Below are 135,800 nucleotides of genomic sequence, written 5' to 3'. Positions count from 1 at the left end.
AAAACACACGCAATCCTCGTTAATTTCTTATATCATCCACAGGAGTTCAAAACAATAAATGAAAGTCGATGAGATAATTCCAAAATTAATGAAAAAGAAATAATTCCAGAACCAATTAAAGTGATGATTCCAGCATTAATGAAAGATGATTCCAGCATTAATGAAAGATGATTCCAGCATTAATGAAAGATGATTCCAGCATTAATGAAAGATAATTCCAGATTGATGAAAGTGATAATTCGAAAATTAATTAAAAAAGCATTAATTCCAAAATTGATGAGATAATTTCAAAATCTATAATTAATGGAAGAGAATTCCAAAATCAATCAAAGGGGTAATTTCAGCATTAATGAAGAGATAATTCCAAAATAAATGAAAGTAACTCCTCAATTAATGAAGTGATAATTCCAGAATTAATGAGATATAATTTCGGAATCAATGAAAGAAATAATTTCGGAATCAATGAAAGAAATAATTTCAGCATTAATGAAAGTGATAATTCCAATATTAATGCAAGAGATAATTTCAGCATTAATGAAAGAAAAAAAATCTCGAATTGATGAAAGAAATTATTCCAGAAGTAATGGAAGGAATATAGAACGAAATAATTCCAGAATAAATGAACGAAAATTCCAGATGAAGGAAATTTTTCAGCATTAATGAAAGAAATTATTCCAGTATTAATGAAATAAATAATTTAATCTCTGGATGTGTGTGAGAGTTCTCCATCCTTTTTCTTTTAATCTTTAAAACCCAATATTTAGAGACTGAACTGTACATTTCAATAGGGAAATTGCCAGGCACGAGCTGTGTTTTCACCGAGTCACGTGATTTCCTTGCATTCGATGTCGCGGCGGCTACATGCTCCCTCCAGTAATATAAGCTCGATGTGTAGCCTCCTTGCTGGCCAAAAAGAAAATTAATCATGTTTAAGTGCACAAAAATTACTATTGCTTCTCGGGAGACCTCATCATCTTCCATAGTATCATATTCTTTCACTTTGGTTGAATGAGCGATGGGTATTGCGGAGGCTAAATAAAGATATCTCCACTTGCTACGGTTATTTCTATTCACCCATACATCAGGGATGATTGACACACACAACTTCGACTGGACGTCATTCTTTCTTTTCATCAGCCTTCAAAACAAAGAACCACTTCTGGTACAACTCAATCAGAATCAGTAGTAAAGTGCCCATGACTACTACTAAAACAGATATGCACTTCGTCCGTATTACGATAACTCGTCCGTAAATTCCGGCGGAACTTCTAACGAATTGGTACATGTTGGAATGTGTGTGCACGTATAGTGAATCTTCCGTGAAGTTTGTTTCTGTGTAATGCTTGTTATGTTTGGTGCTGCAATCAATTTTTGTAAACTATGAGTTTTCCTCAACTCATAGATTGAAGTGTAACGAATGAATGAAGTGCCCATGACTATAGACCGGGGTTATGTCAGCACCTCCTAGAGATAGGCCACCGCACGGGTTGCCAAGTTCATCTGTAACGTCATTAACAATATCTAGCAAGTTTACCACATTTTGAACCACAGCATTCTATTTAGTTCCTTCTTATTTTGGCGTAAAATCTTCCTAGTTGGCTCACAAATACCGCATAGTGATTGGACGTGGGGAATAGAAAGCGCCAATTTTGAGAACGATCATTTCTTTTCCTCGCAACGATGATACTTGGCAAGAGCAGGGAATTCCCCCCCCCCCCCGAATATTCTGGAAAAATTGACTACTGACGTCACGAGCACACAGTGTGTGGAGGCAGCACATCCTAGAGATAGAAGGCCTCCATAGTCTGCTCGTGACGTCTGTAAGTAGTCCATGTTCCCTCAGAATATTCAGGGGAAAAAATTCCCTGCTCGTGCCAGTATTATCGTTGTTAGCGTCCGAGTGGCGTGGTGGTAAGATGTTCGTCTACCACCGTGAAGGTTGCTGTCACGGTTCTGGGTTCGAACCCGAGGGAGGCTATAGATAGGATATTTTCCCTCAAAATTGGCGATTTATATTCCCCACATCCAACCACTATGTGGTATTTGTGAGCCAACTAGGAAAATTCTACGCCAAAATGAGAAGAAACGAAATAGGATGCTGTGTTTCAAAATGTGGCAAACTTGCTAGGTAGTCTGAATGACGTTTATGGTAAACAGTGCAGAGGCCTATCCATCACTTCCTAGATAGAAGGCCTCCGCACACTGCTTGTGACGTCAGTAAGTAGTCCATTTTCCCTCAGAATATTCAGGGGAAAAAGTTCCCTGCTCGTGCCAGTAACATCGATACCCCACAAACTTACTCGTGGTAATCCCGTTTTGTTTGGTGTCAGACCCCAGTGGAATCAAGCGAACAAATCGTATGGAGAGAAGAGATGTGTGGTGTTTCGAGATAACTCGAAAACTGCTCGTCGCAACCCCGTCGTGTTTGGTATCAGACCACGAGAAATCGAGGGACCAAGTGGTATGGAGAAGGTCTGGTTGTTGCCGGGTCGCTCGTTTTCAAGACGCGTGTGGTTTTTAATAACTCATAACTACTCGTCGTAACCCCGTCGTGTTCGGTGTCAAACCCTGCGGAATCCAATGCCATTACCATCCCCCATACTCATAAAAGGATATCCGAGAGAAACTGACGTCTAGTGCTCGTGATTACTATATAGGTGTTGAGATAAATACATGTTCGAGAATTGATATATTTAATTATGAACGGCCAGCAGCAGTTGTTGAGCTGTTGGTACGACGACGGCGCAGAATGAAATGATCATGGTTCGAGTCCCACCCGTGTGGTAACGCTGTTTTTTCCCGTTTTACCTTACATCTTTAGTTTTTTAAATGATTAAATTTTTTTTTACTTGCACTCAAAGCTGTTATTAAACGTCGACAACATGCGTTGGGTCACGATGGCGCTTGCTGCGGGAATGGCGTATCAGCCAGCCGCCACACACGTTTTATTACTTCTCGCGTAGTAAAATGAAAGTACACTGCCGGCCACCGTAAATGCAACACCCTGAAGGAAGCATGCAAATAATATGAAATTTACAACATGCATTAGCGGAGGTGAGATATGCAAATGATTAGAATTTCAGCGCAGACGCACATCACGCGTGCCTGTGGCGCCACTTCAAAGCGCTATTTAAGGCTTGGAGATTTCGACGATTTGAAGTACGGCAATTGTGTTTTTCTTGTGGTTTTTTCAAAAAAACGATCAATTATGCCTCGTAGAAAACAGCGATCATCTTTTGATCAAGTATCCGAGTTCGACAGAGGAAGGATAGTGGCCTACCGAGATTGTGGATTATCTTTCCGGGAAATCGGTAGTCGTGTTGGACGAAACCAAACAACTGTAATGCGGATATGTGATCGTTGGATGCAGGAGGGTACGACGGACCGACGTGTTCGATCGCATCCACCTCAGTGCACCACTACACGTGATGACAGGCGTATTGTGCGTATGGCAGTGACGGATCGCTCAGCCGCATCACGAACCATAGCACAGCACATTCAGTCTGTACCGCATCATCCAGTGTCTGCGCGTACCATTCGACGCCGTTTACAGCAGAGTGGTCTGTCCGCAAGACGTCCATTGCTTCGTCTACCCTTGACGCAGAACCACAGACGTCTCCGCCGCCAATGGTGCGATGAAAGAAGGATGTGGACGGCACAATGGAATGAAATTGTCTTTACTGACGAGTCACGCTTCTGTCTGCAACACCACGATGGTCGGATTCGAGTCTGGAGACACCGTGGAGAGAGGATGCTGAACAGCTGTGGTGGTCGAGTGGTTATAGTGCCGGACTCGTGATGCGAGGATCCGGGTTCGAACCCCACAGTGGTGGTCGGCTGACGTTGGTTTTCTGTGGTTCCCAACTTCAAGGCGCAAATGCGAGCCGATCTCCCCGTTATAAAGTCTCGCCACAGAGAGCAACAGTCCTACAACGGTAAATCATTCAACCATAACACTTCACTCATAGTTAGTAAAACTGGGGGCAGATGACAGCACTACACATAACAAGCATTACACAGAAACAAACTATACGTCAGGTTGCACTACACGTACACGCACATTCCCGCATTTACCGATTCGTTGGGGGGTTCCGCGGGGGGGGGGTGCATGTGTGGTGTAGGAGTAGTAGGTAGGGGCTCGGGGATCCATGATGTTCTTAAGTCAGCCACCTCGTTGGGCAATTTGCCTGTTGTGGCGTTGTATTTGTATTGTATTGTATTGTATTGTATTAGCTGCGTTATGCACCGCCACACTGGTCCTGCACCGGGTATTATGGTATGGGGCGGTATTGGATATCACTCTCGCACTCCTCTAGTACGCATTGCCGGTATTTTAAAAAGCCAGCGCTACATCTCCGAGGTGTTGTAGCCAGTTGTCCTTCCTTACCTTCAGGGCTTGCCCACAGCCATATTTCAACAGGATAATGCGCGACCACACGTGGCACGCATTGTCCAAAGGTTCTTCGTTAATCGCCAGATTGAATTGCTTCCCTGGCCAGCTCGCTCTCCGGATCTTTCGCCGATAGAAAACATGTGGTCCATGGTTGCTCAACGATTGACCCAGATTACATCCCCAGCTGCCACACCAGATCAACTTTGGCAACGCGTGGAAGCTGCTTGGTCTGCTGTACCCCAAGAACACATCCAAAGTCTCTTTGAATCAATGCCGAGGCGTGTGGCAGCGGTGATCTCCAACAATGGCGGCTACTCTGGCTACTGATTTTGTCAGGGACCACACTTCACAGAAGTCTATAAATTTAATCATTTGATGCTTGGTCAACATGTTATCTACAAAATAAATATTGTTGCGATATCTCTTGTCTTTCTTGGTGTTGCAATTTGGGTGGCCAGCAGTGTATTTAAAGGTTTTGTGATTGTGTTTTGTAATTATTTATCTCAAACATAAATAAAAACATGAATTTTTCACAAACGCAACGCCATCGCGAGGGTAAAATACCGTAATCCGAATATCAGTATGAGGTTCCCTCCAATTCTTGAACAAGCACCGTTTTCCCTTCGTGTATTCGGAAGAAAACCCAAAAAACATCCGAAGAAGTGAAGGGGAGAAAAAGTTTCGGGCGGGATTCGAACCTTCCGGTTGCTATCGATTCTACGTCGCCATCGTACCAACTGCTCAACCGTTGTTGCGAGCCGTTCGTAATTAATTATATCAATTCTCGAACATCTATTTGTCTCTAATGTGCATGCGCTAATCAGAGTTGCCAGATTGGCGGTTTTCCCGCCAAATTGGGCTGGTTTGAAAACGGTTAGGCGGGAAATTTTTGGCTTTGGCGGGTGGCGGTTTTTTGGGCGGTTTTTTCCAAAATTGTGTTCATGGCGAATTTCTCCCTATTTTTCTTCATTTTTCTTTTCTGGCGAGCAAAGAAGTTTTTCTTTTTCACTTCAGTCCCCACCTCATGTTGTGTTTTCTTCCTGGCAAAGCAGAAGGGATGGGGGGAGGGGAGGGGATCTCACCCAACTATGGAAAGCCAGAACTTTCAACCATAATGCCTTTGCCACCCAATAATTGAAGGGACCGTAAAACAAAAACTTGGGGAACTGTCCTAGGCTCTAGATCAGTGGTTTTCAACCTTTATGATACCGCGGCCAACCGGTTATAATACACTGCTGGCCACCGTAAATGCAACACCCTGAAGGAAGCAAGCAAATAATATGAAATTTACAACATGCATTAGTGGAGGTGAGATATGCAAATGATTAGAATTTCAGCGCAGACGCACATCACGCGCGCCTGTGGCGCCACTTCAAAGCGCTATTTAAGGCTTGGAGATTTGGACGATTTGAAGTACGGCAATTGTGTTTTTCTTGTATTTTTTTCAAAAAAACGATCAATTATGCCTCGTAGAAAACAGCGATCATCTTTTGATCAAGTATCCGAGTTCGACAGAGGAAGGATAGTGGCCTACCGAGATTGTGGATTATCTTTCAGGGAAATCGGTAGTCGTGTTGGACGAAACCAAACAACTGTAATGCGGATATGTGATCGTTGGATGCCGGAGGGTACGACGGACCGACGTGTTCGATCGCATCCACCTCAGTGCACCACTTCACGTGATGACAGGCGTATTGTGCGTATGGCAGTGACGGATCGCTCAGCCACATCACGAACCATAGCACAGCACATTCAGTCTGTACCGCATCATCCAGTGTCTGCGCGTACCATTCGACGCCGTTTACAGCAGAGTGGTCTGTCCGCAAGACGTCCATTGCTTCGTCTACCCTTGACGCAGAACCACAGACGTCTCCGCCGCCAATGGTGCGATGAAAGAAGGATGTGGACGGCACAATGGAATGAAATTGTCTTTACTGACGAGTCACGCTTCTGTCTGCAACACCACGATGGTCGGATTCGAGTCTGGAGACACCGTGGAGAGAGGATGCTGAACAGCTGCGTTATGCACCGCCACACTGGTCCTGCACCGGGTATTATGGTATGGGGCGGTATTGGATATCACTCTCGCACTCCTCTAGTACGCATTGCCGGTACTTTAAAAAGCCAGCGCTACATCTCCGAGGTGTTGGAGCCAGTTGTCCTTCCTTACCTTCAGGGCTTGCCCACAGCCATATTTCAACAGGATAATGCGCGACCACACATGGCACGCATTGTCCAAAGGTTCTTCGTCAATCGCCAGATTGAATTGCTTCCCTGGCCAGCTCGCTTTCCGGATCTTTCGCCGATAGAAAACATGTGGTCCATGGTTGCTCAACGATTGAACCAGATTACATCCCCAGCTGCCACACCAGATCAACTTTGGCAACGCGTGGAAGCTGCTTGGTCTGCTGTACCCCAAGAACATATCCAAAGTCTCTTTGAATCAATGCCGAGGCGTGTGGCAGCGGTGATCTCCAACAATGGCGGCTACTGATTTTGGCAGGAACCACACTTCACAGAAGTCTATAAATTTAATCATTTGATGCTTGGTCAACATGTTATCTACAAAATAAATATTGTTGCGATATCTCTTGTCTTTCTTGGTGTTGCAATTTGGGTGGCCAGCAGTGTATATCCAATGTAGTATAAGGGAAGTAGCATGTTGTATATGCAATGACTATAAGGGAAATGGGAGACTTCAGTGACGTCACGAGCTTCGCGCGGAGGCCTTCTTCTATAGAAGGTGTTGCTCCGGCTCGACGGTTGGGAAACACAGTATCTAGACCACAGAAGCCTGTGAAAAAAACCGTAGCCTCCACAAACGTGAAGCTGGCAGGGCTCAATCAAGCCCGGGAACCAGTTCTGTCCTAATGCATGGTCCGGGGGGCCTCAAGAGAAGAGGGGCCTCAGAAAAACGAGAGGTAGTTGTATTTTTCGAGTATTTTCCATGTAGGGAATCAGAAAAATCACTTGGCTCTCGGGGCCCATGATGCTCTTAAAACGGCCCTGCCAGGAACCCAGAAGAGTTCTTAAATTTTTTGTTTACTACACCGTGAAAAATCTGGTCTGGAACCCATACCTAATTTTTAAAATCATTGTGCCAAATTTCGTAGGCACCTATGCACAATTTGAGACAGTGCCGTCTTGACGCATGGGCCAACCCGGGCACGTCACGGAGGCCTTCAATGAAGAGCGGCGGGGAGGGATAAAAAATAAGATATGGTTAAGATTTGCGAGATTAAGCATGTGAATTGGTAAGTAGGCATTTGTAGTCTGGATTGAGGGCTGAGCAGAATCAAGTTGCCCCGGGGCCCATGATGCTTTTAAGACGGCCTCGACTCCAGGCCATCTCTGGGCCGTTTTTCCAGGAGAGAGAATTTGTAGCCCTGGACTTTCTCAAATTTTCAAAATCAATTCATTCGGTAAAAAAAAAAGTATATTTTTTACGAAAAGGGGGGGGGGGGGGGTTAGTGACTATAACAAGAAAAGAGCTATAAGCCACACCTTTGCAGGCTAGAATATCGTCAAACTGTAGCTCGCTTGTTGCTTCATAGTTGGCAGCACAAGTTCAAATATTTTGGGCTACTTTTTGGCTACTTTCGAAGACGATTTTGGCTGGAAATTTTTTAAGGACCTGGCAACTCTGGCGCTAATGGACACCTATAGTAATCACGATCGCCAGACGTCAGTTTCTCTCGGATATCCTTTTGTAAGCATGGGGGGGATGGTAGGGCCCCAGTTGACAAATCGTATGGAGTAGGTCTGGGTTTCGCCTGGTCACTCGTTTTCTAAATTCGTGGTTTTTTAATAACTCGAAAACAACTCGTCGTAACCCTGTCGTATTTGGTATCAAATCCCGCAGAATGGAGTGGAAGAATCGAATGCAGAAGGTCCGGGCGTCGCTCGTATTCGAAAGACGTGGTTTGTTTAATTCGAAAACTACTCGTCTTATTACATATATTTATACATGCCTCTGATTTTAAAAGCTTATTTCGTTTGAAAGAAAATAATTTGGATTCATTTTTGACCATTTAATGCAGATAAAGTAGCAATTTTCACAATTTTATAACCTGATAGAGCAATAACCGTAAAATTGTTTATAACGAGAATTCCTTCAGAACGAAAATTTTACTTGCGATTGTAAACTACTACTGCTAAACCAAACGTGAACCTCGTCCATATTTCTTTGCGGAACGAATTGGTACATGTTGGAATGTACGTGCAGTGAAACCTGACGTGAAATTTGTTTCTATGTAATTCTTGTTATGTGTAGTGCTGCAATCTGCCACCAGCCTTTCTAACTATGAGTGAAGTGTAATGATTAAATAATTTATCGTTGTAGGCCTGTTGCTCTCTGCGGCGAGACTTTTTAACGGGAAGATTAGCTCGCATCCGCCCCTCGATGTTGAGAATCGCAGAAAACCAACTTCAGCCGACCACCACTGCCGCGACGGCGGGGTTTGAACCCGGATCCTCGCGATTCGAGTCCGTCACTATGACCACTCGACCACCACAGCGACTGTGATTGTAAACTATCATTTTAATGGACTTTAACTGTATATTGTTATTTTACCTTAGGGGAGTCCAGCCCCGAATTCAACAATAACACACTTTTTCACAATGCACAATTTCAATAACAACTACCCTTGAAATCAGGGCTAAACTCTGTGAGGTTTAGAAAAATATACTTGAAGCGATGAAGAAAGCACCCTGAAAGGGATAAGAGTAAATGCACGAGATACAAGGAAGATACTTATATATTCAAAAATTTTGTAAGAAAAGCTTTATTCAGAGCCTCAAAATCGATTGCGATGTTTTTTTTTTCTTTTTTTGCAAAAACACATTCCATTTAGGGGTCATTCAAGTATTACGTCAGCATCGACTGGGGGAGGGGTTTGGATTTATGCTTACGTCATCAACCGTACTTTATGAAGATATGAAATATTCTTAATGACACCTTATTCGGTGCGCCAAAAACGAAAAAAAAAACCTTTCGATAGTTATTGGGCACATGAACTAACATTCTGCCTATTGATGTCCCCCTACAGAGCCGCATTAATGATCTCTAAATGTTTCACGGATCCTTCAAGTGCTCTGGAACTGTGTCACGCATCGCTCAAGTGATCCGTAATTATGCCACGGATCACTTAAGTAACCTGGGAAAGTTCCGCGGGAAACTTGAGTGATGTAGAACCGCACTGGGGACCGCTTAAGTGCTCTAAAACTGTGCCACATGCCACTCAATGGATCTCTAAATGTGCCACGGATCGTTTAAGTGTTCTGTAACTGCGTCGCGGGTTACTTAGGTGATCTTTGAATATGAAAGTGATCTTTGAGGCCTACTTCAGTGATCTGAAAATGTGCCACAGGTCATTTAAGCGATCTGTAAAAATGTGCCGCTTAGTCCATTTTTACAAAATTGGGTTTGAGGGGGCAAGCCACATCAGATAACCTTCAGGACCACATTTGGTCTGCGGGTCTACCACATATGGCTTAAAGGGTAGGTCACAATGAATTTTTTTTAAAGAGAAATTTCGAGTTCTTGCCCTTTGATAGGAAGAGAGACGGGAACTGAGAATATTCTCCCAAAGGACTACTATTATAAATTACTAGAGAATATTCTTATCGAAAATAATTATTATTCTCAAGTTATTTATCGAGATTATTTATTATAACACATGTTATTACATATATTCTTGATAATACTCTCTGGAAAGATTTTGGTAACTGAAGAATATTCTCATCGAGGAGAATATTCAAGAATATTCTCTGGAAGGACAAGGATTTTCCGAAAGATTATTCTCGAGAATTTTACATCTCTAGTTGGAATGTTTTACAGGAATAAAAAAAAAAAATTATTATATAGTGCATCAATATGTTTGAGTCGTCTTGTAAGGAACAAATAGCATTGAAATTAACAGAAATCAATTATAATAACATATAAAGATATTTTCTTTCGAAATTTCAATTATTTTTAAATATTTTTTGCATTAAAAAATAATTTTTCTTCGTCTGCCTATGCCCCCATCCCGCGCACGTTTCTGATCCCATGCGTTAGGAGATAAGGGGCAGTGATGACGAAATTTTGCTGACGGGGGGGGGGGGGAAATATGGCTAAAAATTTGCTTACGTAATGCTTGAACAGCCCCTTAGAGCAAAAAAGATTTCACACAAGTATTCACTGCTTCATCAAGTACAAACTATTGGATGTCATGAAAACGATAAAAAGGTGATGTCATTGTGAAATTGTTTAATTAAATAGAAAAACATTCAAAGGAGAAACTATTTTACTCTAGCCACACACAAAAAAATGCTTAATTATATCTTTACACACACTATGATTTTCAGCAGCGTTAATTCTTGCTGTGACTTTTACGAAAAAAATAACCATGAAAAAAAAAAAATTCTACCACAATACACATTCACACTCATGCAACTTTTCACCAGTATGAATTTTTTCCGAATTTTCAAGACGACAGCAAAAGAACCTTTTTGCCGCCAATATCACAATCGTGCTATGTTTCTCCAGCGTGAGATAGTACATGTTTCTTCAAACCGCACAATAATAAAAAACTCTCGCCACAGATTTGACACTCGAATGGCTTTTCTCCAGAATGCGCATTTCTATGATTACACAAACGATTTGAAGAACAAAATCTTTTACTGCATGTTTCACATTCAAAAGGCATCTCTCCGGTGTGGACCCTTAAATGATCCATTAAACCAGAGCTTTTTGAATATCTCTTACCACATATCTCACACCCATACGGCTTTTCTCCAGTATGGGTATATACATGTGTCTTTAAATGAGATGGTTGCAAAAACCTTTTACCGCAAAATGTGCACTCACATGGTTTTTCTCCAGTGTGAATTCGTATGTGATATTTCAAGTGCGATGGCTGCAAAAACCTCTTTTCGCAAAACTCACACTCATACGGTTTTTCGCCAGTGTGAATTCGTTTGTGATATTTCAAGTCAGTTGATTGTGTGAACCTTTTACCGCAATTTTTGCATTCATATGGCTTTTCGCCAGTATGAATCCGTTTGTGTCTTCCTAATTGCGAAACCTTTTTACCGCAAATCTCGCACGTATATGGCTTTGCCCCACTATGAACTAATCCGTGTTTCGTTAATCCATTGCTTGTGGAATAGCCCTTGTCATGAAGATCAAAGTGATGTTTCTTTTCTCCAGTGTGAAGTATCACTTGGTTGACCAGTTCAGAGTCACTCGGGAATTTTTCACCAGAAGAATCACAGTCTTGAGGTTCTTCATTGATTCGAATGTTGTTTTGAGCATCTACGTGGGCAATCTCCTCATTAAGCATCTCCTGGGAGTTGAATGTTTCGTGTCAATCGAATATACTGGTTTGAATAAATTGAATACGAAAATTTCGCTCAAGCTTTCGCAGCGAGTGTCGACATTCATCGGGCAGCATTGGCAAAAATCTGCAAAAAAAATGAAAGTTAAATAAAAAGGTTTTTGGTTTACAAAATTTTTCCTTTTTTTTTTCTAACCTAAATTTTCAATTAAATTACCTCAATAATTAATTAAATTATCCCAATTAATTCTCAGAGTTAATTGTAAGGTAAGTTAGTTATTTAATAGAGTAGTTATTTTCATCACAAAATTGTTCCGAGTGACTTTTTGCAGCAATTCTCTTAGTTTATACAGCAGCATCCCATTCCCAATGAGCACTGAGGAAACGAAAGAACTTATTAATAACCTAATGCAGCGGTTCTCAACCTTTTTAGACTCGCGGAGCCTTTTCCACTATATTATTTCTATGGCGGAGCCCTGTTTGACCCGAGGAGCCCCCTTTTGTATACAATTTTTATGGCGAACCCCTTGCAGACCTCTTATTTTTATTTATCTATCAAATTTACTGATTTATTTTCCATGAGTCGCCGCGGAGCCCCAAGGGCTCCATGGAGCACCGGTTGAGAACCTCTGATCTAATGCATTCAACGAAGTTTAACTTGGGTAAAATCTCATTCTAGCGAAACTATTTCCATTCAAATCGTTACGACAACCAAAAATCCATATGGACCGAGTTAACCGAAATTTGATTATTCTTGCTGGAACCAGTTTCAATCATTTCCTCCACTCACAAAGCAGCTGTCGCAAACTGAAACATTTCCAAGAAGTGTCCACATAGCACAGCATATTTATGAAGCCGTAGTTATTGATGCACGTGACATCACTAAACGCATCTATCTGCCTTGCTTGTGCTTCAGTACATAACAATGCATAAGGTCCCTCAGTCTTGACATGTACTCAACTCTCTCATTTTGGTAGTGGAGTTCTGGGTTTCCCTGTATAGCAGCAGTTCTAAACCTTTTTTGACTCACGAAGCCTTTTCTGGTATGTAATTTCTATGGCAGAGCCCTGTAGGCCTATTTTTCATTTATTCATCAAAGTTACTGATTTATTTCTATTACTACCGTGAAACTTCCATGGGCGGCCAATCTGTCCGCAGCCACTTCCTTATAGATGAGAGTTTAAAAAACGAAGTATTCGTGCTTTTTCTCTTCCCAATGCATTCAGAGCTAATAGTTCTGTCTTGGTATAACCTTCTTATCTTTATACTTTACATCAGCATAAACACCTTTTCGGATCAATCGGACTTTCTGTTCATGTGCAACTATCAGGTTAAAAACATTTGTAAATATGACAAAGGCTAATGCTATACCGTTGCTTCTATCTGATAAGACAGGTTAAAAATTTGTTCCCGGGATGACAGGGTAAAAACAGACATCAATACAATACTTTGTCTGATATTTCACTGTATTGCAAACAATCAAATTACAACAGCAAATAGTAATTCGTGGAGTTGAATGTCATGTGGAAGCAGATTTGAACACTCAGAAGAATGCATATTTGTTGGAATTAGAGATGTGAGGCGAGAAAATTCTCCTGGATGTAAGAATTGGAGAATCGAGAATATTCATTTTTCTTTTAAATAGTTTAAATTTTTTTACTAATTTTGTTTATATTGTTAAATATAAATCAGTTTTCATTGCATGAAACATTTACAACAAAACAATTTTTGGTATAGTCACCCCCAATGACAACTAGAGAATATTCTCGGGTCATGATGAGAGGTTTTAAAAGTTTGGTTACAAAAAGATTTTAGGAACCTTCAGATTAAAACCTTTAAAAATATTTTAAAATTGGATCAATTTTGAAAAATAAGTTCACATCAAAAAAAATTCAATCAAAGTTCATTGACAAAGGAAGCTAATTTTTATACAATCACCTTTATTCTAAGAAGATACAGAACTGTTGTTTTCTTCAATGCACATACACTTAAATTCTGTATCACTCACATTTTTTTTAAAAGTTGTGCAATTCAACCATGTTGGTTTAATTTTCTTGCTTTCAAACTTTAATATTGTGGTCTACGAACTTCAATAGTCCCATCTTCTTGATAGGAAGAGAGACGGGAACTGAGAATATTCTCCCAAAGGACTACTATTATAAATTACTAGAGAATATTCTTATCGAAAATAATTATTATTCTCAAGTTATTTATCGAGATTATTTATTATAACACGTTATTACATATATTCTTGATAATACTCTCTGGAAAGATTTTGGTAACTGAAGAATATTCTCATCGAGGATAATATTCAAGAATATTCTCTGGAAAGATTTTGGTAACTGAAGAATATTCTCATCGAGGAGAATATTCAAGAATATTCTCTGGAAGGACAAGGATTTTCCGAAAGATTATTCTCGAGAATTTTACATCTCTAGTTGGAATGTTTTACAGGAATAAAAAAAAATTATTATATAGTGCATCAATATGTTCGAGTCGTCTTGTAAGGAACAGATGAGAAAAATGAAGAAAAAGTGATGGGTCTAATGTATGCATGAATTAATTTGGAAAATAAGTTCCTACTTAATAGCTCATGTTTCCTTCATTCCATTTGATGCAGGACATTTCCTAAGAAATTCAAACTGGTGGTCCATTTTGAAGAACGGACATCAAACAGTTTGGCAGAAATCATGATTGACAAAAATATCATAGGTCATAGCACACAAGTGAACATTTTTTGCCTCTTTACTGGTGGCCCATACACTCCCCACCAGGGTTGGGTTTTTAAGAAACTCGTTTGAACTGTCAAAAACATAAATGAATGCTTTTTGATAATATTTTGAACACAATAAGTTGATAACATGATGAGGAACTTACTTTTTTGTATATTACATTTTATTTTGAAACACTGGTTTATTAGAATTAAAATAAAATATTAATTAAAATTTTGAATTTTTCGACAGACAAGAGTCTAGAACAGATAATATATCATTTTATGGTCCATTTTATCTAAACTACTCATTACCTGTATTCAATTTACCAAGCAAAATAGAGCTGTTTATTCAAAATATATGTGATAAGAGATCACAGGATTAAGTTTCTGATCTCAGACACTTACTCAGTATTAAAATAGACAAAAACTATTGTCATTCTTACTTTTGCACTTAGAATAGGCTAAATTATAGGAGCTTAAGCATCATATGCAAGCAGCACTGCTATATGTAGAGATGTAAAATTCTCGAGAATAATCTTTTGGAGAATATTCTCATCGAGGAGAATATTCAAGAATATTCTCTGCTAGGACTACTATTATAAATAACTTGAGAATATTCTTATAAGTTCTTGATGAGAATATTCTTCCGTTATTTATAATATAGTTACACATAATATCCTTGAGAATATTCTCTGGAAGGACTACTTTCATAAATTACTGGGGAACAAATATTCTTATACAAAATAATAAGAATTATTCTGAAGTTATTAATAATAGTCCTTCCAGAGAATGTTCTCAAATATTCTCCTTGATGAGAATATTCTTCAGTTACAGAAATCTTTCCAGAGAGTAGTATCCAGAATATATGAAATAACATGTATTATAATAAATAATCTTGATAAATAACTTGAGAATAATAATTATTTTTTATAAGAGTATTCTCTAGTAATTTATAATAGCAGTCCTTTGAGAGAATATTCTTGAGAATATTCTCTCAAAGGACTATATTACTCTATTACTCAAAGGACTCTCTCAAAGAGACTGTCCCCGTCTCTCTTCCCATCAAGAAGATGGGAACATTGAGGTTTGTAGACCACAATATTAAAGTTTGAAAGCAAAAAAATAAAACCAACAGAGCTGAATTGCACAACTTTTGAAAAAATGTGAGTGATACAGAATTTAAGTGTATGCACATTGAAGAAAACAACAGTTCTGTATCTTCTTAGAATGAAGGTGATTATATAATAGCTTCCTTTATCAATCAACTTTGATTTAATTTCTTTTGCTGTGAACTTATTTCTGAAAATTTATCTAATTTTAAAATAATTTTTTAAGGGTTTAATCTAATGGTTTCTAAAATATTTATAACCAAACTTTTAAAACTTCTCATTATGACCTGGAGAATATTCTGGAGGAGGATCATACCAAAAATTGTTTTGTTGTTAAATGTTTCAGGCAATGAAAACTGATTTATATTTCACAATATAAGCAAAATTAGTAAAAAAATTTAAATTATTTAAAAGAAAAATGAATATTTTCGATTATTCTCTAATTTTTACATGCAGGAGAATATTCTCGTTCTCAGGGAATATTCTCACCTCACATCTCTAACTATATTAAAAGACATTTTAGTCCTACAATTTAGTATTTTGATTGCTAGCTACATTCTAACGTTATGCATAATAAGGGTATTGTTTTAAGTGTCAGTGATTATCTAGATAATTTAATAACAGAAACTAACATCGCATAATTATATGGCGTAAAAGAACTTTTTAAACACCTATCTGTATTGAAAAGAGTACAGCAAATGGTTTATATCAATACACACATATAAGCAGTTGAAGAAATTTGGAAGGTCGAGAATCAAGTTGAATTGAAGAATATCAAATAGTTCCATAGTTTCTCCTTCAGCTTTCATGTTATGCTCTATTCAAATTGCCTATTTTACATGAAAAAATACACATATATTGTCCAAAATAAATTCTGTAGAAAGCAGGCAATTATTTTATAATCATATTAAGGCACGTACACAGTAGCTCGCTGATCTTGCAGCGTATGACCCCCTGCAGTGATTCTAATCCACTTGTGGGTACACAAACTTCCTTTGTGTTCAATGAAAAAACTGATTCCAGGAGGGTCCAGTTAAAACAGCTCAAGAATCATTCACAACACAGTAGAAATTACTGAAAAACAGATTGTGAATGCTTTCATTGCATGATTCATGCACGCTAATATATATGTCTTTATATGTACTTATTCTTCGTATAACATAGTGACTTTAAACATGACATGCAATCAATGTGTGTATTTCCAATAAGAGGTTTTATATTGAAAAACAATATTTATAGTTTTTAATGGGTTTTTTTAAAATGACCATTTAAACTGTCAAAAACTGCAGCACGTCAAAAACCTGCCAACCCTACCCACCAGTTAACATGTTAAAAAAAAGGCTTGATTTGAAGGACATAACTTACTGGCAGTTTTACAGAAACCAACAAAAACATTAGCTATAACTCACAGCACCTTGAAATTTGTATCAAATGTCTACTAGTACTTTACTGCAGGGCATGGCAAATCGAAACAATATTTAGACACCAGTCCAATTTCTTAGGAGCAAACCACGGTATTTTCCTCAAGAAAAATGGTCCTAAATAATGATGACTGCCCCCAGAGTCGAAGGTGGAATAGACTGATCCAATGTATATATGAATTGACATCTTGCCCCCCAGCAATAATGACCATGCCTTCCCAGACTTCCGAGTCTATCTCTGCCTATGGTAAAAAAAAGCAATGATAAGAAAAACCTTGGATCCTTGGCATGTGTTCGTGCATAACAAATTAGCTAACCTGATACTCCAAAGTACCATCAGTAGCTAAAGGGTTACAAAAGATGAGGGTTGATTAGAATTTATTCACTATTTGGATACTGCAGAAGGTATGATACGAGAGGAAATTGTTTTAAAACTACCCAAAAAAATATCAATAAAAATAGGACTTTCTGGAAAGAAGAATGTTATAGGAACTCTGCAAAAAAACGATACTGTCATGTGGCAGGAAGGAAAGTGCATTGAAATGAGCCTGACAGAAGTTGCATTCTAAAATTGCTGCGAGCTTTCAGAACCACATACGTAAGTTTGCAGCCCACATTATTAGGCTTTTAAAGCAAGAAAATGAAAACAACATGGATGAGTTGAACAACTTGCAAAGAAATACAAGTGATAAAAACATTTGAGTGTATGTTCATTGAATTTATTGAACAAAAGGACACACACACGGTTCTCTATTTCCTTTAGAATGAAGGTGATCATAAGAACGACTCTCTTTGTCGATCATTAGGTTTTATTTTTTGCTTTGAATTTATTTCTGAAAATGTATCACTTTTAAAAAAGAAATTTTTCAAATCTTTAAAGGTCTCAAAAATCTTCATAACAAAAACTTTTGAAACCTCTCACCATGACAGAATATTCTCGAACTAAAACTTGTCATTATGAGGTGATTATGCAAAAAAAATTGTTCTGAACGTTTCAGGCAATTGCATTAGATAAATACTAATTGTATTTCATAATATAAACAAAATTTTAGTAAAATTTTCTCATTATGAAAAGAAAAAAGAATATTCTTGATTATTCTCCAATTTTTACATCCAGGAGAATATCCTCACATCACATCTCTAGCCCTTAGACTTTAATTTAGCAACCACAATTAGAAAATTTTAGGCGCCAATATCAATTTTTTAGTTGCTATGGCGGCCTAGCACCTGGAATTTGTATAGCCCCGGTTTCCTGCTTTACCGTACACACACCTTGTACACATTCCTCTGTGGAATTTCTAACAAATTGATATAGGCTGTGTGCATGTAGACCCTAATATATTTGTGGGGAGAGGCACGATGGGATTAGAAAGCATGGGTGAGAGGAGGAAGGTCCTTGAGGGAAAAGAGGAAAGAAGCTTGGCGTTTCTGGTAGTTAGAGAATGGCTCCTGTGGACTCAGGAGGTAATTTGAAAGGATCGCTATAAGCGAGTAGGACATGCTAATATTTTAATGTGCATTGTTAAAATTATGATTAAATCAATTATCATCAAAAAGTGGCAGTGCTTGAAGCCAATCAATAGTCGAAAACGAACCCAACAGTTTTCATGTTGTGAAAGTTGCGCTAATGTGAATGTGGTGTGTGCATGTCTACAGAACACCTTAAGGCAACTGACTATGTACGGGGCACTTTTTTTGAAAACACTCATTTTCACAAAACAAGTAGGGTTCGAATCAAAATACTGTATGAGATAAGGAAAGCCAGTGAAATTTATGAAATAGCTCTACAACTTTTTGAGATATTCTACATCATGTCCTCAAAATTGGCTCATTTTCAGTACTTACGGCAAATATTGTACACTGATAACACTATTTGAATAGTTTGGATACTGTATGTTTCTGTGACTGTTATCTGTGCAATGAACTAAAAGTTTTTAGATACATAAAATATTCTTTGAGATATGGCAGTTTTCATGACAAAATACGAGAATTTTCACAAAATAAAAATTTTCAGCCGAAAAAACATTAAATTCTAAACATATGACTAAGATCCTGGTTCATTACGCAGCTAATGTTATCTGGAATACTATTGCAAAAAAGAATTTCACGAGAATATCTTTCATAGTATTTGAAAAATCTGGTTTCACATGAAATAAAGTAACGAAAAATGAATCTTCAAAAAACACGTGTGACAATTGTTTGTTGCCTTCGCAACCATTGTTCCAGATGATTTAAATCAGCCATAACATTGTCGTTACTTCTTGCATGTACAAGAATAAAACAGTTTTGGATTCTGTGTAAACAATACAATGGATTTATAAAAATATTTTTCGAGTTTTTGCAAAAAATTTCATTTCAACAGTCAGTTGCCCTAATTCATCGTCTTCAAAATATGTTTCTTTTTTTGTATTAGCGTTTATGTTTTAACTGTACTGCTTTAAAAAGGCATTTATTTCTGGTAGAACATTTTTTAAAGTTTTTTCAGGATTTTTGTATTTAACATACTTCGCATTCAATGTTTGGAAGGCTATTCATCATTTGTGAAGTATGCAAAAAAAATTCCTGTGAAGAGGAAAGGTATCTATTTGACCTCACTTTCTTATTGGCATCATTTAAAAAAAAAAAAAGAGAGAAAAAAAAACAATTGGGGCCACAGTTTTTCTCTTGAAAGGAATTTTCTACAATTTTTCTGTTAAAATTGGCATTTATCCCAAATTGGACTAAAAATCATTTGCCAATTATTTTATGGACAAAATAATTAAAAATGGTTCCCATCTCTATTAGTTCACCCACAGCATTGCCTTTAATATTTCAAGTAATTTTAGGAAAAATAATTTCAGATCACAAAAAATAAATAATTGACCAGAATAGCGAAAAAAAAAAAAATTGGAACTATTAAAAACTAATTCCTGGACAGACACCAAATAGACTGGGGAAATATTTTGGGACAGCAAACATGATTAAAAGAAATAATTTAGGACTGAAACAAATAAATAAATAGAAGTATTTTGCGGACCTGCAAAATATTAATAAACTTTCCAAAAGAAGAAAAACTGACTCACAAATATAAACAAATAGGAAAAATAATTTCAGGCCGCAAAAAATAAAATAGAAATAATTTGTGGAACTGCAAAAAAAAAAAAAAAAATGAATAACAAAATTCATTCCTGGATCAGCAAAGGATAATTTACAGACAAGCAAAAAATAAAATTTCTGACCGCAAAAAATATATAAATCAGAAATAATTTGCGGGCAGACAAAAAATAAGCGGGGGGGGGGGGAACGCCAAATATGAATATACAGAAGAAATAATTTGGGACCACAAAAACTAAATGGAAGTAATAATTTGTAGACCCCCTCAAAAATATAAATATGAAAAATCATCTGTGGACAAGCAAAGCGTGAAGAAATCGGGAAGATAACTTGCAGACCGGCATAAAATAAATTAAGAAACAATTTTAAGGTAATAAGTATTTAAATTAATTAAACGCGATTTTTCACGTTATTTAACATGCAAGAAAGAGCGCCTCATGCCGACGGTGACGTCATCAAAACAAAATGACTTCCAAATCACTTATTTGTGTGGATATGTCTGGAAAAATACGGGATTAAACGAAACACGGGTTGCTGACCTTACATTTCATCTGAACTCGTCTTCTTTAAACTCGCATATACACACACACACACGTTAATTGTAACTCCATCAACAGTTCATTAGTTTACAAACAAAGCAGATTGTACATAGACAAACGTCAGAGGCTGATAGCGAAGAGAATCAAGATCAGCCTAGATGGCGCTGCAGTTAAAGGGAACAAACGATCATTCTTTACTTTCCTCCATGGACTTAACGTCATCTTTATTTATTTATTTTTTTACTCCCTTCCTCCATGTTTTACTCCGTACTTGACTATTCAGAACTTGAAACTACCCTGTTTCTTCCCTGAATAATAAGACCAAGACCCTGTTTCTTTCCCAGTTGCATTGTTTTATTATTTAAGTATTATTGTATTATTTAAAGTGACCATACGTCCCGGAATTTTCTGATTTCTAGTCTTGATTTTTTTTACGAAACACGTCTCATTCATATGAAAAAGTTTATTGATAATTTACTCAATGAGGAGGGTAGAGCAAATCAAAAGAAACTCTATGTCACTGATTGAAAATATATATTTCATGGGTTTTTTGAAAGATAAATTATTAATGTCGGGTGGTAAAGACCTCCAAAATTTCCGGATAGGTAAATAAAATACTTCAGAAGTGTTTTGTGATTCAGCGGTGTCAGTATATATTGTTAAATCCATTTGAAGGAAAAGAACTGTTCAAAGGGAAAGTAAATTGGCGTTTAATAATACACTGACCCATTCACGATCAAGGACGTAATATTACGTCCGAATGCCAGTGGAATATAAATCCAAACAAGTTTGTTTTCTTTCCTCTCTCTTCATCACCATAAAACTTTGTTGCAACCCTATAAAATAAAGTATTATTTTTAATCTCTGGATGAGGAAAAAACTTCTATTCTAAGGTTGCATAGGATGTACATGTGCATAAGGGGCCGTTAAAGTATTACGTCATCATCGATGGAGGGGGGGGGGGGTTTCCGATTTGCTGAGTTTTTATGACAAGGGGGGAGGGGGGGTTTGGATAATGCTTACGTCATCAACCACCCCTTGTGAAAATATGAGTTAGGATTCAGAGGGGCAGAGCTGATGCCAAAATTTTTCTGACAAGGGTGGGGGGTCAAAAATTTGTTTACGTAATACTTGAACGACCCCTAAAGGGAAAGAAAACAGGTGAAAAGAGAAATATACTTTATACCTACTATCTCTACCACATCTGCGACCACATGCCCGACGCGAGCATGTAAAAACTCCAAAAAATACGGGAAAAATTTTTAAACAAATGAGAATCGCAAGAATGTCTCTCATTTTTTTTTAATGTGTGGAGAAAGTAATACAGGGAAATTTTGTTGAGTGTCACGCTATGAAAGTTCCTTTACAAAGCTTGGCAAATGCAGCCAATGAGCTTATCGATTGTATTTGTTCGAGCGTATGCGATATGCTCATTGGTTGCATTTGTCAAGGTTAATAGACCACTCTTGGATAAGGTAACCAAAAATTTTCTTTGTGTAGTAGTTACTAAATTGCAGGCTGAGAGCAGCACATCTGGCAACATGAAAGAGGAGCCGCTGTGGTGGTCGAGTGGTCATAGTGACGGACTCGCATCGCGGGGACCCGGGTTCGAGCCTCACCACAGTGGTGGTCGGCTGAAGTTGGTTTTCTGTGGTTCCCAACTTCGAGGAGCAAATGCGAGCCGATCTCCCCGTTAAAAAGTCTCACCACAGAGAGCAACAGTCCTACAAACAGTACAAATATTCAGTCACTACACATCACTCACTTCTGATATATAGATGGCAGCACTGAAAAATCATACACAACACTAGATACGCACTTACACTTCCGGCACAACTCACTAGGTAGTAAATTACCTATGGCAATAGACCTGAGTTGTACTCGGTTTGAAAAAAGAAGGGAAAAAAAACATGAAAGAGGGCCACTGTGTTCTGGAAAAAAAACTATTTTGGACTTAATGGTAAAAATGTTTTTGGCGCTAAAAAATTGTTCCGATGCCTAGATTTTTTTTTTTTTTTTGCGATTTGTCCAGTCCTGGTAGCCATGACTGATCAAAATTTGGAGGGGGGGGGGGGGATTGTCCAAAATCGGTCCGTGCGGAAAATTTTGAGATTCTATCAAAGAAATAATTGGGATTTTTTTTTTTTAAATTTATTAATATATATATATATATATATATAAAACGAAACAATGTTTTTCGGGCATGTATTTTTTCTAAGCTACATGCCCGACCAGGTATGTAAATTTTTTTTAGATTCGTCCAGGCCTGGCCACCAACAAAACTGCTTAACCAATTAATAGTAAAGTTTCTCGAAGACAAAATGGAAATAGCTAAGCAAAACTATTACACAGTTAATCAAATTGCTACACGCCAACTAAATACTGGAATATAAAAATGTCCTCTTCACTTGTTAATACAAAATTCATTGACAGACTGATTATTTATGGAGATGAAGATTTACAAGGGAGAAAAAAAATAGTCATATACCAGTCTTTCAATGAATCTTGTATTAACAAGTGGAGAGGATATTTCTATATGTATGCATGTGGCCATCTGGCGGCCTATGTCATTCTCGAACTACTAGTTGATTGCTGCCGCCGTCCATGTACGGAGCTTTTCAACAGCTCCTAACTATATATATATATACGCTCCAAGGTTCAAATATTCTATCTGCTTCCATACCTTAGATCCTTAGATAGTAGACGATGTGGGGCAGTGATGAATTTTCTTCCTTGTAATTTTCATCACAAATAACCAGTCTTTTAATGAATCTTGTATAAATGCTGAAAACTAACAAATAAAGTACTAGGTGGGGCGGAGGGAACCTGACATTATAAATCGCACACTACCCACTGAAACTGGGGGTGCATGTGTGGTGTAGCAGTAGTAGGTAGGGCCTGCAAAAAAAAAAAAAAAATGGCTCGGGGATCCATGATGTTCTTAAGTCAGCCACCTCGTTGGGCAATTTGCCTGTTGTGGCGTTGTATTTGTATCCTAAGACTCTTAAATGAGCAGTTGTGATCCTTATTTACAAAAATAGAGACTAGAATTGTTTGCATAACTATATATATATATAGGCCTATTTCTATATTATTCCAAACTTCTAATTAAAATTTTTGAAATGGTTATTAAATCCACAATTTACTCTTTTTTTTATCTACTCATAATTTTTTTTTTCGGATAATCAACATGGTTTCTTACCAGTCAGAAATACACAGAATCTGCTCTCTTGACTTTCACTGAATTTGTTGATAAGAATATAAAACAATAGCAATACTTCTGGACATCAAAAAAGACATGACAGTTTTAATCATAGTATTCTATTTTCAAAAAAATCATCAAATCTTATCTTAACATAGAACCTACATAGATAGTAAAATGAAAGTTTTCTGAGTAATATCATGCAGATGAAAATGGGAGTCCCTCAGAGATCGGTAATGGGACCGCTGCTATTCATAATTCTTGGAGTGAAACGCGGAGTTCATGCCCTATTTCAACAATAACACAGCCACAATCCTTGAAATCAGAGATAAACTATCAATAGTTAAAGGCATAGGAAAGAATATAGTACTTGAAACGAGAGTACGCACGTCGTGCGTACGGGGTCTAAAAGAGAAGGATGAGTAAATGCATGAGATACAGGAAAGAGATATGCAATAATTTTGTAAGCAAACCTTTATTTGAAAATGGCACAATCAATTGCAATCTTTTTTATATATATAAAAACACATTCCCTTCAGAACAAAAAATTTCACAGAACTAATCACCGTTGATTCAATTTCGAAGCACTGGATCCCACGAAAATTACAAAAAATGGTGACGTGGTTGTGAAATTTTTTTAAGTGGAAAAACCATTTATTTCCTTTAAACAATGCTTTGCAGCAGCGTTAATGTTTGTTGTGATTTTTGAGATAACCATGGGTGAAAAAACTTCTACCACAACATTCACACTCGTACTGCTTTTCACCAGTATCAATTTTTTCCTGAATTTTCAAGATAACGCGGCAAGAACATTTTTGCAGCAGATATCACACTCGTGTTGTTTCTCCAGTGTGGGATAGCACGTGTTTTTTCAAACCGCACAACAATAAAAAACTCTCACCACAGATTTGACACTCGGGTGACTTATCTCCAGAATGAGCATTTATATGATTTCGCAAGCGATTCGAAGAACAAAATCTTTTCCCACATGTTTCGCACTCAAAAGGCATCTCTCCGGTGTGGACTCTTAAATGATCCATTAATCCAGAACTCTTCAAATATCTCTTACCACATAACTCACACCCATAAGGCTTTTCTCCAGCATGGGCATTCATGTGCGTCTTTAAATGAGATGGTTGCATAAACTTTTTACCGCAAATCGTGCACTCACATGGTTTTTCTCCAGTGTGAATTCGTGTGTGATATATCAAATGCGATACCTGCAAAAACCTCTTTTCGCAAAATTCACACTCGTACGGCTTCTCACCAGTGTGAATTCGCTTGTGATTTTTCAAGTAACTTGATACTTTAAACCTTTTACCGCAATTTTCACATTCATATGGCTTTTCGCTAGAGTGAATCCGCTTGTGATTTTTCAAGTCAGTTGATTGCGTAAACCTTTTACCACAATTTTCGCATTCGTATGGCTTATCGCCTGAGTGAATCCGTTTGTGTCTTCCCAATTCCAAAACCTTTCTACCGCAAATCTCGCACGTATATGGCTTTGCCCCACTATGAACTAATCCGTGTTTCGTTAATCCATTGCTTGTGTAATAGCTCTTGTTATGAAGATCAAAGTGATGTTTCTTCTCTCCAGTGTGATATATGACTTGGTCTACCAGTTCAGAGTCACTCAGGAATGTTTCACCAGAAAAATCACAGTCTTGTGGTTCCTCATTGATTCGAACGTTGCTTTGAGCATCTGAATGGGCAATCTCCTCATTAAGCATCGCCTGGGAGTTAATTGCTTTGTGTTAATCGAATATACTGGTTTGAATAAATCGAATACGAAAATTTTGCTCAAGCTTTCGCAGCTAGTGTCGACATTCATTGGACAGCATTGACAAAAATCTGCAAAAAAAGAAAAAAGTTAAATAAAAAGAGGTTTTTGGTTTGCGAAATTTCCCTTCTTGTTTTTCTAACGTAAATTTTCACTTAAATTATATCAATACATTAAAATTCTCCTTGTATCACGAAATTGTTCCGAGTGGCTTTTTGCAACAATCCTCTTAGTTTATACAAAAGAATCCCATTCCCAATGAACACTGAGGAAACGAAAGAAATTAATAACGAAAGAATTCTTATTAATAATCTGATGCGTTCTCGTTGAGATTTAACTTCGTTAAAATCTCGTTTTAATGAAGCAATTTCCGTTCAAAATATTACAACAACGAAAAATCTGTATGGACGGAGCTGATCGAAATTTAATTATTCTTACTAAAACCAGTTTCAATCATTTCCTCCACTCACAAAGCAGCTGGCACAAACTGAAACATTCCCGGGAATTATCCACATAACACATCATATTTATGTAGACGTGGTTATCGATGCACATGACATCATTAAACGCATCTGCCTTCAAGAGGCATACATGGCTTGTGGCTTCAGTGCATAACAATGTATACGGTACCTTAGTCTGGACATGTACTCATCTCTATCATTTTGGTAGTGAAATACTGGAGCGCCTTGTATAGTAACGGATTCGTTAAACATCTATTGCTGTAACGACTGTTCCCTAAAAGCGATTCTCTAACGAGTATATAGCGAGTGTAATGTTGTGTGTTTTATGGATCGGAACTGACCAAAAACCTTTTCCTACAAACATCGCACCCATAAGGCATTTCTTAGTCGTGAATTATTTTTTTTTTTTGTTTCGGCGAAAACTGGAGCTTCCCGAGAAGCTTTGACTGTCTTATCAGACTGTTCGTATTTGATTGTTCTTATCATATGACATATGCGGATAATGTCGTAAAACACGGGATCCTATGGGTTGGACGTACGGTCAGTAAGGTGGATTTGGGGAAAAACAAGAAAAGACTAGGCAGTGTTGTACACTGCTGCAGTTATTTTCATGAAAACGACAATCGTATATAGCAAACTGAAATTAACATAATTTTCTGTACAACAAAATGCTGCGATGGGAGGAATCTTAGCTCATGTTCAAATACATCAGCAATGGAAAAACAATTTCTAATCCACATCCATACTTCACTCGGGCTCGTCAGACGCCGCTCGAGTTATCCGAGGCGTTGCGTACAAGTTGATGCCATAAGTCTTTTTGCTGCAAATTACTGGCTCAACCGTTGATCCTAGAGGCATACTTCCAATTACAAAAATATCAACGTGTAGGACTCAGATAAGTCACTCATATATTTGGTAGGGATTGTATACTTTACAAAATAAAACAAAAATTAACGTTTAATTTGGTCGCCCTGTCCTAAAAAACCCAATAACAAAGTTGTTGTCCTGTCTCTCCTGAGCCCAAAAAAAAAACGTTTCAAGTGCAATATTCACTGAGACATTCGAATTCGAAAAGTTCTGAAAATGAGTTAAAGAACAGCACAAACAGAAAAGCTGGAAGATGGGGGGCATGCATTGTATATTCGCGACAGTACAGCGCTTTACGCCCGAGTGGCGTGGTGGTAAGATGCTCGTCTACCACAGTGAAGGTTGCTGTCACGGTCCCGAGTTCGAACCCAAAAGAGGATATATATATACATAGATAAGATATTTTTTCCCAACGAACTTGAGGCGGCCACCGATAGACAGCGCCTTCATTTCCTAACCATCTCATTAATGGCTGTAAAGTGCAATATGGCCAGAGCTGGCGTTTGGTGAATACAGCGTTTTGGGTTCGGCCCGGAAGAAGTTACAAGTCTGAGATACAGACTTGTAACCCAGAATAAATTGTAACACACACACTCCTCTTCAAAACAGCACTTGGCTCACTCGGATCGGATAAGTCGTTTCTGAGATATGATTCTGTTTATAAACACGTGCTGAATCCGGAAAACACTGCGCGCAGGTCGTGACGTCCGAAGTGGTACTAACTGAAACTTTCATTCTTTCTCTTTAAAACGAGACCAAGAAAGTGGCACTATTTTCATTTTTTGTCGAGTTATTGAAGTTTGAAATTACTTCGACAGAAACTATCGCTCATTTGGGCGCGATTGCCTCCCAACACTTGGCATCACCTTTAAAAATGTTTTCAAGTCTAAATTTCTGAAGAAGGGGCGGTAGAATAATGACTTTGGGAACCCTCTGACCTAGGGTATGAAAAGTGATCGGATGGGGAGGAAGAGTGGGTGGAAATCCACCTCCATGCTTCCGAAATAGCAATAGTAAACTTTCTGGTAAACGAGGAAGGAAGGCGATCACCCCACATGTTTCCACCGACGTCATACGGTGCTTCTGTGGTATGGACCGTTTTTTCGTGAAAATTTAACAACGCAGCGCTCTTCTCCAATATGAGCTAATCTGTGTTTTCTTGATTTATTGCTTGTAGAATAGTTTTTCTCACCACCATTAGGTTGATATGGCTTCTCTCTACTGCCGACGTGCCAACTTTTGGAATCCGGAGATTCTCACGAGATGGGGATCCTCCTCCCGTAGATCCCCCTCCAGGGGTCTCATAGACCCCGATCAAAAAAAAAATGTTTTTAATCAATTAAGAAAAAGTTCCAACCTACCCATCCCTTCCCCAGGCAGATCCTGCATTGTCCCTGAGCAGAATATATATAATTCAATGTCAGTCTTTCCATGCAGAATAGAGAAATCACATATCTACATACTGTTCATAAATATGTGTTTCCTTTCGTGGATGCTATCAGTGATTGATAATCTTGGGTATACGACGACGGTAGTCATTGACGTCACGACAACATGAAAGCTCGCGGAAAATCTAATTTTCTGCCAAAATCCAGAGAGCACAAGGAAGGGTGAAAAATCTGGAGTCTCCAGCCCAAATCCGGAGAGTTGGCAGGTCTGCTCCACTGTGAAATACTTCTTGGTTTACCAATCTAGAGCCGCTCGAGATCTTTTCACCAGAAAAATCACCGTCGTATAATTCTTTCTTGATGCTAAATCTATCTCGAGCATTTCAGTGGGAACTCTTTTCATTGGACATTCCTTCGGAGTCAATTATTTTCTACTCGCTCAACGAAGAACATGATCTGTTTCTAAAAATATCATGTTCTTGTGGTTGTCTACGGTAGGCCTCTCAAGATCCTCTAGGTCAGATAATTTCATGGAACTTTTACACGGCTTTTTACCCTGTTTCGAAACCGTTGTTCGTCAAAAAAACAAAAAAAAATCTTTGTTCCATTTCCATTGCGTTCTTGAACAGATACCTTGCTCTAACGTCAACCAAGATCCAGTGTCAAAGCAATCGCGTTTACTCCATCACTTTTGCTAATTGTCGTAGTAGATGATTTCTCGACACCAACATAGGCACTTATAAGTGTAGCGAAAGTTGTATTCGAATCAGTAGTAAAATGTACAATCTTCATAATCTTTCAATATTTCTAATTTGAACTAAATAATTTCATAGTATTTATTACTGTGAATGTTGACATTCATTCGGTAGCATTGAAAAAATCCGCATAAAAATTTTTTTTTAAAAGTGAGTTTCTTTTAAAAACAAAAACCCATTATTATTATTTTTTTTTCAATTTTAACTTGAACTATTTCAATACTTCACAATAAATTCTTTACAAAGTTTCTCCGAGAGACTTTCTGCAGCACTTCTGGTTTATATAGTAGACGATCACTGTCTACTTCTCAATTGGCCCTTTTTATCCATGACCTCTAGGGAGCCGTCGCTAAAAGCTCACAAACTGATGTTATTTTCTTAGATTTCTCAAAATACAAATACAACACCGCAACAGGCAAAACGCCCAACGAGGTGGCCGCAGCCTCATCTGACCTCTACCCGCCTCTGCATATAAGTGTTTTCTAAATTCTTTCAAAAATTGAGGACATTCAAATTTCATGAAACACATTTCTGAGAAGGAAAGGGAAAAAAATGAGGTGCCAAAATGATAGGTATGAATGATTCGTATTTTTCAAATATTTTGCATCATTTCAATTTTCAGGAACATAATCAACCATCGTGTTACATTTTTATTCTACATCTCGCACCCCCAAAAATGCTTTCCTGGGGACACCCCGGATTAAGAACCACTAGTCTAGTACATACTTCTTCTAATACCATCTACTATAGATGAGATAAGACAAGGTTCAGTGAATCTTATATAACCCATCTGATAAGAAGGGAGTTCAGTCAACACCACCAATAGAACACGCCTCCGCACGAAGCTTGTGACGTCAATGAAGAAGGCCATTTCTCCTATTGCCATTGAATATACTGCAAAAAAGGTAAAGATATATGCATACGTCGGCCTGCTACATTCAATGCAATAGGCGAAATGGCCTTCTTTCAGTAACGTGACGAGCTTCGTGCGGAGGCCTTGTTCTATAGGTGGTGTTAGTCCAGTGCGATTGACCCTCGGATTTGATTGACATGTTTTATGAGCAGTGCAACTGATCCTCGTCCAAATCACGGGTCCGATCAGTAACTGGCAAATGCCTCTCAAGATTACTAAACCGGTTCTCTCTCTCTCGTGAGAGTTTCACGTAAACTTTCACCTCCCGAATTTTCTTTTACTCACTATTAATAACTCCTATATCCTCCTATGTAACCAAACCTATATTTTTTCCTATTACCTCCTATGCTTCTGAAATTTGAGACCCCTACACTGCAAACATCGAGAAGCTGGAGAATCAATACAAAATAAAAATCCTCCCGTTTTATCCCAACACCACCTATATAAGGTGGTCTCGGCACGAAGCTTGTGATGTGTCACTGAAGGCTATCTCACCTATAGCCATTGGATATATTAAAAAAGGGGTAAAGATGGCGCATGCGTCGGCTTGCTATATCCAATGGCTATAGGTGAAATGGCTTTCTTCTACAGTTGGTGCTCCTTTGTGTCTGTTTCCGAACTAAAATTCGAACGTAAGCTCAAACTAAAAATTTGCGTGCATCAACCCCCTTAAATTTAGTTTCTTTCCACATACCACAGTTAACTGAAACGTACTCCCCTCCACTGTCGTTGAATCACCTATGCCATTTATATTATCGAAAAATCTAAAACATTTTTCTGTTACCATCAATCGCATTCTCATGTATAGGCCTCGGCTAACATTATTGTTCAAATAAATAATACAGCGACAGCCTATTCCAATTAATACGGATGCAATGAAAGGAATTTAGATGCGCTCTACGGTTATCAGCTGTGGCAACTCGTCATCGACTTGTTGGACCATGGGCGTTGATACGGGGGGCGGCTCAGTGGCAAAGGTAAAGCCGACTGACCTAATATATTTGCGTATATGTTATGGTAGTAAAACCTAGGGTTTACCAAGTCGAATTGGTAGAAGCCCGAGAAAAACTTGTAAACATATACATTTTGGACATTTACTAATTTTCACGAATGTGAATGACTAATTAATTATGATTTTAATTAGCGTCGGGATCGTTGTGATTAATAAATGACAAGTTTTCAAATTTATGAAAATTAGAGAAATCGCATTTTTACTAATTTTCATGAAAGTTGGTAAATGTCAGCATTTACCGAAGTGCTTGGTGAAAGTCCGAAATGCATACGTTTACAAGCGTTTTTCGAGCTTTTACTTTTTTTTTTATCGTCGGGTGGCCCCACTATGCCCCCCCCCCTCCGGTGACGTCTCTGATTCCACCAATATTCGTTAGGATTCAGGAGGGCAGAGCTGATAACATATTGCTGACGGGGGGGGGGGGGTCAAAAATGGCTAAAAGTTTGCTGACGTAATACCTCAATGCCCCCCCCCCCCCCCCAATACTATAGAAGTATGTACAGATGTAGGGTGCGTTAAAACCTTAAAAACTTATTAAAAGATACAAATGAAGATTCCCGAATGTGGAATCAGAAATCATATTTTTTTTAATAATAAAAAATAGCTCCAGAAGTCAGATGGTGCTGAGATTGAAAATCCGAAGCAAATCAGGCTGTCGATAAATTGGATGAATTCGTGTGAAAGAACTTCGATGCCGGCAGCCTTTTATTCGCTTTTTAGCACCATTCATCTTCGACTTTTAGAACTTTTTTTTTTCAAAAAGAAAAAAAAAATCCGATCACACCTGTGATTCCACGCGTGAAAACCACAATTTCTTTGTTTTGACGAACTCGATATTTCGATCTCTAGCAGGATCCTAGCATTATGCATGAACCAGACGCAGAAAGAAACACTAAATGATGAACTTAATAGAAACAACTTCATTCAAATTTTTGGATGATTCAATCTTTTCTGGTCCCTTTTAACATCGAATCAACAAAGTTCGGCGGAGTACTTGTGGAGCCAATCACACGGAAAATGCCATGAACCTAGGCCTACGATACACACAGTATATTTAATAATTAACCAAAATTTTGTTCAAAGAAAAACATTTTATTATAAAAACAAACTTCGGCAAACTTGAAATAGGTTCTATAACATAAGCTGATAAGTATCTCAATTTCCGCATTACCGCAATATGTGGCCCTCATTCAAGCATTTCATTTCCTCTAGCTTTTGTCTTGAATATCTTAAACGAAGTAGTAGTAGTCGGAGTGATTATGGCATCATTTGCATTTCATAAGATATATATATTTTGACTATAAATCTTTGAGAGAATTCCACTAATCCTCTAAATTAAGCAATGAAGTGTGGCGTAAAGAGGATGCATAGTCCATTGTTTAGTTCCAGGATGGTAAAATCTCTTCGATGTGGATTGTTTCGTGCGTTTATGTTGAAAACATCCGATAAGCGCTTTTCATATGTTCTTGTAAGTATACATATTTATTCTGTGTGCTGAAATATTCATTTATTCCTAGGAGGAATGTATACATGTGAGTTTTAGAGGAAACCTCAGGCATGAGCATTACCAACGACGGCCAGTGAAGTAAAAGTCCTCAAGTAGTGGGCGAAAGCGTGTCGGCTTGAACGCGAACGGGCGTGCACTCGACTAAATACGGTACTAGATATATTGTATTTTCCACACTTCGGACTTTACTCGGGTGGATTTTTTTGTGTTTCTCTAAAGTATGCATTTGCGAGAACTTTCTACCGCAATGTTCACACTCATACCGATCGTCACCAGTGTGGACTTTTCTGTGTACGTTCAGCGCCCACCTCGACAAAAAACTTTCACTACAGAAATCACAATTGTATATTTTTCTTTCAGTATGAGTTTTTTTGTGTACGTCCAAGTGGTATGATAGACAAAACCTTTTGTTGCAAAACTCACACTCGTGCAATTTTTCTCCAGTGTGCGCGTACAGGTGGTTTTTCAAATGGAACGATTCTGTGAAACCTTTACCACAGATTCCGCATTGATATGGCTTCGTATTGTTGTGAATTCTTTTGTGCACTTTCAGGTTCCATTTTTTCGAAAAGCTTTTGACACACTGATCACATTTATATCGCTTTTCCTCAATGTTAATTTTTTTGGGCTTTTCCGAGCTAGACAACAGCGAAGCGCTTTCGTCACTAATCTCACCCTCGTGTAATTTTTCCCCAGCGTGGGCTAGTTTGTGTGTGTTCAAACCGGGTAAGACCTTAAAATTTTGACCACTGATATCACATTTATTCAGCTTTTTCTTAGAATGCACATTTTTATGATTACGCAAACCATTCGAACAAGAAAAATTTTTACCACAAAACTCACACTCATATGGCTTCTCTCCAGTATGGACTCTTCTATGAATTCTTAACACAGTATTATTTGAATAACGTTTACCACATATTTCGCACACATAAGGCTTCTCGCCGCTGTGCACAAGTTTGTGTGACTTCAAAGTTGACGAAGTAAGAAACTTTTTACCACAAATTGTGCACTCAAACGACTTTTTTCCAAAGTGAGTTTTCAGATGCGAGGACAAACTAGTTTTAGCGGTAAAATTCTTGTTACAAAGCTCGCATTTATATGGTTTTTCCCCGCTGTGAATTCTCTTGTGAGTTTTCATGTAAAATGAATGCAAAAACCTTTTGCCACAGATATCACACTCGTTGAACTTTCTTCTAGAGTGGACTGGTAAGTGCTTGCTCAAGCTTCTCTGTGTTGCAAATGTTCTATTACAGGTTCCACACTTATATGGCTCCTCTTCAGAGCACAGAACTTCATGATTACACAAACTCGTCGAACAGGAAAAGAGTTCACCACTAAACTCGCACTCACATGGCATTTCTCCAGTATGGAGTCTTCTATGATCCTTTAGTGAAGATTTTTTTGCATAACTTCTTCCGCATGTCTCACACACACAAGGTTTGCCTCGGCTGTGCACATTTTTGTGTACCTTTAAATTAGAGGAATGTCGAAACTTTTTACCACAAATTGTGCACTCAAATGGTTTTTCTCCAGTGTGGATTAATTTGTGTCTCCCTAAGTCGTATTTATTCGAAAATCCCTTACCACAAAACTCACAAACGTGTGGTTTATCTTGACCGTGGACTTTGGCATGATTCTTTAGATTCGAAGGATAACGGAAAGTTTTTCCGCAGAACTCACACGCATATGGCTTCTCTCCACTGTGGATTAATCTGTGTTGTCTCAATTCATTGTTTGTGGAATAGTTTTTGTCACAAACACCACACTGGTGTAGTCTTTTCCTAGTATGCGACTTTATGATGGACTCGACTGGAAAGCTTTTCTCGAAAACATCATTCTCATACGCCTTCTCTCCACAACGAGGTCTTTCGTCGCTGACCAATCCAGAGCCACCAAGAAGCTCTTCATCAGCAAAACCACAACAGCGCGTTTCTTTCTTGATATGAATGGTATTTTGAGCATCCGAGTGGGAACTCTTCTCACTGGGCATTTCCTCCGAGTGAATTATTTTGTGTTCACTCAATGGGCAGCTTGACAAGGATCTGTCACTGTAAATATCACGTTCTCGTGCTTCTTCGGGATGCTTCGTCTGTGAGGTTTCTAAAGCAGACGATTGCGAAGACATTGCATGCGGCCTTTGATCGGTCTCTACTTCATGATTCGTTAAAGAAGCGTTTATTTCTTTTGCTTCGAATTCTTGAGCAGATGGTACTCGTTTTGAATATGACAATGTTGTCAGTGACGAAGCATCCAGGCAATTGTATCCAACTTCATCCGATTCGTTCATTTTCATAGAAGATAATTTCTCCATACATGTAGTTACTGATTAGAACATGGAAAGGTGAATTTAAATGAAAAGTTCGCAACAGGATCTTCGTAAAGTTATATTTCTAATTGAAATCAATAATTTTTCCCACAATGTCACAGTGAGTGATTGTGTCGAAATTCATTTGACAGCAATGGAAAAATCTGCAAAAAAAGCAAAATAAATGGGTTTTGGTTTTGAAGGAAGAAATACAATATCTTTTTCTCAATTTCCACTAACATTTCAACTAGCAATACGTCACGATACATTCTCTCATAACGAAATTTTGAGACATTCCAACTGCTGTATGAATAGCATAGAGTATCTCTTTGATATCAACGAAATTTTCATAATAAAGAAATATTATATTTCCATAATAAAGAAACATATATATAGATCCCGCTTCCCCCCCCCCCCCACTCTTCGATTATCTCTAATGTAAGGCACATTGATAATAGCATTTTCACTGAGCTACGTTCATTCAAAATGCATAGCTGCCAACTTTTGAAAATGAAAATTCGGGAGATTTTCGCGCAAACCCGTATTTTATGCTTAAACCACTCCCTAATAAATACAATAGGGATTTTTCCAAATAAAATAGGGATTTTCCCAAACATAAAGTTAAAGCGTAGGGAATAAAATCCCTACTCAAAAACAAGTCAAATTAAAATAGGGATTTTCCCAAACATAAAGTTAAAGCGTAGGGAATAAAATCCCTACTCAAAAACAAGTCAAATTAAAATAGGGATTTTACACACATGGAAGTTAAACCCTTGGGAATAAAATTCCTACGCAAAAAACAAGTGAAATTGGAGGCCAAAACTTCAAAGATGTAAAAATAAATATTGTGTTCAATCAGAAACGCTGTGAACAAACATTCTGCGGGAATGACCCCAAAATCATCGGAAGATGAAGGAAACCACCGTCAATTTTTTAAGAACACTGACTTTTTGTGACACTTGCTTGATGTTTTTTTTTCATTTTACGAGTGATGATGGTAGTCTTTCCATGCCCGATGTTTATGTCCGTAACACAACTTGTACAAAAAGGAAAAGTCGGCCCTCTTCTGGAACGTTTGATGAAAGGAAATTCATCGGAATAAGTATCTTTAAAATTGATTAAATATGTTTTTGCTTATCAGTATTCATGCTTTGTTATATCGCACGTACGTAACTTCAACAAAAGAAATTTTGACCATATGCGACCAGGACTATTGGCTGCTATTTATCCAGAACTATTGACTGCTAAGCCATTTCCCTGCACGATAAGACAAACAACTTTCTTGTGCAGTTGAAAGTTGTAAGGAGGGTTTGTAAAACTTCCTTAAAAAGGGAATTTCCCCATTTACGACGTGTGACGTCATTTCGAAAGGGAAAAAAAGGGCTTCATGACCCACAAGAAATTCCTTAGGGACTGTTTTCATAAGCGGGGATTTTTTTTTAATGAAGTAGGTAATTTTTAGGGACAATTAGGGATTTTTGTGATTTTCGTAAAAATTCGGGAGATTTAAGAACTTTTCGGGAGGTCGAGCGATGAAGCTAAAATTTGGGAGACTTGGCAGCTATGAAAATGTCACCGCAACGAAAAGTTTAAAATTTTCTGACCAACATTAAATTATCGAAACTTGAATAGTACGGCGCGGCGAGTAGAAAAACAAAACCAAAAATTGCAATGACAACCATCTAATACTGGAGAAAAAGAAATTTGTCACGTCAATAATTGTGGAAAACAAACTGTGTCCCTGATTGAGGTGGATTTTTCTTTTCTTTTTTAGTGTTACAGGGATGTAACACTCACCTCCCCCCCCCCCCCCCGACTACTTTAGCGCACACCAACTCCAGTCATGTTAATTTCCAACTAGTGGAGTTGGGTGGGAAATGAAGATGCTATCTATCGATGGTCGCCCCAGGCTTGATAGGTAAAGAACTTTTTCCGACGTTCTTTTGGCTGGATTCGAATCCCCTGACTGGTCACTCAAGAAGCGTTAAACTTCGTGAAATATAAAAATTACCCTTGACGTCTACTTGCTGTTTCTAGTCTAGGACATATTTAGTCTCTGAAATATTTAGTTTTTTTATCGAGATGCACACTACAACACCAGTGAAGCAGCTGCTGAAGAACCATTCAGATAATAACACGACACCTGGCAGTAGCGTCCATCTGACTTTAGCCCTTGCAAATTTTAGCTTTGGACGTACCTGAAAATGTTGTGTACAGTGGTCAGATTGCAAACTTGGGCGAATTGAAAGCACATCCACATCATTACTATGGCATACTCTGTCGGATCTGTTGTTGAACAAGTATTTTTGCACTTCCACCACATGGCCAGAACACAGTGGACAACATATTCAACATTTCTTGTGCAAGTTTTTGTTGTTTGTTTAATGTCTTTCCAGGGTTCATTGATATATATTGTGATTATATATCCAAGATATTTATTTTCACAATATCATTATATACATATATATATATATATATATATTAATATAATATTTTTGATATTTTCAGTCAAAAATACACATTAAATGTATCAATATGTATAATTATATGATATTTGTATGATGCCAATGAATTTACATGTGAATTCTTGGAATTTTTCAATCGGAAATTGGTTAATCAGTAAATAAATAGATTTGTTCAAAAATAGATGTATTCAATCTAGAATGATTTGATATTTTCAGTCTCATATTTCTATTTGAGAATGATTTAATATTTTCAGCTGAGAAGGGTTTGATATTTTTCATTTGAGAAAAGTTTGATATTTTTAGTCGAGAAAGGTTTGATATTTTTAGTCGAGAAAGGTTTGATATTTTTAGTCGAGAAAGGTTTGATATTTTAATTTGAGAATGGCTTCATATTTTCATTGGCAAATGAATGAAGCATGACGTTTACCGTTGACTAGTGCAAGGTCGCTAATTTTGGTTCGAACAACCCACATTTCTCTTACGAGTTGAATGGTGTCACTATCTCGAATGCAACTATGATCACTGATTTGGGAATTCCCATTGAAAAACGGCTTCGGTTTTCTGAAAATTGTTCAGCGAGCGGCAGTCAAAAAAGCAAACAGAATGCTTGGTTTCATTTTCAAAAAGGTCTCTTCGCATTCTCTTAAAGTCATTCTCCTGCTTTCCCAGGCTTAGTCGTCCTTGATGGAGTATACTGTAAGATTTTGGAGACCATACCTACAGAGGGACATAGACTTGGTTGAAAGGGTTCAGAGAAGAGCTACGCGTGTCAGGATTGCCAAAAACCCGGGACTTTTCTGGGTTTTTGTGAATATGCTGTTTGCAATGTTACATATCAATGCGCATACTAAGTGTAATAAATACAAAAATAGTTTGTATTCATCCATTTAGACGTATATACTTAGTAATTAATGTTCTAATATCATGCTAATTAAATTTTAATATCAAATTAGTATTAGTGAGATTGAGCTATTTTTAAAATGTTAAATCTTAATTTCTTTAAAACGTTTCTGAGCTTCTCTGTACTTTGCATATGTTATGATAACATTCTCCTCTCCTGTGAAAAAAATATTCTTGTTATTCAGCCGGTAATTTATTTACTAATTTCTTTAAAAAAAATTGTTTTACTAAAGACTATATGGGGAGGGAGGTTGCAGGCTAGCAAATGATTTTTTAGAGAAAAACCTAGTGCATTTTTTTAGGTGGGCCTGTACTTTATACAGTGAATACCACTGATAATGTTTTTCAAAAAACCATTGTGAAAAACTTTGTAAGTGGGAAAATGCTATAAACTGGAAATGTTAATGAGAATTTGTTGGAGTCATGGGACCATGAAAATAAGTTGTATTAAGCGGAAAAATGTTTTACATGGGAAAGTTATAAGCAGGATCGACTGTATATGTTAGAATAACATTCTCTGCTCTCATGCAAATAAATTGTATTCAGGTGATATGAAATGCAGTGGAACTCCTGTATAATGATAGTAAAGGGACCGGTGAAACTTACTATTAGACAGAATATATTAACACTATGGAAAGTGTACCAGAACCAGAGAGTAATATTGTTGTATAGGTGGTTTATCGTTGTACAGGGTATTGTTATATTACATAAAAAACCTATGTGATATAACATGTTCCTTCCTAAGCAAAAGGCTTGAGGGAAATACAAACCGTATTGAAAGTAACAGATGTGGCAACTTCCTCAGATGCTCATTTCATTAATTTGAGGAAAAAAAATCTGATGTATGGAATTAACATGTTTTTTTTCTTCAAAATGGATATTATGAAAGCTTTTTTATAAGGTTGAGATCGATAGTTATCAATGTTATTGCACGACCATCTAACTCATAAGTAGGTCCAGCATATAATTTTATAAATAATTTTCTGAGCTTATCTCCAAGTGCATTCAGGAATTTGAAAACAAAGAATTAAGTTTTTAAAATTACTGATGTGGCTAAAAACTCCAAATTTCTATATTTCCACGGTGAAATATGCACTTTTAACATTGATTTTTGAGGCACTCATCCTGTGCTTATCCTTCATAGTGATGCTGATGTTTATTATGTGAACAGGCTCATATAGGATGTTTACTAAATTAATTTCTGCATAGGTTATAAAAAAATAAAGGCTAAAAAGGTTTTGTCATTTTGCTAAAGACTATAAATAAGTGGGATTTGTGAGCTACACACATGGTTTTTACCAAAAACTCAGTGGGTTTTTGGTTGTAGGCGGGCCTGTACCTTTCCTATACATAACATTCTATTCTTCCATACAAAGAAATTGTATTCAGCTGGCAATTTATAGTTGAAAAAATAAACCCAAGGATAGAAAGGTATATATAGGTAAGTTGATTTGCTAGAGACTATGTAAGTGAGATTTAGGGGCTGTAAAATGATTATTAGCAAAAACTCAGTGGGTTTTTGTAGGTGGGCCTGTACTTCGTATACGTTTTAGGGTAACAATTTATTCTCCCATGCAAAGAAATTACATTCAGCTCTATAATATTAATGTCTATTTTAAAAAAATAACTAATACTTAAAAAGGTACAGTTGTTTTGCTAATGATAAATGTAAGTGGGATTTTGCTAACAAATGATTTTTATCAAACTTTTGAGCAAAAACTCAGCGGGCTTTTGTAGGTGGGCCCAGTTTGCCAACCCTGACGCATGTCCTTATTGGCACATGGGGCTTGAGTTATGAAGAAAGACTTCATTTTTTTGAATATGTTTACATTGGATGAACGCAGGTGTCAGGGTGATATGATCAATGTTCAAAATTTTCAACGGGATTGATAGGATAGACCATGAATTATTAACACAACATCAATCAACTGCTTTTACAAGGGGACACCAGTATCAATTGGTAAGAGGAAATTCTCGGTTGTGGTGTCACAGGGAATTTTTCTCTAATATGGTTGTTAATAAATGGAATAGCTTACCCCCCGAGGGTACTAAATTCTAACACAATTGACACATTTAAAAACAAATAAGATACATGTTGGTGTAAATCGAAAAGATATCCATACTTAGAATAAGACAACCATAAATATATTTTATGGGCATTGCATAATATTGTGTTTTTGTAATTGCATTCTTTATTTGGTTGCCATATTTCTGAAATGTATGACATCCATACTTGTTATGGGCATCTTTTTCTCAGCCACCTCATTGGGCATTTTGCCTGTTGTGGCCTTGTATTTGAATAAAAAAAAACCTGCAATATTTGATGGCTGAAGGATTTGAAAGATGGAGAAATATGGAAAGGTTGCTTTAGAATCATTGCATTTCAGGTGGTAGCAGTTTCAGCTAATTCAATTGGTAATATAATATATATATGTGTGCATATATACACACACGCATACACACATATATATATATATTAGAAATAAGATTTGGATGAGCTGTAACTGCCTTCAGATACAAATTCTTGAGTCATTAAAGAGTGTTGCAATCATCCACCAATTTTCTTTTACACAACTTGTATGTGGATATTTGTGTTTGCCAAACATGGAATTTCATAGATACTCTTCTTTATGAATGTTAAATGCAGTTAACACAAGCATATGAATATCAAACAACTAAATCAAGCATGTGAAGGTTTATACAAATGTGTTGACAAAAATCAATAATTACTTGAAAAATATTAAATTTTCACAGGTGCCACACTTATATACCCCCATCATATATTTTTATACGGGTAAGTGTGGCACTCCAAAATTTTAATTCATTACTGTCCCCAAAGCATTATGTTTAGTACTGTTCTGCGACGAAATATCAGCTGACGAAATGTTCTGCGGTAAAAATCCCCATACATGTAATAGTGCATTTTTGCACTTTTTCTTAAAATTCTTCCAAATTGTTCTGAAGTAGCACTAATTGTAGGGTTGGTAAGTTTTTGGCGCATGTAAATTTGACAGTTTAAACTGTCACATCAAAACCACTGTCAAAAACCTCAAATATTGTTTTTAAAAAAAAAAGGAAATCAGTAGAAGATACACACATTTATTGCGTGTAATGTATAAAGTCACACAAAGAAATGTTACACAAAGAATAAGTATTTAATATGATTGTAAAATCATTTTCTACTCTCTACAGAATTATATTTTGAACAATATATATCAGGGTTGCGGTTCTGGACAGAACACACATGGATTTTACTGTACAAAACTGTATTTGTCTAAAACTTCAGAAAGCTAAAGTATAACATGGAGAACCAATAGATTTTTTAAAAATGACAGTAACACAGTGAAAACGAATTAATTGGAAATTTAAAAACTATCAAAATCCAAATGTTAAAAAAGAAAAATTGACATGAAACCGAATAAAAAAAAACATACAAAACTGTCCTTAACTGCCACAAACTTGCCCAAAACCTGTAATTTACTAAAATATGTGACATGAAAACAAATACACTTTCCTTTGATTTTATGGGCCTACAAATGCACTATAGAAACTACCTAAACTGTTTCAAGCAGTCCAAAATCTGAAAGTCAGGGTTTGCAAGTTTTCGGAAAGCACTCTATAACTGAATACAGTTGACGATCATTATAATGATCCCCACATCATAGCGACCATTCCCTCAACTAGTAGGACAAGTATAGAACAATCAACTCTAAAATCTGTCAGAAAATCTAAAAATATCTGGAGGAGTGGCTTGTTTTTCGTAATAAGTGTTTCATTATTTTCTTCGTCCCTTTTGTGAAGTTGCTGGTTTGAAGATAAAATCTGTTTCACAAATTAACATCAGTCATATAACTGTTTATATAAACTGTTTTCACTTACACACTTTTTTTAGTGTGTTATAGATATTATCTACCCCGATTGGTTTTTGAGGCAGAGGTTTTGGACAGTAAGGCAAAATCATGGTATTCACCATACTGCCCAAAACTCTGTCAACCTTAATATATATGCATTTACTTGTAAAATATACAATTTGAATAGAGCATAGCATAAAAGGTTTTGGTATTGATACACGTAAGTTCGCTATAAGTTAGGCATACAATGTCTTTCCCTTTGCAAAATTGGAAATTATAATATTTTTAATTATTGGAATAAATTGATGTTAAAAATAAAACATTGCAACATGTAAAAAGTACGTTTCTCATCATACTGTATACCTATTCAAAACATCATTCAAAAGAATTTACTTTTGGGTTTTTGACAGTTTAAGCCAATTTTTGATGCTTTTCACATCAAAACTCATGACTCATCATTATCTGATTTGAACACTCAAAACAATGCATATTTGCTGTCATGTTTAACCAGAGGTAGATCTATTGGCGGGGGGGGGGGGGCAATCAAAATGTGATAATTCATGAAATTTTTGGAACTTCTATATGACAATAATTGCAACAACAAATTCAAGAAAACTTTGACTGAAAAAGAGGAAATTTTGGGACTTTGTCAAAAAAGTCAGGATGGACAAAAATAACCGAAAACGAAACCGTCACAGAAAATGCAGGACAAAATGCAGGAATTGTAAGGAACAGATGATGAAAATCAAGTAAAAGTGCTGGGTCAAATGAGCATGAACTATTTCAATCAACGAGTTCCTCTACTTGATGTGGCTCGGACGTTTCCTATATTCCATTTGAGAACATAGCCCATTTTACAGACACCAACAAAAGCATCAGCTAGAATTCATAGCACCATGAAATTTGTATCTAATGTGCATATCTACCACTATTTTATCGCAGGCTTGACAAGTCAAAAAACATTTAGGCACCAGCCAATTTCTTGGGAGCCAAACATGGTATTTTGCTCAAGAAAAATGGTTCTAAATAATGCTTCCTTTTACTTACCCCCCCCCCCTTCCGTTAAAAAAACATAGTGTAATGAAATCAGAAAATTTTGTGTTACCCTTAGACCTAATTAAGAAATTTACTCCAATTTAGCAACCACATTTAGGAAATTTTTGGTACCAATACCAACTTTCTAGACGCCATCGCCATGGCAACTGGGATTTGTATAGCCCAGCTTCACGTACATGCACCTTGTACATATTCAGAATTTCTAATGAATTAGTGCCGCAAAGTGTCTTCCGAGTGTATGTGTGGTCTCTAACATTTATGTTGCGAGAATTGCGCTAACTCGCATGTCTACAAAACACCTTCAAAACGTGTTTTATTTTTTGTATTAGTGTTTATTTTTCAACTATACTGTTTTCAAAAGGTGCTTGTTTCTTGTTACAGTACATTTTTAAAAGTTTTCAGGTTTTTTTGTATTTTACATACTTTTTATTAAGTGTGTGGAAGACTCATTAGAGGTATGCAAAAAATTTCTTGTGGAGAAGAAAAGTACCTACTTAACCTCACGCTTATAGCATCTTTAGTATTTATAAAAGTGGAGAAAAAAATTGTGCCAAATGAGAGAAACTATTTCTGACCATTGCTGTCTTAACGCGTGGGCACAGCCCGGAAGAGAAAAGGGCCTCAGAAAAATGAGTAGTTGAATTTTTCGAGAATTTGCTACGTAGGGCATCAGAAATATCACTTGGTTGGGGGGAGCGCCCATGATGCTCTTAAGACAGTCCTGTTTCTGACCGCAAAAAAAAAAGTATAAATCACAGAAATAATTTGCGGAATGAAAAAAAAAACTAATGAAAAAAACACTTTGAGGATGCAAAATATAAATAAATAGAAGAAATATAATTTGGGATCACAAAAAATAAATGTAAGCATAGGCGGAGATAGGCTTGAAAGTCTGGAGGGGGCATGATGATGTCTATTCATATATACGGAAATACATTACGCTGGGGTGGGCACATTGCACCCCCCCCCCCCATCTCCATCAATGAATGATGGAAGTAATTATAGAAGAGAGGGAAAGAAGACAGTATTCTATTTTTTGGATCTAAAATTATGTACCTAAATATATTGTCAGGGGCGTAGCCAGAAATTTCGTTCGGGGGGGCCCAAAGTGACAGAACAATGGATTTGGCCATCTTTTCCCCTTTTTTCGGTCATTTCCTCACATTTCGGGGGGGACCAGACCCCCTCGCTACGCCCTTGTATATTGTTGGGGCGAAATGTTTTGCGCTCCGCTGACCAGCGATTCACGAACACTGACTTATATTATGGAGGTATATAGGTCTTCATTACCCCTCCAAGATAATTGAAAGTATTAAAAGTAATTTCCAAAACTTGCAATTTTTCCCGTTATTTAACATGGAAGGAAGAGCACAAAACAGATTTCGAATCGATCGCGTATTTGCGCCAATGTCTCCAGAAGTGTGGGATCATACGAAACAGAGTTAGTTGCTTACCTCAAATTCCCTCTTCTTTGAACGAATTTGCATAATCAGCATTCACACAAGTTAAACCATCAACTTTTTAATCAACATGCAAACAACAATGGTCATAGCTTGAAGGGAGAGGAACAACATCAACACAGCAAAGCTGTATTAAAATTTTCAAGCGGCTTTGATCAACAGCGATGGTTAACTCGTCAAGCAAAATTTCCCTTTTGACTAAGCTGACCATATTTGTTCGAGAAAAAATACGGAGAATTCAGCTTCGAAATATGGGACAGTGAGGCTTTTTGGATCACGTGATATTATGAGGGACATACATAAGGTGACCATACGTCCCGTATTTCCCGGGACAGTCCCGGTTTTTTTCCTTTTTCTGGCCGTCCCGACTTTTTTGCAAAAGTGTCCCGGTTTTTCCCGTTTTTTGCATGACGCCTACTTGGATTTTTATTCTTCATTGAAGTCAACGATTGAAATTATTTTTCATCTCATAAATTATATTATGATAATTACAACTATAAATAAGAACATTAATCTCCCGCATTTGTCTTATTCAACGTTTTATTTCGTGGAATTCATTTTTATACACTGCAATTCGCAGTAACACTTCGTTTCCCGCCATTTCGATTTTTCTGTAATTTCAGCTATAGTTGGCAACTTTGTGCACTTTTGGCGTCATTCTTGGCGATAATTGGGGATGTCCCGTATTTGGAATTCCAATGTACCGTATTTCTCTGGAGGAAATATGGTCAGCCTAGACATACAAGATAACCAATACGTAGGCTGACCATATTTCCTCGAGATAAATACGGGCCATTGGGATTCCAAATACGGGAAATCGCTAATTATCGCCAAAACCAAACAAAGTTGCCAAATATTGTTGAAATTACGGAAAAATCACAATGGCGGGAAATGATGCATCGCTGCAAATTGCAGTGGATTAAAATGTATTCTACGAAAAACAAACGTTCAAGACAAATGTGGGAGTTCAATATTTTCATATATAGTTGTAATTATCGTAAAATAATTTATGAGTTGAAAAATAATGTCAATCTTTGACTTCAATAAAGAATAAAAATTCAAGTAGGCTTCGTGTAAAATACGGAAAAAACCGGGACACTTTTGCCAAAAAGTCGGGATGGCCAAAAAAACAGAAAATACCGGGACTGTCCCGGGAAATACGGGACGTATGGTCACCCTACCAATACGGCGACTTCCTGTGCGATTCATGAAAGAAACAAATCTAAATTAAAGAAACATCGTTTGAAATGAATCTTTTTTTCTTCTTTTTTAATGGGAGCTAGAAATTTTGAATTTTTTTAAACTTCAAGTTATTGATTGCCTACTGCCTGTTTTTTCTTCAAAAAATGCTTGATTAAAGCTGAGGAATTTCTTCGATGTAATTTATATGGGCCCATTTATAATTAATTTAAAAACATCCTAAACTATATGCATTGATGCAAGTGGATAATATAAGACAACACGGAGACATTAATTCTCATTTTCCCGCTTGAGAAGATATAAATAAAAATTTGAAATCAATGTTATTGCATGAATATCCACCTCAAAAGTGGGCCTGGCTCATTATTTTATATTTTTCTAGGCTTCGTATCTCTAAGTGAGCTCAATATTTCGAAAACCAAAGATTCAATCCTTATAATTATTGATGTGGCGGAAAACCCCACTAAATTTCCGCATGTCTACGCTAAAATCGGCAATTTCAACATTGATCTCTAGGGGATCATCCAGTGTATGGTCCCTCAGGAGTGATGTTGATTATGACATCTATTCGAAAAGCATGTGGTCGAGTATTTTCACTAGAAAATCGTTTTGCATTTAGTTTTTCAACAAAAATTGTTTTGTTTCATTAACTCTCAAAATTTCCCACAAAGGCCAAGAAAATAACCATCTAGATTAATTTTGGCCAATTTTTCCAACGAGTTACCATCACTGATCAGAACTAAGCTGACCATATTTAATCGAGAGAAATACGGGAAACCGCCAAGTATCATTGAAAGGAAACAAAGTTACAAAATATTGCTGAAATTAAAAAAATCGCAATAGTGGGAAATGAAGCATTACTGAAAATTGCAGTGAATTAATTCCACGAAATAAAATGTTCACAAAGACAAATGTGGGAAATAAATACTTTCATTTAGTTATAATTACCATATAATTAACGAGTTGAAAAATAATTTCAATATTTCTCTTCAATAGGGAATAAAAATTCAAGTAGGCTCCGTATAAAAACGGGACTCTCTCGCCAAAAAGTCCCCCGTCATCAAATCTGATCTCTCCCTTCCTCTATCGATGCTAGCGTAATAGTTTAGACTAGCGGCTAAAAATCCGACATTCCCTGGTGAACTTGGCCAATCACAGAGGAGCGGGAGTGAGTTACTCTCGAACCGGTCGTTACTTCGTGTAAAATACTTCGGAAACTGTCGTGACTTCGGAAACTGTTCGGAACTTACAATGCGCAAGCGCGTTCTCCGTAATTTTGTAATATTCTGCGCTCTTTTCTCTTTTTCTGGCTCTCATCTTTATTTTTTTCCATCAATATTATCTACATAGTTCTCTTTTTTTCATCAATTTCCTGCATTAAATACATTTTCCTGTTACTATTTTTTCTACATTACGTATATTTTTTTTATTTTTTCTACATTACGTATATTTTTTTTATTTTTCCTGCATTACGTATATTTTTTTTATTTTTCCTGCATTACGTATATTTTAATTATTTTTCCTACATTAAAAGTATATTTTCAGGGTTCTCAGGGAAGGTGCTAATGAATTGTTGGGGCCAGTCGCACAGATATACAGGAGTAGTGTTGCTGAGGGTATCGTCCCGAGAGATTGGAAACTGGCTAACGTTGTTCCGATATTTAAGAAGGGTAGTAGAGAAGTGGTGTCTAATTATCGTCCAGTGAGTTTGACGAGCTCCCTCTCGAAAATTTTGGAAATTATCATCAAAAGGCAGTTTGTGAAGTGGATAGACGAGAATAATGTATTGTCGGATAATCAGCATGGGTTCAGGAAGGGGAAGTCATGTGTAACTAACCTCCTTTGCTTCTATGATTACGTGACTAAGGCTTTGGGTAAGAGCAAAAATGTCGACGTTGTTTACCTTGATTTCCAGAAGGCATTCGATCGGGTCCAACATGGCAAACTCTTGAAGCGTTTACACGAGATTGGAATAGGGGGCAACTTGCTGAATTGGATAGAATCGTGGTTAAGAGATAGGTCGCAACGAGTTATGGTGAACGGGGAATTCTCTGGTTGGACAGACGTCACAAGTGGAGTTCCTCAGGGAAGTGTCCTTGGCCCCATACTTTTTTCACTTTTTATCGATAAACTCGATCAGGGTATCGATGGAATTACTAGCAAATTCGCAGATGATGTGAAGCTAATGGGGGTAATCGGGAATGAAAGCGATAGGGAGTTGCTCCAGACCAACTTAAACAAGATTGCAACATGGGCAAATGAATGGAGCATGACGTTTAGCGTAGATAAGTGCATGGTCGCTCATTTTGGTTCGAACAACCCACGGTTCTCTTACGAGTTGAATGGTGTCACTATCCCGGATGCAACTAGAGTCACCGATTTGGGAATTCTCATTGACGAGCGACTTAAGTTTTCTGAACATTGTTCAGCGGTTGTCAAAAAATCGAATAGAATGCTTGGTCTCATTTTCAAAAAGGTCTCTTCGCGTTCTCCTAAAGTCATTCTTCCGCTTTTTCGAGGCTTAGTTCGTCCTGGACTGGAGTATGCTGTAAGGTTTTGGAGACCATACCTACAGAGGGACATAGACTTGGTTGAAGGGGTGCAGAGAAGAGCTACGCGTGTCCTTATTGGCACACAGGGCTTGAGTTATGAAGAAAGACTTCATTTTTTGAATATGTTTACATTGGATGAACGCAGGTGTCGAGGAGATATGATCGAAGTGTTCAAAATTTTCAATGGGATGGATAGGATGGACCATGAACTTTTAGTACACCGCCAATCGACTGCTTTTACAAGGGGACACCAGTATCGATTGGTGAGGGACAATGCAAGGTTATGGTGTCGCAGGGAATTTTTCTCCAATAGGGTTGTTAATAAATGGAATAGCTTACCCCCGGAGGTAGTAAATTGTAACACAATTGACACGTTTAAAAAGAAATACGATAAACATGTTGGGGTAAATCGAGAAGCTATCCATTCTTAGAATAAGACAACCATAAGTATTCTTTATGGGCATTGTATGATATTTTATCATGTGTATATATTGTTTGTAATTTGTGTTAATTGCATTTTTAATTGGGTTGCTGTATTTTTGAAACATATGACAACCATATTTTTATGGGCATCTTTTTATCAGCCACCTCGTTGGGCATTTTGCCTGTTGTGGCGTTGTATTTGTATTTTCTGTAATTTTTCCTACATTGTGCATTTTCCTGTAATTACTTTTCTTACATTACATGTACCTTTCTGTTCTTATTTTTCTTGCATATTAAGTACATTTTCTTGTAATTATATTTTCTAAAGTAAGTATATGTACTTTCCTGCAAAGAAGGATAAAAAATCTGAAAATCCTCTCCTTGAGAAAATTCTACGTACACCTATGCTTTCCTGTAATTAACTATATGTTTAATTTCTGTCAACCCCTTTTAAATATGAATCAATAGAATTAAAGAAATCTTTGGGATGAAATAAAATAGAATTTACAATGTCTAAGTCTCTTCGCGCATGTCATTTCCATGATTTATTCAATCTGGAAAAAAAAAGGAACCAAAAAAAATAAATAAATAAAGCTGTCTAAATTCATTAACATTCGAGCACTTTCAAAGTGGTTTACTACAATTTCTGCTTGTATCGCTGAACTTTTGTGACAAGCTTATGACTTTTGAATTTAGAAAACTAATATCATTTCCACAACCCTTAAACTTTTTCTTGACTCGGTACTATGGATACAACACATCCTCAGACCGATATTTTGGGATTAGCTCATGATTAGTGGTAAGTTATTAAAAGTTGTTTTAGCCCCACTGTTTGGGATGGTCAGCTCAAGTTGGTTTTTCAATTTTAAGGTGCAAATCTAAGCCAAACTCCCATTTAACCCTTTAAGTGGTTTTTGAAATTTTCCTGATCAGCATTTGAAATTGCAAAACCTTGCCATTATGTGTGTGGCTTTCTATGAAGAGAACCCTTTTTGTATTATTTATATATTGAGCATATATTTCTCTTTTTTTTCTCGCTTCTTCTTCTTATCTAACCTAGAACAATAGCTAACTCTGCCCACTAACAGTTGATTGGTTGGAGGGGAATAGGAAACATTTTATTATAAAAACAGTTTCACTGCATTTTAATAGAAGACAAAATATTTCGGGGTGACAGAAATAAAGCAGATCAGGTTTGACAAGATATCTCAGGATTGCCACTGAAAGGGTGAAAAAGGTCTCTTTGGGCAGAGCAACACGGTCTATAATATTAAAAATTTAATTCATGATCATGTTTATTTTTAATATTGTAGAATCCTGTCTGCAATGTCTTATTGATGGCCTTATCCGCTCGGCTGTTAGAATAATTGTTTATTCTACAGTTTATATCTGTTTATCTATTGTATATATATATGTTTATCTTCAATGTTATAGAATGTCTGATCTCATATTGATTTTGATGGTCTGATCCTCTCTGCTATATCAAGAAATTGCTTATTCTATAATGTATAAAAATTCAAAACACCACGTACATCTGCACAGTATTACAGAATACTATGAAAAATAGCATTTTCAATCTATGAAAATACAAGCAGCAATTAAAAAAAATGTTCAAAAATTTTTTCCCTCTCACTGTGTATAATTTGTACATTTCTATTATTCTCACAACCGTTCAAATATTACGTAAGCACCAATAGGGAAAAATAGGGTTTTATATTTGCTTTTAATAGCAAGGAAGGAAGGGATTGGAATGAAGATTATCTAAGCATTTGGATGAGAACATATTGGCATGGCTTTCTTCAAATCGGGTTTGAAGAAAATTGAATATATCAGTTTATCGAGGATATATAACTACAGTACCTTGGCTAACAATTTTTTTTTTCATAGTTTTTCTGCCTTGGCTAACGGATGTGATTAATGAACATTTTCTTTGATACAAATGCAAGCAATGACATAAATCAGCTGCATCATGAGATGAATTTAAGCTAATCATTGTCAGAATGTCACTTGAGCATTGATTTACTCACATCCCCTTTTGTGTAATCTGTTCTCCAGATGTACCAAAACACAAATGGATGGGGGACACCTACACACTCGACTGTGTTAACACTGGCTTAAGCAGAATAAAGCTGGTGTTTGTGTGCATAGTTTAAAATAAAAAGATATGTATCTTATACTCCTATAAATTCTCATTTATAGCTCTCAAAGCTATTCATTTTAGCGTTTGGTCAGTTTTTATCGTCTTTATAACATTCCTTGGTATTTTAAAAAACAAACTTGGTATTTTAAATTTTGAGCCATACCTGGAATAAATCAAACAATATTCCATAGAAACTTATGGGAAATTGTGTTTCAACAAACAAAAGTGATTCTGGAGCGAATTTCTTCATACTTTAGTACTGTATCCTCATTCAGAGCTGCAACTAGATACTTTGTCACCCAGGGCAAGCTGGAATTTTGGTGCCCCTTGCATGTAGAGGAAGCAGTTAAAGAGTGAATTTGGCGCCCCTTCTGGTTCAGCACCCAGGACACCAGACCCGCCTGTCTTCCCCCCAGTTCCAGCCCTGTCCTCATTTCCAACCAAATCTAATACAGTATCTCATACTACTAAAGACATAATTATCAAAAATTTCCTGTCAATTGAGCATTCATCGCACTGATATAGATTTTTAATAGAATCATTTTTCATCCTTTTAATCAAAGCATTGATATGTGATTTGGAAAATGATGCATCAGTACTTGGACCAGATTTTGACCACATTTGACATTTTAATGAAATGAAACTCACAGGGCACTTAGATATGCTACACATATTAGTAAACAGCTCAGCAAACCATGCATTGAAGATTATTGTTTAGATCAGTGGTTCTCAACCTGGGGCCTCATGGCCCCCTTGCAGTCCTGGGATATTCTAGGGGGGCCACGGGAGAAAATCAAAAGAAAGGTGATACATGACAGGTGGTGAAGGAAGTCATAGAGAGCTGTGAAGAGAAAAGCTTTAAAAGTGAAACATAGTTGAAAAATATTACTACTTTCAGAATCCATCAGATTCGTCCATAGAAGTGGGCGTCTTAACCCTTGGGTCTATGTGGGCATGACCCGGATCTTCATGTCTATAATGGAGGGAGGGGGACTGCACTATATGGGATCTGCTACTATGATTTTCATCTGTAAGATAATACTTAAAGCTAAGTATGGAGGGCCGCCAGAACAACGGTTGATGTGTTGGTAGGGTCGATTTATCGTGCATGTTCGTTGAATCGTCCTGTATTTCACACAGACAGTTTTTCACAATATAATTTGACTCCTGGGAGAGATGATAATCCACCATTTGAATCTGTGCCTAGCCAGGTTTCCAGAGATTGATCTGATTTATTAAAATTTCATTCATAATAAAAAATAGAGTATCTCACTCTTGGATGAGAGTATGGGGGCCCTGGATAGGACAGGAGGCCACGAGAAAAAAGTGTGATCCATGAGCTGAAAAAGGTTAAGAAACACTGGGTTAGATGAAAGGGGTTTTGAAACCAACTTGATCGATGCTCTTCTGGGCATTCAAAATGTACATGCACTATTAAGGAATCAAAAAGTTATTTTTTTAGTTTTGCTGGCAAAAGATGTTAGTAAAATATTATAAAGCACAATGGCAATTGATGGTTGTTTTGTTGACTGGTAGAGGTGCTCACCTCAGCAGTGCAATGTCCTGAAATCCTGATCTATTCCACTAGGTTGCTTCAGATCAACAAGAGAAGTAAAGAGGGGGGGGGGGAAGGCTTACACAGGACCTACCTTTAAAGGGGGGGGTACAGGGTAAAATATTTCCTCTCATCACAAGCTTTCAAAAAACATTTTAAATTTACAGAAATTAATGAAAACAGTACAGATATTTTTATACGATATTTCATTAAAATTATTTGAATTTAAATTTTTAAATTCAATTTTTATCTCTTGGACGTCACCCATTATACAATATATCATTATATCCCCCACCCGCGTATCTCTCGAGAATGGGGAGGGCAGCCGAAGCCCCCTTGGTTAATAACGGTACTAATCTAGAAGGTTTTGGTCCAGTTTACTTGATTTTGCTGACAAGTGGGGTTGGGGAGGGGTAAAAACCCATAAAATTTTGCTTAAGTAATACTTGAACGGTCTATAGTTACGGCCCAACCACTTCCTTCTGGAACTATTTTAACTTTTCTCCGGCTCGGAAGGTTTCAATCTGTTGTTTACACTTCTCTTACAGTGTTTACGCCGCTAAATTTACGGTTCGAGAGTAACTCATTCCCGCTCCTCTGTGATTGGTCGAGTTCACTAGGGAATGTCGGATTTTTAGCCGCTAGTTAGTTTAGAACCGAGCACGCCCAGGCTGTCGCTTTTGCGATATAAGCTCATTGATCGTGCCGGAGAAAACTCAACCGGCAAGCCGGCCGGGAAAGCACACCTGGTTTGGACCAACCCCCCAAGCAGCACAACCACACCCCCAAAGCCCGGGCACATCACCGCTCGACAAATTCAGGACAGCGCCACGAGTGCGATTCCCTCTCCGTCAGAGTTGCCAGATTGGCGGTTTTCCCGCCAAATTGGGCTGGTTTGAAAACGGTTCGGCGGGAAATTTTTCGCTTTGGCGGGTGGCGGTTTTTCCCGAATTGTGTTCATGGCGAATTTCTCCCTATTTTTCTTTGCTTGCGAGCAAAGCAGTTTTTCTGTTTCACTTCAGTCCCCACCTCATATTGTGTTTTCTTCCTGACAAGGCAGAATGGATGGGGGGGGGGAGGCATCTCACCCAACTATGGAAAGCCAGAACTTTCAACCACAATGCCTTTGCCACCCAATAATTGAAGGGACCGTAAAACAAAAACGTGGGAACTGTCCTAGGCTCTAGATAGTGGTTTTCAACCTTTATGACACCGCGGTCGGTCAGTTATCATATATCCAATGTAGTATAAGGGAGGTAGTATGTTGTATATCCAATGACTATAAGAGAAATTATAGCCACTACAATAGGGCAGTTGCCTTAAGGGAAATGGGAGACTTCAGTGACGTCACGAGCTTCGCACGGAGGCCTTCTGCTATAGAAGGTTGCTCTGACCCGACGGTTGGGAAACACGGTATCTAGACCACAGAAGCCTGTGAAAGAAACCGTAGCCTCAACAAGCGTGGAGCTGACAGGGCTCAAGCCCAGAAACCAGTTCTGTCTTAATGCATGGGCCCACCAGGGCATGGCCCGGGGGCCTCAAGAGAAGAGGGGCCTCAGAAAAACGAGAGGTGATTGTATTTTTCGGAGATTTTCCACGTAGGGAATCAGAAAAATCACTTGGCTCTCGGGGCCAGGATGCTCTTAAAACGAACCCAGAAAAGTAGACAAGAAGAGAACCCTCTTCTTAAATTTTTTGTCACTTGGCTCTCGGGGCCAGGATGCTCTTAAAACGAACCCAGAAAAGTAGACAAGAAGAGAACCCTCTTCTTAAATTTTTTGTCACTTGGCTCTCGGGGCCAGGATGCTCTTAAAACGAACCCAGAAAAGTAGACAAGAAGAGAACCCTCTTCTTAAATTTTTTGTTTACTAGACCGTGAAAAATCTGGTCTGGGATTTAAAGCCCATACCTAATTTTTAAAATCATTGTACCAAATTTCGTAGGCACCTATGCACAATTTGAGGCAGTGTCGTCTTGACGCATTGGCCAACCCGGGCACGTCACGGAGGCCTTGAATGAAAAGCGGTGGGAGGGGGAAATGAAATATGGTTAAGATTTGCGAGATTAAGCATGGGAATTGGTAAGTAGGCATTTGCAGTCTGGATAGACGGCCATGGCTCTGACTTTCGCAACTTTTCAAAGAAATCAATTTATTCGGTGAAAAAAATCCCATATTTTTACGGAAAATGGGGGGGGGGGAGTTACTGGATATAACAAGAAAAGCTATTTTTTAAGGACCTGGCAACTCTGCTCTCCGTCCCGACACCCGCGATAAGGCCCCGCCAGCGCGGTCCACAGCGCCCCGCGAAGGGGGGCCTCCTGACCACCCCCCCCCCCCCAAGAACTTCTATTGTGGATATGAGAGAACAATTTGTTACAAGACGGGAACATCGCTTCTTGCTAGCGTAATACTTGAATGATCCCTTATCATTAAAAAAAAAAATTGGGGTTGGCTGTGTCGTATAGACAAATTCACAAGTTTAGCAACATCCCTCCGCCCCAGAAACAAAATTCATCAGAAAAAAATTACCAAATGATCTAAGCTGGAATAAATTTCGAAGTCGTGTGAAAATGTTTCTCATAAAAAGTAAAGTATATTTATTAACATTTCAGCGGGGTAAATATCAATTGGAGTCAGAAGGAAATCAAAAATCTTCGTTGCAACCTGTATAAATCGGTATGAAAATATGACTAGATATCGAAATATATACGAAAAAAAATCCGAAACAATTAATTATATTGAATGTCATTTAGTAAAATAATTAGTTTGATTAAAAATTTCTGACTGAATCGCTGTTATTATTTCTGTTTCCACCAGTCACCCCTTCGTCAAAAAGCTACCACCTTCATCGAAGCTTTCTACGCGCAACAGTTTCGGTGAAAGTTTAAAATTGCTCAAAACATATTGTCGTTTTTGACCAACGTGTGATTTAATTCGAAAGACGGTAAAAAAAATGATCGTGCAGTAAACTCCTTCTTTACACACCCTCCCTCAAAATATTGTAACGAAAACTATTTAGCGCAATTTGTTGAAAACCCCTTTAGTTAACAGCCATGAGGAAAGAGTAGAGATCTTGCGATTGGTCTACAACAGTATTTTCCCAGTGAGCAATATCGCCTCGGGGACGATTCAAGAGTCCAAGGGGCAGTAGACGCTTTGGGTTTAGCGTAGGATCCTATGGGATGGCATGAGTTTGGGGGATGAGAAGAAAAATTGTCTGAAGGAGGAAGCGATGGAACAAAAAAATTGGGAAACTATGGTCTAAAACGTTCTGGAGGGCTTCTACGGCCGGACTGAAAGCCACCAAAGGACAACTATGAAATAGAAATCTCGAACCTTCTTTTTTCTCGAAAATTTGCTGTGCCCATAAAAAGATGCCATGGAGAGAGGTCATCAGTTGTTGGACTTTATTCCTAGTTCTTTCTTAGCGTGTTTTATCAATACCACTACTTGTGAATAACTGTTTCCTGTGAATAAATCTGTGACGTCTTACAAATTGTTTATCCTCTGCTCATTTCAGGGACTTGAGACATTATCCGGAACATTTGGTTCAGAAGTGGGGTAATTCAAGGACTTGGATGGTAAAGATCAGCGGGATGAACATGGATGAGATACGAGAACAGCTGATGTCTGTGATGGGCCAAATGAAATCAGGCATCGAGGACAAGTTTCAATCAACAAGTTCAGCCATCAAAAATGTTACCAACTCTATGGCCGCTCTCAACTCCTCCACCGCTGAAGTCAAAGATGATGTCGCCACAGTTAAGCAAGCTCGGCCCTTGACGATGTGATGGAAGGCATCGCCGCCGTTGAAATTAGGATGAATGGAATGCAAAGATGTCACTCTCTGCTATCCATACAAAGGTTTTAACAGGCTGATGCGAAGATATATTTCTTGGAAAGAGAAAATTCAACTGCCCCTATGGGGAATCGAAACCACGCCCTAGACCACCAGACTACAGAGGCAACCAATATCTCAATCTTTATGCATGTATGTTACCGCCACACAGTCTTCGTAGCTGGCATTCAAGACCCATGCATCATTGGATTGAACTTTATGAGAAAATACGGGATCTCTCTGGGTTTGAAAAATTACCAGCTATCACGCCAAGAGAGCACGTCACGCTATTCGGATGTTACAATGAAGAGATCCTTCCCCAAAAGATATTGGCTGGTCGGGATTTCAGAACTCCGCCAAGAACGGAGAGCATCATCCACGGCACAGCTGGGGCAGCCAAGGACTTTCAGCTCGGACTGGTGGATTTTCCTAGTGAAAACAGATGTCGTTCGTGATTCGTCAACAAATCAACCAGAGGATTCCAGAAGTTTGTTCTAGGGCTTGACAGCAGATGCTCAGCTGGATCCTGACCAAAGACGTGCTCAGTCAACCGTCGAAAAAATCTGAGATGTTTTCACTACGTCATCAGCTGAGATTGGCAGTCAGCTTGACGCACCATCACATTGACACTGGGGACTGTTCACCAATTAAACAACACCCTAGACGTTGTCATATCTCCCATACACAGCCAGTGACTAATAGAACCTGCATCCTTTTCAGTTCGTAATTATTTTTCATGTTCTCTTATTGATAAAAACCTTTCGGCAGTGAACGAGGCATCGCTAGAATCACCACCATGGGCTTCATCTAGGTTTTGAGTTATTTTTAGCACTGAAAAGAAGTTTTTCATAGTATAACATTGCGACATGCAATTGAGATCTGAGGGATTGTATTAAAATCTATTGCTTTTTCTCAATGCTGAATACTGTTCAAGAAATTATCAGGGTACACTATATTTGTTTTCATGACATTGATGGCCTTTTCAGGGAAGAAACTAGAGGGCAGACTTTATTTAGATGGAAGGGGCCAGATTTTATAAGGTAACAAAAACTAAGTTTTAAAAAAATTTCACAGTGGTGGGGACGAAAAATCATGTTTGCCCTTACCCCCCTTATGTTTGTTTTATTCTCAGTATGGATAGCTTCTTGATGTACCTCAACATGTTTATCATATTTCTTTTTAAACACGTAAATTGTGTTAGAATTTACTACCCAAGGGAGTAAGCTATTCCATTTGTTAACAACTCTATTAGAGAAAAATTTCTTGCGACACCATAACCTAGAATTGTCCCTTACCAATCAATACTGGTGTCCCCTTGTGAAAGTGGTTAATTGACAGTGTATTAATAATTCATGGTCCATCCCATAGTTTCCCAAACTTTTTGTTCCACATATCCCCCTTTAAAAAAATTCTCTCCTCATCGCCCCCCAAATCAATCGAACCCATAGGATTCTATACTAAATCCAAAGTTTCTACCAGCCCATTGGAAACACCCATCGCCCCAGTGGGGCGATATTGCTCACTTTAAGAAACACTTGGATCATATCTCACTGACCATAGCTAAAGTCCTGTGTGCCAATAAAGACACACGTAGCTCTTCTCTGCACCCCTTCAACCAAGTCTATGTCCCTCTGTAGGTATGGTCTCCAAAACCTTACAGCATACTCCAGTCCAGGACGAACTAATCCTTGGAAAAGTAGAATTATGACTTTAGTACTGTATGGCTGAGAACGCAGAGACATTTTTGAATGAAACTGAGCATTCTATTTGCTTTTTTTACCACCATTGATTGACCAGCACACAATGCTCAGAAAACCTAAGCCGCTCATCAATGAGAATTCCCAAATCGGTGACCCTAGTTGCATTCGAGATAGCGACACCATTTAACTCGTAAGAGAAACAAGGATTGTTTGAACCAAAATGAGCGACCATGCACTTGTCAATGCTAAACATCATGCTTCAATCTTGATTATTGCGGTTCATCTATTTACAATTGTGTGAACACAATTTCAGACATTATTATGAAACGAAAGGCAAAAATGAAAAATTATGTATTATCTGTAATTTGGGGTGCAAAGTAATTTTATGGTTCCCAAATTCTAGCTGAACATGCAGCGTGATGTTACATGACTAACAGACAAGTCCAGTACACACCAAGTATGAAAACTGTGGAATATACTGTGGAAAACAGTATTCAAGAAAAACAGAGAAGCAAGCACCATTGTCTGTAAGAATTGCATCAATGCTGTACCAGACCAACAGATCAGAATCTGAGATTTGGAAACATAATTTGATTTAAACCTCCCGACATCATATGAGTATGTCCAAAGAATTACAACCACAGTGGTTAGAGCAATATTTACAGAGACACAACAAAAAACTGAAGGGTTATTAATACTGTCTCTTGTGAAGCAATGAGTTTGGCCAATATTTGCAGCAGACAATATTGACTATGATGGTGATACAGGCTCATTTCACTGCGCAGATTTGTTAATTGCTCAAAAACACAGTAAAGAAGCACAAATTCTGGGATGTGAATTCAATTTTGTTGTAATGATGGTAGTAGAAAGACAGAATTGATAATTGTGAAGTAAAAAGAATGTAGCAAACCAGTGAATCCGAACATTGTAATGGAGTGATTAATTTTCATGTCATACTGAACAACTTAAAGATTATCTGAGTGATGTTAGAGAGAGAGAGAGAGAGAGTGAATTGAACATAATTTGGATGTAACTTGCTTGTTCTAACATTAAATGTACAACAGATAGCACAGCAGCAGCATGAGATAATGAAATAATTTTCCAAGATGATTCTGTACTGGATGATTTCCTGAATGAAAATCCTTGTGAAGTTAATGTTACACAAGAAATGTCCAGTCCTGTTAATACTGCTATAACAACAACATTCAACTTGGAGCAGAAAGTCACCTACTTGAGCAGCATTTCATTCAAATATGTAAGAATCAGTTAAGCTATGTGAAAAGTTGGCTTAGTTACACCATTATATAAAGTAAGTTCAACTGAGTGGCCAGTTCTTAAAACACATTCACAAAAGATTAGCACTCTAGTTTTTGGTGAGGTATGTAGACCAATCCTTACGCTAGCTGGGGACCTCTATGGTCGAGCTGTCAAACTACAAAGATTCATGGATCATTCGATAAGGAAGTCTACATGTTGTTATGGTAGCCTTGAATTGCTTAAGCAAGTACACAGAAGGCAGTGGTATTGAGTTGGCATGGGGGCAAGTTGGAATGTATGGACCAGCAACTGTTAGATAAGTTTTAGAAGGGCATCATGCATACAGAGCAATGGAATCTCATGTTATGATATTGCTTGCACTTGAAAGTTAGTTCCATGAACTTATGTTTCCAGTTGAAGCCAACTCGGAAATGTGCAGTGCAATCAATGACTCATGAAGCATTTTTGAACGTACAAACGTTTCTAGAAATGGAAGTTTCAGAGTGGGTTTTTTGGCGGCATTAAGAGGAACCGGTTCTTCCAAAAAAAAGAAGTTAATGATGAATTAATTACCCAAGGGAACTGGTGTTCATAAGTTTTTTCAAAACTATATGAAACAAGTATTAAACTTACTGACATTTGTATCTGCTACACAAAATGGCACCTGGCATCCATAGAAGAAATGTGGAGCTGAATATTTCCATGCCCACCACCAGCTAAACCATGGCTGCTGGGCCACATTATATGTTGCAGACATGAAAGAAATAGGTACTACAGATTCAGATTTGTGATATTCTTAAATGATGTAATGTTCCATTCACATCATATTCGGCCCTGATCACATCAAACAAGAGCAAAAGAAAATGAAATAAGAGGGGAGGGTTTTTGGGTTTACAGGAAATCAGCAGTGAGATAAGTATTTCACTATTGCCCCCCAGTGTCGACCAAAACTGTTCAGGAATTTAAGTACGCAGATATTTCTGATAGAGAAGGAACATTACTATACAATGAGAGCTTTGGGGGGGGGGGGGAAGGGTCCCTGCACACTAAATTGTAGATAAATACATAATTTTTCACTTTTGTCTTTCATAATAATGTCTGAAATTGTGTTTACACAATTGGAAATAGATGAACCAATTGTGATATCATAATATCTTTGGATCCAGTTCCCATCATCTGAAATAAATGGGGAAAATATATATATGGGGTAATTATAAAAAAACTATCCCGACATATGGGCCCCTAACTATCATACCATTCACAGAAACTGAATGAAATTTTGGCATAAAGTATTTTGAGGTATGCGCTCAAGAATGATATGGAAAACAACAGTGTCACTCTAACAGTTACGGTTACAGTGAGAAAATTTCGAAAATATCAAATGGCAACACCAAGTTTTTTGTATTGGAATGCAATCTCCATACTGAAAAACACTAAATAGCGTTGGAATGGCACCTGTAGCACGAAAATCCCCGGAGCTAGGCAAGGAAAAAGGACTTTGCCGTGCACCAGAGCATTAATGTTCGTTTCATTCGTCACACCGTTTCTTCGATCCCAGCCTGATTAGTCCTCCACAAGGTCATGTGGAAAATTTGTGAAACGCAATAAAATGCTTTATTTTATGCTGCTTCTCTGTCCTTATTGGTTGTCCTCACTTTTAGCTTATCTACCGCCGGAGATTTTCATGCTACAGTTGCCGTTCGAACGCTATTTAGGGTTTTTCACAATGGAGATCACATTCCAATACAAAAAACTTGGTGTTGCCATTTGATATTTTCGAAATTTTCTCACTGTAACCGTAACTGTACCTTATTTTAGCAAAATACCTTATGCCAAAATTTCATTCAGTTTCTGTGAATGGTATGATGGTTAGGGGCCCATATGTCGGGATAGTTTTTTTATAATCACCCTGTATATATATATATATATATATTAATGATAATGTATGTACAATGTTTATAAAAATATCATAATATTTAATTCCATTAGATATGTAACATGGCGTTATGGACATATTTAATTACGCACTGGAAATGATATTTACAAGTAAAACGAAGGTTTCTGACATCATAGCTTCTTGAAAGTAACATGTTTAACACATAACATGCACATTCATAATCTGCTTCAAAAAAGTTTTAATTTGATATGCTACAAGCCCGTATAACAATGGTTTTGAGAAAATTTCTCTGTTGCATTGCTGCAGTCCAACCTCGTTGCAAAACAGCACTATCCAAAACAAAGAATTTTGGCCCTACAACAAGTTATATCGAATCATAGTTGGAATAGGGTTTCTGAGAGGCTGTACTACATAAATTCATTCATTTATAGCGAACTACTGTAGCTGTCTAGATTGCGTCTGATTTGGGAGATGGCAGCATTACACATAACAAACATTCCAGTAACAAACTTCACATTAGGTCATGGGCGGAGTTACGGGGGCATGAGGGGGCATTGCCCCCCCCCCCCCCCCCCCAGCATCAAAGGTGGAGTCAACTGACATAAGGTATATATGAATTGACATCATCATCATCGTGCCCCCCACAAATAATGACCTTGCCCCCCCCCCCCAGACTTCCAATCCAAGTCAATCTCCGCCTATGCATTAGGTTCACAACATGTACCAATTCCACAGAGGAATGTGAGCGAGGTGGATGTATGGTTAAGTAGTGCTTTATTTGTGTTACCCCACAAATAAAATAACCTATTTTCAATTTTAAGTTGAGAAAATTTCTTAAAATGTTAAACACTGTACAATCAATCAAAATATTTCTCACTATAAATTTTTCAGAAACATACTTACCTCTGAAATTATTTCAATTCTGAATAAATTCAGTGACACATTCTATAAAGTACAAAAACAAAATAAACAAGGGGGAAAGGCAGCATTGTTTTTAGTCTGTATTGGTTCTTCTCGAGAAATATCTTGTACTATAAGTAATTTTCTTTATAATCACAGATTTATCATTTTTCAGATATCTATTGAAAGAACTCTTTTCGACATGAGTGAATTGAGGGAGATGATTTCTTATAATGACTACCTCTATTGCTCAAAATATGATTAATGCGAGTAAAAACCTGCATTGTTGAAAAACTTGTCCTGGCAAACCTTGAACAAACTAGTGCAGTATGCTCATAGCACACTTTCCCCTTATCAACAAATCCATTTCTTTGAATAAGTTGATTCTTTAGAAATGTGCTTCTAAAACCTTTTGACCACACCAGTCTTTATTCTTTAAAGCATTTGCTCAAACTGTTGACCGATAACAATTAATGAAAAAAAAATATTCTCAACTCCTTTCAGAAGAAAAAAAAATGGGAAAGAAAATGGAGGGAATTCTCAGCTCAGAAAATGACACATGGACTTTGTATACACCCAAACAATAGTTGGCGCTAAAGCAGGTTTTTTAGCAGAGATGGAACAAATATTTGAATGCTGTTCAGCCTTTTTGCCAAATATTCAGCCGAATATCTGTGTTAATCTAAGTACAAACTAATTTGAAAAAATATATTAATTGAAATTTTTCCCATAATTAAAAATTTTATTTTGTGGGGTGTATATCTCCCACCAGAAAAAAAAAAGTCATTTCAGGGTGAATTTCTAGGATAGGGAAAACATGAAATTGAAAATAGAATAACATAATAAATAATCCTGCTGCAGTAAGGTGGAAGTGAGCACAAATTATACATATACTAACTTCCACCTCATTGCCACAAGATTTTATTGAATTATACACATACCATACTTGAATTATAATACACAGGTTCACTAACTGGAGGATGTACCTAGCCAAGATGAATATTGAGCTACTGAAAGAGGCTAAAGAGAGGCAAAAAACATCTATAGAAGAAAAGCATTGCTAGCGGAGAGTAAATAACATTGCCCTGAAAGAAAAAAAATCATGTTCTAAAAGACATTTTTAGTGATTTTAGAGAATATTGGGGCTGTTAATTCCAAATCTGGTATTGGTTTTTGTCAGATTAGCTCTAGTTTTGAGATAAAGTGAAAATTAAATTTCAACAGCAGTACATAAGTGGTAGTATGCAAATCGCATTGTTGAGAGTGCATTATCTCATAAATTATAACTAATTTGGCAAAACCAATGCTAGATTTGGAATCAGCGCCCCAAAATGACTAAAATCACAGAAATATCTTTGCTAATGCCTAATATCGAATATCTAAGCATTCAGCGGAACCAAATATTCAGCAAAAGGGTCAAATATCGAATAGCAACCGAATATTCATTCCATCTCTAATTTTTTTCCATGAATAAAAAATTCTGCTGTATCAAAAATTTTTTTAGCAAAGGTAAAACTTTGCTAAAAAAATTCCAGCATAAAATTGAAAATTCTTTTATATAATGAAATTTCATTATAACAAAGTGATTTCTTCAGCTCCTTGAACTTTGTTATAATGGAATTCGACTGTATGGATATAGTTCAATCACAAAATGATACACTATCTCAACTATATAAAGGCAAACTCAATATCCCGGTAATGAATAGTCAAATTACATTGAGCATGCTAAGTAACAACTATTTAATCAATGACATTTCTCATTTTGATGATTCCACATTGCACCAATTAAATTCTTACCTTACTGATTAGATCGTTATACAATTTAATGGTTATATATTTTTAAAAATATTTTTCTCTATTGTAGGACTTAAAAAATCCAATGCACCAGGCGGCTATGGGGACTATAAAACTGGTACTGGTGCCTAAAATGTCCTATGCATAATTACTTTCTAGAGGGGGAAAAAATACATCTGGCTCCTAAAATATTCTGCCACCACCTAAATTTTTTTCTGAATTTGTTGAGAATTCTGTGCTTCAATAAATTAATAGAACGGAGAAAAATATTTTTTCACAATCCACCAAACTCATGGATTTTTTCTAGCATGGATGCTTTTGTGCTTGTTCACAGCAGATTTGTCCGCACTTTTAACCACAAACACCACACTGACATGTTTCTTTGACAGTGGCATCAGAGCCGGGGGTGCTCAAGCACCCATAGAATTTTGTACAACAGGTGTGAGCATTCCCCCTCCCCCCTCCCAGAACTGAATCACAAATCAATTTCCCTGCATAAAGCTCAATCTAAGCACCCAAGGGGTCTGAAACAGTTTGACACATATGTTGTCTGGAGTGTATTTAATTGAACAAAAATGAAAAACTTTTTGCTACAAATATCACACTAATGTGGTTTTATTCTTGTGTGCGTTCAATGTAGCATTCACGGAAAGTTTTTTTACCAAAAACACCACACGCATGTGATTTTTCTTCAGTGTAGACGTCCTGTGACGGCTCAATGCATACATATGGCGAAACCTTTTACCACAAACTTCACATTCAAATGGCTTCTCTCCAATATGGATCCTTTTGTGTTGAATTAAATCAGAGCTTTCCAGAAACTTTTCATCACAAACATCACACTTATATGGTTTCTCTCCAGTGTGGCCCCTTTTGTGCTTATCAAAAACAGAAATGTCTGAATACTTTTCACCACAAATATCACACTCGTATAGTTTTTCAGCAATGTGGCCCTTTTTGTGTTTATTGAAGGTAGTGTTTCCAGAATATTTTTTACCACAAATATCACTTTCATATAATTTCCCTCCAGTGTGGATTCTTTTGTGTCTACTCAAAGAAGAGTTCATTGAAAACTTTTTGCCACATACATCGCACTCATATGGTTTCTCTTTCGTGTGGCCCCTTTTGTGTTTATCAAAGACAGAAACGTGTGAATATTTTTTACCACAAATATCACACTCGTAAGGTTTTCCAAGGGGGTGGACCTTTCTATGTTCATTGAGGGCAGAAATGTCTGAATACTTTCTACCACAAATATCACATTTATTTGCATTTATTGCGTGAACTGTTTTGTGATTTTTGTAGTGAGTGATTTGCGAAAAACGTTTACCACAAATTTCACACTCGTATGGTTTTTCTTCAGTGTGGATCCATTTATGTGTCTTCAAAGAAGAGTTTAGCGAAAACCTTTTAAAGCAAACATCGCACTGATATGGTTTTTCTCCAGTGTGGACCCTTCTGTGTACTCCCAATTGAGAGTTGGTCAAAAAGTTTTTTTTGCAAACATTGCACTGATATGGTTTTTCTCCAGTGTGGACCCTCATATGTGTGCTCAAGACAGAGCCGAAATGAAAATTTCTACCACAAACTTCACATTCGAATGGTTTCTCACCAGTGTGTACTCTTTTGTGTTTATTCAAATGAGCATTTTTCAGAAACTTTTTACCACACACATCACATTCACATGGTTTCTCCCCAGCGTGGCCCCTTTTATGTTTATCAAAGGCAGAAATGTCAGAATACTTTTTACCACAAATATTGCATTTGTGTGGATTTTCTGCGTGAAGCATTTTGTGGTTTTTGTAGCGAAAGATTTGTGAAAAACATTTGCTACAAAATTCACACTTGTATGGTTTCTCTTCAGTGTGGATCCATTTGTGTGCCTTCAAAGAAGAGTTTACAGAAAACCTTTTGAAGCAAACATCGCATTCATATGGTTTTTCTCCAGTGTGGACCCTCCTATGGGTGGTCAAGCCAGAGATGCCAGCAAATGTTCGACCACAAACTTCACATTTGAATGGTTTCTCATTAGTGTGAAGTCTTTTGTGTTTATTAAAATCACAGTTTCTCAAAAACTTTTCACCACAAACATCACACTCGCATGGTTTCTCTCCTTTATGGAAACTTTTGTGTTTATCATGAGCAGAAATGTTTGAATACCTTTTACCACAAATATCACATTTGTATGGGTTTTCTGTGTGGGTTGTTTTATGATTATTGAAGTGAATGACGTGCGGAAAACGTTTGCCACAAAATTCACACTCATACGGTTTCTCTTCAGCGTGGGCCCACTTGTGTCTCCTCAAAGAAGTGTCTTGAGTAAATCTTTTAAAACAAATATCACACTCATATGGTTTTTCTCCAGTGTGGACCCTCCGATGTGTGCTCAAGGCATAGCTACTGCAAAAATTTTTACCACAAACTTCACATTCAAATAGTTTCTTTCTAGTCTGGTCTGTTTCGTGAATATTCAATTTATGTCTCTTCATAGAAGAATTTAGTGTAAATCTTTCAAAACAAACATTACACTCATATGGTTTTTCTCCAGTGTGGATCCTCTTATGTGTGCTCAAGGCATAGCTGCCAGAAAGTTTTTTACCACAAACTTCACACTTAAATACTTTCTTTCTAGTACTGGCCATTTTGTGCGTATTCAATTTAGATCTATTTTTGACACAAAAATCACATTCATATGTTGTTCCTCCAATGTGCACTCTTTTCTTTCTTTCTGTTTCGTTTCCATTTCCAGGGAATTGAGGAATTTCTATTTCATTGTGGTTAATTTAAGGAATCAATTTGATTTATTAAGGATCGAAGCATACAATCTTGCTGATTCAAATGTGGGTGATACGTTTCTGATGATTTCTGGAGATAGCAAACCTCAATCTTGTATATATTTCTACCATTGTGCATCAGATTAATCAATCTGTGAAATTATGCAGCAATTTAACATTCGTTGTTATTCATCTGAATTTTGTATCACCATAGTAAATATTGTGACATGACGACGGTAATCTGGAAGAAGATATTAGAATCTACTGTTTTCTTTTCAATTAGAAAAATAGTTGAATTCTGTTCTGGAAATTATCATGGTGTTATTACTGTATTCACTTTTACATGATTGGAGGACTTTTCCATTCTTTGTGTTTTCTTGAAGAAATTGATCCGTCGGATGAGGCTTTTCAAGTACCTGGTAATGGGAAATAATGACGTTAACATACTAACAAATTTTTTATGGAAGAACAAATGAATCGTTTAGTGATTGACTGACCCACAAACACAAAAAATTACTATTCCTGAGATACCATCTGACAAAACCAAGTTATTATTCAGAAAACTAAAATTATAACATATTCATAGGTGCCAACTTACAGACTTGAAAAATCTATAGTTTATCACATGATGACATATTTTGCATCAAAGAAAACGTCACAGAAATAAAAGGGAAAGCCTAGAGATTTTATTTTTTTTGGATTGCAACGGGTGACCATATATATGTTCCATTTTCACTGGATGCATTTTTTGTGGTCCCGATTTTTCAGCAACAATTGGCAACTTTGCTTGCTTTGGACATCATATTTGGCGACAATTACCGATTTCTCGTACTTGAAACCCTGATTTCTGATATTTTTCCTAAGAAAATGTGGTAAGCCTGGAATTGCAAGGACTGAAAAAATATTTTTTTAAGGATTTTCCATTCAAACGCAGCACAATTTGAGGACTTTTAGGGATTTTTCCTTGAAGATACAAAAAATTGGAATAATCTGATTTCCAACGAGAAGATTTTAATAAGGCTGAGAAATCAGAAAACTTCCAGGTAAATTGGAAGAATTGGCACCTATGCACATTATTTCTATAACAGCAATGCTGATCATTTATGCACAGTAAATACAGTACCCACATGTTTGTGTTGTTTCTTCTTCTACATTCTCGCAGATGAAGTAGGTGATAATCACTAACTTCAGGAAATGGAATATAGAGCATGATCAAGGGTGTTCATGACGAAATCGAATACAACACATTTATAAAGGTTTTTTCTTTCCTTCCTTTGAGCCTGCGTTAAAACTGTTAGCCAATCCTTATGAGACTGGTAGAACCCTTGACACCTCACTAACTGAATGAATGAATGCCAGGGTCTCTGCCACCGGACTTATCCCGTTGCCGAGATCTCTTCCAGCCCAGCTTCGTAGCAGAGTCTGGAACAAAGTGAGTCTGTACACCTAACAGTCTGAGTGGGTAGCTAGTGTTGTGTATGATATTTCAGTGCTGCCATCTATACTTCTAATTGTGAGTGAAGTGTAATGACTGAATATTTGTAACGTTGTAGGCCTGTTGCTCTCTGTGGCGAGACTTTTTAACGTGGAGATCGGCTCGTATTCACGCCTTGAAGTTGGGAACCACAGAAAACGAACTTCAGCCGACCACCACTGTGGGGTTCGAACCCGGATCCTCGCATCAGGAGTCCGTCACTATAACCACTCGACCACCACAGCGCCACACCTCACTAACAGGGAAGAGGGATCTATTTTTCTTCTGCAACTCAAGAATAAATATATCATGGGTAATATAATGCCCATGATGTTCAGTGGGTAGATGAAATAGGTCTATTGGCCACTGAACACCAGAGATGCCATTGACGCGTTATTGTGCGTCAAATACCCGGGATTAGAATCGAAATGCAAAAATTAGAATGGTGACAAAATATGTTTGCAGGTACTAATTTTTACAACAAGTCACATTAATTGAGCCTGAAGATTTAAAATTCTCTGTAATAAGCTTTTAAAGAATATTCTCTGGAAGGGTTGAAATAACTTCATTGTAAGAATTACTTTGAATTAGTATGGAGCCGTTCAAGAATTACGTCAGTAGATTTTTGGACATTTCTGACCCCCCTCCTAATGCATATTAGGATGACAGAATTAAGCGTGTGTGGGGGGGGGGGAGTAAACAAGCCTTTTTATGCGCTCCCCTCTCCCCGGACAATCAAAACAAAAAAAAATTTTAACTAAAATTTGAGAAGAAAATACTTCAATATGTTACTCCCTTTAAGCCACATATGTTAAAACCTTGGCTATGGACCAAATGTGCCCCTTAGGGTGATCTTATCCCCCCCACCAAACATAATTTTGTAAAAATGAACTAAGTGGCACATTTAGGCTACAGATCGCTCAAGTGACCCCCTGGCACAATTCTAGAACATTTAAGCAGCCCGTGGCACATTTTCAGATCAGTTGAGTAACCGGCAACACATTTACAGATCACTTGAGTGACCCACAGCACAGATCCACAATGCTTAAGTGGTCCATGGCACATTTAGAGATCCCTTATGTGACATGTGGCACAGTTTTATAGCACTTAAGTGGCTGCAGTGCCGTTATTCCAAGTAGTTACAAAGTTCAAGTTACAAGTTACTCAAAGTACTTGAGAATCACTCAAGTTACCCGTGGCACACTCCCAGATTACTTAAGTATAATCCACAGCATAATTACAGATCACTTGAGTGATAAGTGGCACAGTTCCAAAGCACTTAAGAGGCACACAACACATTTCTAGAACACTTGAGGGTCACAGACACATTTCCAGATTACTTGAAGGATCTACGGAACATTTTGAGATCACTAAAAAGGCTCTAAAGAAGACTTATCAATAGGGAAAATGTTGGTTCATGCGCCCGCAAACTAGGGAAAAGTTTTTGTTTTTTTTAGCACGCCGAGTAAGATGCCATTCAGAATATTTCATATTTTTATTAAGGGAAGTTGATGACATAAGCATCATTCAAACCCCACCCCCACCAATTGTCATCAAAAGTCAGCAAACCCAAAACCCTCTCCCCCATCGATGCTGACGTAATACTTGAATGACCCCTATCTAAAAAATATTTTTGGGAATAAATTTAAAAAAACTAGCAACTTGATTACACACTTGTACGAAAACTATATCTTGTTTGATTTTTTCACAAGCAAAAGTTACCATATTACGTTTAAATTGAACATTATTGCTCTGAAAGGAGACAGAACTGTTTAACAACCGAAGGTAAACACCATGGTTTTTACTGTACTGTCAAAACTGTCCGAAAATTCTGCTTCAAAAAACCATGTATGGGAAAAGTTAAAATTGAAGTAGATAATATCTGTAACAAAATTTAAAACTATAAAAACAGTTACATATGGCTAATATTACATTATCAAACAGATTTTATCGGCTTCAAACCAGCAACTTTACAAAAAGGGTTAACAAAACACCTACCAAAAAAACCAAATCACTCTTCCAGATGGTTTTGGATTTTCTGACCGATTTTAAAGTCAGACAATCGTTTTATCTACAGGAACAACAACTACGAATATGTATGACATAAGACTTTTGCCGGCAATGGAGGCTTTAGATTTAATGGCATGGAGGTTATTGTTGATGTTTTGCACGAAGTGACGTGAACGATACTCAATGTTTTGTATCTTTTTGTTATGCAGTAAAACCTGTCTTTAACGGAACCTATATTAAGTGGAAACCTGCATCTTCAACAGAATAAAATATTGGTCCCATGATTCCAATGTTAAAATACACATTAAAAAAACCTGGATTGAACAGAACCTGCCTAACGTAGAAACAGAAAGAAAAATTGTATGCTCTTAATGGAAAATTCCATACAAATACTATGAATGTTTCCGAAACCAATAGACCTAGGGAATGATACAAAATGCTGAAGTGCTCTAAAAAAATTTCTTTATGCAATCTCTCCTTGCCAATGTGAGTTCCGTATCATCCACTCCTACATTAGCAAAAACTTTCTGTACTTGATGCTGTGATTTTAATAAGCCATATGTAGTAAGGCAGTTGCTTACTGAAATTCCGTCCATACAAAATCTTTCGGAAAAGCAAGCTTTTCTACGGGAGAAATCAGTGCAAAGGTTGAATTTCCAAATGATATATGCAAGACTTACAAAATTATATGAAAGCTTGCTTGATGAATTGCTTTTCGTGATCGCAGTGCTGGGGATTACATAAACATAGAAGACAATGTACAAACTGAACCTGAAATGACAAATATAAACGCTTTCATTGGAAATCGTTGAGAAAGTCAAAATAAGAGTATGAAGATGAGATGAATGTCATTTTCAGAAGAAAAAAAACAGTGTAGGGTGAAGTGTTATACAGATGCTGTTAAAACCTTCAAAGAATTGAGGAAATTTTGCTTTTTATAGCATAGGCCTAATGGCTTGGGCATTTTTAGTATGATTTCTGAAACAAAACTGTTTATTGATAGTCAGGCAGCAAAAGGTATGAACTGCATACAGGAAATACTCGTTATTCAACACTGAAAAAAAATTTATTTACAGTAGTGTTAATTTTTTACTTCCTATTTGGTGATATGAATAGTAAATGTAAGTAATGTAGAAGTAAATACAATACATAGGCGTATGCAGAGTTTCTCGAGGGGGGGGGTTAAGTTTTTCCCTGCAAAATAACACTACTATCTCGGCTTGAGGGGGGCTAGAACCCCAACCCTCCCCCTTTTGCATACGCCAATGATACAGTGTATATGTATTTTTAATAAATAATGTATCACACACACACATCAAGTGATAAATATTTATCACAAAAAATTACAGCTTTGCCTGGTTTTAATTTATACAAAAAATTTACATGGTTTTAAGACAAATAAAATTTTAATTTGTCGACTGGTCATTGCGTTTTGGCTCTCCAATTGAAAGCCATCATCAGGGCCTTGTTGTCAGAAATCACATAAGTTAGTCGTTGAAGGGGTGATGTTTATGTTTGGTCGTCCAGAGAGTTAGCCTTTGTATTTGTTGAGGCCGAGTGGTCTTTGGATGCGAATTGGGGTGCCATCTGTTGCAAAGTGTTAAAAATTGTCTCGACTGAGGTTAATAAAGCCTGTCCAAGCTGACAAAATAGGTGGAGTGTTCTTTCCATCATTAAGTTCCTCCATCCAGAATGAACTCAATATCTTTTGTGGCATCGCTACCAATCATGGTTTTTCACCTTTTCTCATCAAGATCCTCAAAAAATGACCTTGACATGACTCAAAAAAGTTTTCCAAACCGTCGTTCTTCCAGTTTCATGATCTCATCTATTTTAAAGAAATTCAACTTCCATACAATATTCCAGCCAACAAATAAACTCACCTTTTCTCAACACAAAGATCCTATCTCACCCTCCAAAGAATCTAGTAGGCCTATCTACTTCATCCCATGCAAGAATTGCAAAAAAGGGTATATTGGCCAAACTAGGAGAAATCTTAATATTCGAGTTCTCGAACACGGAAAGCATGTTGAGATGGGACAGACAAATAGTTCGGCTATTGCCCAACACTGTTGGAAACTTGCACATAATTTTGATTTTGAGAAAACGTGTTTTCAAAAAAAGCAACACATAATTCTGAACTGAATTTTCTCAAGGGATACTTCATCAGAATTTGCCAGGATTTCCTAGTTAATAATGGAAGGAACATGCAATCTATTTCATCAGTTTGGACAGGCTTTATTAACCTCAGTCGAGACAGAATTTTTAACACTTTGCAACAGATAGCGGCCCAATTAGCCTCCAAAGTCCGCTCGGCCTCAGCAAATACAAAGGCGAACTCCCCGGATGACCAAACATAAACATCACCCCTTCAACGACTCAATTATGTAATTTCTGACCACGAGGTCCTGACGACGGCTCTCCATTGTAGAGCCGAAACGCATCGACCAATTAAAATGTTGTTTGTCTTAAAAGTGTGTCAATTTTTTGTATAGATAAGTATTTAATATAATTGATTATTACTGACTAATTAATAATTACTTCATGTATTTTTAAATTATTTACTTTATTTTCGTTTTATTTCAATTTTTTTGAGATTGTTACATAATTTTACACATTATGCCAATTGAAGCTCTATTAAGCAGAATTCAACAAAAAAAATCTTGGTCCCTTGTGATTCCGTTGAAGACAGGTGGACTATGCCACGAAGCTGGGCTGGAAGAGATCTCTCGTCAACGGGATAAGTCCAGTGGCAAAGTTCTGGCATTCATTCATTGAAGACAGGTTTTTGTGTTTCTCTGTTTTTTTCGTTAATTTTATGGAGATAACAGATTCCTAAATTGTCTCTGTTTTGGTATGACATGCACTCTCTGAAAGGAAAGTCTTTAGATGAAACGTTACTACAGCTTGATGTTGCAACCAAGAAAGTAGGATTTTGTTTACTTCTCCCCCCCCAACTTACAATCAAACATTTTTCTTGGTTACCCAATGCCAGAAGAAAGGCAATTTTTCTTGTTTTGCAACATTGATAAAAATAATAATCACATTGAAAACACGTGCTTTCGGGAAATAATAGATGTCTCTGCACTGACATTTAATAACGACTTTTCCTGCATAAATCTCATTTGTTCTGCGGGGGGGGGGGGGAACATGCACACACACACACTGACCAATATATGCTTCACGATGCTGTTTCTTTCTTTCTGAAGTTATAAAAATAATTCCGGAAACATGAATGTTAGGAGAAAACGTATGAGGACATATGCCTAGGGTGGCCAGATGTCCTGGGAAAATCCTGGTTTTTTTGGCTAATGAATGCACTGCCCCGAAAAGTACTTTCAGGATGAAAGTTTGTTGTGGTTTTTGATATTTTTTTTGAACGGGATGTGGCCATCCTCATAATAATAAAATAATCTCAATACATTCTTCTCCTCAGAATAGGCTGAAAATTCTCACAATTTTGGAGCAGCTACCTTGCTTTGTTGCACGATACTGAGTGCAGCTGTTGCACATCCCTGCAGTTTGCTCTACCCAAACTCTATCATGTATTGACAATATGGTGTGTTTGGATTTTTTTGCCTCAATTGGCATACAGTATAGCTCCAACAGAGGCATATGCAAGGGCATAGGCGGAAACAGACGTGAAAGTCTGGGGCGGACATGATGATTGCTGGGGGGGGGGGGGTGGCATGATGATGTCAATTCATATATACATTAGATCGGCAGGCTTCACCTTTAAAGTGGCTATTATTCGGAAATCATTGTTCATAGGTTTGTTGTAATTGGTTTTGGAGACCATACCTACAGAGGGACATAGACTTGGTTGAAGGGGTGCAGAGAAGAGCTACGCGTGTCCTTATTGGCACACAGGGCTTGAGTTATGAAGAAAGACTTCATTTTTTGAATATGTTTACATTGGATGAACGCAGGTGTCGAGGAGATATGATCGAAGTGTTCAAAATTTTCAATGGGATGGATAGGATGGACCATGAACTTTTAGTACACCGCCAATCGACTGCTTTTACAAGGGGACACCAGTATCGATTGGTGAGGGACAATGCAAGGTTATGGTGTCGCAGGGAATTTTTCTCCAATAGGGTTGTTAATAAATGGAATAGCTTACCCCCGGAGGTAGTAAATTGTAACACAATTGACACGTTTAAAAAGAAATACGATAAACATGTTGGGGTAAATCGAGAAGCTATCTATACTTAGAATAAGACAACCATAAGTATTCTTTATGGGCATTGTATGATATTTTATCATGTGTATATATTGTTTGTAATTTGTGTTAATTGCATTTTTAATTGGGTTGCTGTATTTTTGAAACATATGACAACCATATTTTTATGGGCATCTTTTTATCAGCCACCTCGTTGGGCATTTTGCCTGTTGTGGCGTTGTATTTGTATTTGTATTTGTAATGGGACGTCTCTATGAAATGCGTTTGGTTCCATAAAATGTGGCCGTTGTTCTGAGGGGGCCATTAGAGGAGGTTTTACTGCATTTATATTCAAGGGTGATGGGGGGTCATGAGCCATCATGACTAGGATGACCGTATTTCTTCAAAACAAATACAAGAGATTAGGATTTCAAATATGGGAAAATAAAGGACATCGCCAAAAATTGTACCAAAAGTAAGCAAAGTTGCCAAATACTGCTAAAATCACGGAAATGTCATCAGTGGTGGGAAATGAAGCATTACTGCAAATAAAGTAAATTCCACGAAATAAAACGTTCACCATATTTAATATGTGCAATCAATATTCTTATTCATATTTATAATGATAGAATATAATTTATAAATTCAACCTCTAATTTTAATAAAGAATAAAAATTCAAGTAGGATTTGTTTAAAAATGGAAAAAAACTGGACATTTTCTCAAAAAAGACGGGATGGCCACAAAAATGGTAAATACAAGGTGCATGGTCGCCGTAGTCATGACAAAATAAAAGCGAAATCACATCTATGGCGATAGCTATAGCAATTTTACTAGGTTCTCTATTTTATGCCTTATTTGCATGTTCATGTGCAGGTATGTTAGCAATTAGATGAAATGTTTTCTGCACTGCTGTATTGCCGAACTTTTTGTCACTTGACTTCCATCGCTTAGTGCTGCTGCTACTACTAAACCATACATGTACCTCATCCATATTCCTCTGCAGAACCTATAACGAATTGGTACATGTAGGAATGTGTGTACACATGTAGTGAAACCTTTGTTTCTGTGTAATGCTTGTTAAGTGTAGTGCTGCCATCTGCCACCAGTTTTTTCTAACTATGAGTGAAGTGTAATGTATGAATAATTGTATCATTGTAGGCCTGTTGCTCTCTGTGGCGAGACATTTCAACAGGGAGATCGGCTCACATTTGCAAGTCAAAGTTGGGAACTACAGGAAACCAACTTCAGCTGACCACCACTGTGGTGACGGTGACAGTGCTGCTGCATATTCTGCTCACAGTCGTGCCTAAGCACACATTTCCCCAACTGCTGCAGCTGTGGTGATCGAGTGGTCATAGTGACGGACTCACATCGCGGGACAGGTTCGAGCCCCACCGTCACCACAGCGGTTGTCGGCTAAAGTTGGTTTTCTGTGGTTTCCAACTTCAAGGCGCAAATGCGAGCCGATCTCCCCGTTAAAAAGTCTCGCCACAGAGAGCAACAGTCCTACAAACCTTGTTGCTGGCTTGGGCATTTTGCCTGTTGTGGCCTTGTATTTGTATAAACAGTACAAATATTCAGTCATTACACTTCACTTCTGAAATATAGATGGCAGCACCGAAAAACCATACACAACACTAGATACACACTGCTAGGTACACATACTTACACTTCTGGCATAACTTTCTGGGTAGTAAATTGCCCATGGTGATAGACCTGAGTTGTGCTCTGCTTGAAAAAAAAAGTGTTGAACTGCTTCTGCTGGGATGAAGCTTCACAATAATTTCAAACCCTGCAGAATTTATTTGTCTGGTGAATTTCATTTTATACACACACACACACATTTTCCTGAAAATCGGATAGTACCAGCGTACCATCTGTTCAGTTCCATGTGTTTTTTAATGGTTAACTAAACTCTGTTTCCACCCATCCAGTTTGGTCAAATCGGACATACAGTAAGGTTTTTTATAAAACTTGACAACTGTTTCCTCCCCCCTACATAATTGCTTGCAAAATGTACAATCATTCTGTTTCTTCTTCCCCTCCCCTCAATCTAAAATCCTGCACGATATTTGTTCAGCCACTGCATAGCTGCCAATTTTGGAGAACGAGAATGAGGGAGATTTTCACCCGGATACAAAATCTGTTCAAAATTAAATGTAAAAGGGATTTTTGAAAAACAATGTATGGATTTTTCACTGATGAAAGTAAAATTGTAGGGATTTTTCCAGAGCCACAACTGGGATGGGGCCAGTCTGGTGCCCCGGGCGCTGGATCAGAGCTAGGGTGGGGTGGGGGCACACAAGTTCACTTCACAAGTGGGGAGCCAAAATGTGTGCTTGCCCCAGCTGAACAAGTAGATGCTGCCCTGGTTTTTCCATTAATGAAAGTAAAGCTCTAGGGATTTCCATTAATAAAAGTAAAATTGTATAGGGATTTTTCCACTTCGCAAAAATGTGACATTGTGCAAGCCATTTCTGATTAGTGCCAAGTCACCAATCATCGCCAGCCAGTAGGTAAAATTACCTGTCCTATTCTCAAATGAAATTGTGCCAACAAGAATAATGCCCATAATGGGACGTGTGATCAAAGTAGTTACAACTCATCTCACCAATATCAGATGTCAAAAACGCTGAATTTATGCTGGTTGATAGGCAAATTTTGCCTCTCCACCCCCCCCCCCCCATCCCTGCGAATAAAATATTATTGCGATTTGACGCATCTGCAGCAATTCATGTTAAGCTTGTGGTGACATTTTCGTCATTAAAAACACAAAAGAAACTATATCTTTTTTCAGGGTTGACTGTTTTGGAATTGTTACACAATCATGGTCAAAATTTGGGAGATACGAGAATTTTTTGGAGTCTGGGAGATGGAGTAGAAATTTAAGAGCCTCCCGGATTTTGCGGTAGAGTTCTGAGCTATGCCATTGTGAGGCTTCAGAATAGAACTGCTAAATATATATTTCCAACTACCTGTTTTTTTAATGTACAGTGCATTCCATATACCCCTTGAGAAAGTCCCTTAGAAATAGAAATTTATATCTAGTCAACTGAAGGAAACTGCTTTCTTCTGCCATACATTTGCCGCAGCACCTCCACACACACACATGGATCACGGTGAACACTACGGACTGAATATGACATCAAGTCCAAGGATGATGTAACTCTCCGCTATCCATACAAAGGTTTTTAACAACTGGCTGATGCAAAGATATATTTTGGAAAGAGAGAAAATTCAACTACCCCTGAAAGTGATCTAACCCATGTCCTTTTACATTCTAGGTGAACGCCCTAGACCAGAGGCGGGACATAAATTCCTCACAGGAGCAGTTAAATTTTCTTTCTTTCTAAAATATATCTTTGCATCAGCCAGCTGTTAAAAACCTTTGTATGACATTAAGTACAGAAATTTTTGTCAACAAGGGAAGGGGGAAAAAGAACATCTAGCCTCCAACATAGTCTTGCAGCTTGATGATAACTTATAGGGAAAAAAAATAATCTGGGTTAAACCTGAGCTTCAGAATGCGCAAAAAAACTCTTGATGTGAGAGGGGGAAATGCTGGGGATACGTACACAGAGCAGAACATTTATTTGATGTGCAGCAGAAGAAGTGATGTCACTTCTATGTGTCTAATGTGAAAGTGCACGAACATAGTGACAAGTGGATATTTAAGAATTGATAAATTAAATTAGGATTCCACAAGGTCTGAGGCCTGGAACGATTTGTGTCTTTTTTTTCTAATGATATAAATCACTACAGAGGGCCTTGCCATGGGTTGTGGGGGGGGGGACCATGGTGCAAGCTATCATGTGTGACACAATTGGTTTATTTTCAATTACTTTCATTGGAGAGTGAAAATGTAACAGTACGAGCCTGCAGCGGGTGGAGAGGGACCACCCCAGTCAAATAAGTGCTAACTAATTGATATTTATACTTTTAATAACAAATAATTCCACCTGAGAAATCAAATCTGTGTGTCTTGGATCGACTGGAAGACATCAGATGTGGTGTTGCACCGTCACAGGCATACTTATGCCTGCTGCTTCTGACATCTGGCAGCTCTGGAATAATAGATTATATGCAAATGAAGAAAGATCGGTGCTGATTGGCCGCCCGACAGCAGCCAACCTTACATAAGGGAACAGCGAGATCACCTCCTCGCATTACATTTCAGCTTTATTTGATCATCATTTCATCCCCATATCTTGCTTCATTGGTAATACTTTACCTGGGGGTTCTGGTCCTGCCTCATCGATGTTTCTGAATTCAACTCTGGCCATTTGATCATCTTCTAAGGTTGTCACATCAAAGGAGCAAGACTGATGGTGAAATTCAAACTTCATCGAAATTTCTAAGATTTCAACAAGTTTAAATAATGTTAAATTCAGTAATAAAAGTTAATTGTAGTGAGTTCTAATTCTTGACTATTGTTGGGTGTGCTTGCGATGCAAATTTTTTTTATCCCGGTTGTGAGTCGTCACTAAGAGTCATGATGCGCTTACTGGTGGATCAGTAAGTGAAGCACACACACAGTGAACCGTCACGACAAAATAAAAGTGAAATCGCATTATGCTAATTATAATATATAGATGTGAAAATTATTCGTTTTATTTGTTTTCAAGAGGTACAGGAAGCCAGTGTGCATAAACTGAGCCCGGGACCTAATCAAATCTGCCGTATGAGAAAAGTATTGGCCAGAAGATTCACCAACCCATTACATTTGGGCTTTCAATTCTTATTCTGGCAATCCTAAAGCAACCAAATTTCTTGGTGCCATTGCAGTTTGAAACCATGCTAGTGGTCATACTGACGGACTCACATTGCCAGGACCTAAGTTCAACCCCACAACCGTCCGTCGCCATAGCAGTGGTCAGCTGAAGTTAATTTTCTGTGGTTTCCAACTTTGAGGCACTAATGCAGGCTGATCTCCCCCTTAAAAAGTCTCACCACACAGAGCAACAGGCCTACGACAATAAAATCATCAATCATTATACTACACTCATGGTTAGGAAAGGTGATGGCAGATGGTTGCGCTACACATAACAAGCATTACATAGAAGCAAACTTGACGTTAGGTTCACAACATGGACGTGCACATTCAAACATGTACCAATTTGTTAGAAGTTCCGCAGAGGAATATTGACGAGATGCATATCTGGTTTAGGAGTTTGAAACCATGCTAGTATAGAGGCACATTTTGAGCAAGAAACTATAATTTCTCCAATGATGACGAACACGATAACAAGAAATGAAAATGACACTAAAACAGATAAGGATAGCACATTAGCTTCAAAAACATTATTGGTGAGAATGAAAAGTTTTGAAGAAGCCACAGCACTATGACAATCAGTTGCAGACAAAAAAATAATAATCATAGCCAAAATTGGAGCAGCCCCACTTACAGAATGGCCAGATTCACAACATTTACGGTATGCCGGTGCTTGGCGAACATTTCTTTTCATTATAATAAAAAAATTGGATTCGGCGCCATTTGCTAGGGTTACCAGCAGAACGATAGGAACACCCAATAACGTTTACGAATTTGCCAGAGAGGATGTGGTGATGCTAGTGCTGGTGGATGTGTCTGGTTGTTATTTCGGAAACATACAGTCATGACTCCTTTCTTTCTTTAGTTATTTAATAGAAGAGAGAGAGACTTTTAGGACATGTTCGGTCGACAGTTGGAGCCAGACTGAACTCCAATACAAGAACACACTAGATAATGCCTAGCTAGTAAGTGGCATAAAAAATATAATAAAAATATAAAAATTGTACAAGACAAGTAGCGCCACAGTACTCCCCCACGAGTCTGAAGGACGGCATATGGCACAATGTACAAAATATGATAATATAGTTACGACGATAATGACAGTATAGTTACGACGATATGACAGTATAGTTGCGACGATTTGACAATATAGTTACGGCAACTAATATGGCATTGACATGTGCAAAAAAAAATTTTGTTCGAAAAATTCAAAAAATACGCAATACGAAAATACCTTATGCACAAATTAATAGTCGAGGAAAAAAAAAAAAATTACAAATGATCAAAAATTAGTAAATGTATGTATATGCAAAAACGATTACTAGAATAGATAATAGACATATATAATATACATATAAGAACATTGAAAAATGAAAATTTTTTGCAAAACATAATACCAATTTTCAAAAAATGTTGCAAAAAACAAAAATAATGTTATTCATTTGAAAAAATATGCAAATAAGAATAATATCAAGGAATTCTTATACGAACCGTACGCCCTGATCGGGTTACATAAGGCTGTTTCGGTTCAGTGAACGGTGATTGCTCATTAAAAGTGCAATCAAGCAAAAATGCTGGTTTCAATCTGTCTATTGAGATTTTCGTTAGTTTGCCTTTCATGTTCACTGTATATACTTTTGGAGATCGTTCAATCACTTCACATGGCCCCAAATATGGTTGTTGAAGGGGCTTTCGTACGGTGTCCAGCCGCACGAACACATGGGAAGAAACAGCAAGTTCTTTATGAACGAAAACGTTGTGAGTCCCATGCCTTGACGTTTGAATCGGACGTAAAGTGTTTATGTGATCTCGTAGAGCACGTAGAAATTCCGGCTGTGTTGGCTGAGGGTCGGAACTGCGGAAGAATTCACCAGGTAGGCGCAATGGTGATCCGTAAACCATCTCAGCAGCAGAAGTGTTGATGTCCGGTTTGATGCTGGCTCGGATGGACAGAAGTATAGTAGGTAACACTTCAGTCCAACGTTCCGTGGCATGGCAGCGTATGGCGCCTTTGAGCTGCCCGTGGAATCTTTCAACGATGCCATTGGAGGACGGATGATACGCTGTCGTGCGTGTTTTCTGAGTTCCAAGAAAACGAACGAATGCGCGAAACAAATCACTTTCGAATTGTCTCCCTTGATCGGTGGTAACCGATTCCGGAACTCCGAATCTGCTGATCCAGCCAGAGTAGAATGTCTCTGCGACAGTTTCTGCTTTTTGGTTTTCCATCGGGAAAGCCTCTACCCACCTGGTGTATCGATCCACACAGGTAAGGCAGTAGGTAAAACCCCGAGAAGGAGGAAGAGGACCAACAATGTCGATGTTAATGTGTGAGAATCTGCATTGGGGCAAAGGGTATGCACCGATGGAAGATCGAGTGTGGCGATGCACTTTTGAGCGTTGGCACTCGATGCACGCCCTGGTCCATCGTGTGACATCCTTGCGTATTGAACTCCACACAAATCGTTGACGAATAAGGTCCACAGTTGATTTAACGCCTGGATGGGCGAGGTTATGAAGGACCGTAAACACGTGATATCGGTGTTTTTCTGGTACGTAGGGACGGATAATTCCAGTGGATAAATCACAAAAAAGTTCTGTACCCTGAGGACCGAATTTGATAGGTTTTATATCGAGCACCCCACCTGGTTGTCGGAGGGCTGTTAACTCAGCGTCTGTACTCTGTGAAGTAGCAATAGCTGCGTAATCAATCGAGTCAGGTAAATTAATTTCGGATAATCTGGAAAAAGCATCCGCTACAACATTTCGCTCACCCTGAATGTAACGAATGTCCGTAGAAAATTGTGATATATACTCTAAATGACGTCGTTGTCTGGGAGAGCTGTTATCATTAACTTTGTGAAAAACATAAGTTAGAGGCCTATGATCACTGTAGATCGTAAATGGTCTGCCTTCTAACATGTGTCTGAAATGTTTAATAGAACTATAAACCGCAAGCAACTCGCGATCATAAGTACTATAGTTCTTTTCAGTTGTCGTTAACTTTCGAGAAAAAAATGAGAGTGGTTCGACGACACCATCGGAAGTTTGTTGTAAAACAGCTCCGAGAGCGAAATCTGATGCGTCGACTGTCAACGAAAGATGAGCATCATGTTTAGGATGAGCCAAAAGCGTGGCATTGGTAATAGCATGTTTACACGTTTCGAAAGCAGCAATAGTTTCCCCCGACCAGGCGATGAGAGATTTATCTTTTTTCTTCTTTCCTTTGCACAAATCGTGTAAGGGAGCCTGGTCAGATGCTGCGTTTTTTAAGAAACGGTGGTAAAAGTTGAGAATTGCTAGAAATCTTCGAAGTTCATCAACCGTTTTTGGTTGTGGATAATTACGAAGAATGTCGACTTTTTCTGGCAAAGGAGAAATGCCGTTGCTGTTAACCAAAAATCCTAAGAACTCTATCTCAGATTTCCCAAATATGCATTTATCAGGATTAAGAATTATACCAAAACTGTTTAAACGTTCAGAAACCAATTCTAGATCTTTAAGATGTTCTTCTTCTGTTGCTGATGCAACTAGTACGTCATCTAAATATGCATAACAGTTCAAGTCTCTTAAGACAATATCTATGAACCGTTGAAATGATTGTGCCGCATTAGACAATCCAAAACACATATATAAGTACTCAAAGTCCGAATGGGGTAATAATGGCAGTTTTTTCAACAGACTCGGGATCTAAAGGTATCTGATGATAAGCCTTAACCAAGTCTAATTTAGAAAAAATGTTTTTTCCCTGCAGACCGTAACTGAAATCATGAACATGTGGTATATGATATCTGTCTGGACACGTTATAGAATTAAGTTTTCTGTAATCCCCACATAAACGGTATTCTCCATTACGTTTAGGAACAATGTGTATCGGGCTTGCCCATGGACTTTTTGAAGGTCTCAGTATGCCCTGATCCATTAGCGTTTGAACTTCACGCTTTGCAATAGCAAGTTTCTCTGGAGAAAGTCTGCGGGCTTTGGTAAAGACAGGAGAACCTTTAGTGGTAATGCAATGTGTAACGCAGTGTTTTTTAGAAGTAGCCCCAAGCATAGAAGGATTCGTTAGATTAGGAAATTTAGATAAAATTTTCAAGTAGGGCGAATCTCCACTAATGGTCTTTAAGCCTAATGTAGGGCAACTGGCATTGCTACATTTGATTGAAAGTGAAGTCAAACTGTCAATCAAACGAGACTTTTTTACGTCAACTAATAGACCATAATGTTCTAAGAAATCAGCACCTAATATCGGGCGATTAACATCAGCTATAACGAAGGACCATCTAAATAGTCTGCGTAACCCTAAATCCACTGATAAAGATTTGCAACCATACGTAGAAATTTTAGTATCATTAGCTGCGTATAGCGAAAAGTTTGTATCTGCTGTTTTATGTACCTGTGTATCTCGTGGGAAAACCGAAATGCTAGCGCCTGTGTCCACTAAAAAACCAGTACCGGATTTTCGATCATGAACAAAAAGGCGAACTAAACGCCGGCCATCACCTGCTGTCGCCAAAACAGATGGGCCAGTTAGTTTTCCGACCAATCACAGGGTTTAATGCATTTTGATGCTTTTCGACCGAATTTGAAATGGTACCAACAATAAGGTTTACGTTTGGGTGTACCATCACCACTAGACCTCTCTCTAGACCGAGAATTTGAACGAACTCTTCCCTTTTTGCTAAAATTTTTCTCTCTATAGCGGGATAAGCGGTCAACAGCAACGGTCAAAGTCGAAATTTGACTTTGAAGTGATTGCAAGCTGATGGTTTCATTACGGCTGACCTCAGAAATAGTCGGTGTGTGCCCAGTGACTTCGGTAATTTTATCTGCCATTTCTGCTAAATCCGGCAATGTATCCTTACTAACAGAAAGTATCTGCTGTGTATGGATAGGCAAACGTTGTAACCAAAGGGTTTTAAGCACTTCATCTGAAATTTTCTTGCCAGCTAATGTATGCATCTCATGCAACAACTGAGAAGGTCGCTTATCCCCAAGAGTGAGCTCTTGGAGTAGAACTCGTAAGCGGGAAGTTTCCGACAGTGAAAACTGTTGACAAATGCGTGTTTTTAACTGGTTGTAAGAATCGTCTGTAACAGGAGCTCTGATCAAATCGCTAACATATGATAATACTTCAACATCGAGAGCTGTCACAACACAGTGAAATTGCGTTTTAGGATCAGTAATTCCGGCAATTTTAAAGTTCGATTCAATCTGAAGAAACCAAAGATCGACATCGGATTTCCAAATCGAAGGCGCGCGAAAAGAAACACGCGAAAGTTCTAATTCAGAAGACATACCTGTTTCTTCGGTAGCGTTCGGCATATCCAAAAAAAGTTCAGCACAATCCAGGAAGAGAACTGAGGAGATGCCCCCTCAATCAGTCAGCAAACGCACCACACACAGGGAAAAAAAATGCAGCAAGTAACATATTACGAAGCGAGAAAGAGTACTTGTTTTCGTCTGCTTTCGAGTTCGTGGCTGTCAAACATCTGCTTTACGCGGGTCACCAGTACTATGGTGATGCTAGTGCTGGTGGATGTGTCTGGTTGTTATTTCGGAAACATACAGTCATGACTCCTTTCTTTTTTTAGTTATTTAATAGAAGAGAGAGAGACTTTTAGGACATGTTCGGTCGACAGTTGGAGCCAGACTGAACTCCAATACAAGAACACACTAGATAATGCCTAGCTAGTAAGTGGCATAAAAAATATAATAAAAATATAAAAATTGTACAAGACAAGTAGCGCCACAAGGATGAGGTTGGCGACAAAATCACAGTCTTGGAGAAGTCGAAAACTAGGTGACAAAAAAGTATATCGGGAATTAAAGCCAGGTTTTCCTAGGAGTAGAATTTTTGAGCCGTGTGCAGCGTGAAAATGCTGATTGGTTAAAAGCGTGAAATTCAGGTTTTTCTGACCAATCAGAGTCATCACACTGCACAAGCTGTAGTAACCTGCTCCTAGGAAAACCCTGGCTTAAAGCCGGGTTTTCCTAGGAATAGGTTTGTTGCACAGCGTGAACCGAATTAGACTATTTCGCGCCGACAGAAACGTGTTACATAATCACGCTACGCGTTTGTGTTTTCCTAGCGAGGCGAATCAGATCAGGGCGTCTATATGAAGTATATGCTTTGGCATCAGCTACTCTGTCGTCTGCATGCTTCGGTTTGAAGGGAAGGAAAAGAAAACACACAAGAGTGAAGAGAATATCGGCAAAACCGCGACGCACGACGCATTTGACTCCTACGGAAGCAGTCGGCCAATCACGGCCGACGTAAAGCGCTGTCGTGAGGTGTATTGCGCTCTGTAGGAAGACAGTCATGCTGCTTTTCTTACTGGTGAGTGGACGGCGTATCGCACTGGGCGAATCACGTTGCGCGCGGCACAGGAAACCTGCTCCTAGGAAAACCCGGCTTAACTGGTCTGGTACGCTTGGTAACCATATTTTGGAAGGGAAATTCACAAATCGCTCCTAATTGATTTAAAAATTACAATAAAAGGCTTACATTAAAATTAATGAAATTGGCAACTTTTCAACCGGCGAACAATTCGATGGATAATAAATTAAAATTAAATACACCGATATGAGAAAAAAGCTGAAGTTAAAATAAACAAACAAACTGTACAAACAAACATCAGCATCTTCAATTATACAGGGCTTTATGCCTGAGGGCCATGCCCTGTTTGAGATCAGCGTCTTGGTCTTATTATTCAGGGCTCTATGGCTAATCCCAATCAGCGTCAAACAAAGCTTTTTTTTTTTTTCAAACCGAGCACAACTCAGGTCTATCACCATAGGCAATTTACTACCTAGTGAGTTGTACCGGAATTGTAAGTGTGTGTGTACCTAACAGTCTGAGTGTTGTGTATGATTTTTCAGTACCGCCATGTATATCTCAGAAGTGAAGTGAGTGATGTGTAGTGACTGAATATTTGTAGGCCTGTTGCTCTCTGTGTCGAGACTTTTTAACGGGGAGATCGGCTCGCATTTGAACGTCGAGGTTGGGAACAACAGAAAACCAACTTCAGCCGACCACCACCACGTCAAACAAAGCTGCATTGAGTTTAGTTTACGTTTTTTGTTTTTTTTCTCAATCTCTTCAGAGTCAGAGCCCCTACAAAGTGGGAGCTGGCAGGACTCTGGCCCTGAAGGCCGTGACAGTTATCATTTTTTGCTTTTTCACGCTATAAATTAACTACAGAAAGGACCCCTCTCCAGGATGTGGGGCCATGATCAGAGTAACCATACAACCAGTCAAGCCTTTACATATTAACTGGCAAGAGTTTTGCCCCACTAGCCTTTCTATTTGCCCCACCAGTGAAGATAAAAAATGTCCACTGGTGGGGCAACGCCCTTTTCTTTTGTTTTCCTGAAGCAGCTTCAACTTCAAACCCTACCAATACGAAGGGAGTCAAAGAAAAACTAACACGAAAAAATTTCGCCATTTGCCAGTCCGATTTTTTATGACTGATCATTTTTTTCGAGAAGGAGAAGGAAAGTTCAACTGAAAAGATGTTTCCAGGGACCGACTTCTATGGAACAGGTCTTTTGCTCTCATAGAAAGTCAGACAAAGAACAGATGGAGGATAGCGGAGGAGAAGGATATGACCATTTATTTATTTATTATTCTTATTTTTTGATGTTCATTAAAGTGAAAACGATTTAGTTATATAACAACGAGTGAGAATGATCTAAAGTTGCAGGGTTGTCATTAGATGCCGGGTTGAACCATTCTATTTTAGAGAAATATATGTAGATAAACATCAGTGTAGAGTAGCACAAAACTTTCAAATTCGAACATTGATGGGTGGTCTCCAGATCCGAAGAGAGGGGGAATGAAGAAAAAAAAAAAAGAAATACAGCGGAGAGAGAGAGAACCGCAAACAAATCCGATCTTCTACCTAAAGCCGGGTTTTCCTAGGAATAGGTTTTTTGCTCAGCGTGAACCGAATTCGACGATTTCGTTCTGGCAGAAACATGTTACATAATCACGCTACCGGCATCGTCTACTCTGTCGTCTGCATGCTCTGGTTTGAAGGGAAGGGAAAGAAAACACACTACAGTGGATAGAGCATTGGTAAAACACGCGGCACATGACGCATTTGACTCCTACAGAAGCAGTCGGCCAATCACGCCCGACCTAAAGCGCTGTCGTGAGGTGTATTGCGCTCTGTAGGAAGACAGTCTTGCTGCTTTTCTTATTGGTGAGTGGATGGCGTGTCGCACTGGGCGAATCACGTTGCGCGCGGCACAGGAGACCTGCTCCTAGGAAAACCCGGCTTTAGCCTAAAACGTAGTAAAAGCCCAATACATTTCTCTCAGCTCATGTAAATATCCTAATCCAGGTTTTCCTAAGAGCAGGTTGTCAGTGCCACGCGCAACGTGAATCGCCCAGCGCTACATGCCGTCCACTCACCAATAAGAAAATTAATTTGACTGTTTTCCTACAGAGCGCAATACGTCTCATGACACCTTTTTACGCCGGGCGTGATTGGCCGATTGCTTCTGGAGGAGTCAAATGTGTCGTGCACCGCGCGTTTTGCCTATGTTTTTTTCACTCTTGTGCTTTTCCTTTCCCTTTCCTTAAAACCGGACTCTGCAGACGACATAGTAGTTGATGCAAGGCAATAGCCACCCTGCTCTGACACGCCACGCTAGGGAAAAAACTCAAACACGTAGCGTGATTATGTAACACGTTTTTGCTGGCACGAAATAATCTAATTCGGTTCACGCAGCGCAAAAAACCATTCAAGCCGGGTTTTCCTATATGGATAAGGAGGATAGAGGGTTCGATGTACCGGAGCGGAAAACCTTCGAATGTATCTCGAGCAGGTTTCCTGTGCCGCGCGCAACGTGATTCGCCCAGCGCGACACACCGTTCGCTCACCAATCAGAAAAGCAGCATGACTGTTTTCCTACAGAGTGCAATACGCTTCACGACAGCGCTTTACGTTGGGCGTGATTGACCGTCTGCTTCTGGGGGAGTCAAATGTGCCGTGCGCCGCTCGTTTTGCAGATGTTTGCTTCACTCTTTTGTGTGTTTCCTTTCCCTTCTCTTCAAACCGGAGCATGCCGACGACAGAGTAGCTAATGCCAGGGCCATATACTATGATATAGCCGTCCTGATCTGATGCGCTAAGCTGGGAAAAGACAAACGCGTAGCGCGATTATGTAACTCGTTTCTGCCATTTCTCGCAAAATGGTCTATATTCGGTTCACGCGGCGAATAAAACCCTATTCCTAGGAAAACCTGGCTAAGTTATAGGGAAAAAACCTAGCTTTAGCATATAAAGACGCATTAGATGTCAGTGCGAACTGATATAAGTAAACAAATCGACCTTCTACCAAAAGCAAGATGATCATACGACCCGTATTTCCCGGGACAGTCTCGGTTTCTTTCTTATTCAAGCCGTCCCGACTTTTGTCTTGTAGCGCACATTTGTCTTGTTGAACGTTTTATTTCGTGGAATTCATTTTAATCCACTGCAATTTGCAGTAACGCTTCGTTTCCCGCCATTGCGATTTTTTCGCAATTTCAGAAATATTTGGCAACTTTGTACAGTTTTGGCGTTGTTATTGGCGATGTCCCGTATTTTCCTGTATTTGGAATTTCAATTCCCCGTATTTCTCTCGAGGAAATATGGTCAGTATAACCAAAAGCCTAAACCGTAGTAAAAGCCCAATACATTTCTCTCAGCTCATGTTGATGACTTAGAGTATAAAGACTCGTTAGATGTCACTGCAAACAGTTACTTGTCTACAACAAATATAAGTAAACAAATCAACTTTGTACCAAGGCCTACAACATACTAAAAGCCCGATGCACTTCTCTCAGCTCATGATGTCTTACTATATAAAGACTCGTTAGATGTCACTGCAAACAGTTACTTGTCTGTAACAAATATAAGTAAACAAATCAACTTTTTACCACAGCCTACAACATAGCAGAAGTCCAATACACTTCTCTCAGTTCATGATGTCTTAGCATATAAAGACTCGTTAGATGTCACTGCAAACAGTTACTCGTCTGTAACAAATATAAGTAAATAAATGGACTTTGTACCAAAGCCTAAAACGTAATAAAAGCACCATATAAAGACTCAAACTGTTTGCAGTGGCAAACTGATGCCACTGCAAACAGTTTGTTGTGGGTCACAAATATAAGTAAACGAGCTCAAACTTGTGCCACTGCCTAAAAAGTGGTAAAAGACCAATTTTATTCTATCGCGATCAGCATCATTTATTATCATGTCATAGCATACGAAGACTCACTAGATGTTGCTGCGAAATGTGTGTTTATTACTAATACCTAGGCTGACCATATTTCTTCGAAAGAAATACGGGACATTAGGATTCCAAATACGGGGAAATACGAGACATGCCAATTATCGCCAAAACCAAATATTGTTGCAATTGCGGAAAAATCACAATGGTGGGAAATGATGCATTACTGCAAATTGCAGTGGATTAAAATGTATTCCACGAAAAAAAGCGTTCACCGAGGCAAATGTGGGAGATTAATATTCTCATATATAGTTGTAATTATCATAAAATAATTTATGAGTTGAAGAATAATGTCACTCTTTGACTTCAATAAAGAATAAAAATTCAAGTAGGCTTCGTGTAACATACGGGAAAAACCGGGACACTTTTGCCAAAAAGTCGGGACGGCCAAAAAAACAGAAAATACCGGGACTGTCCCGGGAAATACGGGACGTATGGTCACCCTACTAATACCCAGTGGACAAACTTATTTCTGACCTGCCATTATTGCTTAAAAAGTAGGCTGACTATATTCACTCGAGTAAAATATGTAAAATTTTCCTTCCAAATACGGAAAAATGTGGGACGTTGCCAATAATCGCCAAAAAATGATCCCAACAGTGAGCAAAGTCACCAACTTGTGCTAAAATCCCAGAAACGTCACTAATCGCGGAAAATGAAGAGCAAATTGAAGTGATACATATCCTACTCTGTAATATAAAATCACAAACTCGAAAAAGTCCCGTTTCTATGCAACGGAAATTAGTGACAATTTTATGTCACGGAAGTCGGTGACGTGTTTTTGAGTGACAGAAATCAGTTACGATTTTGTGTTAAACAAAATCTGTTATGTTTTTCGTTAAGAGTTTTCATTTCACGCCTTAACATATCGCGAAATGCTTGAGCTGTAGGGACCAAGTTTTTAGCATGTGTACAGAGGTATACATCACCAGTGCTCCCAGTGTGTTCATAGGGTCCGCGTACCCAGAGTGCGGCATTGGACAGATATCAATTGACAGGTTTGATTTCGAGTTGAGGACGAATCTGATTGTTTTCCTGCTTTTCATTGCGCATTGCTTATTGTGGTGCATTGCTTGCAGCGTTATTGCGTATTGTGGTGCTTTGCTTATTGCGCGATGCATGGCATAATCTGCCGTATTGCGAATTGTGGTGCATTGGGTAGTATGCTGCATTGCTTATTGTGGTGCACTATATTACTGATTGTGATGCTTTACATACTGTATTGTTTATGGTATATTATGGGTTATTCTTATTGCTTATTCTACAGTGCTTACGGTGTATTGTGGTGCAGTGCATATTGATTATGGTAGCGGGGTATTTCTTATTGTTGTGTATTACCGGACGTGGTGATACGCATTGTGTTGCTTTGCTTATTAAGCTGTATTGCAGATGGTGGTGTATTGCTTAACGGGTAGCGTCATAAGAGGATTTGGCTCTTCGAATGGAAGTGAATAGGGCGAGTCACTAAAAGTGTGTATAGTGAACGGGAGAGTTTTCACCTTCACTCTTCGTCAATAATTGCTTATTGTGGTGCACTGAATATAGTGGTGCATTGCTTATTGCGGTGCTTTGAATATGGTGGTGTACTAATTATTGTGCTGTATTGCTTAATGTGGTGCTCTGAATACAGTGGTGCACTACTTATTTTGCTGTATTGCCTATGGTGGTTCATTGTGTATTATGCTGATTGTGAAGCATTGCGCATTGCAACGCATCACGTGATGTATTGCTTATTGTAATGCAATAATGCAGTGCATTTTGCGTATATTATGGTGCTTCGCTTATTGCGGTGCACTGTAAATAGTGGTGCATTGCTATTTTTGGTGCATCGCGTGCTGTATTGCTTATTATGGTGCTCTATATCGCTTATTGTGGTGCGTTGAGTATATTGTTATGCATTATACATTATAGTGCATCGCGTGCTGTATTTCTCATTGCAATGCGGTGCTTATTGTGGCGCACTGCAAATAGTTGTGCATCGCTTTCTTATCGTATTTCAGTTATGGCGTATTGTAGTGCTATATTGCGATGTATAGTGCTATATACGTTATTGAGCAGTATTGCTATACATTACGTGTTGTAGTGCGTCGCGTGCTTTATTGCTAACTATAATGCACCACATGTATTGTGGTGCATCGCGTATTGTTGCGCACTATATATTGTAGTACGTCGTGTGTCGTATCGCTTATTACAATGTGCCTACTGATTATTGTGCTGTATTGATTTTTTTGTATTGCACCGCAATATGGTGCATTGCGTAGTTATGCATCAAGGCAGTATGTATTGCGTTTCATCTTTGTCATTTCCATTTAAGCGCGCGACTGATGCGCCCGCCGTTAAATCTGCCTCTGATCGCCGGTAAAGGTGATAAATAAAGTGAAATGTACTACATATTTGTACACATTATCATACATATATATTTCTGTAGTTTTATCGTAATGAAGAAAAAAATAATTTATTTTAATTCGAAAAAAATTATTCGAGAATTGGTATTTGAATACTTTTATCCTATTATGCGTCGACCTTTGTTATAAATTGCCTATTCTAGGCCAGAGGTTCCCAACGTTTTACAACACGCTGAACCAACCAAACAAGCATGGATGTTTCTCATAATAACATAAATGGAAAATTGCACGTTTTTAATGCAGCGTAACCCCACCCTAAAAAAAACCTTTGACGAAACGATGGAGTTCCACGGAACACTGAATGGAGAGCTACGGTCATTTCCAGAGCTTTTTAAACTTTTTACCGCTGTAGCTGCCAGAGCATCGAAAATTTGCTTCTCTGTGATTCCTAAATTTTCTTCGCCTTTCCAAGCGTACCTTCATGTACATTATTTTTGCAAATATTTATACACTCCTGTTCTACATATGCTATACAATTTCACCTTGCTTCATTTTGTACATGCAATAATTTTCTACCTCGCATATGTTTTTTATATTGTCTTGAATCGATGCTAGTACAATGCGTTATGCTAATGTGTTACCCCCATTGTGCATAATTTTTGATTGCAGCACGCTCTGTAAACTTCTGACAGATTTCTTGCTATGCTTTTTAAGTTTGTACATTTCCGTGTTTTGCATATATTATGCACACACACAAAGTTTGTTCCCTTTCCTCTAGTATAATATGTCAATATCTAAGTCAGTGGAACTTATTACTCAACTGACCACACCAGGGCCATCTTAAGAACATCATGGGTCCCCGGGCCAACTGATTTTTCTGAAGCTCTACCCAGAAATTTCTCGAAAATTTTAACCAGTTATCATTTTTGTGAAACGCCTCTTCTCTTTAGGCCCCCATGCTTAAGATGGCACTGGACCACACCCCTTGTGGAATGGAGCTTATATAGCCGTGGTGACAACCTAGGTTGTTCTGTTCTACTTGCTACCGATGGTGAATCATGAAAACAGTTTTTTTGTTTCTTTGGATATCAGTATGAAATAAATGTAGTAATTTCGATTAGATTACTTAATAATTTTAATAATTAATAACATTAATAAAGTATTAATTTAAAAAATTGAATCAATTAGCAATATTAATAGAGATTCATAATTAATTAATGAGTTTAATGATTAATAATTTTGTTAGTTAATATTTTTATTAATACATAATTTATTACTATTTTTATTTATTAATTAATTTTATTAAAATTTGAAATTTTCGCCTGCTACGTAATTTGTACGATAACACTAGAGGTTATTCCCCGCTTCGAGTGACCTTTTTTTCTAGCGTCCCACCAGTTTAAATTTCTTATAAAATGTCCTTGTGCAACCAGTAATTCTTGGTTTCGTTTTTTTTTTTTGGTTATCCCGACGTTTTTTAAAAAATGTCACGATTTCTCCTGCTTTCAAGTTGTTTTCTAGAACTTATTTTCATCGACAACGTTGACACATTTGACGACCATTTATCGTCAAGGAAAAATATGGGCGATTCGGTTCACAACAAGGGCTTGGCGTGGGGTCTGGTCTCCCCCCGAAATGTGAGAAAATGGCCGAAAAAAGGGAAAAAGATGGCAAAATCTATTGTTCTATCACTTTGGTCCCCCCCCCCCGAACGAAATTTCCTGCTGCGCCCCTGGTTCACAAATACGAGAAAATTACTGCACGCAACTAACCAAATATTTCTTAAGTGACACAAAAAGTACAACTGTTTTCATCCTCCATGTTTGAAAAGATTTTTCAGAATGAGTTCATTTATGGTGATTTGAAAGTTCTGGATATTTTGATGAATTGGTGCAAGTTCAGCTTTTGCATCCCCAATCCAACTCTTTTCCCTGAAGTGGGGGAAAAGACTGGCTACATTTCCATGTTCAGTGGATCCCGCTTATAACGTTTTTTAAAAAAAATCATATGCGGGAAATTAGGATTCGGAAATAAAAAAATTAGAGTTCGAACCACGAAAATAAGTTGTACTACGTGGGAAAACATTATAAGCGGGATCGACTACCTTTACTTTGAATTAGGCTGACCATATTTGCTCGAGAAAAATACGTGAAATTAGGCTTCGAAATATGTGACAGAGCAAATGATCGCCAAAAGTAAGCAGTCACCAACTCATGCTGAAATCTCAGAAAAGTCGCTAATCGAGAATAATAAAGCACCACTTCAAATAGCAGTGAATTTAAAAAACATGGAAAATATGTGAAATAAATATGCGTCATTTGTTGTCGTAATGTAATTGGATAATTTTAATCGATGATTTGAATAAAAATCATGTTGGCTTCGTTGAAAATATGTGAAAAACCGGGACTTTTGCAAAAAAGTCGGGACAGCCAGAAAAAACCAGGACTGTACTGGCAAATACGGTACGCATGGTCAGCCTACTTTGAACGTGTCCACTCTAAAAAATATATATAAAAGGGTTTTTTTTCAATATTAAAAATCGATGATCGCCTCATCATACTTCATCTTTACAGGATAACTAAGTAACAATGGCTCTTCAATAAATGTTTTGTGGATTGAGTATCTAGCGTAATCAAGAACGGTAAAATAATTACGGGCGAGAAAAAAAGTAAGATAATTGTACTGTGAAAACGAAACGTTTTCTTCAAAAGCGGGACGTACGTATGGTCATGTATATTTTCTCGATATACAATAGTGTACGGATTTCTTCTAAAAATAAAATAGGTTTATACCACGATCCTCTAGGCTTTTGTCCTATCATCCCTCCGCCAGGGTAATCTTTAGGGGTGGCACATGAGGCTTTAAACCCGGGCGGCGGTTAAGTTCGAGCCGCAAGAGAGAATGAATGCGATTTTCAATACATACTACAAGTTTTCTTTCTTTCGACCTCCAGTCAATATAATGACTGCTCGAGTTTCTAAAGAAATCTGTTTTGTTATTTTAATACCATTTTTCTGTATTTTTTTTGGGAATGTTTTAGAGTTTTTAGACCATTTTTTATTGTCGTTTTTCAGGATTTTTTAGGTCCACATCCGTGCCGCGTAATTACAATCCCTACTTTCTTAGTAGCACAGGAAGCATTAGAACACCGGTGATTGGTTACTGCGAGCAAAAAAACTAGCAAGACGTCACGAGAGGCAGAGTTTTGGGCGAAACTGAATTTCGAAGTTTAACGAAAAATGAAAGCATTTTTTATTGAATCAGTAAATGATAGCTGGGCGCTCGCTTCGCGAGTCGTTATTTTGTCTTCTCGATTTAAGAACCGCATTTGATTAAATCAGAAACAAAAATGGCCAACATTGTGAACGCACCAATTCAAGCACCAATCTTTGTTAGCTGACATATCACTATTTAGGAAATTTTTAAAAAAAATTCCATAACGTCCTCCTCATGCTAGAAGCACAAATGTACAAATTCTCACTTTTTTCATTAATTCAGCCACCATAGTTTTGCATTAGGAGACAACAAACAAGAATTAGTGAATCCTAGGAAGAATGTCTGCGATGGATTTAGAGTTCATCAGCTGCAAATACCCCCATAACTTCTGCATCTAGCACAAAAAAAAACTTGTCAGAAGTTTCAAACATCTCGTTCTCCATGTGAAAGTGATGATGAGTTTTTTGTGCATGCCAAGTCAGATAACAGTTTGATGAGAATCTCAAGCCAATATCGTTCTTGTGATCAGAGAGTAAGATAAAGGGAAAGGTTTATACAGGTTGTCCCAAATTGTCATTTTTTCGTGCAAATCTCAAACAAATTTTAAGTAACTGCACGTCATTTGAAAACTTTTGGTAACTGAAAGTGTTTCGAACCTCCACAGTTAGAGATATCCACTGCACCAATTTGGACAGCCTGTATATATTGTGCTGCAGTTTTTTTGAGGATATAAATTTCTCAAAGTTGGCACAATGAAGTACTTCAGTGAATGTGGTAGAGACATCACGTAAACAATGGAGATGGTCTAATGAGAAGTATATGCTTCTTTAAAACGAATATATTAATTCATGATATAATTCTGCCAAAACTATTCAATACCTTGTTTCCTTTTGTCCTCCACAGTCCTTAACGTATGCAAGTACAATTTTGTGTCAAATCAAAATATGGACTATAATAAAGGAAAATCTGACACTCACAATGATGTGCCATAAGCAGGAGTAACTTTGAGATGGTTGTTTAAAGGAATATTATCAGAGCAAATAATAATTAAAAGATGAGTGGTGATTATGGCATAACATTTTAAAGAATATACTCATATTTTCACTTATTTTGAAACATTACAAAAATAGTCACAAAATAGCCCCAGTATATGGTAATGCAAATAACTGAAGAAAACTTCTATACTTATGTACAGTTATTGGACCTTTGTGATTTTGAAGCACAGAGTAGTTTTTAATGTGCAGCAGTAAATAATTGAATTGTAAAAGTTGAATTTCCTTACAAGGTAAGAAATAATTCTAGATCAATTAAGACTGGAATATCATTGATTGGATTTATCTAAATGCTATTTAAACCAAATAAAAGCGGTTTAAACCAAGATCACCATTTTTTTTTTTTTTTGTTAACCTTGCTGAAACAGAATACACTTCTATATGATGTATAATCAATCATACCAAAACATTACGAAGATTTTTGCAGAAATATGTAATTATTTTTAATTTAAATGTTATTTAAACCAAATAAACTCTGTTTAAACCAAGATTACCAGGTTTTTTTTTGTATCAACCTTGCTTAAATAAAATATACTTCTGTATGATGCATAACCAGTCATATCACAACAGTACGAAACATTTTCCTTTATTCAAGGCAGAGATATCTGAAAATCTTTTATCCTACAAGCATTACATCAAAAAAGTTACCTCTAGTGTGAATCTTTTAGTCATTACTGGAGCCAGATATAGCAATGCCTCAGCTAACAAATGCTTTGGCTTAAAAATTTTTTGGCTAAGAATTTAAGAATTTTTTTGTTATTTTTCTGACGCGGCTAACATTTTTATTGATATGGATGCATGCACTAACATAAAACTGCAGCGTTGTGAGCTGAATTTTAGAGAAAATCATCACAACAGAATTATTGTCACTTGAGCCTGACTAAATCATGCCCACTTAAGAATCTTTTTGCAAATGCATCTTACCTCCACTTCTCCTTCTGAAAGCTTTTGCACCATTTCATGTGAATTGAAAGAATCACATAATTGAGAATGCAAACAAAAGGACCTTATGTTTTCAGAGCACATAGTCTTTCAGTGAAAGATTCTAAGCATCAAAATCATTTGAACAGTCTGGACATTCTAGATTATTTTGACCATCTGCATCTATCAGACACAGAAATGAGCTGACGAAGCCACAAATGGAGGGAGACATCTACGAACTTGACTATTTTGTGTCAACACCAGCTTTAGTCTACCAAATCTCATTTTGTTTGCACACATAATTTTAAATAAAAATATCTGAATTACTTCTTCTTCCTGTAAATTCTTATTTGTCCAATTTTGAAGCTGTTCATTTTAGCCTCAGGTCAAACAATTTTTCATTGTTTTAGCGCTTCTTGAGTTATTTTTTAAAACCTCTTTAAATTTTGGACAGTACCAGGGCTGCCATTTCAACTTTTTCGGGGGGGGGGGGGCAAAGAACATGTACTCAATGTGTGTGTGAAATCTAAAAATACACCATTTTTAGTGTATTTTCAAAAGTCTGGGGGCAAAGTGCCCCCCCCCCAAATGACGGACCTAGGTAGTACCTGGAACAAATCAAACGATTTTCTATAGAAACCTATAGGGAATGGCATTTTGGCTAACAAACATGATTCTGGAACAAACTGTCTTAGTTGAGGTATCACTGTATTCAAGAAATTTAAAAAAATTTTAAAAAAATGCACCACGGCTTGACAAATTAGAAAAAAAAATCTAGTGACCAACCAAATATTTTAGGAGCCAGTATTTATGCAATGAAAATTTTAGTCGCCATGACGACCTAGCACCTGGAATTTTTCATGCCCAGCAATACACTGATATAGTTTTATTTTAATTGAATACAAACGCTTTTATGCTTATTAGGAAAATTCTGAAACGTTTCACTCCAAACATCACACTTGTGTAGTTGTTTTTCATTGTGCACCTCTCCAATAGAAATTTTGAAACAATTCGACTGAACACATCAGTCATCTAAATACGTGTATTATTCAAAATAAAAAAAAATTATATGTCTCTAAATTCTGAGCTTGATATATCTCGGACAATATTTCACCTCAAACATTGAAGTCACATAATTCTTCTTTATGATGGATCTTTTTGTGTTTCCTCAAGTAAGAGCTGGTCAAAAACATTTTATTGCAAGTGTTGCATTCATATGGTTTTTCTTCACTGTGGATCCTTTTATGTCTATTCAAGTAATATAATTCCAAAAACATTTTATGACAGATATCACACTCATATTGTTTTTCATCAGTGTGTATCCTTTTGTGTCTATTCAAGAAATGTCTTTCAAAAAACTTTTTACAACAAATATCACATTCAAATGGTTTCCCTTCAGTGTGAATCTTTTTATGTTTATTCAAGGAAGAGGTATTCCAAAATTTTTTATCACAATCATCACATTCATATGGTTTTACCCCAGAGTGGATTCTTTTGTGTTTACTCAAGGCAGAATTTTCCGAATACTTTTTGCAACAAACATCACATTCATACGGTTTTTCTCCAGTGTGGATCTTCTTATGACTATTCAAGCTCGAACTCCCTGAAAATTTTTTGAAACAGATATCACATTCATATGGTTTTTCTCCAGGGTGGACCCTCCTGTGTTGCCTTAAAGCACATTGGAAGGAAAACATCCTACCGCAAACATCACATTCATACGGTTTTTCTCCAGTGTGGCTCCTTTTGTGTTTATTTAGTTGAGGGCATTGCGAAAACATTTTGCCACAAACATCACATTTATATGGTTTTTCACCACTGTGGCATATTTTGTGGTCATTCAACTGAGAATTGTCCCGAAATTTTCTGCCACAAATATTGCATTCATGTTGTTTTATCCCTGTGTGGACGCTTTTGTGTCGATTTAAATTAGAGTACAGTGAAAACAGTCTACCGCAAACATCACAATGATATGGTTTTTCCACACTGTGGCTCACTTTGTGTAAGTTTAGGCTGGAGTTACATGAAAACGTTTTACTGCAAACATCACATTCATATGGTTTTTCTCCAGTGTGGTTCCGTTTGTGTATACTCAAATAACGATTGGACGAAACCCTTTTACCACAAACATCACACTGAAATGGCTTTTCCCTAGTATGATCCACGACTCTGGTGTGGATTCTTTTGTGTCTATGTAAGGCAGAGTTGTCTGAAAACTTTCTGCCACAAATATCACATTCGTATGGTTTTTCTCCAGTGTGGACCCTCATGTGTGTGTCGTCAAGGTTGTGTTCCACAAAAACATTTTACCACAAACTTCACATTTATATTGTTTTTTCCCATAGTGGATCCGTTTGTGCTTACTAAACGAAGATTTGGCCAAAAAACTTTTGCCGCAAACATCACACTCACATGGGATTTCTTCAAAATGCAATTTTTTTGGTGAATTCATTGATGACATTTTGAAAGCGATACAAAAATATGTGATACAGGTTTTCATGAGAAATGCGAGCGTGCAAATCGAAATGCGAAAGATATGTGAATCTTTAAATGCAAACACCATATTCGATCTTTCATATCTAGGATTAAAAACATTATGCTGCTTTAATGGATTTGATGTTGAAATATTTTATTGTAAATATCACATTTATACGTATAAGTATTTTATATATAATGGTCTTATATCTGATTATGGGCAACCATGTCGAAGTTATCACTTTTATGATGCAATATGATATTCTATCTATGACATTCTGTGGTCAAGTGGAAATTTTGGAGGTTCCATCCATTCCTATACACTCACTGGTGTGTGTCTATCTGATTGGGATGGTTACAAGTCCTTCTGTTTGAATAATCATAACTTTTATCGGGTATTTCATCAATACGAATCAAATGAAAAATTAGTCAAAATTGGAAAATTACAGTGTATCTTTCATGCTTTGCTCTTCAGGAAATAAGTCTTTCTCATTCAACTTCTGATGAAATTGATGGAGTCATGAACGAGGTACCAATGGAAACATTCTTATCGAATCCATCATTTCACATTAACACTGAAGACGTCTTAGATATTAAAAAATTTTTGTGACATGAAATTATGAGGCAATCTGAAAGAAGATTCACTGAATTTGCTACTGCAGTTTACGTTATTACGTTATTCCCTTTCTTTGTTTGGTCGTTCGAGTGTTTTCTTGAGGAAATAAATCTGGCCGATGAGGCATTTCAAGTACCTGGTAATGGAAAATAATGATGTTAACATACCAATATATTTTTTTGGGTCAATGTTTAGTACACTCAATTTTTTTTTATAAGTGATTGGACTTTCATTTTCACTGGTGCATGGACCCATAAGGTCATGCTGCCACAATCATGTAGTTAAACACAAATGTCATTTCTTATACATCAAATACAAAAAGACTAGAATTGATAAAAAAATAAGAGTACACATGTAATGTTTTTTTTTTTTTTGCTGTTAGCAACAGGGCAAGTAAAACCATGACCAGTTAACAGACGTGTTTTGAACTGTCTCAAGAAAATGTCATTATTGATAACGTTCTTGTGATGTCCCTAATTTATTGGATAATATGTGATTTTGTCATGTTACTATTTAATTTTTCTGCTAAGGAATCAATTTTTTTTCTAGATAGAAGTTTGATGAAAGTTTTCAAGTTATTAGGAAGAGCATTTCTCTGCCAAAATAATGATATTGAATTTCAACTCTACCTTAGGGTGTTGCTATCTATGAGCAATTCAGAAAAACAATGCATGTGCGGCTAAAAGTATACACATAGCATGTGAGTTCTATTACTGAAAATAAAGTGAAAATATGACATAAAGAAAGCAAAAACTCGTTGAAACCATAAAAGGAAGAAAAGTGATACCTGCAATTGAAAAAGCCCTGAAAAACTACATTGATAAACCAAATTTTCTCAACAAGCTTAGCATGAATGCCCGTCTTCCTAACCTGTGAAAAATCTTAGAGAATATAGGGTTTGGAAGGGGGAAAAGTAAAAACTATTTTAATGAACATTGCTCTAGTTACAAAGGTACATAGGTAACAGTAGCCGCACACAATTATCAATTTGGATGTGTACTTACTATATTGTGGCCACACAGTACTTAGTTTCACCCATCATGCGTAAAAGAGTACCAGGCAATTGTACACATTTTTTTTCAAAATTTTTTTTAACTAATTTGTTTATGATGCTATTGCTTCTATATTTTGTTAAATTATTCAGTATTGGCAAATTTTTGCCAACACTGAACCATGAAGGCAAGCTTAAAACTCATACGCCCCACCCAGTAGGGTATGTGCTTTAATCCAGTGCTTCTTAAACTTTTGGGACCTATGGCTTCCTAGCCATTCTAATATTTCATCTACAGCTCACCAGAATAGTCCAGAAGATATTTCCATAAGACCATCTGGTAAAGAACCACTTAAATGCGGGACACATCAATATCACTAAAAAGCTGCAATGCCGCTCCAGGAGCCATGGCACATACTTTGAGAATCACAATTTTAATCTGAAGATTGTACAATCGCAACAAGAATCCAGCCCACCAGCACAAGAGACTTGGTGAAGGCACTGCTCGCAGCCTTAGGTCAAATAAAATTATAATTAATGAGACTGGCATCAAAAAGTAAAGGGTAAATTACATATTAAGAAAATGCTAATTAGTATATATGGGTCATCATCACCCAAAAAAAATGTACATTCCACATTTTTTAAATGAAAAATTCAAAATTGAATTTTCAAAATAAAATACATCTTAAATTATAGCCAATGAATTGAAGTTCATTATTTCATAAATATTTTTTCACTTTTATTTTGTAATAATATTTTATTTTTTGGGTTTTATGACTGAAAGTCATGGATTTTGTTCATTCTGTTACGAAAACAAATATTGCTGTAAAAATAAATATTACTATTTCTGCTGTCTTTATCACTTAAAATAATGAAACCAATTTATTTTTTGCACATATTATGCTCAAGAAAATTCTTACTTTTTTCTGCTATTTTGATGGTTTTTCATAATTTTTTCAAAATAGCACATAAATATGAGTAAAATAAATAAATCTTTCTAACTACTTGAAATCAAAACTTTTTATTTCTGACAGACAATTGGGTTCGTAATTTATAATTCAATATTTTAGTTTGAAGCGTTTAATTTTTTTTGTCCATGAACTGCAAAAATACTTTCCATAACAGAGTGGACAGAAATGTTTAACTGAGAGAGAAAGCTATCGCAAATATTCTAAATAGGCTATGCAAATACAGCGAAACTTCGGTTAACAAGCTTAATTTGTTTCATTATAGTGCTCGTTATCCGAATTGCTTGTTATGTGAATCAAACTTTCTCATAGCAAACAATGTAAAATTGGATAATTCGTTCCACAATTATTCATTCACATGAAAATAACTTACAAAAACGTCATTCATTCATTCAATTATCCAACATAATAATACTATAATAAATAATACAATAACATATTTTAAAAATAATACTACCATAAGTAAATATAGAATATGATAATGTTTACAAATTAAATTATTCTAAACGACCAGACAGAGGAGGACTACCGTTTAGGACGACATACGCACTGCACTCACTGTCTGTAAACTTATTTGTGCGACTTTAAAATGGAACCCAATCTATGACACTTGCTTTTGCCTCGGTTTTTTTTTTGGAAATGGGAGATCACACTATCCTTTATTGTTCGCACTGCTACAGCTTTATTTGGAGGTGCTTTTATTCCACAAAGTTTTGCACAGATTCCCACGTTCTACACATCCTTTAATCTCATTTGAAATGAGACTTTTCATTTTTCTCTTTGTTTTCCTAAGATAAGATCATAATAATCTCTTGCATTAATCATAATAAGCGAGATCTTAATAAGCTCTACGTGCATAAGCTCTTGCACACAATGGAGATCCATCAGTTCGTCTGTAGATATGATCATGTTCCTCCAATTGCTCTTGAATGTTGGGTTCAGCAAAATTTTTGCTCGTAATGCGAATCATCATTTGTTAATCGTGTTAGATTGAAAGAATTATATATTTATGTATTTTTGCTCAAATGAAGTATATATTATATTTATGTTTATAATTTGTGTAATTATCAAGTTAGAGATAATATTTGTTTAATTTGAGTTTGTTTGAAGAGATAATTGGTACATATACATTTTTAGAAAGTGTCATCAGTATATGTAAATTAACAATTATATGACATCGCTCATTATCCTCCAGAGTAAGGGGATTTCCAGGGGATTCTGGGAAATTTCCCTTTTTTATAGTAGATCTATAGATCAGTAGTTGATTGTGTATTGGAGAGGTAGGAGGTTCAGCAGAATATAGTCTGGGTATTTTTATTAGCATTTATTATCTTAATATATTATCTGGCATATCTCAGGGTTGTCCTACTTGCATACCTAGAGAGAAAGAATGAATCCCTTCTACAAGTGATTGGATGTAAGAAATTCATTGATGAACCTGAGCAAAAGTATTGCCAGTCACTGCATCAGATGCTGATAAAGATAGATTTGATTCAAAGAAAGAGAAAACAATAGGCCTTATGAAGTTGCACATGTCAAGCAATCAAGTTGCTATTTCAGATGGAATATCACCCTTAGAAAACCTGGCAGAAAATTAGAGATACATTTTGTCCCAAATCTTGTTCAAGGATAGCAGAATTGAGAAGAGATAATGATAAGACCTGAGAAGACAGAGCATATTGGAATATTCATTGCGAGAGTCAAGAAAATAGCAAATAAACTGAATTGTTCAGAAACCAAAAGTTTCCTATTTCCCATAGGAAGAAATGTCAAATTGATTAATTTTCATTCCAAGAACTCTGAATAATTCTAGTGTGAACTTCCACAGCAGTGCCTTGCGCTCAAGTGCGTAATGTAAAATCAATTGAAATCATTCTATTAACGCACAGTAAATGCTTTTCCCGATAAGAAACAATCCCAACCTTATGAGATAACGGGTTTATATCTCGTATTGGAACAAAGGCAGGGTAATGACTGGTTTCTTTAATATCATCTATAATCTCAGTGTCAAAGCTCTCAAATTTCAGCCTGCAAAGCAGAGTCTCTCTACCATCCCATCTGGGGGCCATTTGCTGAAGTTAAGGGAGGCTATTAATGCCTCTACTTCAACACCCTCACACCACAGTGCATGAAATAAGGAAAGCAGGGTCATGTCTCCAGTGATATAGATGGAAGCATACTTGCCCAGTTTGCAAGAGGGCCTGGGTTTGAGTCCCGAAGGGGATCAGATGACTTTTCATTTGGAGTTCACCTTGGCATAACATCAAGAAAATATTTGTTTCCCTGAAGCCACAGATATGCCTCACTCATAGGATTTTCAAAGATAAAAAGAGCTTTAGGCGATTTTTCTTCAAAGAGGAAATATGATTCCAGTCCATCATACAAATCTAATACTCTCTCTACAGCCATGAACAAAAGCAACCATCTTGTTATTGTATGTGACAGTAAGAAATGGAATTCTATATCTATGAAGTCACAACTCTTTCAGGTGTTCCCTTTGTACTGTGTATATGGGAAAAAATTTTATAGTTTAATCATTATACTTTCAACAGCAACACAAAAACATCGGTAGCAGCCTTTGCGGAATTATGATGTAAGCAAAACACCAAACTTCATGAAATAGTCTCATTTAATTAATTTTTCAACCATGTTGTATTCTACCAAAATTAATATTAGCATATCCCCACAGAAAACGCTCTATGCATTTATTAATGTTATATTCTTCTAAGGAACTGATGCAGTATTTTGTTATTTCAGAAGCCATTTCATTTGACCAAAGAATCAAAAGTTCAAGTAAATTTACTTCAACCATTCTCAAGTGTGAAATATTGCTCAATTTAGGGAAATATCTTTCCAGCACAGTGATTATACTGGCATCGATAGAAATACCATAATAGTGAGCGCCTACAAAAAAAGATCACATATTTGCTTTTGGTCGTGCTATGGTGGAATGCAATATTTTGCAGATTTCACTCTTCCACGTCCACTTGTGTATTCCTCTGTGTTAGCTCACATACTTTATTATTCTACAGGGAATCTTCATTCCATTTTCCCTATAGCTCAGTGGCTGAAACAGACTAAAGTTTTCATTCTGTAGGCCATAATGTGTAAATTGTTTCAAACTAAATCTCTGCATTAGTTATGCTTATTTAAACAAATATTTTATATTTTCACATTGGTATTTTATTACCATTTTGCCAAAAAGCATACCGCAAACTGGGTCTACTTTGTGACACATATTCCCCACAACACACTTTACAAAAGATAAAAAAAAGTAAACGGGTTCTATGTATGTTGTGCTGTAGGTTTTTTTTTTCCTTTTTTTTTGAGGATATAAATTTATCAAAGTTGGTTGAATGAAGTACTTCAATGAATGTGATAGACACATCAGGAAAACATTGGAAATGGTCAAAGGAGAGAGAGAAGTATATTTCATTAAAACAATTATATAAATTCATGATGTATAATTCTGCCACAATTATTCAATATTTGTTTCCTTTTGCCCTCCAGAGTCTTTAAGCAACCATATGCAAGTGCAATTTTGTGACACAAAATATAGACTGAAATAAAAGAAAATCTGTCACAAAGTTGTACTATAAGCAGGAGTAACATTGTGATAGTTGTTTAATGAAATATTATCAGAGCAAATAATAATTAAAAGTTGACTGATGATTATGACGTATAACATTTTTTAATAAATATATTCATATTTTCACCTAGAAATATTACAAAAACTGCCACAAAATACACCTAATTTACAGTACTGAAAATGACTGAAGAAAAGTTCTATACACATATGTATAGTTAACAATGAAATTAGTGATTTTCAGACCCAATAGTTCTTTATGTGCAGCAATAAATAACTGAATTGAAAAAGTTGATTTTTCTTACAAGGTACAAAGTATTTATAGATCAGTTAGCATGGAAATAGCATTTATTACATAAATATTTTATTTTAATAATTTGACGTTTCAATGCTTTTTGCAGAAATATGTAATTATTTTTAATTTAAATGTTATTTAAACCAAATAAACTGTTTAAACCAAGATTACCAGGTTTTTTTGTATCAACCTTGCTTAAATAAAATATACTTCTGTATGATGCATAACCAGTCATATCACAACAGTACGAAACATTTTCCTTTATTCAAGGCAGATGTACCTGAAAATCTTTCATCTTACAAACATCACATCAAAAAGGTTACCTCTAGTGTGAATCTTTTGCAGTCATTGCTGGAGCAAGATATAGCGATACAAATGCTTTGGCTTACAAATTTTTTGGCTAACAAAGAATTTTTTTGTGATTTATCTGCCACAGCTAACAAACATTTTCATTGATATGAATACATGCACTAACATAAAACTGCCACAAGCTGAATTTCAGCGAAAATCACTACATTAGAATTACCGTCAGTAGAGCCTGCTTTTTGAGACTCTCTTTCCAGTCCATCTCAGAATGTTTTTTATGATGTCCTTACCTTCACGGAACTTTCTGAAAGTTTTTTAACCAATTAATGTGAAATGAAAGAATCAACTAATGGAGCATGCACTGAAAACAAAAGCAGCAAAGGTTTTCAGAACATGCGTTCTTTCAGTGAAAGACTTTTAGCATCAAACTAAATAGTCTGGACATTCTAAGAGCAAATCTTGACCATCTGCCTGCATCAGACACAGAAATGAGCTGGTGAAACCACAAATGGATGGAGACATCTATGAACTCAACTAGCTTAGAGAGATATAGATGGCTTTTTTCTCAGCCAGAGATATCAAGGAAACAGTTATTTTCCGGATATTATGCTCAGGTGAGCTCGGAAAGAAAAGTCATCACGTCTCCACCGGGACTCAAACCCAGGCCCTCTTGCATACCGGGTAAGCATGCTACCATCTACACCACTGGAGACACATGAATCTGCCTTCCTAATTTCACGCACTGTGTCATGAGGCGCTGAAGTAGAGGCATTAGTAGCCTCTCTTAACTTCAGGAAATGGCCCCCGGGCCATACTGAAGCTGGTTAACACCAGCTTCAGTCTACCAAATCTCATTTTGTTTGAGTGTATATAATTTTAAATAAAAATATCTAAATTACCTTTTTTCTGTAAATTCTTATTTGTCCCATTTTGAATCTGTTCATTTTAGCCTAAAGTCAGTTTTCGTTTTTTTAGTGCCCCTTGGAGGTTTTTTAATTTTTTTAATAAAAAAACCTATCTTCAAATTTTGGGCAGTACCTGGAATGAAACAAATTATTTTCCACAGAAACCAATAGGGAGGGCATTTTGGCTAACAAACATGATTCTGGAACAAATGATCTTAGCCGAGGTATCACTGTATTCAGAAAAATGTTCACAATTTTTCTTTACAGTGGATCTTTTTGTGTTTACCCAAGTAAGAGATGGTCAAAAACATTTTACCGCAAACGTTGCATTCATATGGTTTTTCTTCACTGTGGATCCTTTTATGTCTATTCAAGTAATATAATTCTAAAAACCTTTTGTGACAAATATCACACTCGTATTGTTTTTCGTCAGTGTGTATCTTTTTGTGTCTATTCAAGAAACATCTTTCTGAAAACTTCTTGCAACAAACATCACATTCAAATGGTTTCCCTTGGGTATGGATCTTTTTATGTTGATTCAAGTGAGAGGTGTTCCAAAATTTTTTATTGCACACATCACATTCATATGGTTTTACTCCAGAGTGGATTCTTTTGTGTTTATTCAAGGTAGATTTTTCCGAAAACTTTTTACAACAAACATCACATTCATACGGTTTTTCTCCAGTATGTGTCTTCTTATGGCTATTCAAGGTCGATCTTTCTGAAAATTTTTTGAAACAGACATCACATTCATATGGTTTCTCTCCAGTGTGGACCATTCTGTGTTGCTTCAATGCAGATTGGAACGAAAACATTGTTCCACAAACATTGCATTCATATGGTTTCTCTCCAGTGTGGCTCCTTTTGTGTGTAGTTAATTGAGGACGTCGAGAAAACATTTTACCACAAACATTGCAATCATATGGCTTCTCTCCTGTGTGACTCCTTTTGTGAGCAATCAAGTCTGAGTTGTCCCGAAATTTTTTCCCACAAACATTGCATTCAAATGGTTTGTCTCCTGTGTGGATACTTTTGTGTCGATTTAAATTAGAGTATAGCGAAAACATTCTACCGCAAACATCACAATGATACGGTTTTTCTCCACTGTGACTTGTTTTGTGTACATTCAAGCTGGAGTTACATGAAAACGTCTTACCGCAAACATCACATTCACATGGTTGTTTTTCTCCAGTGTGGTTTCGCTTATGTATACTCAAATAAGGATTTGATGAAAACTTTTTACCACACACATCACACTGAAATGGCTTTTCCCCAGTGTGATTCGCGACTCTGGTGTGGATCTTTTTGTGTTTATTCAATGCAGAGTTGTCTGAAAACTTTCTACCACAAATATCACATTCATATGGTTTTTCTCCAGTGTGGACCCTCCTGTGTCTCTTCAAGGTTGGGTTACATAAAAACATTTTACCACAAAGTTCACATTTATATCGCTTTTCCCCATAGTGAATCCGTTTGTGTTTACTCAATGAAGATTTGGCCAAAAAACTTTTACCACAAGCTTCACACTCATATAGGATTTCTTCACAATGCATCTTTTTGAGTGAATTTATTGATGACATTTCAGAAGCAATGCGAAAATCAATTTGATACAGGTTTTCATGGGAAATGTGAGCGTATAAATGTAAATGCTTAAGATACATGAATCGTCCACTGCAAACACTACATTCAATCGTTTGTATGTAGGGATAAAAATGTTATGCTGCTTTAATTAAATTAATGTTGAAATCTTTTATTGTAAATATCATATTCATACGTATAAGTATTTTATATATAATAGTCTTATATCTGATTATGGGCAACCATGTCGAAGTTTTTATCACTTTTACGATGCAATATGCTATTTTATCTGTCATTCTGTGGTCAAGGATGGAAAATGTGTTTGTTTTCGTCTGTCCTATACACTCACTATTGTGTCTGTTTGGGATGATTGAAAGACCTTCTGTTTGAAAAATTACAGCTTTTATCGGTTATTTCATCAATATGAATCAAATGCAAATTAGTTAGAGTTGGAAAAATTACAGTGAAAACTACAGTGTATCTTTCATGCTTTGTTCTTTAGCAGATAATTCTTTTTCATTCAACTTCTGATGAAACTGATGGTGTCAAGGAAACACTGTCATAGAATTCATCATTTCCAAGATTGACATTGAAGACATGTCATTGATATTAAAAAATTTTTGCGACATGAAACTACGAGGTAATTTGAAAGAAGATCGACTGAATCTACTCATGTAATTCTACAAGCAGTTGACAATTGCTGGACATGCTACTGAAGTTTGCACAATTCACTTTCTTTCTTTGTTCAGTCTAGTGTTTCCTTGAAGAAATGAATCTGTTTGACGAGACATTTCAAGTACCTGGTAATGGAAAATAACGATGTTAACATACCGATAATTTTTTTTTTTGTCAATGCAATTTCGTACATGAAAATTTTTTGGTGATTGATTGGACTTTTATTTCTAATGGTGTAAGGACCTATAAGGCCATGCTGTGCCAATCATGTAGTGAAACAAAAATGCAATTTTTTATATATAAAATACAAAAAGAGTAGAATTGATAAAAAATAAGAATACATATGTATTTTATTTATTTATTTTTTGCTTTTAGCAAAACAGGGCAAGTAAAGATGACTATGACTAAGTTAGCAAGTATTTTGAACTATCACAAGAACCCATCATTATTAATAACATTGATGTCCCTAATTAATTGGATAAAGTTTGATTTTTTTCATCTTACTATCAGATTTTTCAGCGAATTTTAACTTTTTACTGGATAGAAGTTTGATGGAAGTTTTCAAGTTATTAGGATAAGCATTCTCTACCAAAATAATATGATGATAGATTTCAACTATCTTAGGGTGTTGCTATGAGCAATTCAGAAAAACAATGCATGTATGGCTAAGAGTATGCATATAACATGCGAGTTCTATTACTGAAAATAAAATGAAATCAGGACACGACATGAAGAAAGCAAAGGCTTTTTGAAACCATAAAAGGAAGAAAAGGGGAGTAGCTGTATTGAAAAAGCCCTGAAAATACAGGAAAAACTACATTGATGAACCAATTTTTTCAACAAGTTTAGCACATGAAATGAGAAGTTCATCTGCTCAGCCTGTGATTTCAATTGAGTATCCCAGTGTGTGTGTGTTAGGAGGCACTCTAATGCAGTGTTTCCTCAAAGTGCGCATCATGGCTTCTAAGAACGTCACCAACTTTTATTGGGGATGCCGCAGGGAATTAGATGTATTTATTGATTTGTCCGACTATCGATGCTTTAAAAAGTAGTTCTTTTGATGGAAAAATATTTACCAAGCGATTCCGGGGAGCTGCAAATGAACCATAAATTGGGCAAGGGAGCAGCAAGTGGCAAAGGTTTGAGAACCACTGCCCTAATGGTTTAGGAAGTTAATGGAAAAGTTTCGTATCTCACAACCATGAATTATGTGACGAGAGAGAGAGAAGCTATTCAGAAGAGATAAATATCTCCTACATATAGCCTACTTTGATGAAATTCCAAAAATCTCATCAAACGGAACTAGTGAGGTTGAATTTTCAAATTTCTTCATTGCATTGATGTCTTCTGTGGTCAAATCTTAAAGCACCTATCAATTTTCATAAAACTTCCTACTTACGTAAGAATATTTGAGTTCACTTCCTTGAACAACTCTATTGTATTACGGAAGCATATTTGTATTTTGCAAGGGGGGGGGGGGAGAGGGAATTTTAAAAACAAAACGTAAATCAAGATGCTAATTTATGAATATCAATTTAGAGGAGAGTGGGGAGGAATGAGACATTTTCTACAAAAATATTTTTGAAATTTTTTTCTGTAAACAATGTAAAACAATGTAATTGGTAAATCAAAAATATATCGATTTTGAGATAATGACACTAAAATAATGACACTAAATGTAAAATTTGAAAAAAAAAATTATGTGTTTAAGAACAAGAAATTACTATAGATTCATCAAAAAGAGTAATGAAAGCATCTGAACATTTGCTTCAATTTTCACTGGCATGCATGTGAATTAAATTAAGCATGTAAGTTAAATTCCTTTAGATAAGAGAAAACTTTTCAATTGTCTCATTATGAAACATTTTCAAACTAATAAGCTAACTGAATAGAGGATGTCCAGTTAGCTTATTTTAGTTCTTCCTCTAATGAATTCTTCCCTCTAATGAATTCACACATAAAAAAGTCTTACACATTAACAAAATAGTTTTTGTTGATGCCTCAATATATTTGGAAACGTTCTCTTTCAGCTATCATACAGTAAAAAGTCTCTTTTGCGGACACCGGTAGAACAAAAAAAAATTCTTTCGTAAAAGAAGGGTGACTGTTAATGATTGTGAGATGCATGAATTATATACGGGGGGAATATTTATGCATAAAAGCATCTGTCCTACATCTCCAACCATTTCATACACAACCGTACTACTGCTTGCTACTCCAAAATAAAAAGATTTAATTTTAAGCAACTGAATATTTGTGAGAAATTAACTTTTCTGGGCACTTCGTTTAGAAATAATTGATGAAAAACATTGAAAATACTGAAAATAAAATCTAAATATTTTACAAAGGATTTTTCTTCTACATGTATATAAAGTGAGGACTTTAAATTGATTATTTTAAAGAAAAAATTCAATTTTTTTTAGCATTTTATAGCAATATATAATTTTGAAACAGAGTGGAAAAAACAGGACTGATAAAAATTAACCCAGTTTCAAATTTTTTGATTTAAATGAATTTTTTTCAAACTTACACATCAAAATATTAACTTATCCAGAAAAATTAATATTTTGAATTAATAATTTAGAAATTAAAACAATCAAATTTTTGTTTTGCTAACAATTAGTGGTTTAAATATCGCGTCTTCAAAAATGTGTCTGAACAATATCAAATTCTAAAGATAAGTATACTTTTCAAGTATAGAAATCAGACCAACACCGATTTTTCACACAGACTACTACTAAACCACACATGCACCTCATCCATATTCCTCTGTGGAACTACTAATGAATTGGTACATGTTGGAATGTGTGTGTATGTGTAGTGAACCTTGAAGTGAAGTTTGTTTCTGTGTAATGCTTCCATCTGCCATCAATTTTTCGATGACTGAAGTGTGATGCTTGAATAATTGTACCGTTGCATGCCTGTTGCTTTGTGGCGAGACTTTTTAACGGGTAGATGGCTCGCATTTGTGCCTCAAAGTTGTGAACCACACAAAACCACCTTTAGCCAACCACCACTATGCCAATGGTGGGGCACTAGGACAGGCTCCTCACAATGCGAGTGCATCACTATGACCACTCAACCACCATAGTAGCAATTTTCAGAATATATTGAACTTGATAAATAATAAAATAACAGACCTGCCAACCTTCGAAAGGTAAAAATCCAGCAATTTACTTGAATATCCAGCAAACATACCTTAGCATGTCATATATTTGTCATTTTATTGCCATGATAAGAATCTACTAACAGATGTGCCAACTTTTGGAATCCAGAAATCCGGAGATTATCCCGAGGAAAGTACCTCACCCTATAGACCCGATCAAAATAATTTTACAATAATTTTTTTAATCAATGGAGAAAAAGCGCCCCGACAGGTTCTGGGTAGCCCTGAGCAGAATGTAATCATCGAGGATGATATCAGTGATAGGTATATTGCACAATTCTTTAATCACAATTTCACAGAGTTTGACGACGACTCTGCGGGGTCTCTACCAGCAATCAGCAAGACCCTACGAGATATGCGAACTCTCAAAAGCAGTTGTATATTTTTGTTTTGAAGACATTTGATCACAGAAAACAAAATAAAACTTCAAAATATAAGGCTACTGATGGAAAACGCTCCGGTGGTATTACATATCACGTGGTGTAAAATCAATCTCTCCATTATTGTTTGCCGCATGGTTGTTAATAGAATACAATAATTATACAGGGATACAGCAATCAAGACCATTCCCTGATTAATGTTCACACTTAGCATTTATCGGCAACCAAAGTCATGTTGTTGCTAGTTTGCTTAAATGCGGTCACCAATACTTTTTTTTGATGGCTGTTCAACACAAGTGACATCTTCAACCATGTAAGTAAGGTCCACGAACTACGGATACCCTCTACAGGTGTTTTTTGAACAGCTACCATAGTCATTGATGCCACGATATCGTGAAAGCTTAAGAAAAATCTAAAAAAATTTTGATCTTAAGGAAAAAGAAAAAATTTCCTTCCAAATCAAGTGGTTTGCTCTGGAGAGCCGGAAGAAAGGCGAAAAATCTAGTTGGCAGGTCTGAAATAAGCATAGTCATATACATGGAACACACATTTATTTACATATGTATAATGGGAAAATGATCACAATAAAAGATAAAATTAACAGAAATTTTATTAAGTCCAAGGGTTGATGAAAATGATTTTTTTTAAAATTTGAATCAGTGATTTTTTTTAAATCATGCGACTCCAAGTCACTGGCAATAATTTGGGATCACTTTTATTTCAAAATTTAACTGAAATTTTTCTAAAGAAAATATGAAACGTGCAATTTTTTTTTGGGGGGGGGGAATGACCCAAATACAAAACTTGGTGAAGATCAGTCTAAAATTGAAGATTTGTACAGAAAACATACACACAAAAAGTCCATTTAATATATTGGGGGACTCGGAAGCCAATCAGTGTAAGTTGATAAACATGAAAAGTGAGATATAAAAAGATCTTTTTATTATTCTGTGGTCAGTATAAGTAGACTATCTGCTGTTTGCAATATAAAGAAACCGACTTGAATGCTTTGGCAACCGGAAGTTTTAACAGCAAAAAGGCACTTGCAATAGAAAATTCATTTTCAGAAAATTGACTTACACCAATTGGCTTCTTAGTTCTCCATATATAGATACGATTCAATCATAAATGATACACCATTTCTGCAAGTATTTTGTTTATATTCTGCATTGACAAATTCAATACCCCAGGTAGAAATGGCGATTAAATATTGGAATCGATGTCTTATTTTCCTATACGTGATTACCTGCTTGGGGAAAGGGGAATGCTTAGGTCTTAAAATATTTGACACCTATTTTTTTTCGATTAGTTAAGTACTGCTGTTCTTTGTTTCAATAAATTAATAAAATAGAGAAAACAGCTTTGTTTTTACAAAACAACACAATCATGCTTTTTCTCCAGCGTGTTTGCTTTTGTGCTTATTCATGGTAGATTTGTGCGCAAACTTTTCACCACAAACATCACATCCATGTGGTTTTTCACCGGTGTGGACTCTTCTGTGTCTGTTTAAATGAGTACATGTCGGAAAATCCTTACCACAAACATCACACTGATACGGTTTTACTCCTGTGTGGATCATCACGTGTGTGCTCAATGTACCTTTCACAGAAAACTTTTTACCACAAGCATCACACTCATAAGGTTTTTCTCCAGTATGGACCCTCCTGTGTTTGCTCAATGCTGATATTTGCGAAAACTTTTTGCCACAAACATCACACTCGTAAGGTTTTTCTCCTGTATGGACCCTCTTGTGTTGGTTCAATGCAGACGTATGCGAAAACTTCTTACAACAAATTTCACATTCAAATGGTTTCTCTCCAGTATGGATCCTATCGTGTTTAATTAACTTGGAGCTTTCCATAAACTTTTTACCACAAACATCACACTCGTATGGTTTCTCTCCAGTGTGGCTCTTTTTATGTTTATCGAAGGCAGAAATATCTGAATACTTTTTACCACAAATACCACACTCACACAGTTTTTCAGCAGTGTGGCTCTTTCTATGTTTATATAAGCAAGAGTTTTGTGAATATTTTTTACCACAGATATTACATTCATATGGCTTCTCTCCAGTGTGGACTCTTTTGTGTCTGGTCAAGGAAGTGTTAAGCGAAAACTTTTTGCCGCAAACCTCACACTCATATGGTTTCTCTCCCGTGTGGACCCTTATGTGTGTATTTAAATGAGACCTTTCCAGAAATATTCTACCACAAACATCACATTCGTATGTCTTTCTTCCAATGTGAATTCTTTTATTTGCATGTTTTGTTGCCATCTCAGGAACCATTTTACTCCAAAATTTCTATTTCATTGTGCGTGGTTCTATTGAGGAATGAATTCGAGCTTAATGATTCTCGTTTGGGTGATATATATGTTTCTAGAGTTATTTGTTAAAACACTAATCGGTTTATCCTCAAGAATGAACGATCCTGTGATTCTATAAATCAGATGACAATGGAGATAGCAAACCTCACACCGGCCCACTATTGTGTATCAGATTAATCAACCAGCAAAACTAAGCAGAAATTTCCCATTCGTGATTATTCATCTAATTTTGTATCATCATTGAAGACAAGTTGTCCATAGTAAGGCATGACAAAAGTAATCTGGAAGAAACTATTAGAATCTACTGTTTTCTTTTTGATTCAAAAAACAACTGAATTCTGTTCTGGAAATTATCATGGTGTAATTACTGCATTCACTTTCACATAATTGGAGGACTTTTCCATTCTATGTGTTTTCTTGAAGAAATTGATCCATCGGTTGAAACTTTTCAAGTACCTGGCAATGGGAAATAATGATGTTAACATACTAACAAATTTTTTATGGAAGAACAAATGAATCTTTCAGTGATTGACTAACCCACAAACACAAAAAAATGATTCCCAAGATATCATCCAACAACGCATTTATAACTTCTTATTTCTACAGCAGTAACAAAGATCATTCATGCACACTGAATACTGTACATAGTTGAAATGGTTTTTTTTTCTACATTCACGCCAGTTGATGTAAGCGATAATTACTAACTTCAGGAAGTGGAAGATAGACTTAGAGCATATTGAAGGACCGGACACACACCCCGCTTCACATCTCAGAGAGATATCAAAGCATTCCAGAAGGATGGGTGCATCCGGAAATGAATTTATGTGAAGAAAAACAACGAGATTTCATATATGAACAATGACAAATCTGGAATAAGAAAAAATTGTAATCAACCAATCTTTATGAGATTGGTAAATCTCTTGACACCTTACTAGCTGGGGGATCTATTAGATTAGATCCCTCTCTCCAGTTAATAAGGTGACAAGGGCTTGACAAACAATATATCCATGATATGTTTATTCTTGGATTAAAGGCCATGATGATTAGTGGCTAGATGTAGTAGGTATATTGGCCAAAAAGGGTCATTAAACACAGTATTGTAAATGTGTCATTGCATACAGCACCATCAACATAAAAATTGGCAGTATGGAAAGAGATGCAATGCCATTGCAGTATAGATGGTCCGATATCACTATGGGCAGGAAGATACAGTATATCAACAATATAGCTCCAAAAGCATTCCCCTCCATAGCAAGTAATAAAAAACAACATTAAATAGAAAAGCTGTGATTCTCAGGTTATGAGGCCCCTTTCAAACAAACTTACTCAAGTTCAATGTTACACCAAATGATAAGAGCCCATGTGGAAAGATGGGAACAACACTACATTATGCAATCCATTGTCCTAAATAGAAGGTCAACACCATTTTCTAACCAGAACAGCAAAGTATGAACAAAGAGTAGATTCAGAAACTACTAAACCAGACATGCACCTCGTCCATATTCCTCTGCGGAACTTCTAACGAATTGGTATATGTTGGAATGTGTGTGTGTGTAGTGAACCTTCCGTGAAGTTTGTTTCTGTGTAATGTTTGTTATGTTTAGATCTGCCATCAATTTTTCTAACTATGAGTGAATTGTAATGATTGTATGTCGTAGGCCTGTTGCTCTCTATGGTGCGTCTTTTCAACAGGGAGATCGGCTCGCATGCGCACCTCAAAGTTGGGGACCAAAGAAAACCAACTTCAACCTATCACTCAAGGGAGTAGTTAGTAAACTTGCCATATGTAATTAAGCCTTTATACAAAGCATTCTCCCAAAAAAACTTTATATTTTTTAGCCATATTCGTGGGTGCAGCTTATATTTACAGGAAACTATGATAATTTTATATATGTTCCATTATAAATTAAATTGTGTACTAATGCAAAAGTATGCACAATACTAGTTTCACACACAATCTCTAACTACAGGCAAGGGGTAAATTCTGATACATGATATACTGCTTGTTTGGCAACTATTCATCCTCCAGATCCGGGGATGAACTATTTCTTCATCCCGCCAGATCTGATCTGGCTCTGTTTGAACTATGATTCCATAAGCAAGGTTGTGGCCGAATTCACACCCCCTGTCATTAATAGTCAACGCCAACCTTAAGGCTTTGCGGCTCTTTAAGAAATTTTTCATTGCCGACCGGCAGGGCTGTTTGGTTTAAACGACGTTGATTTTAATCATGGTTTATTCACAAAAAAAATCTCATAAAAGTGGCCTGAATATAAATTTTCTTTTGTGTGTTAAGTATCTCAATTGCTCAAAATTTCTCATTTTTACTGTATTTTCTAACTTTGCACTATATTCTGATGCTCTATTTTGAGCAAATTCATGAATGAGGATTGCATCACACATATGTGGTGATGGTGTATTATCTCACAGGCTTTTTTCCCTTTCACAAAGAAGCAGCAACAGTAGTGACTTCACTGGCATGCTAAGGGCAGGTGGTCTTATAATGTAAAAGGAAACCAGTGTACTAAAAGTTACATTTACCTCAGACATTTTCATTTTCTTTCCACAGGAAGCCACACATCTTGTACTGTATAACGCCACCAGGCTTAATACTGAATTATTATTTTTACATATTTTCAATATTACCCCCAATGAATCAAAGTTCTACTGTACGGTACTAAAAGCCCAAAATTGGCCAGTTCGTGAAGTGGACGGTGATCCCTGCCCAAAAATATTTTCAGTTAGAAATTCCTTGGAATAGGTACTGGGTCAAGGTTTGGTTAGGATGTACACTAGTAAGTGATTTATGAAAAATAATCAGCTATATGCAGGGTGACTATAATTAAAGTTCTGATTCCGAAACATGAATAAGAACTGCTGGTCAGAATGGCTTGAAAATTTTCATGGGTCCATTGCATGAAGCAATGGAATTTTCTTTGACGGAAGAAAAAACTCTAAAATGTACAAGTATGTGTGATGCTGTACTTGGCCAGCAGTATGATCTATTTTGCGCAACCACGTCATTTCGATACTTCAACAGCATCAGTGTGTGAATAGCAGGGTTGGACAAATCACAAATGCTCGTGTGACTAGAAAATCGGTTTTGGCACCTAAAATTTTATATGCATCATTGCTAACATGAAGTGTATGTATGAGACAATTTTTTTGATAGTATAATAATGTGCCTTCCCACATGAGAATGGGTCATAAAGTCCCGGGGGGGGGGGGGGGTGGACATTACTGAAGATGATTTTTTCTTGGGGGGGGGGCATTCTTCGCTCTTAATGAATTTGCTTTGCCTAAATTTTTTTTTTTAATTTGTCCGGCAGTGGTGGATAGCACAACTTTTATCAAGATGCACATTGCAACACCAGCAAAGCAGCTGCTGAAGAACCACTTTGACAATAACAAGATTACACGACACCTGGCTGCCATGTTCACCCAACAGGTGAACACACTACTACACTGAAGAGCCAAAAAAACTGGTAGACCTGCCTAATATCGTGCAGGGCTCCCGCGAGCCCGCAGAAGTGCCGCAACACGACGTGGCATGGACTCAACTAATGTCTGAAGTAGTGCTGGAGGTAATTGACACCATCAATCCTGCAGGGCTGTCCATAAATCCGTAGGAGTAAGAGGGGGGTGGAGATCTCGTGATCAGACAGGATGCTTACGTACCTGTCAGAGTCGTATCTAGACGTGTCAGAGTCGTATCTAGACGTGTCAGAGTCGTATCTAGACGTATCAGGGGTCCCATATAATGCCAACTGCACACGCCCCATACCATCACAGAGCCTCCACCAGCTTGAACAGTCCCCTGTTGACATGTAGGGTCCATGAATTCATGAGGTTGTCTCCGTACCCGTACACCCCAAAGCAGAATATTTAGCCCTGTTCTGCGACGAGCCCTCGTTCTGCGGTAAAAATCCCCATTCATGTAATATAGTGGTTTTTGTGCTTTTTCTTAAAATTCTTCCAAATTGTTCTGTAGTAGCAGTAATTGTTCTGTGACATACGTTGCAGATTTTGGTACATTCTGCTTTAGGGCCCGTACACGTCCATCAGCTCGAAGCAATTGGAACCGAGACTCGTCAGACCAGGCAACGTGTTTCCAGTCCTCAACAGTCCAATGTTGGTGTTGTCGAGCCCAGGCGAGGCGTAAAGCTTTGTGTCGTGCAGTCATCAAGGGTACACGAGTGGGCCTTCGGCTCCGAAAGCCCATATCGATGATGTTTCGTTGAATGGTTCGCACGCTGATACTTGTTGATGGCCCAGCATTGAAATCTGCAGCAATTTGCGGAAGGGTTGCACGTCTGTCATGTTTAATGTTCTCCTCAGTCCCGTTCTTGCATGATCTTTTTCCGGCCGCAGCAGTGTTGTAGATTTAATATTTTACCAGATTCCCAATATTCACGGTACACTCGTGAAATGGTCATACGTGAAAATCCAAATTTCATCGCTACCTCGGAGATGCTATGTCCCATGTTCAAACTCACTTAAATCTCGATAACCTGCCATTGTAGCAGCAGTAGAACCGATCTAACAACTATGCCAGACACTTGTTGTGTTATATAGACGTTGTCAACCGCAGCGCCGTACTCTGATTGGTTCCATATCTCTTTATTTGCATACGCATGCCTGTACCAGTTTTTTTGGCTCTTCAGTTTATAACCCTTGCAAGTTTTGGCCTTGGGAATACTCCCAAAATGTTATGTCAGTGGTCGGATTGCAAACTGGTGAATTGAGAGCACATCCACATCATTACCATGGCATAGGCCTGCTCTGATCTGTTGTTGAACAAGCACTTTTGTTCTTTCACCTCACAGCCAGAACACAGTGGACAACATATTTAACATTTGTGTAAGTTGTAGCTGTTGGTTTAAATGACGTTATTTTTGTGATGTTTCCATGAATTATACGAAATCATGCCATGCTAATTGCATTATCATTTTGCCTTGACTGGCTGCCATATCCATTCTGCGAGCAAATTTCCCATGTGCTGGATGAGTACAGTGTCATCTATCTTACATTTTCAAGTTTTTTTTTTCTTTTTTGCCATACAAAATTCCATTGCCTCAGGAACATTCGTGCAAATTTTCAAGTCATTCTGACCAGTGATTTTTATTTTACAGAGTTTTGAAATCAGAACTTTAGTTATAATCATCCCATATATTGCAAATCATTGCTAATTAAATTGCATTAATTATGCTTCATGAAACACATTGTAATTACTTGATTTTTTTTAACATATATAGTTTTTGCAAAATAGAGTCCTAATTAAGCATATTGAAAGAGTAACTAGGGAAAACATCTTTATTATACGGTTAATAATATTAAGAATTCTCAAACACAAAATATTTCCTTGGGTTAAGCTATAAAATAACTAAATTGCAATAGTTGGTTTCTATTAAAATATAAGAATTATTTATAGATTATTTAACATGGGAATTGTGTTAATTACATCAATAAACATTTTATTTTAATTAATTATTAGAAGTTTGAATTTTTCAGAAATTTTATCATTTTTAATGCAAATGCTCTTAAACCCGAAAAAACTGGTTTAAAAAAAATGTTTTTTCACAACCCTGCCGACCGGAATGTTTCTCATCCTAAGGTGCTAACCCTATGTTTTTAGCGCCATTTAAATTCTCTTCGTTATCAGTGTTTAGCCCTTTTTCATCAGAGTGCTCATTGCTTCAGTAAAAATACATAAATCAATTTCGCTCTTAAATGTATTTATTTTTAATTTTTTTAGAGATGTGAGGCGAGATATTCTCTAGAGACCGAGAATATTCTCCTGGATGTAAAAATTGGAGAATAATCGAGAATAATCATTTTTCTTTTAAACAATGAATTTTTTTTTACTAATTTTGTTTATATTATGAAACATAAATCAGTTTTCATTGCCTGAAGCATTTAAAACAAAACGATTTTTGGCATAATCACTCCAATGACAACTTTCAGTTCAAGAATATTCTCCTGGTCATGATGAGAGAGGTTTTTAAAGTTCGGTTATGAATATTTTAAAAACCTAAAGATTAAAACTTACAAAATTATTTTAAAATTAGATAAATTTCCAGAAATAAGTTCAAAGCAAAGCACAAAAGTCAATGGTGATTGACAAAGGAAGTTATTCTTATGTAATCACCTTCATTCTAAGAAAATACAGAACTGTTTTCTTCAAATGTACATACTGTCACGATTGCACCTTACACACACTCTCTCCCCCTCTCGCCTTCTCATAGACAAACCACACATACATACATGGGATGCAACACGTGTGCTCTCCTTTCCCTCACCAGGTATTTCTAAGACGCACTTGAGCACCGAATAAGTATGTATTACATAACACCATCACAACTCTACAGACAGACATTGTGCCTCTGGGCCACTGAAAACCCCTTACAGAAATCAGGCGATTGCCTTTGACCAATAGCAGAGGTTCTTCACCAACTTGGTTTGGGAACACACGAGGCTTTTGCCAGAGAGAGTATTGCTGGAGGTTGGACGACCAACATGTCGCGCTTGAAGAGTCGTGAATTTACTCTTTCTCTCTCCCCCTCCCTAACCCCGGGTCGAGATCCCACGATGTAGGGGACACAAGAAACTTTGCTCGAGATGACGGTGAGTGATTCAAACTATATATATAATTATTGTGTGTTTAATTTGGTGGAGTGAGAGTGTCCATGTTGAATATAAATTGTATCGAGTTTAGTGTAATTCACGGTGTCGAAGTATTTTCAATGAGTGAATAAAATTAAATTGTAATTCTCTAATTCGAAAGATTATTATTTTCGCAATGCACAGTGTTCATAATGTCCTAGTAATATATAATACGGAAAATATTAACAGTATTTCACAACATAGAGTGGTGCCGTCGACTGGCAAATCTGTGGTATATTTTGCTAGTGTGGCACTCTTAAATATTGTCAGGATCAACTTGGCGTAACTAAACTGAACTGTCGTAATTATTATTTTTCAATCGTCGTAACGTATTTGTGCTAGCGTATTTTTCCATAGTTCGCATAATTTTAAAAAAAAAAATCTAATTGTGTTCTACCGTTATTAAAATATTTCCTTTTATTGAGTGTGTGATTTGAGTCATATTTTGAACATATAATTTGTGTTTCTCATGTTGAATTCTGATGATTGTCGACGATGTGATTTCAGTATCTTGATTGAGTTCAATTGTCAAGACTTAAACCTGAGCGCCATTTCTATTTCCTTTTCGGATGAGTCTATATGTATGAGGGAAAACTTTTTTTTTTCTTCTGCGTGATGATCGCACGCTCGATTTTTTTTTCCTTCCTCATTGTCTCCTCCCTCGCAACTCATGTCATGTCTCCGGTGGAAAATTTTATTCGTGTTTCGTTTTGGTTGTGTTGTTTCGTGATCATTGTTTAGCCGATTAGTTTCCCAGTCAGATTTTTTTTTGTATACACTTAGGGATAATTTCACACAGACTTGCACAATTCACAAACATTGAGGTACATTTTGGATTTGAGAGGACTATATTTTATTCTTGTAGTGGTCTCAACCACTAAAAATATTTGACGTGTGATCCTCCTCTTTCTCGTCCCCTCTATCGTTCTTAAAACGGTAAATGCTGCCGCCTGTACACTTCTCCAGGTGAGATACCTTACACAATTTTTCTTTTTTTTACATTTTTTTACACATATTTGCCCCTTACGTGTTTATTGAGAGTCTGCTAAAATTTTTTTTTTCTTTTCACACTACATCATGGCTCACGAGGAAGCCCAAGCTCAGAATGTTCAGCAGTTCAACATGTTTCCAATCATAGTAGGCACTTACAATTCCATACCCGTATTTGATGGAACAAATTCAGGATTGACAGTGACTGATTTTTTTTCAAGAATTGATCGTGCATCAGCCTTGGCGAATTGGGATGCTCATACTAAGAAAGAGATTGCATAACAGAAATGTTTTGGAGCTGTACTTGCTCACATTCAGTCAAGCTCTCACTTGATAGATCTTATGACCTATGAATAATTTCGTGCTCATGTAGTAGACAGATTTTCTTCACCTGACAGACCTGAGATAGTGTTGTCTCAATTGACAACAACAACACAATCAGATTCTGAGAAAGTCAGAGATTTTGCTGATCGTCTTGAGTCACTAGCTCGACGTGCTATTCAGGTCACACCGAATGAACCGGTGGCCATAACAAATTATCGTGACACACTTCTTTTGGCCAGATTTAAGGCTCACATGGAACCACTTATTGCTGCCCACAATCCAGCAACCTTTCGAGAGGCAGTTGACTTAGCCTACCGTATTGAGCAGGCTAGTTCGAAACCTGCATGGGTTTCTTCTTCCTATAAGGAAAACATTATGCCATCACAGGCACCTTCGCTTTCAGATTCACTTGTTCCCACACTTCTGAACAGAATTTCTTCTCTCGAAGAACAATTGCAAAAACTGCAAGTAACACAAAATTCTCCTGAACCACAAATGAGGCACACTCGTTCTCCTCAGACCTCTTGTCGCCTCATCTGTTTTAATTGTGGAATTCCTGGTCACTCATACAAGGTATGTCGAAAACAAAATCATTCATATTCTTTTCGTTCTCAGAGTAATTTTCCACGATTATCTCAAAATTCTTTCAACTCTCGAAATAACAATTCTAATTGGCGTCAAAATTCCTCATTTCGTTCTTTTTCTCCTGGAAATACCAGAGAGTCCGAGTCAAATTCTCAGTCTAGTCATCAGCAAGAAAATTCTCAGTCTGGTCGTCAACGAGACAACTCCCCGGCTACTCGTCCAAAGTGTGTCAGCTCCAACATGGTCGCTGCTGAGAGTCCTTCCTCAACTCCTGATGTCAATGTTCAAATCCACGAATTGACCCTGCCATGTCTTGTAGACACAGGTGCTGCTATGTCACTAGTTACAGACGAGTGGTGTCAAAAGTCCAAACTGACTCGTAAATATCAAGCTGTCACTCCGGCAGTGCGAATGACTGGTGTCACCGGTGAACCAATCGTGATTTGACACAAAATCTCTCTTCGTTTCGACATGAAAGATCGTCATTTCTCCCACACATTTTTTGTCATTCCACACAGTGCTTGTCCGTACTATGAGGCTATCCTTGGTGTGGACTTCTGAGTGCACAAGCTGCTGCATTCAAATTCAGTAAAGATGGACTGTCATTGACCATTCCTCATCCAGTGTCATCTGTCAAAACCTCTGTCACTTGCACCAAGAGAGACATTGTTAGTCCTCGCCACACAGAACTTTTCATCCCTGTCTCAGTGGCGGAACCTCTGCAATCTTCTATGGTCTTCAATGGTACCTGTTACTTGAACCAAGTTTCGCATGTGGCTCATCTTCTACATGTTCCTGAAGAACACAACACGTCTGCCAGTGTGGCGTTACCAGAGAAATTTCCTGTTTTGAATGCAACTTCAGTACATCTCGTACCGAATCACTCGCTTGAAGACCTGCAACAAGCTCAAGGTGAAGATGAGTTTTGTCAACACATCAAGGACTGTATTACAAACAACAAACACTTGCCAAGACGTTACCAGAACATTACATTCTTTCACCACAATGATGTCTTGTGTGTTTCATCTAAAGCAAAACCGAGTAAAGTGAAAACTGTTCTTCCCAAATCATTTGTTTCAGACGCTTTATCATTGTCGCATGGTGTTTCATCATCTGCACATGCTAGACATTCACGAACGCTCCTTCGTCTTCGACAGAAGTATTGGTTTCCTGACATCGTAAAGCTGACGAAAGCATTTGTTTCTTCATGTGTGTCTTGCTTGGGAAAACATAGACCACAACACTGTATCGTGTCTCATGTGTCTACCACTGACTGTAAAAATTCATCGACAAATGATTCCCATCTTCCAGATGATGATGATATGGCTCAGGTATTTCCAATTTCTTCCTCTTTTTTGTCTCAAGTATCTCGTACCTCTACTAATTGTAATTTGAGGTCATTTTTGCATAAAATTGGATGTCCCACATAATTCTTTTTCCATTCACTTAGAGAAGCTCACATCTTATTATTCTTATTGTGTTGTATCTTATTATTCTTAGTGTTGAATTTGCATAACCACTGTGTCACTCGTCACTTATGTGTCCACTAACAAGAACTGACCCAGTCTAGTGACTGTATCTACTTCAAGTTCTTGGCTTGTATGTCGTGCATCGAGTCGACTTGTCATGTCAATATATATTCTTTTTTTTTTGTGTGTGATCTTTTTTTGGAATTTTATTTTTCAATTTGTGTAATGCTTAAAGCCTTTTTGATATATCATTAAGTTGGTACAGGCACTCTCACTCACCTTTTGGGTCATTCACTCGTCATCTCCTACACCTTCCCTATGTTTATATATATTTAAGTATTGGTGTGTGTTTGTCTCGGATATTGCTGTGTGTGCACGTTCTTAATTTTTTTTTTCAGTTTTTCTTTCCAGCGAATCCTTGTTCTTTGGCAGCATTGAAGTTATATCATTGATAATATGTGTTTGTGCATACTGCTCCTTGTGAAGGTGACATGTTTTTTTTTGGGGTTTTCATGTAAAAGTAGTTCTAGTGTTGATGTCATATTGTGAAGCTTATTTCTTTTAGGCTGGAAGTTTAGATTCTTGGCGCCAGATGCTGAAGTTTGTTATTGTAGTTTTGATTTTTTTTTTGAAGTTGTTGATATATAGTTGTGATGTTGAATTGTGATTCATTCTTTTGTAAAAAAAGAGAAGTGTCAATTTTTTTTTCCTGGAGCAGGGGATATGTACATAGATGGACATTTCTGATATTGATTATATCTTCATTGGCAACTACGAAGCACAAGTTTGTCTTAAATTTTTCTTTATATATTTTATTTGGTATAACACTGTTGATTATGTATTGCACAACTTATGATACTATTGCCATATACTGTTTTTCTTCCTGACATGTATTCTGATGCGCAGTGGTAACATGCATACATATACACGCACATACACATGTTTTTTGTTGTTGTTGTTGAACTCTGTTGTTGTACACATTATGTTTACAGTGTTACATTATGGTTGTCATGTATGCGATTCACTTTCACCTTTTCTCCTGTGTCATATGTAATGGTCTCTCACCCGTCTCATATTGAATCCCCTCCTTCCCGTAGGTAATATGTCACGATTGCCTGAAGCATTTAAAACAAAACGATTTTTGGCATAATCACTCCAATGACAACTTTCAGTTCAAGAATATTCTCCTGGTCATGATGAGAGAGGTTTTTAAAGTTCGGTTATGAATATTTTAAAAACCTAAAGATTAAAACTTACAAAATTATTTTAAAATTAGATAAATTTCCAGAAATAAGTTCAAAGCAAAGCACAAAAGTCAATGGTGATTGACAAAGGAAGTTATTCTTATGTAATCACCTTCATTCTAAGAAAATACAGAACTGTTTTCTTCAAATGTACATACTGTCACGATTGCACCTTACACACACTCTCTCCCCCTCTCGCCTTCTCATAGACAAACCACACATACATACATGGGATGCAACACGTGTGCTCTCCTTTCCCTCACCAGGTATTTCTAAGACGCACTTGAGCACCGAATAAGTATGTATTACATAACACCATCACAACTCTACAGACAGACATTGTGCCTCTGGGCCACTGAAAACCCCTTACAGAAATCAGGCGATTGCCTTTGACCAATAGCAGAGGTTCTTCACCAACTTGGTTTGGGAACACACGAGGCTTTTGCCAGAGAGAGTATTGCTGGAGGTTGGACGACCAACATGTCGCGCTTGAAGAGTCGTGAATTTACTCTTTCTCTCTCCCCCTCCCTAACCCCGGGTCGAGATCCCACGATGTAGGGGACACAAGAAACTTTGCTCGAGATGACGGTGAGTGATTCAAACTATATATATAATTATTGTGTGTTTAATTTGGTGGAGTGAGAGTGTCCATGTTGAATATAAATTGTATCGAGTTTAGTGTAATTCACGGTGTCGAAGTATTTTCAATGAATGAATAAAATTAAATTGTAATTCTCTAATTGGATAGGTTATTATTATTTTCGCAAATACATGTTTATAATTGTCAAGTAATAAATAATATGGAAAATTGCGTATCGACCTCCACAACAATACACTTATATTCTGTATCACTCGCATTTCTTTGAAAGTTATGCAATTCAGCCATGTTAGTTTCATTTTCTTGCTTTCAAACTTTAACTTTCAACTAGCGTGGTGGGGTCATTTTGACCAAAAATGACTAAAAACATTTTGACTAAATTTTGCCTTCGCCAAGCTTCAGCCCTGTTTGGGTTTGAAGGGTCATGACAAAATAAAAGCAAAATCCCATCTATGGTTATAGCTGTAGCAATTTACGACGTTCCCTTTTATGTCTCATTTGCATATTCACATGCACGTATGTTAGGGATTGGACGAAATATTTCCTGCCCTTGTCGAACTTTGTGCATTTCACTTTGGTGGCGATGAATATTCTGCTCACAGTCGCATTTTGGCACAGCTTTCTTTTTTTCCATTATTGATAGTTTTAAACTGCTTCTATTGGGCTGAGGCCTAGCAACTTCAAACGCACAGGAATTAATTTTTCTATGTTTTTTTTAAATTTAGTAATATCCGTGTAACGTTCATTCAAGTCTGTGTAGATTATCCCAAATTATATCGCGGATTAGTGTTTTCCAAAGTGGGAGATGGGACTATTCAAGGGGAGCGATACCAGCTACAGACACGATTGGGGGGCTACGAATGGACATAAGAGGGTGATGGGACGACGACAGGAAAAAATGTTTTCAAAAACAGACCCTTTTCCCAAAAGAGCCTCCGTGACTATGGGAGAAAAAAAAACTAAGAATATTGCACACAGTAGTTGTACTTGCTTCATCTGTTAAGGAAACAGAGCTAAAGTGTTTCCCCCCCCCCTTTGAATATGCACTGTTCATTTTAGATGCATTGTAACTGTAATTGATCGATAAAGCCTACTATGAGTGAAGTGAGAATATGTGTGTGTGCAGAGATGACACTATCACTGCCTTTTATACTGAAGCAGCGACCAATCACCATCAACCCCATCGATCATTTGCATACATTCCAGATTTTCCCCATCAGCAGAATCGTGATGCAGTGGCAGTAGGAATGACATAATTTCATCAGTCAGTTGAGAGCCTCGGGAGCGATGTTTAACAATTGTTCCGGATCAATGACGACCTTGGACCACCAATGACCTGACTTGCGATATTGAGGTGAGAAACAATTAACAAAAATTTATTTTAAATGAGATGGTCCCACTCCACTCGCCGCGGGTTCGTACCGTTACAGTATCAGTGTTTTGGTTTCAGGGTCCCGAGATGATTCTTATCTTTTTCTTCACATTATAAATTCAGTACAACAGCAGTTCATAAAAGAGCCTAGCCTAGGGCCCCTTTGGCAGAATGTGGGCGGGTGGGTGGCAATGATTTTATAGCTTCACTGTTCATTCACCTACGGCTATGGTCCTTTTTTATGTTTTTTTATATATAATGGCATTCATATCTATTCATCATCATCTTAGTAGTCGTCAAACAGTTGTCAACCATATTCATATGAAGGTATGTTAGTGACTGGACGAAACGTTTTCTGCACTATTGCATTATTAAACTTTGTGCATTTCGATCTCAACATCATGTGGTGCCACTGCTATCTACAGGGTAATTCAGAAAAGATGGGAAAAACTTTAAGAGAGAGAGGCTATAGTACACACCAATACAAACAACTGTCATCAAAGAATGCATGGTCTAACATGATACGCAAATGCGCTTTTCGAAACGCCCGCTCCGCAAACATTAAAACAGCATTCCTGTTGAAATTTATTGGGATAAAAAGAACATCACACACACAAGGCCGTCTTAAGAGCATCGTGGGCCCCCGGGCCAAATGATTTTTCTGAGGCCCTACCAGGCAAATTCTCGAAAATCTCAACCAGATCTCATTTTTGTGGGGCCCCTTTTCTCTTGAGGCCCCCGGGCCGTGCCCGGGTAGGCCCATGCCTTAAGACGGCACTGCACACACATGCATGCAAATGTGACCTAGGGATGAAGAAACTGTATGCAAATCTGTGTCACAGTGAATAAAAGAAGTGGATGCCAGCCCTGTGAAGTTATTCAAGTGTGCAACTGTTCTAACAGTTGTAAAGTATGGGATAATGGCGCACTTTAGCAATACTGGAAAAGCAGACATGCATACGGTTTCTTCTTCTTCCCCAGGTTACATTTGCATGCATGTGTGGTGTTCTTTTTCTCCCGATAAATTTCAACAGGAAATGATGTTTTATTGTTTGCAGAGCAGCAGTTTTGAAATGTTCTAGTGCGTTTGCGTTTTATGTTAGACCATGCTTTAATGACAATTGTTTGTATTAATATGTAGTATATCACCTCAAAGTTTTCCCATCTTTTCTGAATCACCCTGTATTCTACTCACAATTATGTTTCAGCACCAATTTTTTTCCCATATTTTTTACTTTGTTAAACTGCTTCTGTTTGAGTCTAGGCTTCGCGACAAGCTCAAAACTAGCAAAATTTATTTTCCTGGTTAATTTTATTTTGCATTTTCACAATTTTTTTAAAAATTTGATTAGTACCAGTGTACCATCTGTTCAATTCCATGGTTTCCATGCATGTGCGGATTTCATTGGATAATTCCTGCATGTACAGATTATAACTGCAACAGAGAGAAAGGAGGATGTGTTTGTGTGAAAAAAAAAGTTTTCCCAATGTTACACGAGGAGTTGCGTGAGGGTTGGAATCCAAAACCTTGGCAACAACTTGCTGTGCAATAAAGCTAAGTTTTCCTAGAAGGTTTTCTACACCACATAAATTGAATAGGACCATTTCATGTCATCAGAAATGGGTAACTTTATCACGCTACATGTTTGAATTTTCCTAGCATGGCCCATCATCTGTTCTGTCGTCTGCATATCCCTTTATTTTTACCATTTTGGACAATAAAAAACGAACAGAAAGAAAAGAACAAAAGTAAAGAGAATATCAGTGTGAAATGTGCAGCACACGACACATTTGACTCCTCCAAAAACAATCGGCTGATAACACCTGACTTTAAATGCTGGCGTGTTGCACCCTGAAGAAAATCTGTTCTTTTTCCTATGGGTAAGTGAACTTTGTGTCCGTGCTGGCCAATTCAGGTTGCATGCACCGTCAAAAAACTACTAATAGGAAAACCCAGCTTTTCAACAACTAAACTCCCTTTTCACCGGGCTGTGTTTACTTTGTGAGCATTTATTTAAATGTTCAATGTTTTTGGCGGTCCTATTCAATTTCCATGATTTTGACGATGTTTGGCAAACAAAATAACTCTCAGAGTTGGGCAGAATTTCAGGGCAATAAAAAGAAATCGCCGATTCAGCGACAACCTCGATTGTGGAATCTTAGCGCTAGTTTCACACACATACACTCTTTAACTGACAGCTCTGGTAAATTCTCAACCACTGCCAAGATTCCATAAACAGGGTTGTGGTTTGGTGATTTCCAATTCTGCCAAAGTCTTTCCTACTTGGCGACCTGGATTTTTTTGCTTGCCCGACATCTGCAACATTGTAAAAATGAAGATGGGCAAAAAAAAAATTTGGCACCTCTTTTTTTTTTGGCAAGTTAGAACATCGTGAGGAGGAAATCTGGAACCAATGAAGAAAGTATTAGCTAAAGGATTCACCAACCCATCACATTTGGGCTTCGAGTTCCTATTCTGGCAAATCCAACACTAACAGGAACGCTCGTCTATAAAAAAAAATTGAAATATTCCAAAGCAAAGGATACATGATGACAATTAGGCAGGGTTTAAGCTAGATAAAAACTTCCTTTCGCAAAAAAGTGAAAATGGGAAGAAAAGCTTTAGCAAAATGCTAATGTAATAATTACTGGTTGGATGTCTACTCATTCCGTACCTCCTGTACGCATATTTGCGAAAGTGGCTATCACGTCTTTCGCATTCTAAGATTTTCTTTTGCATTTCACAAAAATGCGACCGTAGCTCAAACCCTGCAAACAGGGCTTCGGCTCAATTAAATTTCCATAATGATGAACACAATATAATGAGACCTAAGACACTGGTGAAAATAAGAAATGAATGGTGCAAAAAAAAATAGATAAGGGTAGCACGTTAGCTTCAAAACACACTCTTACCAATGAAAAATTTTGAGAGCTACAGTGCCAAGGTAATCAGTTGGCGACATTAAAATAGCCAAATTTGGCATAACCCCGCTTATGAAATCTTAGCCCCAACCGTTGTTTGGCGGCATTTTTTTTCATTACCAGATCCGATTTGGCGCTATTTGCTAGAGCTAAAGGCTTGTTGATACGATAATAACACGCAGAGCATCCATGTTACAACGTCAAGGAAAATGATGTAGGTGATACATCGCTGTTTTGGCTTAAGACGGGTTTTCCTAGGGGCAGGTTTCCTGTGCAGCGCGCAACGTGATTCGCCCAGCTCGACACGCCGTCCACTCACCAATAAGAAAAGCAGCACGACTGTTTTCCTACAGAGCGCAATACGCCTCACGACAGCGCTTTACGTCGGGCGTAATTGGCTGACTGCTTCTGGGGGAGTTAAATGCGCCGCGCGTTTTGCCGATATTATCTTCACTCTCTCGTGTTTTCTTTCCCTTCCCTTCAAACCGGAGCATGCAGACGACAGAGTAGCTGACGCCACGGCCATATACTATAATATAGCTGCCCTGATCTGATGCGCAACGCTAGGAAAACACAAACGCGTAGCGTAATTATGTAACACGTTTCTGCCGGCTCGACATGGTCTAATTCGGTTCACGCTGCGCAACAAATCTATTCCTAGGAAAACCCGGTTTTAGTCAGAAACTCGAAGACAAAAAGGTATACCGTATATTGAGAACCATGATGTCCTCACAAATGAAGACGACCACGTCCGCTAACCGTATTTGAAAAGGGTATTTACCAACACTCCAAATTCATTTAAAAACAAAACATGATTTATGTTTGCTTACCTGCAAATTTATGAAGTTAGGAACTTCTCCACTGGCAACATATCTTTTATTCGATGGATAACAATTCAACGCATGCATTAATGACTATCGAGAAGCCGAAGACGAAATAAGTATAAACTATAAACATCGTAATATGTATATACAAACAAAAGCAGCCAATGTGCAGAAAACAGATACCGATGCCACAGCTTCCAACAAAAAAAAGATGCAATAATCTTTTATTTGTTATGTGTAGGGTGACCATACGTCCCGTATTTCCCGGGACAGTCCCGGTATTTTGTTTTTTTGGCCGTCCCAACTTTTTGGCAAAAGTGTCCCGGTTTTTCCCGTATTTTACACGAAGCCTACTTGAATTGTTATTCTTTATTGAAGTCAAAGATTTACATTATTTTTCAACTCAGAAATTATTTTATGATAATTAGAACTATATATGAGAATATTAATCTCCCACATTTGCCATGGTGAATGTTTTTTTTTCGTGGAATACATTTTAATCCACTGCTATTTGTAGTAATGCATCATTTCCTGCCATTGTGATTTTCCGTAATTTCAACAATATTTGGCAACTTTGTTTGGTTTTGGCGTCATTTTTGGCGATAATTGGCGATGTCCCGTATTTCTCTCGAAGAAATATGGTCAGCCTAGTTATGTGACATCTTATACGTTTTTATATTTGGTGACCATACGTCCCGTATTTTATGGACAATATTATAGACTGTAATATTTACAATCTATATTTTCTGTTTTTTTGGCCACTTTTTGCCAGAAGTGTCCCGTTTTTTACTCGAAGCCTACTTGAATTTCTATAATTTATTGAAGTCAAAGATTGAAATTATTTTTCAATTCATAAATTATATTATAATTACAACTATAAATGACAATATTAATCTCCCCATTTACTTTGGTGAACGGTTTTTTTTCCCGTGGAATTCATTTTTATCCACTGCAATTTGCATTAATGCTTCATTGCCCGCCATTGTAATGTCAGCAATATTTAACAACTTTGTTCGGTTTCGGGGTCATTTTCTGCGATAATTGGATGTCCCGTATTTGGAATTTCAATTTCTCTTATTTCTCTCGGAGAAATATGGTCAGTCTATTTATAACACATAGCCTTAACATTGACGACCCACATTTTTCCGACCCTTCCCGTAATTTCAACAAATCCCGCAGTTTTTTCCGGGACGCAATTAACTGCACTTTAGTTTTGATAATATCACAACTTTGATAAAATTAATTTTCACTCCTAAAAACATATATTGCACGGGAAAAAAAATTAATTTATGACTTATATTCAAGGATGGCGAATCTAACCATATTTTGTCGAGGAAAATTCGGATAGTAAATACGGATCATTGCTAATTGCTGAAATTGAGAAACCGAAGACGAAATAAGTATAAACTATAAACAATTATGCCCCAATCGTTTTGTGACAAAACCAACCAAAACTTTCTGTAATAAAAAAAAATGGCTGTTTCCAATCCCCAAATTTGAAAATATTTTCAGAATGAGTTCAATTGTAGTGATTCGAGAATATTAAGAGCATTGTTTCTCTCATTTATTCAAATTTTTAAACATTTTCCCCTTAAGTAAAGGAAAAAGACTGCATCCAGAACATTTCCATATTCTTTTGCTCACTTTTTATCAAAGTACACAATGTAAAAAAAAACGAAAACATGATTAATTACAGGTTTGACATATATACGCTGTGTCCCAATGAGGCTTTTTGGATCACGTGATATTTCTCTTCTTTTTGAGGGACCTACAAGGTAACCAATATGGTGATTTCCTATGCGATTCATGAAAGAAACAAATCTAAATTAAAGAAACATAGAAATGAATAGTTTTTCTTTTTAATGGGAGCTAGAAACATCGAATTTTTTTTAACTTCAAGTTACCGATCTGCCTGTTTTTGCTTCAAAAAATGCTTGATTAAAGCTGCAGAATTTTTTTGATGTAATTTATATGGGCCCACAATTAATTTAAAAACAAACCTAAATAATATGGATTGATACAATTGGATAATATAAGACAATACGGAGACATTAATTCTCATTTTCCCGCTTGAGAAGATATAAATAAAAAGTTGAAATCAATGTTATTGCATGAACATCCACCTCAAAAGTGGGTCTGGCTCATTATTTTATATTTAATTTTCTAGGCTTCGAATCTCTAAGCGAGCTCAATGTTTCGGAAACCAAAGATTCAATTCAATTTTTAAAATTATTGATGTGACGAAAAACCCCACTAAATTTCCGCATTTCTACACTAAAATCGGCAATTTTATCATTGATCTCTATAGGGATCATCCAGTGTATGTCCCTCAGGAGTGATGCTGATGATGACGTCTATTCGAAAAGCCTCATAGATATAAAATCTGTCTCGTGCGTCAGTAGTAAGAAACTCGAAGTGTTGCCAATACCTGTACTGTACAGAGGAAATACAAATATTTTCCCCTCTAAATATTGTCAACTAATGATTATTGAGTTATGAAAATTACCTGTATATATCAGGTAATTCAATTCTGTTTACAATTCTGCTACAATTCTGTTAAACAGTATATTCAATTGCGTCTTTGTGCTGTATTTAAATTGAATCAATTAATTAACAAAACGTTTCAAAAATGTAAAAGAATATATTATCGGTATATGAACTGTTGCAATGCTACATACACAAAATAAATGAGACTTACCAAGGTACTGCTCATCTCCATTGGATCCCTTGCGGCCAAGAGGCACTAAATACTACATTTTCAATATTTTAAAGGGGTCTTCTGCTAAAGAATTATGAGAATCCTAGAGAACTAGCTATACGCGAAACCTTACACACGCAAAGCCGCAAAGAAAGTGTGTGTGTGTATAACTGAGAGCTACTTCTACGCGTTAAAAGAGAAAGCTCTAATGCGATTGGTTATCTTCATTTGTTTTAATGTCTGGGCACCATCATTGTACACAAAAGTCGTGATGCATTATTTTCAATTATGTACATGAAAAAGTGGTAAGCAAGAGATGATGCGAAAGAGAAGAAAAGTGTGGTTTGAATTTTGTGTTGGGTGTGCGTATGGGATGTCCCATAGAAAATCATTCCAGTCTCGAATTATTAGAGCAACACAACTTGGTGAACAAATCAGCACTGAGGTCGTAGGACCCACGGAAGAAGTCTCAGTTGGGAGTTCTTGTTTCACGCTGATTATGAAGGACGATTGCACAAAGTTTCGGCGTACCTTCTTGAAAGCAAAAAATGAAGCAGCCTCTTGCATCCAGACTTTCCTGAACGAAATTAAAACAGGTCATGTTGCGAAGCGATTTTTGTGAGATTCCGGAACTGAATTTGTAAATAATGCCGTGAAGAAAATTCTCAGTGACCGTGGCATTGAGATGCGTATGTCCATGGGTGAAATACCTGAACAAAATGGGGCAGCTGAGCATGAAAATCGCATAATGATGGAAGCAGCCAGAGTCATGGTTCATCATAAGCAACTTCCTAAGAAATTGTGGGCAGAGCAGCCCCCCCCCCTCGCCGGGACTTCACGGGTCCTTCTACAGTTAATTTACAGCGTGAAAAAGCCAAAAATGATGAAAATTGTTCCGGGCTCCCAGGCTAGAGCCATTGTGGCGGCCATGACATGGTCTCAACCACACAAACCCGACTCCTGCAGATGGTAAAGCACCGCATGAGTTGTGGTATGGTAAGCCAGACAATTTTAATTTCAAACATCTACGAGTGTTTAGTACTTTCTTTCTTTCAAACCGAGT

At 37.3% G+C, this 135,800-nt stretch overlaps 4 protein-coding genes across 8 annotated transcripts; all 4 read right to left on the bottom strand.

Annotated features, from left to right (window-relative positions):
- Positions 1–23,676: 23,676 nt before the first annotated feature.
- On the bottom strand, positions 23,677–63,055 carry LOC149068338 (uncharacterized). 3 transcript variants are annotated; one of them, XM_089251839.1, is made up of 2 exons: positions 62,917–63,055; positions 23,677–25,640 (listed from the first exon to the last, which is right to left on the bottom strand). In XM_089251839.1, the coding sequence occupies exon 2, from the start codon at positions 25,517–25,519 to the stop codon at positions 24,617–24,619; it is 903 nt and encodes a 300-aa protein (XP_089107965.1). In that variant the 5' UTR covers positions 25,520–25,640; positions 62,917–63,055; the 3' UTR covers positions 23,677–24,616. The 3 variants fall into 3 exon arrangements, with proteins under 3 accessions (XP_089107965.1, XP_089107964.1, XP_089107963.1); XM_089251838.1 differs by lacking the exon at positions 62,917–63,055 and adding an exon at positions 44,507–44,706 and having other exon boundaries at positions 23,678–25,640; XM_089251837.1 differs by lacking the exons at positions 23,677–25,640; positions 62,917–63,055 and adding exons at positions 32,080–34,944; positions 44,507–44,714.
- Positions 63,056–63,691: 636 nt separating this feature from the next.
- Positions 63,692–85,577, bottom strand: LOC149068337 (uncharacterized). 2 transcript variants are annotated; one of them, XM_089251840.1, is made up of 2 exons: positions 85,470–85,577; positions 63,692–66,959 (listed from the first exon to the last, which is right to left on the bottom strand). In XM_089251840.1, the coding sequence occupies exon 2, from the start codon at positions 66,409–66,411 to the stop codon at positions 64,369–64,371; it is 2,043 nt and encodes a 680-aa protein (XP_089107966.1). In that variant the 5' UTR covers positions 66,412–66,959; positions 85,470–85,577; the 3' UTR covers positions 63,692–64,368. The 2 variants fall into 2 exon arrangements, with proteins under 2 accessions (XP_089107966.1, XP_089107967.1); XM_089251841.1 differs by lacking the exon at positions 85,470–85,577 and adding an exon at positions 70,016–70,590.
- Positions 85,578–96,326: 10,749 nt separating this feature from the next.
- On the bottom strand, positions 96,327–132,217 carry LOC149068335 (uncharacterized). 2 transcript variants are annotated; one of them, XR_016195226.1, is made up of 2 exons: positions 132,046–132,217; positions 96,327–100,009 (listed from the first exon to the last, which is right to left on the bottom strand). XR_016195226.1 is itself a non-coding variant. In XM_089251849.1 (2 exons), the coding sequence occupies exon 2, from the start codon at positions 115,008–115,010 to the stop codon at positions 114,108–114,110; it is 903 nt and encodes a 300-aa protein (XP_089107975.1). In that variant the 5' UTR covers positions 115,011–115,504; positions 132,046–132,217; the 3' UTR covers positions 112,645–114,107. The 2 variants fall into 2 exon arrangements, 1 of the variants encoding a protein (XP_089107975.1); XM_089251849.1 differs by lacking the exon at positions 96,327–100,009 and adding an exon at positions 112,645–115,504.
- Positions 105,578–132,007, bottom strand: LOC149068336 (uncharacterized). Its single transcript, XM_089251844.1, has 2 exons — positions 131,921–132,007; positions 105,578–109,302 (listed from the first exon to the last, which is right to left on the bottom strand). The coding sequence occupies exon 2, from the start codon at positions 108,583–108,585 to the stop codon at positions 107,173–107,175; it is 1,413 nt and encodes a 470-aa protein (XP_089107970.1). The 5' UTR covers positions 108,586–109,302; positions 131,921–132,007; the 3' UTR covers positions 105,578–107,172.
- Positions 132,218–135,800: the final 3,583 nt, after the last annotated feature.

The sequence above is a fragment of the Pholcus phalangioides genome, unplaced genomic scaffold (genome assembly GCF_987345545.1).
Source record: "Pholcus phalangioides strain wild (caught in Gottingen) unplaced genomic scaffold, Ppha-v1.0 ptg000027l_1, whole genome shotgun sequence".
Classification (NCBI taxonomy): Eukaryota; Metazoa; Arthropoda; class Arachnida; order Araneae; family Pholcidae; genus Pholcus; species Pholcus phalangioides.
This window is presented reverse-complemented; position numbering and strand designations above follow the sequence as displayed.

Excerpts from the sequence above, each read along its gene's own strand:
- LOC149068338 (XM_089251837.1), bottom strand. The coding sequence starts at position 34,786 with ATGGAGAAATTATCTTCTATGAAAATGAACGAATCGGATGAAGTTGGA.
- LOC149068337 (XM_089251840.1), bottom strand. The coding sequence starts at position 66,411 with ATGGCCAGTACTAGAAAGAAAGTATTTAAGTGTGAAGTTTGTGGTAAA.
- LOC149068336 (XM_089251844.1), bottom strand. The coding sequence starts at position 108,585 with ATGTATCTTAAGCATTTACATTTATACGCTCACATTTCCCATGAAAAC.
- LOC149068335 (XM_089251849.1), bottom strand. The coding sequence starts at position 115,010 with ATGGTTCCTGAGATGGCAACAAAACATGCAAATAAAAGAATTCACATT.